At 42.7% G+C, this 121896-nt stretch overlaps 1 protein-coding gene across 1 annotated transcript; it reads right to left on the bottom strand.

Moving 5' to 3' along the window:
* Nucleotides 1-311: 311 nt before the first annotated feature.
* On the bottom strand, nt 312-91479 carry OTUD4 (OTU deubiquitinase 4). The gene is made up of 20 exons (XM_089670493.1): nt 90933-91479; nt 73852-73935; nt 69865-69915; nt 68003-68049; nt 60589-60661; nt 58298-58379; nt 55677-55818; nt 46812-46863; nt 46620-46731; nt 44105-44169; nt 40089-40189; nt 38630-38754; nt 38374-38542; nt 28992-29154; nt 22573-22681; nt 22342-22391; nt 15063-15207; nt 6081-6335; nt 5930-5970; nt 312-4064 (listed from the first exon to the last, which is right to left on the bottom strand). Exons 1-20 carry the CDS (start codon nt 91083-91085, stop codon nt 2928-2930), a joined length of 3156 nt encoding a protein of 1051 aa, XP_089526619.1. The 5' UTR covers nt 91086-91479; the 3' UTR covers nt 312-2927.
* Between the last annotated feature and the right edge of the window lie 30417 nt (nt 91480-121896).

Here is a 121896-nt window from a genome sequence, read left to right as displayed (position 1 = left end):
TGGTACACGCCAGCATCTGAAGAGCATTCCAATCCGGAGCTTTATTCACCCTCCTCCTGTTGAGTATACAACACATTTTGAGGGCAGGTCCCCCTTTTTAAGCCTATATAAAGTATATTATATATCAAATATATAAACTGCTGCTTTATGTATCTGACTTGGTCATTCTATTAGTAAGTAATGCTTATTCTGAAGCTACCCCCCTCCATACAAAACTACATATTGTCTGTTCATGGTGTTTACTGTACTAATTTATATGATAAACCCTCCGTTTTCAATAAACTAGTTGTTTCTGAAAAAAAACAACAAAGTTTTAGAAAGGTTTTATTTACCAACATTTTGCTTTAAGACAGCATATAAACAAGACAAACCAGCACAGAAATAATGTTCCTATAAAAACGAAAACATTGAGTCAAATTTGTCCATGCATAGGAATAAATGTTAAATCATTTTTTTACATGTATAGATGAAATATAAAAAAAAAAAAAAAAAAAAAAACAGCAAACGTAACCTGTAAACAAAAGAGCAAAACTGCTCTAAAAACACACTGCACTCAAGATATATAAAGAATAGCCTATTCTTCAAAGAAACCATCCCTGGAAACAATATGTCTCGAGTACATTTTACATAATGAAAATTAGACATTCAATAGTCCACCACAAGCAGAAAAAAAACCCTCAACAGAAGTAATAACAGGGTTAGGGGAATCAGGAAATTAAATATCAATACAGCAATAACAAAAACATAATGTTAAATTCTATCAATCTTTAAAAAACAAGTAGAACATACTGAGGCGCAAGGATTATCTATATAGTTAAAATAAAATACTTTAAATTCTTATACATCTTTACGATACATCAGTGCAAAGTGTAGCATCCATTTTCTTTCATGTGCCCTGTGCTAAAGCTCAAGACATCAATTTTGTTTCTGTAGCTTTAAGTTATTGCTAGCAGCTATCAGTTTATTAGGTATACCAATTCAACTGTGCATATGTCAGTCCCCTAATTACACAATCTAGCTGTGAATGGCAGACTATTAAGTTTACAATATGTGAACATGTTCCTTACCTGTGACCTGCTCGTTAATACCTCTCTTTATGTTTAGATGGTCAGCTGTGGATTCCTATCTGTGGTACTTATCTGTATTTGCAGAAAAAGCTCACACAACTCTATGGTAACCACACAGGCAATTAAGGGTAATGTAGCAGAGTGTAAACGCAAAAACAGTGTAAACAGCGTTTTTACTCTATCAAATAATTTTTGTTCCACCCTTTTAGTTTCCTGAACAACGTATGTAGCTACCATATGTTCAATTACTGCTTTGTTCCAAGAGTTTTGCCAAACAGTAAGGCCCCTTTCACATGAAGGGTTCAATCAGGTCTGCCTGTCAGCTTTTTCAGCTAAACCTGATCAGACGCTCTATTTACCCCTATAGATCGGCAGGTGCAAACAGACTGGAGTCCATTTACACCCCCTACTTCCAAATCCAATCCACAAAAACAAAAAAAAACACAAAAAGGTGATCCGCCCCCTCTATCTATGCAGATCAGAGGATTGGACAGCAGTAGGGTATGAATTGACAGCGGAGTCCGTTTACACCTAACCACCCAGAAAGCACAGCGGGCTCTGTTCATGTTCACTGTCGTCCGCCTGATCAGCAGATAGATCCCCTGCTGATCATGTCGGAGTCTGCCCTGCGTGAAAGGGGCCTAACAGAAGAGACGGTAGCTCAAGATAACTGGTCATATACTTGCATCCCTAAGTAATCTACAGGATGTCTTTGTGCACAGACAGAATTTTCAAGCAGTAAACTGCACAAGGCCCCAAACACCTGCAGCATTTCATGCATTGAAAATGCTCTGAATGCATCTTGAAAAACAACTTATCTTGGCATTAGATACACGTGACAGCATTACCACTTCCTTTCTATGTGATCCAACCATCCAAAAATGGTCAGTGGAGTTTTTAATTTGGGAAAAACAGAAAAATACTTTTCATTTCAACAAATCAACAACAAGGCACATGCATGAACTTGGGCTTTTAAATTCTGTTGCCATAAACTACAGGCAAATGGCCTGCTCCAGGTGTATCAGCAGCAAGGCAGCTTTCTGCATCAGCCAGGTCACAGTAGTGAAAATGACCATGACATTGGCACACCTGAAAATCACATTTGTAGCCAGTGAGAAAAATCTGACGTGGTTATTCGTTCATGGTTGTTTTGAACAGGGGCCCTCTGTTCTGAAATTTGGGGACAGAAGACCAGACACTTGAGGGGAAACCTTAAGCCAATATAAATTTAGGCCCTGGATCCATTTTCTCACCTGCATGAGAGCAGAGTAATCATGCATTACCATACAGTTGTGCATCACATATTTCTGCTCTCCCCAGCAAAAAAGTGGTTAAACATTGTAATATTTACATTAAGTCACAATAGGGGACAACATTCAAGTTTCACCCCTGCAAAGTAAACAGGGGCTTGAAGATCTCAAAGTCAAAGGCCTTTGGGAATGGAAGCACAATCAAAAGCAAATTTTTTTCATACGAAGCTTTGTAAAATGTCTAAAGTACTCTAAGGCAATTCAAAATATGACATCGCTATTTGGCATGATTAACTTCACTGCATTAACACACTGAGAAATCTGCCAATGCTAAGCCATCTACATTACTCTTACAAACACCAAATGTTTCAAAAGATGAATTCTATTTATATAAAATATTTGAAACAATCCCCACTAGTGAGCCTATATTAAGATAGAGGAGAAAAAAAAAAAAAAAAAAAAAAAAAACACAAAAATTCGTGCCAAAAGAAATAGTCTATGGCTACAATCTATTTTAAGCTTTTCCCTGAACCCAAATTTTAAATAGAATCTGTACTTTATTATTATCTTCATTAAAATGTCCAAATAAATACAAACAATCTCTGAATATCTATTCGTGGTATTGCCTATATGGATCTCCCATTGGCCGCCTGCGATTCAGCCTTCCCCTGTAATTTCTGTAATGTGGATAGCCATCTTCTCTGCCTCTTGCTCCCCTCCAGTTATCCTCATTTCTAGAATACTGGTAGCCACCTCTGTTGGGTTGATGAAATTTTTCATTTCTGAACCTCCTGCCTCCATATGACTGGTTGTAGAAGTTCTTTGATCTGCCGCCACTCAATATATTAGATACTTCCTTCTCATCCTCTGAGCTCTCCTCTTTTGCTCTCGTTGGTCTGTCATCAGGTGAGTTTACAGATGCAGTCACTGTGGTTAACTGATCAACTTTGTGATCGTTGGACTTCCTTTCCTCTGGGGCTTTAGTTACAACTGATGGAGACACCTGGATCTCAGGCACTTTTTCTATAAGGCTCTTTGGATCAACCATCACAGGCCTATCTAAAATGATTTGCTGTCCTGGTTTAACCGGAATGGCGTTTAATCCAGACTCCTCTGTAGCAACAAAATTAACAAACGAAGGCCGATCTGGTCTGCTTTCATTCATTAGCTCTTGGGGCTGATTTATAGCTACTTCAACTGAGCCACTTTCAGCAACATCAACAGACAAAGTGTTTTCAGGCACATTTGCACTCTGAGGGGTAATAAAAACATTATGTTGCACCACTGGGTTCTCAATGTAACCTTGATATGGATATCCATACCACACTTGCGGAAAAACTTGAGCTACTGGAAGATGTCCCATGTAGGAGCCTTGCCCAAAGTGAGGTTGTGGGAATATTGTCTTGCTTGCCTGTGAGCTTTCAAAGTCATTTACACTGGGCTGGAACTGCTGTGTATCCTCCAATTCATTAGTCTGGGATGGAACTTGTCCTGCTACAGGAGTTTGCACAGATGGTGTAAGAGGCGATGAAGAGCATAAAGTATCCGGCTGCAAAACCTCATTTCTCACTTCATTCTGGTGTACAAACAGTGAAGGGTCAGGTTCATTTTGGTTTACAGTGGTGTCCTGCATCCAACTGTTTTGAGGGTAAACAGGAATATTTGGATATATCCTGCACACATTTAAGTAGGCTTGATGAAGAGGATGCAAATATAAGTGCGGGGGCCACATTGGACACGTGTAAGCCTTAAAAATAAATTTGAAAAAGAAACCAGTGTGAATATTTAAATTAAATATAACTGATCTATATTGTGAGTACGGTTAGATTTGTTTTTTTCACAAGCTAGAGCTGCTGGAAAAGGAACAAAGTGAGCAGGCTATATTCACAGCTGCTTACTATGATTTGACACGAAAGTTCAGACATCAGCCTGAAAATTCTCATGCTCAAACATAACCTGGCTCATATTCCTCCATCCAGGCCACATGAACTACATTTCATATACATTTTTCATATTTTTTAAGTAAACGTTAACCCTTCAACGCCACCTATGACACAGAAGAGAAGACGTTGGGGCTCTGCAGAAAGGGGGAAGGTCTTAGCCCAATATTTCACCCATAATAAAGCTGAAATCCAGTTTATTTTAATTGATTAGTTACATTGATCCAATTTGGACCAATGTAAGTATCCATACTTGAAACCCAAAAGGGGCTGCTGTGGAAGCTGCAAATCACTGCTGTAGTTGGTGCTACTACAGTGATTGCTGCCGTCTTCTGGGTTCTGTGCCGAACAACTGCCCTTCTACATAGAGAACACAGGGGGTCACTCACTTGGAATGCCGCGATTTAAAGAAAGTCTTGTATTTTTATCATCGCATACAAGGCATTCTTTGACTGGACAAGGTGGAGAGGCGAGCTGGTGACATCACATCTCCACTATTTCCAACAAGAAATCTCCTTGTATTCACTGGGGAAAAAGAATCAAGGCGTTCTTTGAACAGCAGCAATGCCAAGCGAGCAACTTTGTCTTTATGAAAGGAAAACTGTGCAGCACAGGACCCAGAACACTGCAGTAGCACTAACTGCTACAGCGATTATCCACTTCCACAGCAGTTTGAACCATTGTAAGTTTGCATATTCTATGCTGGACAAACACTTTTAACAATGCAATAAAAACCATACCTGGAGTTCAACTTTAACCCGGGTTCACATATATGCGGTTCGGTACATCGCATGTGATTCGCACAGGGACTGTCCCACATTCCTGTGTAAACTGCATGCGAAAATGCTGCGAATTCCGCACCGCATCAGTGTGAACTCAAGATGAAGAAAGACACTCAGCTGCAACAGCCAGATGGAGCTCTGCAGAGCAGACATGCATGGTGTATTTTCATTCATATGTCTGTACTAGCAGCAACCTGAATTACTGAAAATTCAGATGGAAGACATAAAACTGTCCTACAGACATCCTGGGAATGTTTAAGTAGAGCAATCACATTTAAATGTTTTAATTACGGGAATATCATAATTTACAAGTTTGTTTATCTTAAAAGAGAAGTTTGGGATTTTTTATTTTTTTTTAAATCTACTTACCAAGAGGATGCAGCATTGATTTGGTGCTGCATCTGTCCTCTGCCAGCTCCAAAGCTGAGAACTGAGCGATCAGGCACCTCTGCCTTTAAAAAGGTTTTTAAAAAAGAAAACTAGTGCATCCACTACAGCTAAGGACTTGCAGGCTATAATACATTTTTGTCCCTGGGGTTAGATGCTGTTAACACTGTTAAGACTGTTGTTTTGAAAATGGACCTTCCCAAAAAAATTTAGAATATGGTCCTTCACCACCTGTATAAAATAGGGGTATATAGTGGCCAAAATTCAGCGTTCAGGAAAAAAAAAATAGAATTTTATTATTTTTCCCAAAATGTCTCAGTTCAATGTTTATGTAACTGTCTAGGTGATACGGGCATGTCATCTAAACAGATCTTCCATTTTCACTGAAGTGCAAAGCATACTTTTTTAATCCACAGGCTTTATAGCAGTGTTAACCAGTGAACAACAGAATCAGACATAATACACCTAAAACCAGGCAACCATATTGGAAAGAAATGACTAACCTTAATGCCAAGATTGTAGAAGAAATGAAGGATGCTTTTATCTAAAAGGAACAAAGAAAAAAATAGAAGGGGAAAATAAGTTAAACATGCAGGCGTTTCTAATGTTTCCTTTATGTTATAGGTTGAAAATGCCTTCTACAATATGACTTACCACTAGGAAGATCACCTCCATCTTTACAGTAGGAATAGGGAGGTGGAGAGGTAATTCTCTCCCCCTTTTCATTCACAGGGAATCCGGGATATAGAGGATCTTGGTAAGGACTTAGGGTCTGAGGCATTGGCAGTATGTGCTGGCTGACTGCTGGCATTGAAACTGGAAGTGGTGAGAAGGTTGATGTCACCTGAGGTTGTAACACAGCAGAGTCGGGCACGGTTTCTGCACAAGCTGCTGCCTGTGCCGAAATACCTGCAATATAAAAGAAATGTCAGCTATTCAATAGTGAAAAGAGTTTAAAGTGTTACTAAACCCAGGTGCCTGCATTTTCTATATCTGGTCTCCCACAGTACACACAACATGGAAATGCAATTATTTTACCTTTTCTCATCTGCAGTTAGAACTGTGTTGTGACTTCTATCAGTGTCCAGCAGAGCACATGTTAAAGCTTTCTGCTCTAGGAGGATGCAGAACCCTTGACCTCTGTCTGGAAAGTAATGATTTGCCCTGTGCTGATTACATGCACTCCCCCAAGAAAAAAAAAAACCCTCTCTAGCAATACACACCAAACTGAGCATGTGCAGAGTGACTCCACACAATGTCTTATCAGGAGATAAGAGGGGGGCACTGGAAGAAGGGGAGGATCAGAGAAGACAGAATCAAACAGCCTTTTTACACAATGCAGAGGATAAATCCCTAAGGTTCCACAGTGTGTATCACAAGCATGTTTTACTGAATATACAGACTGATTTTACTGTTGTGTGTTTAGGAACACTTTAAAGATCATACATGTGGATAGATATCTGGCATTTCGCAGTGTACTTCAATGATCAGGCTTCCCTGGAAAAAGCCCCGACTAGAAAATCGAGCATAGTGTCTCAAAACCTCTACTTTCTATACAAGCTCACACTCCGTCAACAAAGCAAATAAGTTCTAAAACTTCAGGGTAACTTGTAAGAAAGCAGTTCACTGTAAAAAAGGGAAAACAGAAATTGCACACACAAAGCTTAGAAATAGGATTTTTTCAGTTTACATGTGTTAGAAATCATTCAGTATACCTTCATTTGTCTAAGTTTTAGCCAATTTCTTCTTAATCAAATAACTAAACAGAGCTGCCTTTCTTCTTGTAAAGGTCGACGCCACCAAAACTATTCCTGCACTATTGTTCAGGGCTAATTCACTGTCCTGTATTGGAGGAAGACTACTTGAGTTTAACAAGCCACCTTCTGTTGAATGGACATTGGCCAAAAAATGCAGGCAACTAAGCCTTAGTTTTGAAGAACGCAAGGAAGAACACAAGGGGATGCATCCCTGTATCCAGTAATCTACTCCAAGAAAGTTATTTTACAGAGAAATCAAAAATCCTACTTAACTGCACATCACAGGACGCACACAGACTTTATAGCAGTATAAATTCAAAATGCTTGAACAACATCTAAAGAGTGGTGCACTTTTGCACTTTCAACTCAATGTACTGATTGAGGTGGAACCAAGAAACCACTTTAGGTTAATAGAAAAAAAAAAAAAAAAGAAGAGGGGGGGGGGGGGGGTTTGAGGAAGGCATCAACACCAGTTTACGGAAACTCATACAAATGAGTGCAGAGAGGCCACTCCAGGTGGAAACGTGAACAATTAATCATGAGCTCACCACTGCTGCCTTGTTAATCATTTGCATGAAGAAGAGAACTGAAAAAAATAGGCGCTTTTTATCAACACCTGTTTAGCCTAGTGAGGAACCAGCACAACCAACAGAGGTCCCGTGAGCCAAAGTAATGGTGACCAAAGAGACAAAATTACATATGGAACAAGAGAATTTTTCAGAGAGGATCACAAGTCAGTAAAACAGACAAGACCAAACTCAGGACCCACAGAGGCAAAGGGGGGCACATTGACTGCAATCACTATCTTTAAAAAAAGGTTTTTGCCAAGGAATTAGGTAAGTTCTGAAAAATAACAGCCAAGGTTGATATCTACCCTTTGATATTACTGAAAGCCACATACTTCTCCATACTAGATTAAAGGGAAGCCAAAATGTGCTCCACAACATACTGTTGGGGATGAAATGCATCAGCCTTACAACAGATTAAATAAGCTTTCCGTGTACGGTGGTACACCTTCACGATTTTCTTGCCTTGAGGCGGCTAGGAATTCTAGAGTTAGAAAAACACCTATCCCTCATGACTTGAGCTCCAACAGTCATGTCCTCAAAGCAGGCAACCAAAAAGCAGGATGAAAAATCAAACCCTGCAACAAATACACAGGGAACATGTCCAGGGGAAATTGCCATATGTTCCACCACAAAGGCACACATGAGTACATGCTGCAGGACCAGAAGGCCCAATCTTCACCCACCATGGCCTTTAGGTACTCTACTCTCCCACCCAGTCCTCCCTTTCTTCCCCAAAGGGGATCACTGTCCTGGACCTGTAAAGCACCTTGGGCCAGTGAGGTCACTGCATACATAGTACCCTACAGATCACTGCCTGCAGAATCCCGTGCCAACCAGCAACATTATAACCCATCCTTGCTCTTGCATGTGGGTTCCAGGCACAGTCTGTTTTGGCCTCCTTGAACAAGACAAAGCCATTCTATAGCAAGGTTGTACAGAGTATACCATAATGAGGTACATTACGACCACAAAAGAAGATATCCTGAGAGACATCCGTAGGCAGATCCATCGTCTAAGGACACTAACTAAAACAGAGGCTTAGGTGAGCAAGCCGAGAGAGTGGAGATAGTTTATGCATGGGTGAGGTCTTCCTGCCTTTTGTGGACATTTTCCATTTACCTGAAAGTGGTAGTCAATAAAATGATGTACCCTGTGAGTTGTGATGTACAATTAAGAACAAAAAAGTGCCCTGGTATTATAGGTCAGCAAGGGTAAAAATATGCCCACATCAGGAACAACAAAAATGCCCGTTTGTTCAGTACATGCCCCTATGTCGGTCAGCATCAGTGAGAAATGGGCTGCTTTTCATTCTGGCATCATTGTCAAAACTATAAGGCAGAAGATAACTCTGACTAATGTGCCTGTAACAGACTGCTGGGTGCTGAACGTACGCAGGGCCTTCTCATTGCAGGGGGTCAGTTTACGGCAATCAGCAGGAAATAGTTTGGGTACTGCTAGTTTAGTAGATGGCAGGCTATATCACATACTTCATTTATTGCACTTCAACCCTCTAAAACGCAAAATATGATTTTTGTACTCACCACAAAATCCTTTTCTTCGTTTCCATTGAGCAACACAAAGTCTTACACCTTCAAGTTAAACTCCTGCCTTCAGGAGGATTAGTCACTGGCAAACAAATAAAAGCTACCAACATGCCTCAACTTTGTAGCAAATCAGTACTGAGAGCATGATCATAAAAAACAGAAGGGTGGAACCTTTGTCCCTTAACCCTTTCGCTGCCAGGCCCTGTGCTCCACTTTTAAAACCAGCTTGCCAGACCATTTTTACAATTTTTCCATTGCTTTATTTTTACCTTACAGTTTTCAGAGTTTGTAAAAGACCCCCAATATATTTTCTGAAAGCACATGACCAGTAGAATAAAAAGAAGGTGCTACTGATTTTTAAGGCCCCACAATATTTGCGCAAATGTTTATCAAAACGATATTTTCGCTAAAAATACACTCAAATTATTATTAGGAGATACAAACAGCAAATTTTACAAAATTCCTGCTAAATTCTTAGTGATTATAAAAGCTTAACCTGTATTGAGTTAATAAATAACAAATATTTGTCAATTTTAAATTGTGCCCATTTTGAAAAATGAATATAGAACAAATGTAAATAACCAAATCTCTCTAAAAATCTGAAGGTTTTCATTTTTCACTTAGATTTCAGAATTTGTAAAAGACCCCTCAAAGCATATATTTTTTGAAAGCACATGACCAGTAGAATTGAAAAAAAAAATAAAAAATTGCTACGGATTTTAAAGGCCCTGAAGTATTTGCGCAAATGTTTATCAAAATGAGGGCAGCACAGTGGCTAAATGGTTAACACTTCCGCCTGGCCGTCCTAGGGCCGTTGGCTCGAATCCCAGCCATAGCACCACCTGCCTGGAGTTGTCATGCTTATTCTCCCTGTGCCTGCGTGGGTTTCCTCCAGGTACTCCGGTTTCTGCCCACACTCCAAAGACATGCTGATAGATTATTGGATCCTGTCTAAATTGGCCCTAGTATGTGCAAGTATGAAAGTTAGGGACCTTAGATTGTACACCCCTTGAGGGTTAGGGACTGATGTGCGTTTACAATACATATGTACAAGCGCTGTATAAATTGACGGCTCTATACAAGTACCTAAAATAAAAAATTTAAAAAATATATATTTTTACTAAAAATACACTAAAATCATTATTAGCAGATAGAAACACAGCACATTTTACAGAATTCCTGCTAAGTTCCTACTAAATATAAAAACTTAACCTTGTATTGCGTTAATTAAATATTTGTCAATTTTAAACTGCGCCATTTTGCAAACTGGTGAAAAATTGAACGTATGCAAAATTGTAAATAATCGAATCTCTCAAAATCTGGAAGTTTTAATTTTTCACTTACAGCTCTCAGAGTTTGCAAAAGATCCCCTAAACCATATTTTTTTTCTTAATGCACATAAGCAATAGAATAAAAAGAAGGTGCTACTGATTTTTAAGGCCCCGTAATATTTGCGCAAATGTTTATCTGCTTAATTATTAGCAGATACAAACAGCAAATTTTACAAAATTCTTGCGAAATTCTTACTAAATATAAAAGCTTAACTTATAAATATCGTATTTTCCGGCATATAAGACGACTTTTTTCCCCATGAAAATCTTCTCAAAAGTCGGGGGTCGTCTTATACGCCGGTATACGGCATGCTGACACTTGCTGTCAGGGCGGCACTTTTTAGGGGCCGGCGCGGTGGTGCCGCCGCAGCCCCCCCCCCCTTCCAACGGAAGGGACACTAAGTACAGGGGCGGGCAGGGGGCTGCTGTTTCTTACCTGGCTCCGGTCCCAGTCCCACGACGATCCAGTCCAGGAAGCGCGGCTGCTCTTTCATTCAGTTCAGCCGCTCAGCTCCGCCTCCTCACCAGTGATTGGGCGCCAGAACTGTAACTCAGGAAAGGCACACAGGCAGCCAATCACTGGCGAGGAGGCGGAGCCGAGCGGCCCCGCGAAAATCGAGTGAGGGAGCAGTCGGTAAGTGTGCCGTGCAGAGGTGCAGATGCAACCACGTATGCTGGCTGCAGCACCACCATGCAGGAACAGGGGTCAGCAAGTGTCATTGGGAGGAATAGTGCCCCAACATTGGTGTCACTGATACTAATGATGGGGCATTTTTCCTCCCACTGACACCACCGATGGGGCACTATTCCTCCCCCCCACTGACACCAATGATGGAACACTATTCCTTCCCCCACTGACACCAATGATGGGGTACTATTCCTCCCACTGACACCAATGTTGGGACACTATCCCTCCCACTGACACCAATGACGGGGCACGATTCCTCCCACTGACACCAAAGACGGGGCACTATTCCCCCCACCGACACTGATGGGGCACTATTCCTGCGACTGATACCAATGATGGGGCACTATTCCCCCCACTGACACCAAAGACGCGGCACTATTCCTCCCACTGATACCAATGATGAGGCACTATTCCTCCCACTGACACCAATGATGGGCCACTATTCATTGGTGTCAGTGGGAGGAATAGTGTCCCATCATTGGTGTCAGTGGGAGGAATAGTGCCCCATCATTGGTGTCAGTGGGAGGAATAGTGCCCCATCATTGGTGTCAGTGGGAGGAATAGTGCCCCATCATTGGTGTCAGTGGGAAGAATCGTGCCCCATCATTGGTGTCAGTGGGAGGAATCGTGCCCCATCATTGGTGTCAGTGGGAGGAATCGTGCCCCATCATTGGTGTCAGTGGGAGGAATCGTGCCCCATCATTGGTGTCAGTGGGAGGAATAGCTCATTGGAATACCATACTGAAATACCATACCATATTGAAATCAAATCTGATGTTTTATAATTTTTATTTGGTGTGCATTGGAAGAGGGGGAGTCTTATACGGCGAGTATAGCCCAAACCCTATATTTTAACAGGAAAAGTAGGGGGTCGTCTTATACGCCGGAAAATACGGTAGTGCTTTTTTGTGAAATTATGCAAATCGAAATTATGCAAAGATTTCTCTAAAAATCTGGAGATTTTCATTTTTTCACTTACAGCTTTCAGAGTTTGTAAAAGACCCCCCCCCCCCCCACACACAAAAAAAACCCACATACTTTCTGAAAGCACAGGACCGGTAGAATAAAAAGATGGTGCTGATTTTTTTTTTTTTTTAGGCACCACAATAGTTGCGTAAATATCTATCAAATCGCTATTTTCACACAAAAAAAACCCCTAAAATCCTTATTTGCACATGAAACCACAACATAACTTCCGGCTAAATTCCTAATAAGGTCTCGTTCATTGGGGTGTGCTAAAGCGTATGTCTATGGCCACGTTTACCCGCACGGGTATGCACAGGTGTTCTTTGCATCCCTATGCAGGCAATCCAATTCACGTCAACAGGGATGCAGCAGCTGCAAGGACAGATTTGACATCTATGCGGATGTAAGTTCAAGGCCCCAAATGCAGACAGTGGGAGTTCAGGGACATACACTAACATAGATGTCAACTTGGAAGCTGTGGCTGTCTTGATGCAGCCACTGTGTCCCAATTGACATAAATGGGACTTCCTGCATGGGGATGCACAAACAACTGTGCATCCCTGTGCAGCTAAACATGGCCTCGCTGTAGTATGCCCCACGTCAACAAGGCCTTTGGCCTTGTTTAGACTTGCAGTTGGGAGCGGCAAAAATGCATGATAGAGCTGCATTTTGCTGCCTGCAAAACGCCCCACCTTAAGTTGCAATAGGCATTGGACAGGGTGATGATGCCGTCATGCTTCAGAAGCAAGGGAGATTTAGACGCATGTGTAAATTTACCCTGTATATTTTTATTTTTTTGTACAACCTCATTTTTTTTTTTTTTTTTTTTTTTTGTAGAGGTACCTTTTTATTTTTTAGGGGACTAAACAGACAGTCTCTTTTTTGAAACAGAGAAAGGGACTGAAGACATCTCACCCCACAGCGCAATCACGGGTGTTGGAACCGCAGGGAAACCACATGATCGAAAAACACCATGTCGTTTCCCTGTGGATGCATTTTGGAAAATGTGCATACAACTTTTTTTGCGTGAAAAACCAGCACGGTAGCCCATTCAAATGAAAGAGCTGCTGACATCAGCAGTCTAAACAGACCACTAATGTCTCTTTTTTGAGACTGAAGACAGTCCCTTTCTCTGCAGCATGAGCTGCACTGAAGATAACGGAGATTGGAGTCTGTATAGAATTCTTTCATTCATAAAATGAAACAGTCTTTACTATGTTTTATTCACAAGCTGACAGTAAACACAATTTCCTATCTGTCAGTGATGGATAATTACAGGAGCGATCTGTACTGATCACGGTCTGTATTGTTTGAGGAAAGGTAGGAAGCTGGTAAACACGTTTACCAGCCCCCCTGCTCTCAGGAAGGAAGGGGGGCCCCCTGTCCAAGCTGACAGTGATCTGTCAGTGGCTGCAGCTGGCGGGAGGGAAAGGAGGGAGAGCCAGCTAGCAGCTGCAGGGAGGGGAGCCCGGACACAGGAAAGGTGGGGGAGCACTAAAAGGGGGGGGGGGGGGCATTTGGGACACGGATCACTCTGTGATCGGGTTTTGCGAGGGGGAAGGGGGGCGGGGTTGCAGTTAGTGCCGACAGGGTAAGGCAGTGTTAGGAACAGTTGGAGGGGGGTTAGAATAGGCGAGTGGGGGGACTGGAGGCAAGGCAGAGATGCGGTGGCAGGGCTGGGGGAGGATCTGATCAGTGCTACCCTTTTATTTAGCAGAGTCTGCTGAACATTTCTGCTACAAGTTCATGGTCACTGAAGTGACCATGAACTTATAGCAGAGGAGGAATGCAAGTCTGTACGGCGTACGGACCTGGCCAGCTAGAAGTGGTGCTGTAGGTCCATACGCCCTACGGACCTGGCAGTGAAAGCATTAATGAACTCCAAAATAAGGACTTTATGCCAATTAAAAAATCCCATTTTCTTTCTGGCCTATTGTATGACCTTCAGGATGTCCAAAAGTAGCCTGAGGCGTGAGTAACATAGCAAACAAATGCTAACAGAGCCAGGAAAAACCTACAGCTCAAAGACCTGCTTGAAGGATCTTATGTCCAAAGCTGGCATCAGATGAGGTTGAAACATCTGGTAGAACTCTGTAGTTTACAAGTCTGAGAAACCGTTGCTTTATGCAGAAAATCTTAACATACACTTGCAGTGCATCTGGACTTGAAAGGATGCTGTCCCCTCAAAAATCATGTGGATCCAAAAGCTTTTTTCATAAGAATTCTGCAGTCCAGCACTTTAGCCAAAGTGCCCTAAGCATATGCACGAACATAAGACACATGTAGGAAATGAGATAGGAGGCTTCCAGTACCTGTCACAGCTGAAAATAACTCTACGGCCATCTGCTCTACACATTCTATAAGAAAAGAATCAAAACACAGCAGAAATCGCATGAAGAGCAGAACCCCCCCAGATAGAACAGAGTGCTAGAAAAGGGTCTCCAATCTTTTACCACTTGTGTCCTAAAAGACAGGTGCTTTCTTTACCAGTAGAAACAAGCCACCGCTGAAAAAAATCCTCGCTTAACAATTAGCAGACTAAGAAGAACTAAGGGGGAGCCAAGCAGTCTATCAGTATGCTTCCAATCTCTATAGAGAAATAGCTAGAAAAGTGGGTGCAAAAGTGGCATTCGGCCACTTTTGCCAAATGATTGTGTCAAGTAAAAAAGACATCACCGTTGTGAAAGTGGGCAGAGACATACAACTACTATAGGAAAATCTTGCAAGAGGTATCTCTGAAATATAAAAAAGGCTAGCAGGCAATTCAAGAGGCCAACTGACCTGACCAAGGTGTCACTACTTGGGGTTGAGAAGGCACTGTGGTGGGTGTCTGCTGTTCAGCAGGGGTAGGAAGAACAGTGACATCAGGTATGACATCAGGTATGACGACAGCTTCATCAGAGGTAGCAGGTGGCTTTTTTGTTTCCTGTAAATGACAGTAACTGTTAAACAACAAATAATGGATTAATTACCATTATGTTATACAACTAAACCATACTAACATTTTTAGAAGTGCCACATCGTCTTTTCTCTGTAAAAGCAAGCCCCATTAAAACATGCATGAGAAGCCAGGAGATTCCACCTGATGATTGGGTATACACATATAAAATGGATATGAACTACTTTTTTCACACATCTCACCACATTTTTTTTCAACTTTTTTTTTCTTTTTTTAGTCAAAAATAAGTATTATTATATAAGATTTATATAGTGCCAACAGTTTGCTCAGCGCTTAACAATATAAAGGGAGACAATACAGCAACAATACAAATCAATACACGAGTGTTAGGAGAGCCCTGCTCCAGGAAGCTAACAATCTAATAGGGAGGGGCATGTGGAACAACAGGTAATAACTGTGAGGGATGAACTGATGGGAGAAACAAGATGCAGTTGTTAGCGGACAAAATAAGAAAAAGCGGGTCAGATTGGGGAAGGGAGTTCAAGAGGATGGGGAGGCTCTGGAGAAGTCCTGAAGACGAGCATGGGAGGAGGAGACAAGAGAGCAGGTTGTCCTGGGTGCAGTGCAGAGGACAGTTTGGGTGATATTTGGAGACAAAGTTGGTAAACAAAAGATACCGTTATGTGAAATCTCCAATGTAATGTTGTTGAGAGAGCAGTACTGAGCCATCAAAGACTGATGAAACAGTCAGCAAAAGGTGAGCTTTAACTGCACTACAAGGCCAAGAAAATTTGTCTTTGGGTCTTTGCGCTAATTGTGGAACTAAGTAGTATAGTCAATTTTTGTAGTTTTACTGCATGTGGAGATAGACTTGTTTGCAAGGGAGATTGAAAAAAAGGTCCCTAGGGAACCATGACCTCCTGTCCCTATGGGAAGAGGTGGAAAACCTTACAGTGCATTTCCATTTTTTACAGACAAATTGGGAGAACAGCCATTTCACTTGCTCCATGTTCATACACAGATAGCATAACTTAAAAAAAAAAAAAAAAAAAAAGTTGAAAAATTGCAGATTCCCTTTTTTTTTTAACCACTTGCCATCCTGAAGATTTACCCCCCTTCATGGCCAGGCCTTTTTTTGCTATTCAACGCTGCACTATTTCAACTGATAATTGTGCTGTTATGCAATGCTGTACCCAAATTAAATTTACATCCTTTTTTCACACAAATAGAGCTTTTTTTCTGTGGTATATGATCACCTGTGTGCTTTGTATTTTTTTGCGCTATAAAAAAAAAAAACTGAAAATTTTGAAAAAAACAACATTTTTTACTTTCGGCTATAAAAAAAAAAATCTATAGTGAACTCAAAGTTAGTCATACATTTAGGCCAAAATGTATTCTGCTACATGTTTTTGGTAAAAAAAAAATCCCAAAAAGTGTATATTGATTACTTTGTGTGAAAGTTATAGCGTCTACAAACTATGGTATAGATACTGCAATTTACGCCATTATTTGCTATACAGCACTGCACTAGTTTAACGGACAATTGAGTGGTCATGCAATGCTATATATAAATGAAATTTATGTCCTTTTTTCACACAAATTTAGCTTTTGTTCGGTGGTATTTGATCACCTGTGCGCCTTTTATTTTTCGCGATATAAACAAAAAAAAGACCGAAAATTAAAAAAAAAAAAAAAAAAAGGATTTTCTCATTTCTGTCATAAAAATGTCCAAACAACTTAAATTTCCTCATAAATTTAGGCCAAAATGTATTCTGATACATGTTTTTGGTAAAACATCCCAATAAGTGTACATTGATTTCTTTGTGTGAAAGTTATAGCATCTACAAACTATGGTATAGATAATGGAATTTACACAGCTTTTAATCTGACTGCCCATCACATGTTTTGAGGTGCTAAAATACCAGGACAGTACAAACACCACCAATTGTGCCCTTTTCAGAAAGTAGACACTCTAAGCAATCTGTTGAGATATTATATTGAGTCCATGGAAGATTTATTTTTTCCCACAAGTTTTTGTAAAATGACAAAAACTTTTTTTTTTTTTTTTTTTACACAAAGTTGTGATTTAAATTATATATTTCTCACACATGCAATGGGTATATGTGGAATTACACCCCAAAATACATTCTGCTACTTCTTCTGAGTATGGGGATAGCACATGTGAGACTTTTTGGGACCCTAGTCACATACAGGAGCCTGAAATCCAATGATCACTTTGAAAGCCTGAAGGTGCGTAACTTCCTCATTTCACTTCCTCACTACCTATCATAGTTTTGAAGGTCCTGAAATGCCAGGATAGCACCAATCCCCCCAAAAGGACCAATTTTGGAAAGTAGACACCCCATGGAATTTAAAAAGAGGCATGGTGAGTATTTGGCAGATCTCATTTTTTCTCACACATACCTCCCTGCATCCACTCACTTCTAATGGTGGGCACACATGAAATGTGCCAACAAATATTATAAAATATATATGTCGAAACAAAGGGGCCATCCATCCACTGGGCACCCCAGGCCCCCATGCTTCGGCATATATGCTCTTTTTTTATTAAGGATGAAAAATCTCATCTAACAACGCTGCCCACACTGACTTATGTATATTCTGAGAGCAAGTTCCTGTTGCTGTCAGAATAAACAGGTCGGTGCTGCAGCTGAAAGCATTCCTGTAAAGAAACCAGCAATGGTTAACAATAAAACAGTGAAAGCAGAACAGGAGCAACGACAACAAAAAAAAACTATTTTTGGTTTTACAAATTTTGAATTTTTGGGGGATTTGTACTTTGTTTTTTTAAACTTTAACTTTTTAAAACAGATTGTAGGGTCTCTGAAAATGCGATAACCAGTTTCCTGACTACCTAACATCTTTCGAGACCGTGTGTAATTATGTACACTGAACTGTGCCTAGCTGTACCCTATGCTAATACTTTACTAGTGTGTCGTAGTGACGGAAGCAGTCCTTGAGGCAGAGACCAGGTTGCCAGGACTGGCATCGGGAAAATGCCTCTCATGCAGCTGGCTAACTGCATCTGGGTTGGGGGTTTGGGACATAGCACCTTCTGGATACAAAAGGGCTGTGATGATCTCTTCCTGGAATTTTAGGTAGGATCCACTTCATCCAGTTGCTTTGTAAAGCACAAAAGCGTTATATAGAGCCAATTGAAATAAAGACACTTTTTTGTACCAGCGTTTGGTTTTTTGGGAAACTAAGTAAGGCTTCATCATCTGGTCGTTGAAGTCCACCCCTCCCATGTTAAGGTTATAGTTGTGGACACGGAGGGGCTTCTCAACACCACCAGCTGCCGTGGTAATTTGGATGGTCGTATGGAAGACAAGACAAAAACATCCCGTTTGTCCTTCCATTTTACTGCGTGCAATTCCTCATTTCTCAAGCAGGCTTTCTCCCCCTTTCTAAGACGGGTTTTTACAAACCGTTGGGGGAAACCCCAGGCGATTAGGTCGCACGGTGCCACATGCGCCAATTCCAAGATTGTACAAATGTCTAAATAGCAGCACACTTGAATAAAAATTGTCCACGTATAAGTGGTACCCCATATGGAAAAAGGATGACACCAAGTCCCAAACTATCTTGCCACTGCTGCCCATGTAGTCTGGGCATCCGGGGAACTCCACGTGACTAATCTTTTCCCATGTAAATCCGAAACTTGTATAAGACCTGTGAGAGGGCAACAGGCTATACATATATCTTGACCCCATATCTGGCACACTTGCTGGGGAGAAATTGAATGCAAGGAGGGCAGAAAAATTAATGAGGGACTCGTCAACACAGATGTTTTGATGGAGAGTATAGATATCTGCAAATTTTTGGTTAAGGTGATTTACGAGGGGCCGAAGTTTGTGGAGTCGGTCAAATTCAGGGTCCCCCCGAGGACGACAGAGTGTGTTGTCGTTGAAATGCATAAAACACATTATACTCTCATATCTATGCCTGGCCATGGCAACAGAGAACACGGACATATGATGAATTGGTCTGTGAACCAATACAACCGCAATTGACTTTTTTTTAGTATTGCCCATTTTGAGGGTTAGACCCAAAGAAAATTTTAAATTTGGAAACCGTAATGGGTTTCCATGCGAATGATCTGGCAAGGTTTGAATTTGGGTTGGCGGTGATAAACTGTTGTGCACATAAATTGCTTTGATCCACAATTAATGCATACAGATCTGTGAAAAACAGCTCCAAAAAAATGAAGGGGAGTATTTAAATTTGCGGTTTCCACCTGAATTCCGGGTTGGGCAGTGAATGGGTGAAGTGTGGGTGCTGCAGAATTCGTGGGCTGCCAATCAGGATTTGCAAGCACGTCTGGAAAGACACTAGGGGCTCTACGAGCCTGTGTGCAAATTCTTGGTGGCTGTGGAACACTACTTGTGCTCGCCATCGCACCAGCTTGTACTGCACTTATGAGACTCGCCACATCACCAAGTGATACTGCAGTGCTGGTATGTGAAAGACCAGGATGTATTAGACCGCTGGTTCTCTCCAGCTCACCAAAAGATAGAAAGGCACTAGTACTGGCACTCTGCTGCATATGAGAGTCATCATGCGTTTGTAAAATCTCAGCAACCTGGGAACGGGGTTGGGTACACCTGACTTAACAGGGACCTCTTCTCTATCGTCTGAGCTATCTATCAGTGTGCTGCTGTGGTCTACAGGTTCGTATTCTGAGCCTGATTCTGCCAGTGAGTCTTTCCCTTCGCTCTCATCGCACATGCTCAGAATCCTGTAGGCCTCTTCACTAGAGTACCTTTTCGTTGGACATTTTGGCCACTAATTTTATAGGTACCTAGAGCGACTCGAGGGAAAAAGAGCACCTGACTGTCAGGGACTGCTTGAACCGCTACAAAAAAAAAATTTACCGGCAAGTGCTAGCAGAGATCAGGCCTGATTCTGCGAACACTGCCATTTTGTGTGCAATGTATCAAATGACAGTGACCTGACACGGCACTTGCCGGGGGAGAAGGGGGGTAAGCGTAGGAGCTAAACGCAAATGCTGGCAGGTTCCGGGGCTGATCCCGCTAACGCTGCCTTTTTGGGAACACTATACTAATGAGAACACTGGTATCGTGCTGATCTGATCAAAAGATATTGATCCGTTCAGACACTATACTAGCAATGTAGGTTTATTGTGTATGTGTGTTCCAGGCAATCAAGGGGTTAAATGTGATTACTGGTGTACTGACGATCAATCTGACGGTATCTGGGAGGGGCGCTATCTGAAGTCGCCAGTGACACTAATACAGTGACCGGCAAAAAAATCTATACACTGTACTAATGACACTGGTGACAGGGCAGTGAAGGGGTTAATGGGGGGCTTAAAATGTGTTCTAGAGTATCCTAACTGAATTTGTGTAGTGCTTTTGCTCACAGTTCTGTTGATTCTTCTCTCTCTGGGACGGAATGTGCCCAGAGAGAGAAGGTGTCATCACTTCCTGTACCTGTGTAAGTGTCAACACAGGACAGGGATCGCTCATCTTGGGCTGGACATCACTGGCCTAAATCGGATGATTGATCCCTTGGGATCAGAAGAAATTACACGGATTATAGAAATAAGGACATTTTAATGTAGAATTTCCTATATGTGTTCCATATATCATAACTGCTACTGGCTACGAGATTGAAATCTTTGTCCAAGCCTCACCTAACATACCATGCGAGCAGGATATTGTTATCACTACCTGCATCTGTAGGGTGCAGTATACAAATGTTCTAATTTATAAAACCCCTCAAAATTTGGTATCATTTCCATAGTTAAATTTGCCCAGAATTTAAAAGCAACAACTTTAAACCAGTGAGTTATACCTGTTCAAAGTTAATTAGCACCAGTAGCGACTAGGTTTATGTAAAAAAAACCTTGAGCCTGTACAACCACTTTAAAGATTAACTCCAAGACTTTTTTTGTTTTGGATATGGGGGGGGGAGAGTTAAGATTTTATTGAGGTTTTCATTTCTGCTTGTGACCCCGTAGAGGAAATCTACACTCACTTCTTGACCCAGTAATGCCTACACAAGAGATGGAGTTGAAATCTGTCACCATATCAGGACAGCAATAAGAAAATGTCAGAAGTTCTAGCCCTTCGCCATCTTTTAAAAAAGGTGTTAAAAGTTAGTGTCTCCATCCTTGAAGAGATACCACAAATAGGGAGCCAGATGACAAAAGCTACCAGAAGGATCTAACCCCAGGGGTCTGCAACCTTTTCCATATGAAACATAAAAGACAACTGACATACCAGTACACTTTTACATTTTTGAACTCACAGTACTGTAAATAAGTTAAACTCAGTAATAAATATTACTCTTCAATTTCTCCTATACATTACATAAAACGCAGCTGGATGTGAAAGGCTTCTGTGGGTGGTTTTGCAAAATAGCTTATCACCTTGAGTCCTTGAGCATCAGCAGAAATAAATATTTATTGCTCACGTCAAAGTCTAACAAAAGCTTTAAGTTACTTTAAAACAACCCTGTTAGTAAGCCATATGGGAGACTTATGGTGCTGCCCAAGGCTGAATACAGGTGAAAGTCACCCCGTTGGCAGAGAAAGGAGAGCAGCATCCCAGATTATTCCAGAAACTGATGCAGTATGTAGAGGAGCAGACGTCTCTCAAAACTGATCCCCAGAGTCAGATAATGGTAGCGTGTTGTAGATGGCCTTGAGCACCACTCCAGTCACGCCCTCTGATGTGTTTCACCCCGCCCATCGGGGCTTGGTGTGGCGCCTGAGGCCATCTACAATACGCTACCATTATCTGACTCCGGGGATTGGCTTTGAGCAGCGTCCGCTCCTCCACAATCCTGTTAATAAGATTCCCAAGATAAACTAAACTAAAGCCAGCCTGTTAAACATACTTTATACTTCAATTTTCAGTAGCCCTGTGTTGCAGATCTCTGGTTGCTAAAGGTATCTGACACTTTTTGGGTGTACATCCAGGCAGTGATGTATGAGCCCGTAAGAGGACCACTGTGCAAGGAGATCCTAACAACAAGGTTGGATATCTTAATGACAGGGTTGTTTTTAAATTTTACTTTTTCTTTTAAATATTTCTGAGCTTGAATACACTTATGACAAATCGATAATCTTGGTCTGCAGTTTTAACACATTGTCATCATTAATTCATAGCCTACCTCACTTGTTTTCTGATCATCCACTCTTGCAGGTTGAGCCAGTTTGGAAGCTTAATTAAAAAGTAAAAAACACAAATTACTAACAAGCAGCTACAAAAATATAGATAAGTCAACAAGACTAAACAAACAAAAAAAAAATTGTAGTTATTCAATAATTACCTTCAATAAAAAAAGCAATATTAGACCCTATCAGTACAAAACAGAAGAAATCCGTCACAGTATTAGGTTCACCTTTTGTCTTCTGGTCATCTTCTGACTTTCTCCTGGCACTCTTCTCTCGATTTACCGTCATGTTCTTTTTCACATCAGAACTTGTACCAGTGGCATCAACTAAGGAAGCCTGAAAACAGATCCAATAATTTATACAGACTGCAAAAAAAAATCTCCAAACAGTCTGAAAAAGTTCTGGTCTAAATTCTATAGAGCTTCTTAGAAACAAAGAAGCTTAGATCGTCAATTAACAAATCTGGCATTTCTTGAAGTTGGGAGGATTGCACCCTTGATAGGCTCTTATCAGTTATCCAGAATTATGCAGTGTGTGGCAGAGTGTATTGATGCGCAATATTTGGATATTTTCATGTGTTGGGGCTATGTCTGTATTTCACTTTAGCATTTATTGTTGAATGACAATAAATTGTCTTTATTTCTCACTCTTGATCTCATGGGCCAGTTGAGGTCATCCACCGTCTCTGCCCAAAAATTACCTTGGGGTTTTGATTAAGTGGTCATTTTAAAACAAATTGTATTTTTGGAAAATGCATAAAGAAAATTATTTTTTTTTCACACAAAAATTTCACCCCAAAACACATTCTGCTATTCCTCCTGAGTATGGCGATACCATGTTTGTGAGACTTTCATCGCCTAACCACATAGAGGCCCAAAACCCAAGGAACACTTTCAAGCTTTCTAAGAGCATGAATAATGCATCTAATTTCCATACTACAGTTCACATTTTGGGAGTCTCTGGAGCACCAGGACAGTAAAAACACCCACAAAATGATCACATTTTGGAAAGTAAATGCCCCTAAGTATTTTTAAGAGGCATTGCAAGTTTTCTGAAGACTTAATTTTTTTGCCACAAGTTTCTGGACAATGCAGAAAGAAAATGAAAATGTATAGTTTTTACACAAAGTTGTCAGTTTAACCGCTTCCCCGCCGCCTTATAGCAGATATACTGCTACGGGGTGGCAGGAGTGCACAAAATCACGTATATATACGTGATTTTGCACTTCCGGGTAGGGGGTGCACGTGCTGCCATTTGCAGCTGTCAATCCTCGGGTTCTGGCCGGTGATTACCGAGCATCTCCGACGGGAAGGAGGACTGCTTTGTTTACTAACAGTCCTCCTCCGTCGGCTCAGGCACACTGCTCTGGATGGCTATGCACGGCACAGCCATCCAGAGCAGTGTGCTTACAGTGAAGCACCAACACACCGCCCCCCAGTAAAACACTCCCTGCACACAGTTAACCCTCTGATCACCCCTCATGTTAACCCCTTCCTGCCCAGTGTCATTAGTACAGTGTCAGTGCTTTTTACTTTAGCACTGATCACTGTACTGGTGTAACTGAGGATGTCAGTTCTCCCCAGTGTCAGAATGCCCGCCGCAGTCCTGCTATATGTCGCTGATCACCGCCATTAGTAAAAAAAAAACAAAAAAAAAAAAATTCCAGTATCTATACCACCATTTGTAAACGCTATAACTTTCACATAAACCAATTAAATTACACGTATTGGTATTTTTTTTTTTTTTAGCAAAGACATTTTGCAGAATACATTTTGGCCTAAATTTATAACGAAATTTGATTTTACACATTTTTTTTTAGTGGACGTTTAATAGCAAACAGTCAAAAATCTTGTTTTTTCTTTTCTCAAAATTGTCGGTCTTTTTTTTTTATAGCGCAAAAAACTAAAAACCACCCAGGTGATCAAATACCACTGAAAGAAAACTCAATTCGTGAGGGGAAAAAAAAAAAAGGACGTAAATTTCATTTGGGTGCAGCGTTGCATGACCGCGCAATTGTCAGTTAAAGTAACGCAGTGCCGGAACGCAAAAAATGACCTGGCCAGGAAGGGGGGTAAATCCTCAGGAGGGAAAGTGGTTAATAAGATATTTTTCACACACACAGTGGGGATTTTTTGGGGCATTCATTTGGTTAAACTTTGCATTGACCCACGGTTTTATACCCCTCCTCCTACTTTGCTTCAAAGTCATGTGAGGAATCATACCTCTGTAAGCCCGCAATTCGTGGCCAAGGGTTTACACATGCCACAGCTTATTGTCAAGCTGTGTCCCTCAGTGACCTCAAAAAAAAAAAAAAAAAAAAAAAAAAAAAAAAGTGAATACAAAAAACATTTTCAAAAGTTTCTATGGGAACCCAGGGGTCCCCAAAAGGTTGCACCAGCAAAATGGGGTCATTTTGTGGGTATTCCTATTGTCCCGGCACTTCAGAGACTCAAGAAATATGAAAAATAGGAAATGAGACACTTAATTTCTGCTACTTGAAAGCCTAAAGGTGAAAAAAAGGTGCTCCTTGGATTTTGGCCCCCTCTGTGAGTCTAGGCTGTTAAACACATATATGGTATCCCCATACTAAGGGGGAGTAATTGAATGTGTTTTGGGGTGTAATTTTAAGTATGCCTATGTAGTGTGTGAGAAATAGCTTGCTAATATGACTTTTCAAAACTTTATGAAAAATATTTACCGTATTTTTCGCTCCATAAGATGCACTCCCCCCCCCAAAAAGGGTGGAAAATGTCAGTGCTTCTGAAGGAGCGAATATAAAGCGGCCGGTCTGGTATTTCCTCCGCCACTGTGTCAGAATACCGGGCCGGCCGCTCAGCTGTTCTTTCCTGCAGGACCTTACCTGTTCCTCGGTCCAGCGCTGCACAGTCTTCCTGCCCCGGCATCTGTGACAGCCGGGCGCCCAGTGCGCATGCGCGAGAAGCGCTGCGCTTTATAAATGGTACGGCGTCTTCTGGGACACGACAGGTCACAGAAGACGCCGGACCAATCACAAAGCGCAGCGCTTCTCTCGCATGCGCACTGGGCACCCGGCTGTCAGCCTGGTGCCCACACTAAAGGATGGGCAACTCTGCAGAAGTGGGAGCGGGTACCTGTCAAATTCAGGTACCCGCTTCCCCTCCCTCCACAAAGGTATGCAGTCTTAGTCATCCCCTGTACTGTCTGCAGTCTCTTAGTCATCTCCTGTACTGTCCGCAGTCTCTGGTCACCTCCTGTACTGTCCGCAGTCTCTGGTCACCTCCTGTACTGTCCGCAGTCTCTGGTCACCTCCTGTACTGTCCGCAGTCTCTGGTCACCTCCTGTACTGTCCGCAGTCTCTGGTCACCTCCTGTACTGTCCGCAGTCTCTGGTCACCTCCTGTACTGTCTGCAGTCTCTGGTCACCTCCTGTACTGTCCGCAGTCTCTGGTCATTTCCTGTACTGTGTCTGCAGTCCATTGGTTCAGAATATTTTTTTTCTTGTTTTCCGCCTCTAAAACCTAGGTGCGTCTTATGGAGCAAAAAATACAGTAACTTCGTTTTCCCAAAAAATTGTGACAAAAAAAAAATTACAAAAAATCCATTTTGGCTCAACTGTATGAAGGAAGATTGGATGCAAAGTTTTAGAACAGAAATTATGATTCATTTTTATTTTCAGTCTTTTTTCCTTTAAATAGTAAAAAGTACAAACACCCGGCTTTGATTAAATACCACCAAAAGAAAGCAGAATCTGTTTAACCACTTGCCTACCGGGCACTTATACTCCCTTCGTGCCCAGGTCAGATTTCAGCTTTCAGCGCTGTCACACTCTGAATGACAATTGCGCAGTCATACAACATTGTACCCATATGAAATTTCTATCATTTTTTCACACAAATAGAGCTTTCTTTTGGTGGTATTTACTTGCTGCTGGGTGTTTTATTTGTTGCACTATAAACCAAAAACAACAGCAAACAAATCAAAAACAAGAGTTTTTCTTTGTCTCTTTTATAAAATTTTGCAAACAGTTAATTTTTTTCCTTCACTGATGTGCATTGAGGCAGCACTGATAGGTGACACTGATGATGCTGTACTGACTGGAAGCACTGCTGGGAACTGATCATCAGAGCACTGATGATTGGTGCCGATCCGTCCTCTGACAATTGCGAGTTATCGGCAGTACTTTCTTCACGCTCTGACAGATTGAGGAAAGTGCAACTGATAACCGGCAACTGCATTTACCGGGTGATCTGCTGTGTCATTGGACACAGCTGATCACGTGGTAAAAAGCCACTGTGATTGGCCTTTTACCACATCATGTGATCAGCTGTGTCCGTAGGACACAGCGATCACGGAGATCGCTGGGTGTGCCACCCCAGGGGAGAGCGCCATATGACGCACTCCCAGAAGTGAACAACCGTGCTGTAACTATCATTCGGCTATAGCGCGGTTGGCAAGTGGTTAAAGAACAAAAAAACCCATAATATTAATTTGGGAACAGTGTTGCATGACTGTGACAGCATAAATTGTGACAGCACTGAAACCTGAAAAATGGCTTGGACTGGAAGGGGGTGAAACAGTCCAGGCTTCAAGTGGTCAAGTAAGGTCAAATAGGGCTCCCCACAGGACAATGCTGGAATAGGTTACATGCTTCACCCTAAACAAGGGTGGAACATGTAACATGTTCCAAAAGGTGAACTGAGCCTTTAAGCAGTAGAAGAAAAAAAGAAGCCTAAGCCCCATGCCCTTTCCTCCTCCCTCCACCCGAGACGCTGTGCCTGGCTGTTGAGCTCCTTATGCCATCCCTGCACTGCAGATTGTGGCTGTGTGTAAGAGAATGCAATCTCTGCTATGTGTGGTGGGTAGATGAGGATCGCTGCCGTCTGTGTCCAGACTGTGTGCAGTGAAGGGATGGGAGCAGCTCTACCAAATTATCTACCAGCAATGACCCATGTCCGCTGCCCTGCCAGCAGTGACCCCTGTCCTCTGCCCTGCCAACCCCTGTCCACAGCTCAGCTGACCACTATCTTTGGTTTCACTGATCCCTGTCCTACACCTGCTGATCCCCTGTACAGTGCCATACCAATTCCTGTACAATTTCCTGCAGACCTCTGATCCTTTGCCCTGCTTATCCCTTGTATACTGCCCTGTTGAACCACTGTACACTGCCCTGCAAGCTAATGGCCTCTGTACACTGCCGTACAAACTGCTAACCTAAACCTCTGCCCTGCAGACCCCCTGTTCAATGCCCTGCTGACCTTGCATCCTTTGCCCCCCCCCTCACATTTTTTTACTGCACCCCCACATCAGACAGGCTAGACCCAGCCCTGACGAGCTGTGTCAACTGAGTCATAAACCCCTGTATAAGAGAAGAAAAAACATTGGCAGAAAGGTAGTTAGAAGAATGAGGGGAGGACTCAAAAATGGCTGCTAGTAAACACAGATGATACAATCTTTTCCTGTGCCTAAATCAGTTTTGCACAAGAAAGCAAACATCATCCTGAGCCTGTGGTTCATCTGCAATTACAGGATAACAACCCTTGTTTTTGGGGCCAGACATGTTGCAGAAGCCAATGTCAATATACCCTACGGCTCAAGAGTAAAGACAGCTGAGCAGAAATCTGGACAAGAAGCTGTGAAACATCAAAGTCTAACTCCAACTTTTGGATCATGTAACACTTGTAGTTAGGGTGTATTATGTACAATGGTGCTTTGTGTTCCAAAAACCACTGTCTGCTAAGTGAGGAGAGTTGAGAATGCAAAGAAAATGCTCTGCACCTGAGAAAATGGCAGGAGAAGGAAACAACTTGGGTTGTGTGTGCATGCAAGTCCTGCTCCTGTGATGTCACCGATTCAGAGCTGCTTAGAATATGTACACTAATAACCACACCAAGTGTTTACTTCCATACAGGAACAAGTGAGTAGCCCTTTTTGTGTCCAGGACAGCACATCCATTCCTAAATGCAAGGAAACACTTGGATGTGCAGCTACCAGGTTACAGCCGCGCTCAGTCATTGATTACTACAGGCGACTGTACAAAATCACCTGTCACTTACAGGCACAGTGAAAAGCTGGTTTTTAATGGAGTACAGCTTGGTGTGAATGAGCCCTAAAGATATTTTTCACTTTGACAGAAAACTTTGGGGGCTGATTCTTATTGCTTGTGTTTGCATGCATCTTGCTCACAACACAAACAAAATCGATGTAAAATAAAAATGCATTATTTTCAACTGGCATTGTTGTTACTAATACTACATTTGACAAAAACTTTGACCTTTTATTAAAACACTCAAAATGAGTAAATGTGTACATACATTTTCAAACTGAATTATGAAGTGACACAATAGCATATAATAAATATGAAGCATGCAAAAACATATGGAAAAAGCATGACAAATTATCGTAAATGCACCAAAAATAATTATTCTTGTTAAAAAGAAAGGTAGACCTGTCTCAGTTCTAATTGAAATCTGTGTCTCTACTGTTGCCAGTTTGGCTGTTCTGTGCTAATATGATCACTTTCTTCTGCATTGTCCAGCTACTGTGAATATGGCACACACCATGCTTTCTGAAGGCCTTGGCCCCAATGCTCTTGTTTCACCTCCTTTTGCATTTTTAATGAAGTTGCAGAGAGTTGGTCTTAAATGTTCAAAATGCTTGAGAAAACTTACAGCAAGGGTTGGAAATGCTTCTGTATCCCTGTTCTGCATTTCATACAAAGACTTGGACTCCTCAATGACTTGTTTCTCTCTGCGTTCTTCTGGAGTAAGGCCAAAGTGGACTCTCTCCCTTTGATGGAAGCTTGACTCCTCACTTCTTTCTCGATCAATCTTTCTGTAAAAGCATAAAGACCGCTAAAAATGTCTGCAATTCATTCTGCTTACATACAAATTTGAATATACAAGACGACTCATAATATCCACGCAGAGAACCAAATATAATACATATGGATTTCTTCTTACTAATAGACAATAAAACATAGATAAAAAGGGAATGGATGAAAAAAAACAGAGTTTCCAGGGTGCAGGATTAAAACACTTGTGTGACTTTATTTCAACACATATCCATACTTATATGTGGATATGCAAGTGTGGATAGGTGTCTTGAGAAAGCAGGAGGAGCTTCTGAAACACATAGTGCCCGCCCACATCCTCCAATGTTTGCTCACTGTTTGTGTGAAGGAGGCTGTGAGACGCTGCTGCTCCTATTTCTTTCTGGCAGGTCTGACCCCATGCATTCAGCTCAGTGACTAGCGGTTGGGTCCTGGCAAGCTGCTGTTACACTCACCCTTCCACTGCCAAGCTGCTACAAGTTTTAAAAGTGTGGATATGTGTTTGTTGGAATAAAGTCACACAAGTGTGCCCTGGAAACTGTATTCTATTGCATGTCAAATCATATCAACCTAAGGTCTGTCTCTACCAGGAGCTGCAGATTACATTCTTTCCTCATTCTGCCCCTTCCATGATGAAGATTCATGGCCCACTCCATGTTAAGTGGTACTAGTTTTGACATGAGCTGCGGATAACCCCACTTGTCTTTTGACCACCACTTCATGTTACAAGTTTTTGGGACTCGCACGCTACAATCCCTGGCAAAAAAGTATGGAATCACCACTCTTGGAAAATGTTCATTCAATTATTTAATTATGTAGAAAAAAACAGACATGCCTCAAAACTATTTTCATTTAACATTCCAACCTTCTGACTTTAAAAAACACTTCGAAAAATAAAAAAGAAAGAAAACTAGTCAATTGCAAGCAGAGGAAAAAAATATGGAATCACTCGATTTTGAGGAAAATATTATGGAATCACCATGTACTTTGCAGTTCTAAAACAAAACATCTGCTAATTAGTCTGCAGTTAAAAGAGAAAAAAAGTGCTTGCACACCTTGGTGAGCTATTGCACCAAGCTGATTGACATGAATCATGGCTCCAACATGAGAGATGTCAGCTGAAACAGAGGAGAGGATTATAAAAACGTCTTCAAGAAGGTAAATCATCACAGAATGTTGCAAAAGATGCTGGTTGTTCAGAGTCAGCTGTGTCTAAAATCTGGACAAAGTACAAATCAAATTGGAAGTTTGTAAAAGGGAAGCGTAATGGTAGAGCAAGGAAGACACTTAAGCATCAAGATAGAAAACGTAAAGCAATATGCCTTGAAAACAGAAAATGCACAACAAAACAAATGAGGAACAAATGGGCAGAAACTGGAGTCAATGACTGTGACCAAACTGTAAGACACTGCCCAAAGGAAATGGGATTTACATACAGAAAAGCCAAACGAAAATCACCATTAACACCTAAAAATAAAAAAAACCAAGGTTACAGTGGGATAAAGAAAAGCAATCATGGACTGTGAATGACTGGGTGAAAGTGATATCCAGCGATCAATCACAAATCTGCATTGGGCAGGGTGATGATGCTTGAACTTTTGTTGAGTGCCCTTCCAAAGAAATGTATAAAGATGGCTGCATGAAGAAAACATGCAAATTTCCGCAATCATTGATGATATGAGGTTGTATGTCAGGTAAAGCCACAAGGTAAATGACAGTCATTGAATCTTCAATAAATGCACAAGTTTATATTGAGATTTTAGATACTTTTCTTATTCCATCAAGTGAAAGGATGTTTGCTGATGATGACATTTTTCAGGATAATGCATCTTGCCATAGGGCAAAAGCCTTGAAAAAACTTTCCTTCAAGAAAGACATATAATGTCAATGGCATGGCCTGCAAACAGTCTGGACCTCAATCCAACTGAAAATCTGTGGTGGAAATGAAAGAAAATGGTCCAACCTGCAAACCTGATCTGGCAACTGCAATAAGAGAAAGTTGGAGCCGGATTGATGAAGAATACGGTTTGTCGATAGCTTGAATTCTCTGAGGCATGAATTTAACTGTTATAAAAGCCAGAGATGGTGCAACAAAGTACTAGTGGTGCACTGTAGTGTTTTTTTTCATGATTGCATTATATTTTCCTCAGAATTGAATGATTCCATATTTTTTTCCTCCGCTTGATCTGCAAAAACAGTTGCAACTGACTACAGTTTTCTTTTTTCTTTATATTTTAAATGTTTCTTAAAGCCAGAAGGTTGGATTGTTAAATGAAAATAGTTTTGAGGCATGTCTGTGATTAGTTTTTTTTCTACACAATTAAAAAATTGAATGAACATTTTCCAAGAGTGGTGATTCCCTACTTTTTGTCAGGGGTTGTAATGTGTGGAGGTTATATTGTCGAGTGCCAAGTTACATGTGCTACGTTTGTTCCTAATTTTTCATACTTTTGGGAATGGATGAATACAATAGCTGTTCTGGAATAGGCTGGCAACTGTAGCAAGTGATGCATGTTCAGTGGAAGGGTTGTTTCCCATTCTTCACAGATGAAGATGAAGAGTTGGAGCAGCAACTCATTCATGAACTGTAGGTTATACTGCAGGAGATTGGACATTAGGCACTAGCTCCCACCCCTCCACTCAATAGGGGCCATAATCCCTCCACCAACCATCCTGCTCAATTGCAGCAAGCCGTACAAAATAATAGTGTCAACATCTTCAACAGATAGTAGGGAGCTGTTCCTCTCAACTGACTTCAGGAAAAGAGGAAAATCCTTTTCTTGGGAGTCCACTAAGAGACACAGAAAATCATTCACTCAGTACATCCACCTACAGTATGGAAGGGGAGGGGGACAAAACAAAAAAACAAACAAACTGGAGGCCAGCCCAGGAGAACCCTTCCTACTATCAAGTGTGCCATAGTGTTGTAATAAGTAGTACCAAAAGTATGATCATAAACAAATTGGGTTAGGACATGTGTCCCTGAATGGACTCCAAAGAAAAGGATTTTGCAGCGACTACAAAAATCTATATTCTTTGTCTAATGAGGTAAATGAGGTACAAGCCATTCAGTTTTGCAGCATCAAAGGCAGACTAAAAGGATGGACAACAAGGCAAACAAATGCTTACTGGGCCAAGAAAGCAAAAGACCTGGGGACTGTCTGCATCCCAGAGAGCCACCCAATAGACCTTATGCTCGGAGCTGGCATCAGAAAAGGTCTGAACATCCACTAAGAAATTAGAGAACAAGTGAACAGAGGACTACATGAAAGCCTTCCACTTAGCAACTGGGAAACTGTTGCTTGATGCCAAAAAGCCCAAGAAGCAGGCACAGATTTAATAGCGTGTACCTTGACAGGAAAGGGTGGAAGATGATCCTTGAGGATATGATGAATGATGACCGGCCTAGAAATGGTGGCACGAGAAGCTGATGCAACCTTATTGGGACTCCCTGGGTTGACATAAAGGGAATCCATTCTCTTAAAAGTAATGGCTGAAAAAGAGACACCACATCCGGACAATGGAAAGAAATTTCCTGTTGGTGAGCTGGAGCTGGACAGAGGAACGAGAAGAGGTGAAAGGCTGAAAATACATTGCAAGAAGGACGTTCCTTACAAACCTAACCTTTGACAGTGCTGACAGCCAAATGCTGGTCTAGACCAAACTGTAGGAAGGAGAGGATTCATCCCACTGAAAATCTCATAGGATGGCAGCCCCGAGACACCAAGTGAATAATGCCTGTCATGTCCAATGGACGAACTTGTGAAAACTAAACTTCCTAGCTTAGAACATCAGAAATCATCAGCTAATGTACCTGTTCTCTGTTTTTTTTCCAGTATTTTTTCACTCGTATAGCAAAAAAAAAAAAAAAAAAAAAAAAAAACAAAAAACAGTGGTGATCAAATACCACCAAAAGAAAGCTCTATTTGTGTGAAAAAAATTTATAAAAAAAACTTACATATGGGTACAGTGTTGCATGACCGCGCAATTGTCATTCAACGCACGACAGAGCTGAAAATTGGCCTGGACTGGAAAGGGGGTGAAAGTGTCTGGACTTGAAGTTGTTAAAACCAATGACACTGGAGCAATATGGAAAATTGGTCATTGGGATGAAGAAGATCTAGATGATCTTGATTACTCCATGAAAAATCTGCTAGGAATCTTACCAGGTTTGAGTAACAGAGCCGCCTGCACCAAACCAGAATGCCCTCCCTTCTTGATTCTGCAAGTTGTTTCACAGGAGGAAGGACATAGATTAGGGTATACCAATCTCAAGTAGCTTTGGCTAGAGGATCCCTGAACCTGGAGACAAGCCCATCCAGTTTGTTGTTTAACCTAGAAGCCAGGACTTCCAGGCTAAAGAAGTCTACCTGCCAAACCTAGGTTGTAAACAGTGGACAAGACTGGAATGTGAATTTCTGTCCAGGACAGGATTCAATCTTCCACTTTTGCCACAACGACACTTCTAAATCCTCCGATGGTTTATGTAGATCACTGCCAGCGCAATGCAGTCGAGGCAATCCACTGCCTTGTGACCAGCAATTGAACTTGATGAGATGCCTGTGTGACATGTCAAAATTCATTTAAAAAGGAATAGCATAATGCGCCGAGATTGGTACATCATTGCACTGATCACGGCTGGACCACTGCAATGTAACGCAGTGGCTGGTGTGAACATACCCTTAAGGATCTGGAAGTAAACTGGGCAAATCAGACTGCCTTGAAGGAGGCTACCATCAGACTCAGGACTCTGATCAAAAAGCAGAGTGTTGAACAACTACTGGACTGGAGAGTACAAATTTGGGATCAAAAGAGTTTGAGGTTTCTCAACAAGAAGAATTACTCTGGTCTAGACCCAGATGCTCCAAATGATGAGTTGGTTGGCACATTTCTAAGGGTCAGGTTCTATCTCAACGTCTATAATGTCTGGACAGTCAAGGCTACATTGTCTGACAGAGCCTAAACCAACTGTTCACAACAGGACAAGTATTGCATATATGCAATGGGGATGCCACAACAGGACATCAAGGCTAGTACTGGTGCCAACACCTAGGTGAACACCAGACTAGAGAGAGACTGAATAGCAAGGCCATGAACTGACAGCAGGGCACAGTAAACGCTAGTGCACTGGGAAGATGGGGACATGCAGGCCTGTGAACGTCTGAGCCTGAATGCAGACATTTAGTGCTTTGAGATCCAGTATGAAGTGTATGCCCCCTTTGGGACTGTGAACAGTTTGGGGTAAAGCTCCTGAAACTATTTTGCCAGAGGAACTGTGGTAATGATACCTTGATCCAGAAACCCCAGAGAGATCTGCTAATCTATGCAGTGACACTGCAAAGTAAGAGGTGAGAATCCAAGTGTCTGCAATTGGTAACAGATGTCCCTCACAAATTCGAAGGTTGTGGTCCCCATTTATACAAAGGCAGGTTTTCCTGATGTGTCGCAGAGTTTGAGCACCAGACCAAGCAGGTGGACAGGGAACCAAGCATGAGGGGGGTTGAATTTGGGAGGTTGAAGTAGTGATGAAACAAAAAAGACTTCATAACCTCCAGCAAGGTAGGAGCCTTGGCAGTCTGTGCCTTAGGCTTCCTTAGCTGAAGGAGACAAGCGCTCTTGCCAACGATAGTTCCTTAACTGAGGAAGGCAAGTGCTCTTGCCAACAGTAGTTTGCGTGATAATGGTGTCTATAGTATGCCCCTGCAAACTCATGGAAAGTAGACACTTTTCAGATGCAGGTTTTGCAGTTCAAACACTTTACCCAAAGTTTCCTACGCATATGTACTGGGAAAATTCCAGCTGCCCATCACAACTATAGTTTAAAGCAACAATTATTTGCTACAAAGGTTCCATGATCAAGGGATCAACTGCAATAGGTATAAGATTTCTAATAAACTTTGACCAGTCTGGAGACAAAGAGAAAAAAAAAAAAAAGAAAAAAGGACACAATGAAGACCAGATAAAAAGCAGAATTGGTGAGAACAGAGCTCTAAAGAGGGCTCCAAACTTCTGAGCGATTGTGTGCTTAAAGACAGGTGTGTCCTTCACCAGGATGATGGTTGCTTTAAGATGGGACATTGCTGGATTCATAGTAGGGGCAGAGCACTTTTTAACAAAGTCTTCCTAAAACGGATAAAAGGCTAATAAGCAGGTTTACTGGAAACATCTTTATAGTTTTAGGGGGTCTATAGGACCCAAGACTGGGAATAGCACTGGTAGAGGCAACAGGCTGATCCTCTACTTTCAGAGTGATGTTAAATTTGGGAGTGATAGCAAAAGACTGACTCGTCAGAGGCAAACTCGTTTGATGAGGACTGGAGTTCCTCACGCTTGTGTCTTCGGAGGTCAGAATTATCAAATACCTGGCTTTTGGCCATAAAGTCACACACGGGTCTATTTAAGGTTTCAGTAGGGAGGCAGAAGAGCTGCCGGTACCCAACACAGCTAGAGACGACTCAGATAATGGGCTCGACACTAGGATCAGAAGGCCGCATGATTGCAGGCCGCAGACATTGGCCAAATCCATGACCACATTACAAGCAGCACTGGGTCGGTAAGATTATGAGCTGGGGTAATGCGGTACAGTAGGAATGTCCCCACTATTTCTAGTACAAGGGCATGCCACCCTGTGGCAGTTTGCCAATGAAAGGCTCAGGTACTCACAAAAACCAAACAGCAGGTAGCAAAGTGGGGGGGCAGATGGGTGAAGGTAACCACTGGCACTGTAGGCAGGCAGTAGAAACAGACCAAAGTGGGAGGTCCATGTGGCTCTATGCAAAGCAGAAGGATGCTTCCTTGATAATCAATGGTAGGTGGAACCGCTCAGAACACACATACATGACACTCCACCCAGTGGATAACATCAGCAATCCAAACCAAGCAAATGAGGTACCACAGTCCTTAGGTCTATTAGCCTACCTAAAGAGTAAATCAGAGTATACAAAGACCAAAAATAAGCTAGTTCAGCATAAACCAGACAAATTTCACTCTGTGCGTACCTCTGTGCAACAGAAGTCGGTCTTTTCTGGCTTCTGTCAAGTGGTCCTACTGCAAAAACCAGCATTCAATCAACACATGCAGCCAACAGCTGATCAGTGTATCCTTAAAGAAAGGGGGAGATGAGCAGATTCCTGCTTCCCACATCGCTTTTGTGGATGCGGGGATCTGTGAGATTTTTTTTTTCGATTCAACTCATTGGCTAAATGAACATTAACACCCCTTGTATACCCAGCTTAAGTCTTCAGAGACAGGGCAAGTGCTGAGGTAAGACAAATGGTTTTGGATTTAAAATGTGTTCCACAGCTAACTTGTTACCATATCACAATCTGGAAACTGCACTGCTTCAGTGTGAAAGGGCTATTAGGCAAAACCCAGCGCCCGAAAGTCACTTCCATCCAGCAATGTCCAGACCAGCAGGATCCCTACGTGGCACTCCACAAGTCAGACTGAACTGCATTCAAAGAGGCCATATTTAGCAACAATGTAGAAAAGAGCTTGATTAAAGAAAATTGTTGAAAAGAAAATTGACATTTCAGAGCACGGTTTAAAGGGTTACTAAACCCAGGACCCTGCATGTGCGCAATCTGGTCTCCCACAGTACACACAACATGGAAATGCAATTATTTTAGTAAATATAAACTGCTAAATACCTTTTCTCATCAGCAGAAAGAGCAGTCTTGTGACTTCTATCAGTGCTCAGCAGAGCACTGGTTAAAGCTTGTATGAGGAGTTTTCTTTCTGCTCTAGGTGGATGCAGAACCCCTGACCTCTCTCTGGACAGTGCTGATTGGCCCTGTGCTGATCACTTGCACTCTTCCAAGAAAAAAAACAAAACTCTAGCAATACACACCAAACTGAGCATGTGCAGAGTCTCCACATGATATGTCTTATCAAGAGATAAGAGGGGGACACTGGCAGAAGGGGAGGATCAGAAAAATCAGGATCAAAGAGCATTTTTAAACAATGCAGAGGATTAACCCCACAGGTTTCACAGTGAGTAGAACAAGCATGCTTTACTGCATATACAGACTGATTTTACGGTTGAGGGTTTAGTAACACTTTAAAGACCATACATGTGGATGGACATCTGGCATTTCCCAGTGTACTTCAATGATCAGACTTCCCTGGAATAAGCCCTGACTAGAAAATAAGGCATAGTGTCTCAAAACCTCTGCTTTCCATACAAGCTCACACTCCGTCAACATCAGCCAGCATCAACAAAGCAAAGAAGCTCTAAAACTTCAGGGTAACTTAACTTACACAGTGCGGAGGATTAACCCCTTAGTTTCCACAGTGGGTATATCAACAAATGCTTTACTGCATACACAGACTGATTTTACGGTTGTGAGTTTAGTAACACTAAGATGTGTAACCTCCTCAACTATCAAAAACCGAGGCATGCTAGTAGTGGAAGGGGTTATCCTGGGCTGGCCTACTGCGGGCAGCAGTATGAACTGAAAGTGAATGACTGTGTCCCTCAATGAACAAGAAAGAAAATATATATCTTTGTTGTCCACTGAAGGGCACAACATTTCACATTAATAAACTAAAAATACAGAGTAGTAGAAAACAATACAAAAAGGGACTGCAGTCAAACAGAACAGAACAAGAGAGAAATCTCCCAAATATCTACATGCAAGATAGCTTGTGTCTCTGAATCCAACATCCATCAATGCAGTATGGGAACACAGGGCTTAGACCCAAGGCTGCTGCAAGTACTGGAATGTGGGCTGACTAAGACTCCCAGGTGCCTTCAGCACCCAGGTGGAATAACAAGAAAGCAGGCAATCCACCACCAATAGGGAAACCAAACTGATGAAAGAGTATGGATGTTTGTTTGTCCTCTGTCTCTGCAAGTACAAGGTTAGATGACAGCTTAGAATTTAATAATTTTCTATATAGGGACCCTTTTGTTCCCAGTTTACCTTCAAGTAGACCTTGAATAAAAAAGTCCACTTATTTCCTAGACTCCCAACTGCCAATAAAAATCACAATAAAGCTCATATCCCTTACATCTGGGCTTTCAGCTCCCTTGTCTAGGCATGGATGAATTCACTCTGTCTACTTGCAGGATCCTGGGAAAACTGAGGAGTACAAGTCCTGCAAGAATGTTCTCCTTTGCTTGTTTTTGGGGATATCTTGGCTCTGATAATACCAAAATTCCCTTTTGCAAAGAATTTAAAATGGCATTTTCCTCAATTATATAAAATATAAAAGCTTGCCTTCCAAGCACTTTTGGAGCCTTGTTCTGTCCTTTATTCTCACTCAGGAAAGTCTGATCTGCAGGAAGTCCATGCTGCTTGCTTCCAGAAGCTTGTTGCAGGCGCGGAGAAGGTACAGATTGCATCTTATGCGGTTTAACTAAACTCTTCTGTCCTCTGTTATCCTTCTCTGCCAAGAAAAAAATCGAATTTTCATGCAAAACACTCAACACCACGCTTAAAGGTTTACAAAAAAAAATCATAAAAATGTATTTACCGAACTGTACCACCGGGCCACTCACAGTAGACTTTTTTATCTTCTTCCCAGCAACAGTGCTCCAGCCATCATTATTGCTGACAGTCAGTGGGACTGGTTTAAGGTTTTTCAGTGAAACAACTTTTCTAGATAAAATATATGTTACAGAACAAATTATATATACACTTTACATTACCAAAATGTTCACCATTTTGAACCCCTATGAAAAACATTTTAGAAAAATACCCTTCAAATCAACCCAAAACATTTTTTGTTAGCTGCTGAAAAGTGTACACAACCACTGTGTGAGAGATACCTCAAAACCTCTGTGTTTATAGGAATAGTTGTTGTATGGTCCCATGTTTCTAACAAAAATGTAAGTTTTGGATGAATTTTCTAAGCAATACTTCCATCATTTCCAACAGAAAAAAAAGACCATCAATAAAAGCATATAGATTTTCCAAAGTTGACCTATACTCAAAAAGTGAAGATTTATGGTTCTACAGCATTATTCCCCACTGCAGTCCTTAAAAAAAAAAAAACAAAAACGTAAAAGTCAGCAGCTACAAATACTGTAACTGCTGACTTCAAATATACAGATACTTCCCAGTCCAAGGGTCCAGCGCTATCTTCACCCAGGTTGGTTCTTTGCTGGTTTTCGAGTTCCCCAGCACAACTATCTTGACTGTGGGAAGCCAGATGCGACTTCCTGATGCTTTACAGCAAGCTCCCCACTGCACCTGTACGAGAAGCGCCGCACTTTCTGAATGGTCCAGTAGTCTGCTGTGACATTTCACATGTCCCAGGCAGTTGGCAGAGGCAGGTGAGGGTTGGCATCAGGGGACAAGCAAAGTGAAAGTGGGAGCGGGTACCTATCAAAACCCCTTAACTAAAAGGGAAAAAAAAAAAAAAAAAAAAGTTTCCAGTACATGCAAGCAGAAGGGGGGAGGAGGCTCAGCAGAACTTCCTTTTGTAAGTGAAGATCCACATTAAAACAGCCATGGGGCACTATTACTCTCACTGAGCAACAGGGCACTAACACCAACAAAGGGCACCATTTCTTCCACTGACACCTAAGATGGAGCATATTTCTCCAACCGATACCAACAATGGCACACTTCCTCCCACTGACACCAACAATGGGGCACATGATAAGCTATTAATAGTCTGCCAACTATAAGCATGGGTGCCAGACCTTTTTTTTTTTTTTTTTTTTTTTACTTCCACTGCCCACCAAGCCTAGGGCATTGTTTATGGACTACTGTCCATTTTATACTAACACTCACAGTCCCTCCCCAAAGTCTGAAGGAGCTTTGTCAGCTATGAAATGGACAGTCTTAAAGTGAAGTGGACATTATCTAAATTATAGGTATTTATGAGCATGGAAATTCAAACTCGTACATTCTCAAGTACATTATTAATAAATGTATACAATTTTAGTGATCTTGTCAGACAGTTATTACTTGTTTGTGTAACATACTTTTCACCCAGGTCTTCCACAAAAACCACAGCTGGTCCATTCTCGGCAACAACTTCTTGGATGTGAGCATTATAAAAAGTGCCTCCATACTCCAATCGAACCTACAAAAAGGAAAACCAATTGTTAATATTCCCAAAAAAGTTTACAACTTTTCCTTTTGCAACAAAAAACTACATACATTTTAGGATCCAGCAAGTGTCACTAGTCATCAATATAAAAAAAAAAAAAAAAATATGTTGTAGTACACCTTTACAATGTAATGACTTTAGCAAAGATATAGCAGATCTGAGTGCCGCTTGTGATAAATAGCATAGGTTCAAGACTGCAAGCATTAACACTACACTCCTTACAGGACAACGCTGGTTTCCAGGCTAGCCTGTCCCCAAATGGAAAAGGAGTGCAAGGAAGGTTACCGCTGTTAAAGGGAACAGAAAAAAGAAGGACTGAATCTTATGAGGGTCGCCCCCAGAAGGAAAACCCTCTATTTACAAGGATAGCTCGGGATGGCCAGGAGGTCCAGTAGGAGTCCCAGGAATGAGGAATAACGTGGCATAGTAAAAGATTTTACAAGGAGCTCAAAGTGTCAAGAGATAATAAAAGGGTGGAGAAGGCCGATCTGCCAGAAGTACAGCCACATCATTGCCCCTCTCTGCCAATCCCCTCACTGGCTTCCACTAGCCCAGTGAATAAAACTGAAAATACTAAGCACAAAGCAATCTACAAATCTGCCCCCAGCTACATCTCCACCCTGACCCGTAGATATCACCCACATCGTTCTTTCCATTCCTCCCAAGACATCTTGCTCTCTAGCTCCCTTGTTACCTCCTCCCATGCTCTGCATTCGATCTTCTGGAACTCCCTACCCCAGTATGTCCGGTTAGTTCCTACCTTGTGTGCCTTTAGGTGATCCTTGAAAACTCTCTTATTTAGGGAAGCATACCCCATCTCCACCTAAAAACTACTTGAGTCACTACCATCAAAATCATCCCCTTTTATACGACCTCTCCTTCCTTCACATTGTAAGCTCCATGATCAGGGCCCTCCATTTTCTTCTGTATTGAGCGGTGTTGTAATTGTACTGCCCACCTTTACATTGTAAAGTGCTGCACAAACTGTTAGCGCAATTTGAATCCTGTATAATAATAATATAAAATGAGGGACATGTAAGGAACTTAGTATGAGGTTTTTTGGGGTTTTGTGTTTTTTTTTTTTAATTATTACACAGCTAGGTGGAGTTCTTTTCACAAAACTACCAAGCATGATAATCACCTTGTGTCCAAATGGGAATGTAAAGGGGGGCATACAAAATAAGGATGGAATTCGCTAACACAGGATATCCAGTAAGAACAGTAGGAAATTGGCTGTCCAACATATGGTTTCTGGCATTCACCCAAACAGATGCAAATTAGGGAATCCAGTGCTAAAAACGGTTTGTTTTTTTTCCCCAGTAATTTGAATTCACCCAAGATCTAGTATTGCCAATTAGCCTACTGTGGACTCCTTGCATATTTTATTTAAAGACACTGTTCATAGCACACAATGAGACACTGCATCACCTCCCCAGTCTTGATGAGTTCACATACTACCTGGACTTTTTCCTCTCTGGTCAGCACCTACTTTGCCCTCTCTGCCTTTCTCGAAGTTCCATTGTCAGCTGTAAAGCCCCCTGTTCCCTCCATCCTCAGGAATGATTAGCTTTAACTTTGCTTTCTCTACACTCGACAGGTCCACAACCATTGGACCAAATCCCACCAAGCGTTCACCCGTTATAAATCTGCCTTCTTTACATACACTTCCTCCCTTCACGCTGCTAAACAAGCCTACTTTGTCACTCTCATTAATACCTTCTCTTCCAGTCCTCGTCGGCTCTTCTCTACTTTTAATTCTCTACTTTCTCAGTCTCCACCGCCACCTAGCGCCTCACTCACTGCCTACGAGATTGCAAACCACTTCAAAAACAAGATTGACACAATTCGTAGGGACATCACCACTACACAGACACCCACCCCACTTAGCATTCCTCATACCAAACCTCCCTCAACACTTTCCTCCTTTGACCTCACTATCACCGAAGAGGTCACTAAGGTCTTCTCAGAAGCCCGCCTCACCACCTGAACCCTGGACCCTGTCCCCTCAACTCCTTCGGTCACCCTCCTCTTTCATCCTATGCTCCCTCACTCACATCTTCAATCTTTCCCTCTCTACAGGTGTCTTCCGTTCCCCTCTAAAGCACGCGCACATCACTCCCATACTTAAACTCTCCCTGGACCCCACCAACATGAACAACCTAAGACCCATCTGCCTGCTGCCATTTACCTCTAAATTTCTAGAATGCTTAGTCTACAATCGTCTGAGCTCCCACCTCACCGACAACAACCTTCTCGACCCTTTACAGTCTGGCTTTCGCCCTCTACACTCCACTGAAAGTGCCCTACTAAAACTCTCTAATGATCTACTAACTGCTAAAACCAATGGCCACTATTCAATACTCCTACTACTCGACCTCTCTGCGGCTTTTGACACGGTTGACCATCCCCTCCTCCTAAAAAAACTATACTCTCTTGGCCTCAGAGACTTCGCTCTCTCCTGGTTCTCCTCTTATCTATCGCAGCGCTCCTTCAGTGTTACCTATAACGCTGCCACCTCCTCTTCACTCCCTCTCTCTGTAGGGGTCCCTCAAGGTTCTGTCCTTGGACCCCTTCTCTTCTCCATCTACACCTCCTCCCTCGGTCACTTGATAAACTCCCACGGCTTCAATTACCATCTCTATGCTGATGACACAAATCTGTCTACCCCTCACCTCACCCCTTCAGTCTCCACTCGCACCATTAGCCTACTAAGTGACATATCGGCTTGGATGTCACTCCACTCCCTCAAACTCAACCTTTCCAAAACTGAGCTCTTAGTATTCCCCCCAGCCCATGCCACCTCCACTGACATCACCATAAATAATCGATAACACAATCATCAGTCCATCCCCTCATGCCAGGGTACTAGGTGTAATCCTAGACTCCCATCTGTCCTTCCAGCCCCAGATCCAATCGCTGACAAAATCACGTAGACTTCACCTCCGCAACATCTCCAAGATACGACCGTTTCTAACCTCGGAAACCACTAAGCAACTTATTCACTCCCTTGTCATATCATGCCTCGACTATTGTAACTCCCTCCTCATTGGCCTACCTCTTCGCAGGCTATCCCCACTCCAGTCTATCATGAACGCTGCTGCCAGACTCATACACCTTACTAACCGTTCTGTATCTGCCACCCCTCTCTGCCAATCCCTCCACTGGCTCCCAGTTGCCCAACGGATAAAACTCAAAACACTAACAATGACATATAAAGCCGTCCTCAACACTGCCCCAATTTACATAACCGATCTGGTCTCTAAATATCACCCAAACCGTACACTCCGCTCCTCGCAAGACCTCCTCCTCTCTAGCTCCCTTATCCCCTCCTCCCATGCTCGACTCCAAGACTTCCCCAGGGCATCACCCATCCTCTGGAACTCCCGACCCTAATCTATCAGACTACTCTACTTACTTTTAGGCGATCACTGAAAACCTATCTTTTCACGGAAAACTATCCCGCCCTCTGCTAATACTGGAATCCTCTACTCTTCCAACCACTCCATCCCCCCCTGTTATTACCTATTGTACCATTCACCCCTCCCTCCTAGATTGTAAGCTCCAAGGAGCAGGGCCCTCAAATCCCTCTTGTATTGAACTGTATTGTTACTGTATTGTCTCCCACTATAATGTAAAGCACTCAGCAAACCGTTGGCGCTATATAAATCCTGTATAATAATAATAATTCTGCTTCCTCTATCTACTTCTGCTTCCAAAGCCCATGTTCAGCAGTCACTCGGCATCATTTTCATTTTCTCACAAAACTATAATCAGCGCCTACTAGTCCCAGTGGTCCATCATCAGTTCAGAAAGCTGCAATTCCACCATCTGCACATGCTAGAGTTGAAAAGCCACACACGAGAAGATTACATGAAACTAAAGACTCACTTTGCATTTGTCTCCCACAGAATACTGCATGCCAGCAGCAATGGAGAAATCCATCCGTTGCTGATCTATAAACACAGTAAAACAATGTAAGTACTCCCATTTGAATCTCCAGTCTACTGAAAAAACAAAAATACATCCCTCTTGCACTTGGAAGTGTTAAAACGATTCTAAAGGCTTACTTTTCCTTTAGAAAAAAAACCCAAACATGTCTATACTTACCTGCTCAGTGCAGTAGTTTTGCACAGAACAGCAGTCCAGGTCCTCCTCTTCTCGCGTACCCCGCAGGCTCTCCTGGCCCCTCCCTCCTATCGGGTGCCCCCAAAGCAAACAGCTTGCTATGGGGACACCAGCTGCTCTGTGTATCCATTCACACACAGAGCAGCGGCTCAGGCCTGCTCCCATTGGCTCACTGGCTGTGATGGACAGCAGTGGGAGCCAATGGCTCCCGCTTCTGTCTCAGCCAATGAGTAGAGAGAGTCCCGGGATAGCCGAGACTCCAATGCACATCATTGGATCGAGAGGGGGCAAAGGAAAGTATTGGGGGGGAGGGGGGGGCGATGCACACAGGTTTTTTTACCTTCATGCATAGAATATATGAAGGTAAAAGACCTTGAGCCTTTACAGCCACTCAACTGCTTATTTTTTCTATTGTATACGGCCGTATTCCTTACTTTTTAAGCAGCTCAATCTCTTCCAATCTTTTCAGTGCTTCTGGTATGTGGACAGTCTCTCTGCTCTCTGACATACAATGCATGACTGGTTTTTCTGCAATGTATGTGATGACACCAGAAAGCTGGGACCAGTCAAGCAGTGTAGAGGTACAGCTTCAGGAAACAAGTCATATAGGGAGGAGAAAGTCTAAATGAGCAAGGAATAAGGCATTTTTGTGCTCCCCATTTCCCATAACCCTTTCCTTATTGTGGTTAGTGTCAGAATATTGTCCCTTGACAGCTATATTTGACTCCTAGTGGATAGTTCAATAACATTTCAGAAATGTGTGGGAGTCATGAGTTTTAGACTCTGCCCCCTCTCATTAAACCACACCTCTTTTTGAGGATGTAAATGGTTGCACAGATCAGCAGAAAGGAAAGGCAAGGCAGAATGTTCATATGCAACCTAGTAACCATTATTACAAAGTACTAAACCTATCATTCCAACCTCTACTTTATATATTATAAATAAATAAATATCCTGCATCACCCTCCTGTACCCGCTTCAGACCAGTTGTCACTCTGCCTCTATCTTTACCATCACTCTTTCTCCCCCCGCAATACTACAAGCATCTTCATTTGCTTCCTCTCCCCACTACAGTTAGTACCAGCTTTGCCTTCCTTCCTTCCCCTGACCACAAACACAATAGGTTTCCATTTTTCCCACCCTGGACAGTCATTTGCCAGTCCAGCTTTGCTTTCTCCAAAATGGCACACGATCTGCTGCTGTTCTTGCTACCATTCCTCAACAACAGCTGGAACCCATTCTTTTCACTGCTGTCCCGTAAGAACGCCACTCCACGATTAGTTTTCACTGCCTATTATCCCAGTGGTCCACAATCAACTACTGCTAACTTCCTCTCTTCCTCTTAGCCTCTGATCAGCTTCCACCTGCACACTCTCTTTCAGATAAACCTTTTTCCTCTGGTAAGTGATCAGCTATCAGTTACCTCTTTTCTCTGAATACAATCATCTCCACCTCTGCCTCTTCTCTCATCCTTCCCTCAATCTTTATTCAGTTGCAACGCCTTCTTTCTTCCAGAGTCTACCCCATCTTTTTTTTCCATTACTTCCTCCTCTTTCGTCCCCTCATGGTCAAGGATCAGCTCCAGTTTACCTACTGCCTCGACTCCACAGTCCCACACAAAATATTGTTGCTCTACTTCTGAATAAGATCCTTCTGCTCTTTCCTGGACTTTGAGTAACAGCTGAAAGTAAGGTTAAAACATTTTCAGCTGGACTATTGTTTGATTGGGACCGATACATACCAGCTTGCTTATAGCTACATAGCATCAAGGTACACTCTCCAGTTTATCAGAGGTTCCCTAACCTGTCTGATCGCAGCTTTCCCCAACAAGCCTAAGTCATCCACTTCTGCAAACAGTTCAGACCGTAAGACCTCTATGAGCTAGCAGTTTCAGCCACATTATGAGACCATTATCCATCTTGTTCAGGACAATCCGGAGGCAAAAATATCTACATGTGCTTTACCCATACCCTTCACAGTTGAAAGAAACTGCCCTGCGACAGCCGAGCTTGTGAAAAACTGAATTATGACTATACGGCCAACCACCCACTAACATCTACTTTCCCTTCTTGGTAAAAGCCTCAAAGCATAGATTTAGAACAGAAGAGTTGATTAGTAGCATCCACTGCACTGAACCTAGGAATACGTTTTCTTTTTCTGAAAATGGCTGCAATCGATTTGAAACCGGTAGAAGAAAGAATTTGTATTTATATGCAGTTATTTTATGTTCCTGATTATGAAGAGGGGCAATTGTTTCATATGAGAGACCTCTGCTTACCCCTTTGTGACTTCATCCAGACCTCATACTCCACATTTCTGAAAATTGCTGGATTAATTGATCGAAGGGCAGCTGTTGACACCATTGAATGACTTTCCTTCATCTGTGGAGGCTACAAAGTACCAAAAATAGTTTATAAAGGGTAAACCGTAGCGTTGTAAAATACTGTACAGCAGCACATCTGAAGCATACCTTTCCATCCTTGTGAGATTTAAATCCATTCACACCAACAAAATTATTTTCTCTGTAAGTAGAGGAAAACCATAATATAGTTATAACTCTTGCTACGAAGAACCTAAATATAAATAAAATTATTAGGGAAATGTATACTTTATTGTAAGTATTGGGACACCCCTCCAAATCATTGGATTCAGGTGTTCCAATCACCTTTATGGCCACAGGTGTATTAAATCAAGCACCTAGACATGCAGACTGCTTCTACAAACACTTGTGAAAGAAAGGGTCGCCTTCACCAGCACAGTGAATTCATGCTACCATGATAGGTTGCCACCTGTGCAATAAAGCCCAACCGTGAAATTTCCTTGCTACTAAATATTCCAAAGTCAACTGGTAAGTGGCATTATAACAAAGTGGAAGGAACTGGAAACAACAGCAATTCTGCCACAAAGTGGCTGGCTATGTAAAATGACAGAGCGGGGTCAGCACATGCTGAAGCGCACCGTGCGCAGAAGTCACCAACTGCTGGCAGAGTCAATAGCTAAAGACCCCCAAACGTCCACCAAAGTTTGGTGGAGGGGGATTATGGTGTGGGCTTGTTTTTCAGGGTTTGGGCTTGGTCCCTTAGTTCCAGTGAAGGGAACTGTTAAGGACTCAGCATACCAAGACATTTTGGACAATCTCATGCTCCCATGTGGGCACAGTTTGGGGATGGCGCCTTCCTGTTCCAACATGACTGCGCACCAGTGCACAAAGCAAGGTCCATAAAGTCATGGATGAGCAAGTTTGAGGTGGAGAAACTTGACTGGCCTGCACAGAGTCCTGACCTCAACCCGATAGAACACCTTTGGGATGAATTCAAGCGGAGACTGCGAGCCAGGCTTTCCTAGCAGATATCAGTTCCTGACCTCACAAATGCGCTGGAAGAATGGTCAAACATTCCCACAGACACACTCCTAAACCTTGTGGACAGCCTTCCCAGAAGAGTTGAAGCTGTTGTAGCTGCAGGGGGGGGGGGGGGGGGGGGGGCAACTCAATATTGAACCTTGCAGACTAAGACTGGGATGCCAATAAAGTTCATGTGCATGTAAAGACAGGAGTCCAATATTTTATTCTATCTTTTCATGTGACAACACTGAAGAATTGACACTTTGCTACAATGTAAAGTAGTGAGTGTACAGCTTGTATAACAGTGTAAATTTGCTGTCCCCTCAAAATAACAGTCATTAATGTCTAAACCGCTGGCAACAAAAGTGAAAATGTCCAAATTGGGCCCAAAGTATCAATATTTTGGGTAGCCTCTATTATTTTCCAGCACTGCCTTAACCCTCTTAGACATGGAGTTCTCCAGAGATTCACAGGTTACCACTGGAGTCCTCTTCCACTCCTCCATGACGACATCATGGAGCTCGTGGATGTTAAGAGACCTTGCGCTCCTCCGCTTTCCATTTGAGGATGCACCACAGATGCTCAATAGGGTTTAGGTCTGAAGACATGTTTGTCCAATCCATCACCTTTACCCTCAGCTTCTTTAGCAAGGCAGTGGTCGTCTTGGAGGTGTGTTTGGGGGTCGTTATCTTGTTGGAATACTGCCCTGCGGCCCAGTCTCCGAAGGGAGGGGATCATGCTCTGCTTCAGTATGTCACAGTACATGTTGGCATTCATGGTTCCCTCAATGAACTGTAGCTCCCCAGTGCAGGCAGCACTCATGCAGCCTCAGACCATGACACTCCCACCACCATGCTTGACTTTAGGCAAGACACACTTGTCTTTGTACTCCTCACCTGGTTGCCGCTATACACACTTGACACCATCTGAACCAAAATAAGTTCATTTTCGTCTCTTCAGACCACAAGACATGGTTCCAGTAATCCATGCCCTTAGTCTGCTTGTCTTTAGCAAACTGTTTGCAGGCTGTTCTTGTGCATCATCTTTAGAAGAGGCTTCCTTCTGGGACGACAGCCATGCAGACCAATTTGATGCAGTGACTAACCTCTGCATCAATGCTGGCAGCGCTGATACATCTATTTCCCAAATACAAACTCTGGGTATGATGCTGAGCACGTGCACTCAACTCCTTTGGTCGACCATGGCGAGGCCTGTTCTGAGTGGAGCCTGTCCTGTTAAACCACTACATGGTCTTGGCCACCGTGCTGCAGTTGAGTTTCAGGGTCTTGGCAATCTTCTTAAAGCCTAGGCCATCTTTATGTAGAGCAACAATTCTTTTTTTCAGATCCTCAGAGTTCTTTGCCATGAGGTTCCATATTGAACCTCCAGTGACCAGTATGAGAGAGTGAGAGCGTTAACACCAAATTTAACACACCTGCTCCCTATTCACACCTGAGACATTGTAACACTAACAAGTCACATGACACCGGGGAGGGAAAATGGATAATTGGGCCCAATTTAGACATTTTCACTTAGGGTTGTACTCACTTTTGTTGCCAGCGGTTTAGACATTAATGGCTGTGTGTTAAGTTATTTTGAGGAGACAGCAAATTTACACTGTTTTACAAGCTGTACACTCACTACTTTACATTGTAGCAAAGTGTCATTTCTTCAGTGTTGTCACATGAAAAGATATAATAAAATATTTACAAAAATGTGAGGGGTGTACCTGAAGAGAACGCAGGATTTGATCCAACAAAGTCAGCAAGAATGTAGGGGTAGGTGCATGGAAACACCCCAACAAACAGAGGCAGGAAAGAAATTATAGAACCTGACCATAACTGGTGAGATCAGATAGAAACATGAAAGGAATGAGGAAATAATAAAGGAACTAGAAGTAATGCCCCTTCCTGCTTATCTAGCATCATTATACAGCCCTGTGTGACCATCTTCTAGTGAGTCAAACAAATCTGGTTAATTATTCTGAGCCACTGGGAATGCACTAATGGTGTGACACACCAACACTTTATAAGAGTTTATTCTTTTAAACATTTCTGCTTCAAATGAACACAGATATTGCTATGCATTTTCTTTGATTTAAATTTACTAATATTAATAAACTGCAAGTGGGCTCAATAGCATTTACATGTGAGAACCCAAGGAGTTCCCGGCAACCTGATGCCTTATTGAAAGTAATGGGAGGCTGCCAGTTAGAACAATTAATCACAGCTGCTCGCACTGAATCACCTGTAAGTGATCAACCCTGGACGCAGACAGGGATGAACACTCGCAGGTGATGACTGCATAGTGATTACATGCGAGCAGCCACAATTGGCTGAGGGAACAGGCAAGCTCCCATTGCTTTCAATGCAGCTGCCTCCTGCAGCTAATATCCGGAAACCTCCACTGGGGTTCTCACATGTAAACGTTGCCAGGCACATTCGCAAGTATGAATGTAGCCTAATGGTCACTGAATTAACTTGCGTTTTGTTTTCACTATGATATACTGTATGTATTGTTTTATTGATTTGATGTGCATATCTGCAGATCAGCCAAGGGAGAGGGGCCTAACTCCAGGTGAGCAGGTCCCACAGAGTCCTCAGGGAACCCCTATTCCTGAGAGCGGATACCTGCAACAGGTCTAGTTTGTTCCACCCAGCCCAAGGAGACAGAGGGCTTACCTCCTTTATCAACAAAGCAGGGCTGAGATGCACTTGGATGTGAGAAACTCATCTCCCTGTCCAGAAGCTACCAGTAGGGAAGAACTGGTTTCCAGGGGATCACTCTAAAAGGGATCAGCGTGGGCATAGAGTGAAGATCACGTACCGCCCACAGCCGGAACCAGGCTACCACTCTTATTCTTTCTAGAACAATGTGAAAAATCAGGACCTAGATGGTGTCCCATCCTGTCTGTGCTAGCAGATCTAAGGAACCACCTATTCTGGAATGCCAGAAAACAGCCCCAAGGATAATAGTTCTCCAGCAAACTCTCACTGGACGGTACACAAGCACGAGGTTCCCGCAAGGAAGGAAAAAAAAAAAAGGTAATCGTTATCAAATTACAAGGTTTGAGAACACAAAAAATGCTGGGAAGCCTTCGAATAAGGAACTAAGTTGGTGTACATTGCCTACAGGTCATGGAGAAGTTCCTATACTGCACCCTGGAGAAGCCAGACCTGGATGGATCTTACAGGTGTTAAACCCTTCAGAGGCATGATGCCTGCTACAGCCCTCAGTAGCTGCTCTCTTCTCAAGGGTCCATTTGAGTGTCTTACAATTGTGGGTACCAAGAAAAGGCAAAAGGTCAGACACAGGCATCAACACAGAGAATTATTAGGTGTGCGAGGGTGATACTGAGGACACATATCCCCAAAATCCCTTCCACAGATTACCTCACATGCACCAAAAGAAGCAAGTTACTATGAGATGGGAGTGTGGTGCCTAGGATGGGAATAGAGATCGAACTGTCACAGCAACTGGAGCCAGGACTCTGGGTTGTGAATTATCCACAGAGATAGGGAAAGGTCTGATATTCCATGCAGTGGCAAAGAGAGGGAGGGAGGGGGAGGGGGTGTAGATGGTGAGCAGCTGAAGAGAGTGCCAGAGGCAAGGTGTTGGCCTGTGAGTCAGTCTAGAGAGGTGCACTCTACACCTACATGCCTGAAGAGCAAACTACCCAAGGATTAGCAACCATGCCCCCAATTGGAAAAGTGGGGAGTGCACATTCATGAACAGCGGGGGCTGCTCTGAGGGCTTAAAAGGTTTTTTGCTTCCCGTCCTGAGGTATGACAGAGAATCAGGCTCAACAGGCATGGTTGTACTCCCTCCGAAAACAAATAGAAAGGAAAGCTGGGACTCAGCTGACCTTTCCTTGGACGTCTTATGCGGAGTCAAATAAATAAGGCCTCCTGTGATATCCTTTATTATGGTACCAGAGTTGGATAGAAGACTCTGTATCCCAAGTCAGGTGGTCCTCTGAAACAGAATTTGAGTCCCCCCCACATTACCCAGAGTGCTCTGGGCATCTGTATGGTCATGGGATCCATATGGGACACAGATTTAAACACTTCTAACAAGCCAGCACAACTGAAACGTAAAGCTCCAGACTTCTGCTCCACAAGCTTTATTGGGAAAGGGTTGACTCCAGCAGTGGAAACATCCTTTTTTTAAGGAATATAACCCATTTTGCCATGGTTTGACAGTTTAGGATTACAACAAATACTGGAGGAATGGCAAAGACTGCAAACACCAAAACCTGGGTGTAAGGAGAGATTCCAACTGCTGGTGACCAGAATCCTTAAAAGGTAAGCACATCCTCTTCTGGTCACTTGTAGATCCACAGTCAGTATAGACCACATTTTAACAAACTTTCTCTCAAAGGAGAACAGTTTTAAAGTACTAAGTTGGGGCCCAGGACCATACAAAGTACTTCCATACTGCATAGGGAAGACCTCGATCGTGAGTAGAGCAAGCATCACTAAATGGTTGACCACATCCGGACCGAGCCACTGTCCCATCCAGACCCACGGTCGTGCCATTTATGAGCCTTCCTTCCCCCTGACCTTTGCAGCTGTCATTCTGAAGGTAGTGCGGAGAGCAGGAGGTAGGATTGCAATGCACGGAGATTAGGCACAGCCGCAATGGAAGGAGGGCGGGAGCTTCATGAGTTAACTTTCCAGATTAACTAGCAGGTGATTGGTTGCTGGTGAAGACACTGGTGTAAGAATAGGATTGTGATATAAAATGCAGGGTCTGTGATGGGAAGTATCTGAGACATTGCACAAACATGTAATTCAGCCCTCTGCTGGAAGAAAATTTCACTGACTGGACCTCCATTAATTTTAATTCAATATCCTTAGTATAGAGGAAAGGCCTTTGCAACCATAGGAGCTCTGAATGACCCAAGGCTGAACACAGCAGGCTGATCTCCCAAATATAAAAGCAGTGCATACTGCATCTATAACAGCCAACACAACCTCTGGTAATTCTGAGGTGATGGCAGGAGATTGCAGTGCCACCAAAATAAGAGCGAGACTGTGGAAGTCCGGCATGGGTTTTTGTGACCGGTGGTCCAGCCAGTTCTAACGCCTTTGGAGAGATCAGAGATCGACTCTGCAGGGCATGGCACAGGAGTGCACTTAGAGCCTCTGCAGTCGGTACCTGTAACAAACTGGGTGAGTTTGACTGCAGTACCAACCAGACCCCTGACAACAGGGTAGGGGACTCAGCTTTAAAGAACTCAGCTGGTGGAGACTCTGAGGAAGTAGACCCAATATTCTAAGGGTCACTGGATTCCAGGTAACAGACAGCAATGTCCACAGGAGGATACAGAGCAAGTGTCTCCAGAATCAGAGTGTGGAACGGGGATCAGTCGTAGTATTCTGTGACCATGTAGCGAAGCAACAAGGCTCAAGGCATGAGGCAAGGTCTCTGGTACTCACAAACCCAGTCAGCTGGGAGCTGATGAATGTCCAATGACTGGAGGTGACCAAGGTCCCATTGCTCAGCCCACATTACCTACTAAACCAAATGAATCTTAAGAGACATGATAAGCACTGAAGCAATGCCAACAGCTCTGGACCTAGAAAGAACTACATTTTAGCAGCACTTGGTGTCTTCAAAAGGCCAGAAGTTGAGCCCAGTACCTGAAAGTCACTTCCAGCCTAGAGCCAAAATGACCAATCTAATGAGGTCCAGATATGGCATGCCAAAGTCAGGCTGAGGAAAAATCAAAGCATAAAATCAAGCAAAAGCTGTTTAAATGCTTCCCATTAAAGGACATCCGTCCTCTTAGGACCCTAGCATGGCTGGTCTTGGGATATTATTTCATTTTACAGAGAGATTAAAAAAAAACAAAAAAAAGCCTCTCTCCGCTATGCCTGCATAATTGTAACAATGTAGCCCTTTCAATTAAAAATTTTATTTAAGCCCACTTGGGCTGGTTTATGCCCAAAACATTTTTTAAGTGTTGGATACAGTGTGGAAGGATTTGAATCAGTCAGGATTTACTGCCATTGGATGCTTAGTTAGAGGGGTTCTTTCACTCCCTGCCTGGTAAAAGAGCTATCTTCAGGACAGAAAGTGAGGGGAAATCTCTCCAACAGCAACAGAGAGAGAAGTAATTAAGTTTTTATTTATTTTTTAAGTAGGGGAACTCGAGAACCTCGATCAGCATTTTATTATTGGTTTCACTGTTGTAGATTTTCCCTCATTCCTTGTCTGGTAAAATGCTGTCCCCAGAACAGTCAGTGAGCGGAAACCAGGAAAACCTGACAGGGGGTCTAACCATTCCCATGTTCATCCAAAACTTAAAAAAAAAAAAAGATGTAGATACACTGACTGTTGTGAAACACATAGTGAAGTATTCTGTGTTAGTAAACAGTAACTCCTGAATATAGATTGATAATAGATTTGTTTAACTACTTGCCCTCCTGAGGGGTAAATCCCCCTTAATGACCAGGCTTCTTTTTGCTACTCGGCACTGCACTAATTCAACTGATAATTGCACGGTCATGCAATGCTGCACTAAAACGAACTTTACGTCCTTTTTTTCACACAAATAGAGCTTTCTTTCAGTGGTATTTGATCACCTGTGCGCTTTTTATTTTTCACGCTATAAACAAAAAAAGACCAAAAGTTTTGAAGAAAAATGATATTTTTTACTTTCAGCTATAAAAATATATAGTAAACTCAAAGTTAGTTATAAATTTAGGCCAAAATGTATTCTGCTACATATTTTTGGTAAAAAAAAATCCCAATAAGTGTATATTGATTGCTTTGTGTGAAAGTTATAGCGTCTACAAACTATGGTATAGATACTGCAATTTACGCCATTTTTTTGCTATACAGCGCTGCGCTAGTTTAACAGACAATTGTGCGGTCATGCAATACGGTACATAAATGAAATGTTTTTTTTTCACACAATAGAGCTTTCTTTTGGTGGTATTTGATCGCCTGTGCGGTTTTTTTTATGCGCTATAAAAAAAAAATGCTGACAATTTTGAGAAAAAAAAAAAATATTTTGGACTTTTTGCTATAAAACATGTACAGTAAAAAAAAAAATGTAAAAATCAAATTTGTCATAAATTTCGGCCAAAATGCATTCTGCGACATGTCTTTGCTAAAAAAAAAAAAAAAAAAAAAAAAAAAAAAAAAAAACAAAAAAAAAACACCAGTTAATTGGTTTACGTGAAAGTTATAGCGTTTACAAATGGCGGTAAAGATACTGGGATTTTTAATTTTTTTTTATACTAATAATGGCGGCGATCAGCGACTTATGGCAGCGATCAGCGACTTACGGCGGGACTGCGGCAGACATTCTGACACTGGGGGGGAACTGACTTGGGGTCACGGACATCCCCAGTGACACCAATACAGTGATGAGTGCAAAAAAAAAAAAAAAAAAAAACACTGACACTATACTAATGGCACTGGGGAGAAAGGGGTTAATTTTATTTACTGAAAAGGTTAGCTGTGTGAGGGGAGTGTTTTACTAGGGGGCGGGGGTGTGTACTGCACAGGAACAGCTGATCGGGAGAGATAAACTCTTCTCTCTAGCTCAGCATGTCAGGAGCTGACAGGGAACTGACAGAAAGTAGAGCTACTGCAGCCCTGCTCTGTCAGTGATTGCTGCTAATGACCGGCTGTGACCCGACGACTGACATCCACGGCCGTGATCGGCGGGACAGGTAGTGCGCCCCCTACCTGTTTTGCAAACACGTTTTAAAACGTGGTTTTGCCCAGCCGTGCCGCCCTGCCAACGTATTTCTACAGTGGCTAGGCGGCATGTGGTTAATACTATTAGATTCTAAAAAAAAAACAAACACAATGGGCACTGTGAAAAAAAATTTGTACCACATGCTACAAATCTATATTTAGAAGTTTTGATTTCTTATTCTCATAGGGTTTCTGAAATTCTAATTTATGTTTATTTAAACCATCATGGATTACAAAAAAGAAAGTTATATGCAATTCTTTTACAGTTGATCATACCCAGCTGCATCATCTTCTCCATCAGATCCTGAAGCATCACTATCAAAGACCTCAGCTTTCCAGTCAAATGCTTCTGTTTTCAACATATTTTTTGTCACGCTGACCCCAAACACTTTTTCATAAAGCAACTCATAAATTATAGCTGCAAAAAAGGGAAACGTAATATTTATGTGTATAATTGTAATATTGTAAAAATTGGTCAGGATATTGGTGTACTTTCTAAATATGAGTATATTTAATATGGAAAATGCACCGATCAGGGAATGCTAATACTTGGGTATAATGCCAAATAAAGGGTAACCAATTCAAACAATTTTGCCTTTTATTCAAAAATTACAAGGAATATTTATAGCCATAGCCACAGCTTTGAAATGCTGAGTGGTAGATTTATCTGTGGCCAAAATGTAATCTACCTGCATAATGCCTAATGAGAGAATTGTCAGGATATTGCAGGATAAACAAAGGCGCTTTGAAAAGGTTTGGACTCCCTGGATGTATTTGCTAACTTTATAATGTCGCTGACTGGTTGGCAGGAGAGCTGAACATATGAAGGTAAACTATTGTTCCTACACAAGTATAATCTGTCTTCATTAAATAAACTGAAATTGATATCTTAAAGTGAACTTCTAATGTACAACAAATAACTAAAAAGATTTATAAAAAAAAAAACAAACAAACAAAAAAAACAGCTCGTTAGTGTTGCAATGTAAATTATAGAAGTTATACTCTCACATTCAATAGTCAATTGAGGAGAATAATTTCCTATTACATTTATGGAGTAAGTTCCTTAAAGCCAATAGAACCCTATTGCATGTTCAATGTACTAGAAGCCTAAAGCAGAAGTTAGGAGGATAGCCTCTCCAACAATTATGTAAGCCACATTTATTGACATGCTGCACAAATATTGCTTAGTCACTCACGGCAAGTGTATGTACTGGCATAGAGGAAACCTAGATGGCAAAATAGCTACAGTGGGGCAAAAAAGTATTTAGTCAGCCACCAATTGTGCAAGTGCTCCCACTTAAAAAGATGAGAGAGGCCTGTAATTGGCATCATAGGTAGACCTCAACTATGAGAGACAAAATGAGAAAAAAAATCCAGACAATCACATTGGCTGATTTGGAAAGAATTTATTTGCACATTATGGTGGAAAATAAGTATTTGGTCACCTACAAACAAGCAAGATTTCTGGCTCTCACAGACCTGTACCTTCTTAAGAGGTTCCTATGTCCTGCACTCATTACCTGTATCAATGGCACCTGTTTGAACTTATCAGTATAAAAGACACCTGTCCACAACTTCAAACAGTCACACTCCAAACTCCACTATGGTGAAGACCAAAGAGCTGTTGAAGGACACCAGAAACAAAATTGTAGACCTGCACCAGGCTGGGAAGACTGAATCTGCAATAGGCAAGCAGCTTGGTGTGAACAAATCAACTGTGGGAGCAATAATTAGAAAATGGAAGACATACAAGACCACTGATAATCTCCCTCGATCTGGGGCTCCACGCAAGATCTCACCACGTGGGGTCAAAATGATCACAAGAACGGTGAGCAAAAATCCCAGGACCACACGGGGGGACCTAGTGAATGACCTGCAGAGAGCAGGGACCATCAACACACTACGCCGCCAGGGACTCAGATCCTGCAGTGCCATACGTGTCCCCCTGCTTAAGCCAGGACATGTCCGGTCCCGTCTGAAGTTTGCTAGAGAGCATTTGGATGATCCAGAAGAGGATTGGGAGAATGTCATATGGTCAGATGAAACCAAAATAGAACTGTTTGGTAGAAACACAACTCGTTATGTTTGGAGGAGAGAGAATGCTGAGTTGCATCCAAAGAACACCATACCTACTGTGAAGCATAGGGGTGGCAACATCATGCTTTGGGGCTGTTTCTCCACAAAGGGACCAGGACGACTGATCCATGTACAGGACAGAATGAATGGGGCCATGTATCGTGAGATTTTGAGTGCAAACCTCCTTCCATCAGCAAGGGCATTGAAGATGAAACGTGGCAACAAAGGAGTGACTTCGTAAGAAGGATTTCAAGGTCCTGGAGTGGCCTAGCCAGTCTCCAGATCTCAACCCCATAGAAAACCTTTGGAGGGAGTTGAAAGTCCGTGTTGCCCAGCGACAGCTCCAAAACATCACTGCTCTAGAGGAGATCTGCATGGAGGAATGGGCCAACATACCAGCAACAGTGTGTGCCAACCTTGTGAAGACTTACAGGAAACGTTTGACCTCTGTCATTGCCAACAAAGGATATATAACAAAGTATTGAGATGAACTTTTGATATTGACCAAATACTTATTTTCCACCATAATTTGCAAATAAATTCTTTCCAAATCAGCCAATGTGATTGTCTGGATTTGTTTTCTCATTTTGTCTCTCATAGTTGAGGTCTACCTATGATGCCAATTACAGGCCTCTCTCATCTTTTTAAGTGGGAGAACTTGCACAATTGGTGGCTGACTAAATACTTTTTTGCCCCACTGTATATGAATAACTGGTGAAAAGAACTAGCAAAGTAAGCTGCCAGTGTGTGTGAGATTGGTGCTGCCAACAAACAGCAGCATCAAACATTGATAAAATGTCTTTATGGAGTAGTTTACTTACATTGGCACAACGCAGCATTTTCAGCATATCCAGAAGGGTAAATGATGTCATAATGATTTCCATTAGAAAAACACAGCATTATCTAAAATACAAAACAGTAACAGTTAACAGTAATTTCTGGATAATTAACATTTTAACCACTTTAAGACCAGTAGATAAAAACACACAGGAGGGCAAACACCTAGGGCATTAAGAGAGATTTGATGTGGAAGATGATAAAATGAGTACTTAGAAAAGTAAAAGGTACAAAAGCATTAAAACCACGAGACACGGTACAGTGCAGGAATCTCATAGCCCAAGAAATGACTCCCCTAGGCTGGCAAGTTGACGTGTTTCGGAGGTATACACCCTTCTTTAGGGCTAAGCACTTTATATTTACATAGGTGGTATGGAAATAGAATTATTGCCCTCAATCTGATACCTAATGTGCAATTGCTATTTACGTATTTGTGTACAAGCATGGAGGACGGGGACGCTTAAAATGGTTTTTTTCGCAAACCGCGAAACCTTAAGTAATGAAATGCTCATCGTTTTTGGTTTCTGAGACCATAGAGATGATAGAAATTCCGGTTTCCAATCAGCTCTATGGTCAGCCTGTGGAATTGCCAGCTTCATCCAGGTGTAAGTAGCTGGTCTGCAAGTGGTTAATACATTTATTTCAGAATATAATTAATGTCAATTCTATTATATTTAGTTAAAGACGATTTACCATTACATTTTTTTTTTTTTTTTACTATTCCATCTCTATGGGACAAAGTACATGTAAAATAATGCAGATGCTGACAAGTCCGCCCTCCCTCTGCATTCCTGTTGCTTGTCTGTGGAAAGAGCTGAGACAAGCTGCCATTATAAAGCGGTTGTCACCTTCCTAGTTGTCGTTGGATTGGCCATGGCAGGAGGGTAAGGAGGGGGCAGGTCAGACCTCATAACTAGATTTGGAAAGCACTTAGCAACATGGTAAAAACTAATTTGTCCCATAGGAGACACAACAGTAAAAGAATAAAAAGAATAGGATCTTTAACCTCCCTGGCGGTAATCCCGAGTGTGGTTCAGGGTTAATTTTCAGTACCTAAAGCGGTAACCCCGAGCCACACTCAGGATTACACTGTAGTATAACTTACCTTGTCCTGCGATCCCCCGATGTCCTCCCACTGTATCCTCCAGCCGATGCCAGCATCCATTTTCCGGGTTCCCTTCCCTGCGAGCGTCGCAACGCAGGGGAGCGGAACCGGCGGGAGATTCAAAAGAGTAAAAACATGACACACACACACACAATACATTGTAATCTGTTAGGATTACTTTATCAAACCATTTCACCTCCGTTTTGCCCCTAGAGCTTTGTCCTGTGCCCTGCCTACACTTTTAACATTCTTTCTGCCTGGAAACTGGACAAAGTCCATGGCATCCAAAAAGTGTCCCTTTAGGTTAAAAATGGTTTTAGAACAGCTAGAAAACAGCGATAGTGAATTACAATCACTTGCAGAATTGAGCAATAGTGATTTGTGGGGAAATTCATCATCAGGCACTGAAAGTGACGACAGCAACGATTCTGCGACTGAGCTCAGTGATGTGCAAACTTGGTGCTCCATTTCAAATTTCAGTGTTTTTGGTTTGATTACATTTTTGAATTAAATGTATTATTATATTATTTTTTATAGTTATAGTTATGATTTCATGTTTCAAACTTTATCATACCCAGGCTGTTTACTAGACTCTTGTTTGGACAAATTTAAGCGAGTTATTTCTAAGAATTACAGGCCTACAATATAAAACAAATTTCCATGCAAAACAATGTACCGCTTTGACATTCAAAAATATTGACATAATCAGACCACCAGGGAGCTTAAAGTAGAATCCCAGCTTTCATTTGACCGAAACAAACTATTTCCATTATATTACTATGCAACTGCTCCGAGTGCTGTATAATACTGTAGTAGCATTAGCCAATGCTACTACATCATCCCCAGCCAATCAGAGGAATCCTTGTATTCATCGATTAAAAACACAGCAGTTCTCGATCACCAATAAAAAAAATACAAGGCTTCTCAAAGACAAGAAGCATTCAGGCCAACTAGATATTGCTCCAGCAGTGACAGGATGTCGCCCGTACTGCTGCACAAAGCTGCATACTGTATGTAGTTAATGCTACAACAGTATCATACAGAGCATACAGAAGCAAAATAGTAATATATTGGAAATTGTTTGGGTCAGCTTGGCCAAAACAAATAATTTCAAGCATGAAACTGTCCTTCAATTAACTTCAAATAATGGGAAGAGAAAACTCAACAAACCTCTTCAGTGAAGCCGTTATCAGTGACATGAGAAGGAGCGACATCCGGCTCTTGGTAAATTACAAATTCTTTTCTTTAAGCGAAAAACAATTGAAAAATTACTTTTTTTCAAACACAAAATAAACACTTCACAATAAAGATAAAACATGCAAATGTTTGGGGGTACAACTAGTCAAAATTAAAAAATGATACTAAAGAATAAATTAACTTTTATAATTACTTTGCTCCTAATATTAGTTTGATGTATGGCAGCAGCTGGCATTCATAAAAGCATACGGCAGGGGTGCTCAACATGTGGCCCTCGACTTCAAACTGAATGCAGGAATTTTGGTGCACTTTCAGAAAGTGCACAACGCCTACAAGATATAATAAAACTCTATGGAAAAGCGCAGCTAACCCGCAGGTGCAGTGCACTGCACCCGCTTTGCGGGTAAACTGCAGCGCATCAGTGTGAAACCAGATTTATAGGGGGGGGCTCAGGACACTAAGGACACATTTGCAGTTTGGGGGTGTAAAACCCCACAGTTGAGACATGTTTAAGTTAAGTGAATAACAAATGTCAACAGAGTGACAAGTGAAATAGTGAATGGATTAGCATAAAGTGACAAAATAATAGTGAATATTATAGGCAATGTCACAATTAAAATAAAAATTAAAAATTCCTTGTAGCATATAAACACACATAGTCCAGTGATTTAGAGAATGGATGAAAAAAATGCCTAAAATTCGATAAAAAGTTAAATTTCATAAAATCCAGTGCAGGTGACTTCTGTGGTATAAGAAATGAGGTTTATGTTCATAACTTGTTTAAATGAGTTATTAGTCTCATTTTTATTTTAGTTCATTTATTTCAATTCATGAATTTTTTTTATATATCAGAGATATTTTTTTACCATTAAAGATTACATTTTTTAATATAATTTTATATATATATATATATATATATATATATTTATTTTTCTTATTTAATTTTGTCTGTTACTGAGGCTTATTAGCATATATGACATCCATATTAAAACGGTTGCGTTTTAATTGTATAATAACCTTGTGATGTTTATTGATAGTTTGGGCAACAACAAAATGACGGCCGTCATTTGAACATACATAATTTATTAAATATCAAATATTCCTTGCACCACTTGCCCTCCTGAGGATTTACCCCCCTTAATGACCAGGCCTCTTTTTGCTACTCGGAGCTGCACTAATTCAACTGATAATTGCGCAGTTATACAATGCTGCACCCAAACGAAATTTACTTTTTTTTCACACAAATAGAGCTTTCTTTTGGTGGTATTTGATCACCTGTGCGCTTTTTATTTTTCACGCTATAAACAAAAAATACCAAAAATTTTGAAGAAAAACAATATTTTTTATTTTCGGCTATAAAAAATATATAGTAAACTCAAAGTTAGTTAGAAATTTAGGCCAAAATGTATTCTGCTACATGTTTTTGCTAAAAAAAAAAATCCCAATAAGTGTATATTGATTGCTTTATGTGAAAGTTATAGCGTCTACAAACTATGGTATAGATACTGCAATTTACGCCATTTTTTTGCTATACAGCACTGCGCTAGTTTAACGGACAACTGCAGTCATGCAATACGGTACATAAATGAAATTTATGTCCTTTTTTTCCACACAAATAGAGCTTTCTTTTGGTGGTATTTGATCACCTGTGCACTTTTTATTTTTGGCGCTATAAACAAAAAATTTTAGAAAAATTTCGTCATAAATTTAGGCCAAAATGTATTCTGCTACATGTTTTTGGTTGAAAAAAAATCCCAGTAAGTGTATATTTATTGCTTTGTGTGAAAGTTATAGCATCTACAAACTATGGCATAGATAATGGAATTTACAGAGCTTTTACTTTCTGACTGCTCATCACATTTCTTGAGGTGCTAAAATACCAGGATAGTACAAACACCATCAAATGACCCCTTTTTGGAAAGTAGACACCCTAAGCTATCTGCTGAGAGGCATATTGAGTCCATGTAAGATTTATTTTTTTTTTCTACAAGTTTCTGGAAAATTACAAAAACATTTTTTTTTTTACACAAAGTTGTCATTTCAATGATTTATTTCTCGCACAAGCCATGGGTATATGTGGAATTACACCTAATACATTCTGCTACTTCTACCGAGTATGGGGATAGCACATGTGTGAGACTTTTTGGGAGCCTAGCCACATACAGAAGCCTGAAATCCAATGTCCAATGAAAGCCTGAAGGTAAGTAACGTCCTCATTTCACTTCAATACCTATCACAGTTTCGAAGGCCCTGACATGCTAGGATAGCACCAAACCCCCCCAAATGACCCCTTTCTGGAAAGTAGACACCCCAAGGAATTTAACAAAAGAGGCATGGTGAGTATTTTCCGGATCTCATTTTTTCTCACAAGGTTTTGAAATATAAAAAAAGAATAGACAAAAATATGTTTTTGTTTTTTTTCTTCATTTTACAAAAACTTGTGGCAACAAATGAGATCTGCAAAATACTTACTATGCTTCTTATCAAATTCCTTGGGGTGTCTACTTTCCAAAAAGGGGTCATTTGGAGGGGTTAGGTGCTATCCTGGCATTTCAGGGCCTCCGAAACTGTGATAGGTAGTCTGGAAGTGTAATGAGGAAATAAAGCCCTTTAAAAGCCTGAAGGTGCTTATTGGATTTTGGGGTCCTGTGCTTGGCTAGACTGCCATAACGTGTCTCACATGTGGTACCCCCATACTCGGGAGAAGTAGCAGAATGTATTTTGGGGAGTAATTCCACATATACCCATGGCATGTGTGAGCAGCATCCACCCACTTCTAATGGTGGGCACACATTAGGTCACACTTTGCCACATGCGCCAGTTCCAAGATTGTACAAATGTCTAAATAGTGGCACGCTTGAATAAAAATTGTCCACGTATAAATGGTACCCCATATGGAAAAATGATGACACCAAGTCCCAAACTATCTTGCCACTGCTCCCCATGTAGTTTGGACATCTGGGGGGCTCCACGTGACTATCTATTCTCTCGTAAATCCGAAACTTATAAGTATAGCCTGTTGCCCTCTCACAGGTCTTCTACATCTTGACCCCATATCTGGCACACTTGCTGGAGAGAAATTGTTTGAATGCAAGGCGGCCAGAAAGATTAATAAGGGACACATCAACACAGATGTTTTGCTGGGGAGTATAGATATCTGCAAATTTTTGGTTAAGGTGATTTGCAAGGGGTTAAATTTTGTGGAGCCAAATCAAATTCAGGGTCACCCCAAGGATGACAGAGTGTATTGTCGTTGAAATGCATAAAACACATTATACTCTCATATCTATGCCTGGCCATGGCAGCAGAGAACACGGGCTTATGATGAATCGGGTCTGTGGACCAATACAACCGCAATTCATTTCTTTTAGTAATGCCCATGTTGAGGGTAAGGCCCAAAAAAAATTTAAATTCGGAAACCGTAATGAGTTTCCATGCGACTGGTCTGGCAAGGTTTGAATTTGGGTTGGCGGCGATAAATTGTTGTGCATATAAATTGCTTTAATCCACAATCAACGCTTACAGATATTCCGTGAAAAACAGCTCCAAAAATCTAGGGGACTAGTTAAATTTGCTATTTCCACCTGAATTCCGGGTTGGGCAGTGAATGGGGGAAGTACGGTGCTGCAGAATTTGTGGGCTGTCAATCGGGATTTGCAAGCACATCCGGAAGGATACTAGGAGCTCTATGGGCCTGTGTGCGAATACTTGGTGGCTGCGGGACAATACTTGTGCTCGCCACCGCACCGGTTTGTACTGGACTTATGGCACTCGCCACGTCACCAAGTCATACTGCAGTGCTGGTGGTATTATTATTATACAGGATTTATATAGCGCCAACAGTTTGCTCAGCGCTTTACAGTATAATGGGAGACAATACAGCAACAATAAAGTTCAATACAAGAAGGTTAGGAGGGCCCTGATCTTGGGAGCTTACAATCTAAGAGGTATGTGAAAGACCAAGATGTACTAGACCGCTGATACTCGCCAGTTCACCAAAAGGTAGCGCGGCACTAGTACTGGCACTCTGCTGCATATGAGAGTCATCAAAATTTACCGGCAAGTGCTAACAGAGATCAGGCCTGATTCTGCGAACACTGCGGTTTTGTGTGCAATGTATCAAGTGACAGTGACCTACTGACACTGCACTTGCTGGGGGAGAAGGGGGGGTAAGCATAGGGGCTAAACGTAGGTGTTGGCAGGTGCCAGGGCTAATCCCGCTAACGCTGCATTTTTGGTTGACGCTATACTAATATGAACGCTGGTATAGTACTGATCTGATCAAAGATATTGATCCGTTCAGACGCTATACTAGCAATGGAGGTTTATTTTGCATGAGCGTGCTCCTGGCAATCAAGAGGTTAAATGTGATGACTGGTGTACTGATGGGCAATCTGACGCTATCTGGGAGGGGCGTGAAACCACGGGAGCGCAAATCATGTGTGTGTATATATATGTGATTTTACACACCCATGCCGCCCTGTAGCAGTATTTCTGCTATAGGGCGGTCAGGAGGCGGTTACAGAAGCGGTTTGTGTTACGTCGCTGTTACTTTAACTGACAAATGCGCGGTCATGCAACACTGCACCCAAATTAAATTTACGTCCTTTTTTCCCACGAATTGAGCTTTCTTTCGGTGGTATTTGATCGCCTGTGCGGTTTTTACTTTTTTGCGCTATAAAAAAAAAAAAAGACTTACAATTTTGAGAAAAAAAAAATATTTTGGACTTTTTGCTATAAAACATGTCCAGTAAAAAAATTTAAAAATCAAATTTCGTCATAAATTTCAGCCAAAATGTATTCTGCGACATATCTTTGCTAAACAAAATCCCAATACATGTAAATTAATTGGTTTACGTGAAAGTTATAGCGTCTACAAATGGCGGGAAAGATACTAGGATTTTTTTTTTATACTAATAATGGCGATCAGCGATTTATGACAGTGATCAGCGACTTATGGCGGGACTGCGGTGGACATTTTGACACTGGGGGGGAACTAACTTGGGGTCACTGACATCCCCAGTGACACCAATACAGTGATCAGTGCAAAAAAAAAAAAACACTGACACTGTACTAATGGCACTGGGGAGGAAGGGGTTAACTTTTTTAGGCAATCAAAGGGTTAACTGTGTGAATGGAGTGTTTTACTAGTGGGCGGGGGGGGGGGTGTACTTCACAGGAACACACTGATCCCGAGAGATAAACTGCACTCTCAGGAGCAGTGCGTTAGGAACTGACAGGGAGCAGAGCTGTGCTCTGTGTCACTGTTTGCCGGCAATTGCCGAGACCCAGCGGGTAATGAGCGGCCGGGACCCAGTGATTGACACCCGCGGCCACGATCAGCGGCACGGGTAGGGGCGGTCGCACGCATCGCGTGCGCCCCCTACCTGTTTTGCAATATCATGTTTTAAAACGTGATATTACGCAGCGGTGCCACCTTGTGGCCCTTTTTCTACAGTGGCTGGACGGCAAGCAGTTAATGAGATAACTAGGCATTAAGTTAATATATCCAGTTATTTCTAATATGCTTTTGGCTCCTTGTTGTCTCAATATTGCTTGAATATGTTTTTCTGGCTGCCCTCGGTTCCTGTATTAATCTCTGACCTGCTGGGTTTCCTTAAAATGGCACCCGTGACGCACAGGCACATCTGCAATACGGCATCCTCGGTGCGCATGTGGGAGGAGCCGATAAATAGGGCAGACGTCAGCGGCAAGGCTATCCCTTTGACGTGTATTGACACGAAATGCGTCAGCGAGGTGCCTTGCCGTGCTGTCACACCACCGAGGCCGCACGTGGGTCCGGCGGCCATTTTGGATTTTGTTCAGAGCAGTTGGATTCACCTGTCAGCACATCCCTGTACACTTTGAACCTGCATAATTTTTGTTAGTTTGCTGACACCACTAAAATTATATTTGAAAGCTGAATATTGGGCTGTGAAACAGTAGAACTACACTGCATACCTGGCAGAACGCTGTTGCTGAGAACTACCTTTTAATAACAGCTGGATTCACTTGCGAGCACTTTTTTGTACATTGGGAAGCTGAGAGTGGCTATTATATATCAGCTTGCGCACTATTTATTAATCTTGTGGACACCTTTTTAGTAAAACCTGGAAGCAGATCAGTAGGCTAAACACTATCAGTTTAATACTATATGTTTGGCAGAACTGTGTTGCTATAGGCGACCATTTGGTTTTCTATTTTTGGATATATATGTGCTGGATGTATTGTTCCCTTTTGCCAAATAAATATACTACACTATCAGTATATCCTTGTTTTGGTGGCCGCAATTTTTGAGGTGGAGTTTTACCTTTTGGTACCAAGCGAATTAAAGCGGCTGGATTTACCTGAGAAGTTATACCCTGGTCCCTGTGTGCTGAATTGGTATTCTGCATGGTTTGGAGTCTGGTGTGTATGAGCCATTGAAGCCCCCCCCCACTTCCCCAGGTTATGACCAGATCCATGATGACCATCAGGGTCCCCTTTTGGATATATTGATATGTGCATTAAGCTTGCGCTTCTGGTAAGTGCAAGCATACGTCATTTCTTACACCACAGAAGTCACCTGCACTGGATTTTATGAAATTGAACTTTATCAAATTTTAGGCATTTTTTTCATCCATTCACTAAAATCACTGGACTATATGTGTTTATATGCTACAAGGAATTTTTTTTTTTTATTTTAATTGTGACATTGCCTATAATATTCACTATTTTTTCACTTTATTTATGCTGATCCATTCACTATTTCACTTGTCACTCTGTTGACATTTGTTATTCACTTAACTTTCGCATAATTCATTCTTTTGTGGTTTTTGCACTTTGATCACTTTAGTTCTAGCGCTGCATATAGATATTTTATACCCCCAGCAGACCTAATAACCAGGTGGCTCTTGATGCTCAGCCTGCACTGAAGGCTGAGCATCGTCATGACTCTGAACCTCGACATTGCTCGCAGATAGCTGGAAAAGTGCATGCAGGTATGTAAAGCGCAAAAATCATAGCTCAGTGCCAGAAGGTAACACTCCGGGCTAGCCCCACAACGTCCAGACCAGTGGGGTCCCAGTACGACGCTCCAAAACCAGACTTAGGAAAGGCCAATCTGGATAGCTGCATATAGGGAGCAGCAGTGATACAGCAGGAATCTTGAGTGAAGAAAATAAAAGGTTTACCAGAGAAAATATATCTATCCTGTTAGGATCCTAGCAAAAAAAAACCTGAGGCATTTTGGACATAGGAGGGGACATACTAGGAAGGCTGCAAATTGTGTCCAATCCCTTTGTTGGTGGCAATATAGCCTGAGAGTTCCTGAATTTCTTTCTTCTATGGAAAAGAAAATAATATTTTAATATCTTAATATATGCTTGTACAACTGAGAACCACTTACTTGAACATTAGAGAAAGGGCACTTATTTCCACTTGGCCAACCCATTCCTGAAGGAGCAAAAAGAAAAAGAGGAGACTTTAAATCTTTCTGCTGTGCCCTGTTTTCCACCAAAAAGCCAAACATTTTCTGTTTCTTACATGTACCAATGAAGACACATAAAAATAAAAAATTCACTCAAGACTCCCTTTAACCCTATTTTTCCTGAAAAGTACGTAAGGCTTACGGCAGAACAAAAACTACCTGCAGATGGGCAGCTCAGTAAGCCTTAGATCGCCTGTATTCCCTTCTACTATATGCTCAAAGTTGCTACAGCTAGCAAATTCACCTTCAAACTTAAAAATACTTAAAACTTCCCAGAAGTTTTTCAGCAAAATATGAAAATATGCAAACCTACAAATAGGTATCTTACACTAAGAACTATTACATCATTATCTCTTCAAAGTTCAATTTAACCCACTCAGCTCTCACACCTGTATACTCCTATGGATATAGTAAAAAGTCTATTGCCAAAGTGCACAAAATCCTTAATATGCTTTGATGCAACTAATATCCTTCATAATACACATATGTATATATATGTGTGCGTGTGATTTCACTATGAATAATGGGTGCTCAACCTGTGGTCTTCCAGCTGTTACAAAACTACAAGTTCCATGAGGCATTGCTAGGCTGACAGTTACAAGCATGACTCCCAAAGGCATGAGAGAGGCATGATGGGACTTGTAGTTCCACAACTGCTTGAGGGCCACAGGTTGAGCACCCATGGATCATTAGACTGAGGTTACTTTCTACCCCACTAATCAGTGACTTCAGCTGAAACGTATTTCAGGAAGGTGATTGAGCTTTAGGTCCACTTTAAAGCTGAACTCTGGAATAATCAAATATAGCGTATTTTTCCTTGAATCTTGGTGTGCTCTGATTATTTCCTCTGGATCTGTGCAGTAATCCAGTGTGAAACTTTGCCTCTGTGCAGGATCGTCCTGTAATAAAGACCGGTCATTGCTGCTCTTTTCTCTGCTCCCTCCTGTAGTTTTCTGCAGGCAGCCTGTAGTGGGTGGAACCTTCTAGGTCCCTACCACAGCCCTGCTCTCTGTGCAGGCCATGCACAGCATAGTGATGATGGCACTGGTAATTTTACTATGTAATATATGGGTTTGGAAAGACATCTGGTGCACACAAAGTGTGTTTGTATCATTTGTGGCTACCGAGTTATACAGTTAAAGCAAATGAAAGTTTTTGTACCAGGAGTTCAGCTTTAAAGTGGTTGTAAATACTTATTACATAGACCCAGTGAAGTGAATGAACACAGATAAAACAAATCCTCCTACATAAATTGTACCTGATTATATACAGCCATCTGTCCCCTACATCCATTCAAAGTAAAGAATTTATACAGGATTTCTCAGCTCTGAAAAGCAGGGGCAGGGGATTTGAGGTATCATTGATGAGAGCGCTGAGATCTGATTGGAGGGAAGGGACACAACCACTTTGCACAGCACACAGGAACAGAGCTGAGGCTGCCAATCACAGGCTGTGCCCTCCCCTTTTTCTCTTGGTTTCAGGAAAATTTGTCAGAAGTGATTCATGCTTATAGCAGAGGAACAAAGCAGCAAGCAGAAAGAGTGCTCTGGATTGAGATAACAAAACACTATAGAGCGATATGCTTTGGTGATATTTGAAGTCTGAGGTTTTCAACTTTAAGCAAGATGTATAAATCAAATGGCAAAAACCTTATTAAAGCCATTTATTTGCATTTTGCAACACTAAAAACAATGGAAAACCTGAGAATTTTCTGTTAGTGCAAAGTACCGCATTCTACAATTTAGGGCTGAACTGCAGTTTTGCAATATCATTCATACTACCTGTGGATTTTCTAGACGTTTCAAATATTCGTCAAAACAGCCTTCAATAAACTGCAGTAAAAACAAAGTAAATAAATATTAAGGAAAATACAACATAATATGAAACAAAGTATTAAAGAAGAATTTTACCTATAACAACTTGATAAAAAATAATGTTCTTTAGCAAGGAACACACATTCCACATTAATAATTATGCTAGCAAAATTAATGTGTGCTGTAAATTGTCTCTAGCATTGTTCCAGTTTCTTCTTGCTGAAGGCTGCCATTTTGCCAAAGCCAAGAGCCCCTGAGCAGCAGTCCTTTAGGCTGTCTGCAGATCGGCCTCTACATTTTTAACAGTGCCGAAAAATAGAGAGCAATTGAGCATGTCCAGAGCAGAATGAGACAGTGTATTACTGAATTAAATAAATAAATTTTATATATATATATATATACACACATACATACACACATATACACACATACACATATACATACACACACTTCTTTCTAATGTTTTGCATAGCTGAACTTGCAAAAGAGGCCAGCATGAAGTAGTCTAGCAGGACTTCATTTTCTAATTAAAGCTCAACTTTAATTGGAACCCAAATGACTTGTAAAAATATTTGAATACACATTTTGTATTTTTCAAATCATTACACATATTAATATATAACAAGCATATAAAAAAAACTTAGTTTATTAGAAAAGGAGAGAATATTTTTTGGTTCTTCACTCTATTCTACTGTTTTCTCATCTTTAACCTTTTGTGACCAGAGGTCAGTCATGCCTTGATGCCCAAACCATGTTTAGCATGCATTGGTTTACTTGACTTTAACTCTACAACTAATTTTCCTACTCACATACATTTTAAATAGTTTCTAAGGACATATGCTTTTATTTGGAACATTGTGGTAAAGCATTTCCTTCCTCAGTTTTTTTTTATAAGTTGTGATATAATTTCCAAAAAAAACCCTTTTAAATTTACACTTAAAATGTATCTAAACTCCAAATTAAAATGCAATATGTTGCCCTTTTCGTACCCTTATAAGTGGTGGCGCATTCATTTTTCTCAGGCTTTTTCTCCTTATTTTTACTTGTTGATTCTGCCACTACGTCCTATTTTTCAACTTCCTCTAACAAACCAAACTATCCAGCAAAAGCTGCAGTCAAGAGGGTTGAGACAAAGTATTTAATAAGGACAAGGGTGCTTACAATGGTCAGCCTTTATTCGTTTATTTAAAACCTTTATCACAAAAGGAAAACACTGGTACTGTAAACTACTTAAAGGGTTAGCTGCAACCTACATTTTGGTTTAGATATGCTTTACCAGCCTAAAATAATTAACAATTTTTTTTTCCAGAGTTATGTATATCACTTTACCAGCTGCAGCCTCCTGGCTACTGCTGTTAAAGTGCCTCCTTCGCTGCAATGTACAGAATGGGTCGCCCTCAGTGATCTCAAACATGGTACCATGATAGGTTGCCACGTGTGCAATAAGTCCATCTGTGAGATTTCCTTGCTACTAAATATTCCACCGTCAACTGTTAGTGGTATTATAAAAAAAGTGGAAGCAACTGGGAACAGCAACTCTGCCACAAAGCAGTAGGCCACATAAAATAAAGCGGGGTCAGCACATGCTGAAGCATACAGTGTGCAGAAGTCACCAACTGTCTGCAGAGTCAATAGCTAAATACCTCCAAACTTCGTGTGGCCTTCAGATTAGCACAACAACAGTGCGTAGAGAACTTCATGAAATAGGTTACCATTGCTGAGCAGCTGCTGAAGTCTTACATCACCAAGTGCAATGCAACTCGGCGGATGAACTCGTGTAAAGAACACCGCCACTGGACTCTAGAGCAGTAGAGACGTGTTCTCTGGAGTGACAATCCCACTTCTCTGTCTGGCAATCCGATGGAACTGTCTGTGTTTGGCAGTTGCCAGGAGAACAGTACTTGCCTGACTGCATTGTGCCAAGTGTAAAGTTTGGTGGAGGGAGAATTATGGTGTGGGGTTGTGTTTCAGGGGTTGGGCTTGACCCCTTAGTTCCAGTGAAGGGAACTCTTAAGGACTCAGCATACCAAGACATTTTGGACAGTTCATGCTCCCAACTTTGTGAGAACAGTTTCTGTTCCAACATGACTGCGCACCAGTGCACAAAGCAAGGTCCATAAAGTCATGGATGAGCGAGTTTGGGGTGGAGAAACTAGATTGGACTGGCCTGCACAGAGTCCTGACCTCAACCTCATAGAACACCTTTGGGATGAATTAGAGTGGAGACTGTGAGCCAGGCCTTCTCGTCTGACATCAGTGCCTGACCTCACAAATGCTTCTGGCAGAATGGTCAAACATTCACATAGACACACTCCTAAACCTTGTGGACAGCCTTCCCAGAAGAGCTGAAGCTGTTTTAGCTGCAAAGGGTGGGTCAACTCAATACTGAACCCTACGGACGAAGACCGGGAGGCCATTAAAGTTCATGTGCGTGTAAAGGCAGGCGTCCCAATACTTTTGGCAATATAGTGTATATTTATTAATATTTTAACCACTTGCCCTCCAGAGGATTTACCCCCCTTCCTGACCAAGCCATTTTTTGCACTGCATTACTTTAACTGACAATTGTGTGGTCATGCAACACTGTATATAAATTAAATTTGTGTGATTTTTTCCCACAAATAGAGCTTTCTTTTGGTCATATTTGATCACCCCTGCATTTTTAATTTTTTGCACTAGACAAAAAAAAACAAAAAAAAACACTATTTTTGACTTTTTGCTATAAAACATCCAATATAAAAAATAAAATGTCTTAATCTTCATAAAATTTAGGCCAAAACGTATTCTGCCACATCTTTGCAAAAAAAAAAATCCCAATTGTGTAAATAAATTGGTATACGTGAAAGTTATAGCGTCTACAAATGGTGGTATATATACTGGAATTTAAGATTTTATTTTTTTTATACTAGTAATGGCGGCAATCAGCGACTTATAGCGGGACTGCAGTAAGCATTCCGACACTGGGTGTGAACTGCCACTGACATTCCCAGTAACATGAATACAGTGATCAGTGCTAATAAAAACAGACATTGTACTAATGACACTGGGCAGGAAGGGGTAACATCTGGGGCGATCAAAGGGTTAACTGTGTGTTTTACTGTGTGCACTGTGTTGTGTTTTACTAGGGAGACATGCTGTTTTGTGTATCTGCTTTATAGAGGGACACAAAAAAGCATGCCCATGCTGATAGGAGAGAGACCTGTGTTGTTTACACACAGGTCTCCGCCCTGTCAGCTTTCCCTGATGACTGCAGAGTGCCAGCCGGGATCCGGTGATTGACATCTCTAGCTGCCAAAGGCAGCGCAGGTAGGGCTGCGCGTTCTCGCCCTACCCAAAAATGCAAATCACACATACGTGTGTGTGCGCACGATTTTGCGCAGCCCTGCTGCCCTGTAGCAGTAGTTCTGCTATAGGGCAGAGGGCAAGCGGTTAATCCTTATAATACTGGAAAAGCACTACATCTTCCATAAATAACAGCAAGGTTTCAAACCATAATCTAGCAGTCTCTCAAATTCAAAGCTTTTTATTCTTTAGTTTCTTTTATTTTAAGCACATCTATGTGCACAGTTGCAGCCGCTGCTCCTTGACATCTGAGCACGTGTGTGTCCCCGAACTCACACTGTATACATTTGGGGACAGGAACCCACACAAATGTCAAACTGGGGAGCAGTGGCTGTGTCCATACAGCTGCTGCTCCCAATGGACATGAATGCGGCTACCCACAATGCGCATACACTGAACACCTGTGCAAACCCAGCCTTTGCAAGGATATACGCTTAACTATGCCCATGTGAACAAGGCCCAAGTCTGATTTGTTTATTTTAACCATGCAAGTTACTTCTGAACCACAAGATAAATATTTCCATAGCAACAGTTCTGCCAAAGAATATTGGTTATAGATGTAGAAGAATGGCTGACAGCATCAAAAGTTAGAAAAATCCACATTTTACTTACAGCTTCGAAGTGGGTCCTATTCTCACGCAGGTACTTTATACAGGATTTCCTGACTTCCAAATGCCGTGCCTGAGAGTTCAAAACCTATAAATAAGAACATACAAGAAAGTTTACAGTAAGAAGTATACTGCGCATATTTCGGTGTTACATTTCAACAAGACGAGAACTGGGAATCCCTTGGAGTATGTAAATTATGTAAGTTGCTGTAAACGTTTTTAAAGCAACTGTATAATAGTACCAACATTAGTTAAAAAATACACGTCTCACAGGAAAACGTATTTAAAACCAAACATCAGATTTTGTGACAGTAGAGGATCCAATTTTTTATGTTGCACAATATTGGCTAAACTGTTTATCAAATCCATATTTTCAGTAAAAAATACATTCGTTTACACAAACCAATAAAATCTCCAAATTTTCTGCGAAATATAAAAGATGAGACAGGATCAAGTAGATACGTATTCAAGTCAATACTTAAACTACATTTGCCAGCAACACAGCGAAGCACTACAATACAAAAACGTGTCTATAGGCAACAATTTAAAAGTTTCTACAGGTCATTAACTTCCAATTCTAGATTCCATTCACATTGGCGCAACTACAGTCATACAATTTCCGGTGTGACTTAGATCTGACTTTACACTCTCTGGATCAAAGTTGCATCAAAGTAGTGCAGGCACCTTGACTAAGTCACACCGATTTGCACAGGTGCCATTGAAAAGAATGGGCTGTGACTTGTCATGAGACAATGTCCAAAATTGCATGACAAGTCGCACAAATGTGAACAGCGCCTAAACAATGGCCCTAGAATTACTCCTGTCATTCCAGTATGCAGCGTTTCCAACATGTCCTGAGCAATCATAGTTTATGTACACATTTGTGTGCATATTCAAGGGAGGGCTTAACATTTTTTTTTTATATATAATTAGTTTTATTCTGCACTTTATTATTTTTACTTAAAGCGGAGCTCCACCCAAAAGGGGAAGTTCCGCTTTAAGCCTTTTTCCCCCGCTTCCCATTAAGGATTGGTACCTTTGGGGAGCTGGTGGGAGGGGGTACCCAAATTTGACACGTACCCACTCCCACTGCTATCGCCTAGGCGATCGGAAGCGGAAGTCCCCTCCCTCCCCGTAGTCTTCTGGGACACGTGACAGATCCCAGAAGACTACGGGCCATTCAGAAGGGCAGCGCTTCTTGTACATGCGCAGTGGGCACCCAGCTGTGAAGCAGTAAACTGTCACAGCCGGGTGCCCACACTGAAGATGCTGGTGCCAGGGAGAGAAGACGTCCGGTGAAACCAGCAGTGGTGAGGACACTGCTGGACCGAGGGACAGGTAAATGGCTGTATTTTACAAGTCAGCAGCTACAGTTTTTGTAGCTGCTTACTTTTATTGTAATCCTAAAAGGGGAAGTTCTGCTTTATGACTTCCTCTCCACTCTTCTGGTTTTGGCACTTTTTGGAGGGAGGGGGGGGGGGGTTGACAGGTACCCGCTCCCACTTCCGGTATGGAACTTTCCCCCTCCCCCCTGCAACCTTCTGGGACACATCAAAGGTCCCAAAAGGCTTTAGGACCATTTATAAAGAGCAACATGGCTCACGCATGCGAACTGTGAGCACGCAAGGATTCAGAGGCAGCTGCCCACAGTAAACATGCCGGAGCCCAGGACCCAAAAACCAGCGAAGCAGCGGTTTGGGTGAGCACAGTGTTGGACCACTGGACAGGTGAGTACCCTTTTATTAAAAGGAGAAGTACAGACAAAGCTTTTTTTGGCTGTACTTCTCCTGCGGATCACAGGAGTGCAGTTCGTTCTGTACTCCTGTGACCCGTTTTCAGCTGACAGCGGACTGAAGTCCGCTGTCGGCTGATGTGACTCAACTGGTCCAGGCTGGGGAAAGATCCCGACTGTAAAGCTGGGATCCACCCCAAAGTCTGGAGCAGCACCTGGCTCAGCCTCTCATTGCTCCCTCTCCCTCCACAGCCCATCTGTTCAGTGAGCGCTGGGGGGGCCGAGCAGACCGGTGACTGACAGTTCCCCTCTGTGCTCAGAGCAGCTGTGAGAACTCAGCGATCATGTGATTGCGGAGTTCTCACCCTTAGAGCCGGCAGGGGGACAAATGAAGCATCAGACAGATGTTGTATCCACCTAGATAAGTATAAATAGGGGAAAAAAGCCCTACTTCTCTTTTCAAAGTCAGCAGCAACATTATTTGTAGCTGCTGACTTAATTTGTTTTTTTAAATAGGCTGAAGAATGTCTAACTTTGTGATTACAATTGTTAAAAATTGTCTTGAAATGGTATTAACCCCAAAAATAAAATTTAATATATTGCAGATTACAAATTCTTAGATGTGATGGCTGCATTAGCTTTCTTTTTTAGGCCCTTTTCTTTTACTTTCACCTGGTGATCCAGCCATTAAGTGTTATTTTTCAGCTTCTTTTAGGCAACCAAGTGGCCTAGCAAGGCAGAGGGTTGAGATAAACCATTCCACACTGACATGGGTGCTTGCCGTGGTCAGATTTTATTTGTGTCACTAAAACCTTTAACCCAAAAGGAAGGGAGAAAAAAAAAAAAAGTGTTGCTATTATTCCTTAAAAAAAATGTTACCTGGACTTCATCTTTAAGGCCCCATTCACACCTGAGCGTTTTGCAGCTCGAAACTCCAAAACGCTCAAGGGAAAAAAAAAAAAAAATCTCCACTCCAACTCGTCTGAAGCAGAACGCCTGAAGCTCAAAAAAGTTTTGGAGCTACTTTTGGAGCTCAAATTGGGCAGATTCACATGTTTTTATTGCCATAGAAAAGAATAGAAATGCACGATTGGTGTTTTTGCGCGATTTTCTGCTCAAATGAAAAAATAAATAAAATAAATGAGTAAAATAAATACACAAATAAAAAATGATAAATCATAAATATTAATCCCTAACCTTAAAAAAAATGAATAATACAATTATTGGTATTATTTTATAACTTTTTTAGGTTTTAGGATTTTATTGGGGTTAAGGTTATGGGTTAATTATTCTGAAATAATTACAGGTATTACGATTATTTGTGTATTTATTTTATTATTATTATTATTATGAATGTATTCTTTTGTTCTTTTATTTAGGGGTTTATATTTGTATTATTATTGTCACCCGAACAAAAAATAAATAAGAAAATAATAAATTACTATAAATAAAGAAGAAAATACATAAAATACTAAGCCAAACAATAATCCGAACTCTAACCTCTTACCCTAATAAAAAACAAAATAATAATAAATGAATAATAAAAAACGAAAAGCTGATAGAAAAACTAAAAAATAACAGAAAAACCTAGCAACAAATGAACAGATTTTTTCTATATTGGCGAATAAAAAAAAAAAAAAAAAAAAAAAAAAAAAAAAAACACACCAAAGCTCAAAAACTGCTAAAAAAAATTGCTGAAATCACAAAAAAAAAAAAAAAAAAAAAAAAAAAAAAAAAAAATCACTGTAAAAATATGCACGAAAAAGCTGAAAAACACTATGCTCAGATGTGAATGGAACCGAAGACACTGCGCTACCACAAATTGACAATGCTGCTGTCCAAAATGGTATTAATTGCTTCTGTTTCTATAGAGGAGACACCTTTAAAGTGGAGTTGCACTGCATCTGAGCATCACAAACCAAAAATGCTATTTAATTCATTTATAATATTTAAAGCAAACTCACCCATCCATCCATGTCTCTATTTTTTATTGTACTGAGAAATCACTTTGAAAACCACCCTCTAGCATTTCTGCCAGTGGCCATTTTGAGTAAGGGGCAGATGATTCATGTATCATTTACTTCCTGAAATCCATCTGCCCTTAGCTCAGGCATAGGCTGTGCTGAGAACCCTGCCTCCCCTTTTGAAGACTGCTGGGATGTATGACATAATTTGCCTAAGCATGGGAACCAGGAAGTAACTAAAGAAATGTAAAAAAAAAAAAAAGGTTAAACACAAGTAAATGAGATATACAGTTGTGACCAAAATTATTCAACCCCCACTGAAATTGAGTGTTTTGGCCAGTTTGACATTGCTTTTGATCATTCAGTCATCTTGCTTACATTTACATTAAAGAGGCACTTGTAGGTCAGACAAATATAACATAACAGTTATAATGAAATAACCACAAATGTCTTTTCTGTGCTCACAGCATTATCAGTTTTATTCAACCCCCAAGTGACATTCAATCTTAGTACTTAGTACAGCATCCTTTTACAGTTATAACAGCTTTTAAACGTGAAGCATAGCTTGACACAAGTGTCTTGCAGCGATCTACGGGTATCTTCGCCCATTCTTCATGGGCAAAGGCCTCCAGTTCAGTCACATTCTTAGGCTTGCGCACTGCAACTGCTTTCTTTAAGTCCCACCAGAGGTTCTCAATCGGATTTAAGTCTGGTGACTGCGATGGCCACTCCAAAATGTTCCAGCCTTTCCTCTGCAACCATGCTCTAGTGGACTTGGAGGTATGCTTGGGATCATTGTCCTGTTGAAAGGTCCAACGTCTCCCAAGCCTCAGGTGTGTGACGGACTGCATCACGTTTCCATCCAATATCTCCTGGTACTGAAGAGAATTCATGGTACCTTGCACACGCTGAAGCTTCCCTGTACCTGCAGAAGCAAAACAGCCCCAAAGCATGATTGACCCTCCACCATGCTTCACAGTAGGCAAGGTGTTCTTTTCATCATAGGCCTTGTTCTTCCTCCTCCAAACATAGCGTTGATCCATGGGCCCAAACAGTTCTAATTTTGTTTCATCAGTCCACAGAACACTATCCCACAACTTTTGTGGTTTGTCCACATGGCTTTTGGCATACTGCAGTCGACTCTTCTTATTCTTTGGAGACAGCAAGGGGGTACGCCTGGGAGTTCTGGCACGGAGGCCTTCATTACGCAGTGTGCGTCTTATTGTCTGGGCTGAAACTTCTGTACCCACATCTGACAAATCTTTTCTCAGTTCCTCAGCAGTCACACGGGGACTTCTCTCCACTCTACGCTTCAGGTAGCGCACAGCAGTCGAAGTCAGCATCTTCTTTCTGCCACGACCAGGTAGCGTTTCAACAGTGCCCTTTGCCTTGAATTTGCGAATGATGCTTCCTAAGGTGTCTCTTGGTATGTTTAACATCTTTGCAATCTTCTTATAGCCATTGCCCTTCCTGTGAAGAGAAATCACCTCTTCTCTTGTCTTCCTGGACCATTCTCTTGCCTTCACCATGTTTGTAACCACACCAGTAAATGTCTAGAAGGAGCTGAGTATCACAGTCATTTTAAAGCTGCCTAATTGGTGCTTATTATGCTTGATTGCTGCTCGGTGACATCCACAGGTGTTTTCAATACCTGATGGAAAGCACCTGTATGAACCTCTGTTCTTCAGAGTGGTAGTCTTTAAGGGGTTGAATAATTGTGGCAATGAAGAAACCACATAAGAACCATTTACTACTGTATTACATAAACAATTGATGTCATTTTAGTTGCATTTGGGTAGTTACAACGTCCTTGTAGGATTTGATTCTGAATACAATTCCAAATGTACACTATAGTCCCTAAACCCCTTTACAGCATTGGGGGTTGAATAATTTTGGTCACAACTGTACTTCCCTATCTATGTACTAATGTTAGCAGCATAAGGATTAAAAATATTCCTTTGAGAGAGAGGTTCCGCTTTAACCACTTTTTTTTTTTTTAACCATTAGAAACAAGCAATAGGTTAATTTGTCACAGAAATATGAACCTCACTTCACTTTAAACACTATAATAAGTATTGCCATTGTAACCAATAATAACACAGCAAAAATAGGAAAATTCCCAAAATATGGGAACAAGATAGGGGTTACTTCTAATGACAAGAATAGTGACAGGATTACTAGAAGAAAAATTGATTTTGTGATATAAATTTGATATAAAAAAATCCTCCAAAAAGGTAAAAATGTACGAAAAAATCTCCAGCATTATGAGGAAAAATTGACGGGCTTACAACATGTGTAGACAAAACACTAAGCAACAGACAATAAAAAAATGGGTCCTGACACCAAAATCAAACCAATCGTGGGATTATACCACAGTAACATCTGCATATAAGTAAATAAAAAAACAAACAAACAAGGTATCTCGCATGCATGGATTATTGGGAACTGTAGAAGAGCCATAGCATAAATAATGGTCCCATATTTATATTTTAATGAACTAAATATGCAGTCTGTCCCTATAGTGGGTGTCCCCACAGGAAATGTGTATCTATGTAAGAACTGATAAATCCCAAACAAAAAATGTAATAATGCAGTATCAGTCCTTCCCTAAATGTAGCAGCTTACTACCCAGAATGATGTTTCCAAACTGAAGATAACCATATATACAAGTTCTTTCCCAGGATTTGGGATGGTGAAAAAATGATAGTGACACTGACTGCTGGAATACGTATGTTAAAAAACACCTGTTTAGCCATGCTTGCATAACGCGTTTATGCGTGTTTATGTTTAGAAGCATTTTTTAAAGATAAGCACAGGAGAACCTACCAAATGCCCAGAATGCACTGAAACGTGGTAAATTATTAACTATTTCAGACTGTTTTAGAGAAATACAGAGAGTAGAAGCAGAGACAGCAGTATGTGTTGAAATTAGCTTAGGTGTGAGTTGCTCATTAACATTTCTTTTGTTTCCAAGGGCGGGAAAGGTGTCTGCTGGAGTGAGTCATTAAAGTCACCTGGCAGGGGGTCTATATGAGGAATTTGAGGTGTGAATGGTCATTAACATATCTTTTGTCTACAAGGGTGGGAGAGGGCTGAGGTGTGTATTGGTCATTACAATGTGTGACAAGCTTGGTAGGAACATCCTGTGTTCAGTGTTTTGTCCATCCAAGTACCCTGAAAACCCTTTGCATGCATTTTTCTTGATGAAAAAAGGCTCTGGACAGCATTGGGAACTGGAAGAGTTGAAAAAAAATTTCAGACGCAAACGCTTATAAATGCAATGTGCTGCATTTACAAGCGTTTTGTGTTTGAAACGCTGATAAAATCGGCTGCTGAACGGAAATTTTCTGCATTAAAAAAACGACTAAACTCAAAGCTGAACAGCTCCTAAACGTGAGTTTATCAGCTGCAGTGTACAGTTTATCAGCTGCAGTTATAATCCTTTGGGTCTGTGCAATTGCGTTTTATATGCAAGGACTGACTTACTGGAATTCCTTCTTTCAACCATTCAGTATGGTGACTATCAGCTCTTAATAGCGTATAGGCTGCTGTCTCTTTTCGACAGGTATTTGTAGATAATACACCTTCCCTTACGCTTATGCACAGATCCAAAAACGGAGGAGATCTGGGTTTGATCAAAAGTATAGGTTAAATGGATATTTTGTTAATTCCCATTTAAGTGTGACATAAATGTATGTAGCTCATGTATTTCACCCTTCCATATCATTAACACATCGTTTGTACATGGCCAAGATACATCGAGGAGGTGTCTTCCTCCCATAGTCCAAGATGGAGGCAGGCATAGGCCAGTGCCCAAGGTGCCCCATAGAGGTACCCCTATCTTCCTGATAATACTTGTTCAGGAAGTTGTCTAATGCAAATGTTAGCAGTTCAGCAATAAATTCATTCTGTGGGCCACCCTCAGGATAATTATGAGTCAAGAGTGTCTTTACTGCTCTCAGACCCCACAGGTGGGGTATCGAGGTGTAGAGAGATTCAACATCAACCAACCTTCCTCCACCTTTATTTTATCCATCTTAGCCAGCACATCTTGCGTGTCCTTTACAGAAGATTCTAATTTTGTTATCTCTTTAAGTAAGGAATCCAAATACCCACGTATTCTTTCCATGGGATCCTTCACTGCGGGGACTATGGGTCTCCTGGGTGGGTTCTGTAGATTTGTGTGTACCTTTGGTATTCTATAAAAAGGTGGGTTAGTTGAATTCATTTACAAAGATATTCAAATTCACGTTTAGTTAGGGGGCCATCTTCTTTTGCCCAATGATGTTTCTCAAAAACACTGACCAAATCAGAGAATGGGTTGTGATCAAGGATTAAGTAAGAAGTTGAGTCTCATAACTGACATTTGACTTTTTTGGTAAAAGGTTTCATTCATCAGGACTACATTTGCTCTTTCATTACTCCTCTATAACAATTTGTTTTGCATTTTTAGTTCTTTCAGGGCCTTGCTTTCAGCACGTGAAAAATTATCAAGGCCCTTCCAAGTCAAACCAATACTTTCCAAATCAGTCCGTAGCATTTCAAGAAAGAGGTCCAATCTTTTATTTTTACTCAGGGAGGGCATCTTTGTAGATCTAATTTTTAAATCTGCCCTTCTTTTTACAATAGTGTATGTTTGTTCGTCTTCTTCTTTAACCTCCGGAAGATTTATCCCCTTTCATGACAAGGCCATTTTTGGCTACACGGTGCTGCGCTACTTTAACTGACAATTGCACGGTCATGCAACACTGTACACGAATAAAATTTAAATAATTTTTTCCCCACAAACAGATTTCTTTGGTGGCATTTTATTACCACTGGGGGTTTTTTTGCGCCACAAGTGAAAAAAAGAACAAAAAACAATATTTTTTACTTTTTGCTATAAAACATCAAAAAATAAAATTTATTTATAAATGTAGGCCAAAAGGTTTTCTGCTACATGTCTTTGGTGAAATAAAAAATCCCAATAAGTGTACATTAACTGGTTTGACTGAAAATTATAGCGGCTCATTTAGGCTACATTCACACTGGCGAATTAGACCAGTGCGAACTGTAGAGGCAGGAATCTTCTGTTTACAGTTGAAGATGAGAGCGGCTAGGTGCAGCCACCAGCCCCATTCACTCCAATGACAAGCTGCCAGCAGCCAAATCTGTTCACGCTCTCCGCGGAGACAATGGTAATTGCTACCGTTTGCACTTTTGTGCATTTAACAATTACTTCAGGTAATCTTTGGCTGTGCAGAGAGCCGAAAATAGCTGCAGCCACTAGCGACCTGTTATTAGAGTGAATGGGGCCAGCGGCAGCAACCTACCTGGTCTCATACAAAACAGCTAGACCCTAAAACCCCACAGTTATGGCACTGCCCACTGAACGCACATTTGCAAAAATGTGTCTTAGGCGCGTTTTGGAAGCTACTATTCTCCTGCCAGGAGAAAAGCGTTTAGAAGAGCTGAGCAAATGCCCAGTGTGCATGGAGCCTTAATGTGATCGGATATGATATTATATTGTATTTTCAATTTTAGTGGTTCTACAGTACAACCAGATGGAACAATAAATGACTTTCAGCAGTATTCTCTACATGGTTTGTAGTCTTCGTGCATACACCAAAATAGCTCCATGGAAACAGGTAATAACTGAGAATGTTCGTTTCAATAGCATAATAATTCATGTTTTTTCAGCCGTGGCAATGTGTATGGGGCTGTCGAGTGGCTAATGCTTGGTTTTGACAACAGATGAGAAAAGTAAAAAAAAAAATAAAGTGCCTCAACCACCTGTTTTTGCCACCTGACAGTACTCATCTAAAAAAGGGGCCTAGTAACACTGGGTTTAGGTACCCGTCGCAGTCTTCAATATTCCCAAGTAAACAATGCTGGCAAAGTGAAGTCAAAAATCCCAAGCTGTATAACACTTTCAGGTTCATGATGAAAGTAGTGACGCAAAAAGTCGATGACTGTAAAGCTTGCACTTTAAAAAAATGTCAGCTAGTTAAATTCAAAGTGACATATTACCATAGGTTCACAGTAAAGGACATCAGTTTCCATGACAGGGTAATACTGCAAATGAAGGGAAACAGAAGGAATAAGAACAGCTGAACAACATCTGATGAATCCATGAATTAGGAATGAACAAATCCAATCACTAGTTCAGTTTGAGCAGCATTTGCAAAAGGTCAGTTCCCGGAAAGGCAACTACCTAACCACAGTCTTCAGATTCACCCTTTACCTTTCCACTATTTGCGTGCCATTTACAGGAAGCTGCATGCTATTCTGAGACATGGATTATAAACCCATAATGCAGATCTCATGTCAATAATGCATGCGACCCAACAGGGAAACAGTGTTGCCCAGCGCACTGCAAGAAAATGCAGTATGTCTACATTTTTCTGCAGGACACTGCAAATCATTGTTCCACTGTGGTGTGAACGTGGCACATAGGAAACAACAGTTTTCTATGCGCCCTTGAGATAACTTGCATTGATACAGAGATTATTGCAGGTCACTGCACATAGTGTGAACGTGCCCAATAGTATTGCGCAGAAGCCTGGGAAACCAGAGAGTGAAATGGAACATGTACTATTCAGAATACCAGTGACTTTGCACTCAATTAGCTTTTTCTTTAAGACTTTAGTCAATCAAGAGCCACCGTCACCTGAACCACAGATTTAGTTAACCAACCCTCATGTATTGGCCTATACACCAACAGATAGAAGTCTGGTTTTCTGTAAAAAAAATATAATAAAGGAGTTAAAGGAAGATAAGCTGAAAGAATGTGGTGTGTCAACTACTGAAACTTAGCTCTTGGTGTGGGGGGGAATGCAGTACAATGTTCTGGAGAATGAATTCAGAGAAAGCCATTATAACCTAGAATCTTGTTTTAACTTTGGGACATGTTCTGCTAAATGTACAGGAACTATAAAGTGTTCATACAATAAAAATGTCTCAGATCATATAAAATCATAAGAAAACTCTGATCATAAATAGTGAATATAAATAGTCCGTGGCACTGCAGGTCACAGACGTGCCAAGTGGTACATGTGTGCTTTTTAGCAATATTAGTGATTATACATAGTCCATGGCACTACAGGTCACAGCAATGCCCGGTGATCGTGGAACTACAAGGTGCAGCAATACCAGCTGGGATGCTCAAGATCCAACATGGGAATATATCACCCCATATGGATATGCACTCCCCAGAATACTACTTGTATAATAGCATTAATGCTGATCCTTATTGGGGGGGGTCTCAGGAAGCCATAAATAGGGACTGGACTTCACCAGGGTCAGGACTATGAAAAACCAGCAAAGGATCCTCCTAGGGGGAGAAGCTCACCACAGGAGCCGAAGGTATGGCAATACAGTGTAGTATTTATTGTAAATAGTTAAAAATAATCCACGTGGACACAGCAAAGAGTTAAATGCATAAAAGCATACCAAGATGGCCGCTGCTCCGCACTCCTGCCGCGGCGGTGTGACATCAGCACGCAAGGCTCACCGAACGCGTTTCGTGCGCACGCACATCTTCAGGGGCATGCATACTGATCTAAAATACACACACACACACACACACACACACACATATATATCTCTATCTATATATATATATATATATATATATATATATATATATATATATATAAAATAGTGCCACAGACTATTTATGTTCAGATTTTTTAGAGTTCTCTTATGATTCTATGATTTTATATGATCTGTTTTTATTGTATGAACACTTCACATAAGCATTCTATGATTGCATTTGTCGCTTATGCTTTAGTGCTGCACTTACATTTGAATCGATTACTGTGGGTTTGTTACCTTGCCTTTTGTGCTAGCAGCTACCATATTATCTGCGCTTGCCTTATATCTTGTGTTATAGGAACTATAGTGTGTTTACGACCATCCTATACTGAGCGAGTAGGTACAAGCTCTACTCAAGGATACATGTAACAAACAGGTGATACAAATTGCCACTGGCAGTTTAATACTTCATGAATAAACATTTGAAATTCTTTCATGGACTCTCTGACATACTTAAAAGTGATAATAAACACATACGCCATAAAAACCTTTATATGTCCTGCCAAAGAGTGCCATTCATGTTTGTGTAGTTCATATTAAAAAATGCAACTAAGTACCTGTATGCCACAGCTGTATAGAGTGGTTACATGATTCATACCTAATGCTGAGCCAAGTCTTGGGAGAGATCTTAGGAGGGGCTTCCATTCCCCTTGGAAGCATGAACTATGACCCTTGTGTCCAAACAGTGTTGATTGCTGCTGTCTTGATCACATGACCCACCCCCACACTTCCCCAGAGAAAAAAAGTCTTCAAAAGATATTCTAGAAAAATACATATTTAAAGCGGATATATTACCCATAACACCTTGATAAAAAATAAATGTTCTTTAGCAAAGAATATACATTCCGTGTTAATAATTATGCTACCAAAATTAGTGTGTGCTGTAAATTGCCTCCAGCATTGTTCCTGTTTCTTCTTACTGGAGGCTGCCATTTTGCTAAAGCCCAGAGCCATTGAGCAGCAGTTTTTAGGCTGTCAGCAGATTGGCCTCTACATTTTTGACAGGGTGCCTAAAAACAGAACAACTGAACATGAGCGAAGCAGGGTGATACAGTGTATTACTGGATTTTAAACAGTATAGGCATTTATTTGTAAAGTTTTACATAGCTAAACTGCCAGCCTGAAGTGATCTAGCAGGATATTAGTTTCTGATTAAAGTTCCATTTTAACATTATCGGTACATCCTTGTACAAAATGATCAAACAAGCACATATCTGAAACCCAAGCTTTGGTATTCTTGAGTAACAACATGGTGTGGGTGGAGCTACACATCCATGATAATCTCTTTCACTATCCTAAGCACTATGTTTTGCTAGTTAGTGGGCATTGAGAAGGAGGGAGGATGTGGGCTGTCATTCATCATCTGCATATACATCCACATGTATGATGTGACAGTCATGTGACCTGCACAGCTCCGATCACAGAGGAAATGTCCTTTATTTAAACACAGAAAACAGAGCATGCTCATTGTTGCCACCTCTGCTCTGTAGATTCGGCAGCTGAATTGGGGACAGTGAAAGATGGGAGGATCAGAGGCTCGCAGGAACAACCAGTTTTTTCTTTAACACAATGCTGTGGATTAACCCCTCAGGTCCCAGAGTGAGTATGACAAGAATGCATTACTGCATATACAGTCAGGTCCATAAACATTGGGACATCTACACAATTTTAACATTTTTGGCTCTATACACCACCACAATGGATTTGAAATGAAACAAACAAGATGTGCTTTAACTGCAGACTGCCAGCTTTAATTTGAGGGTATTTAAATCCAAAATCAGCTGAACGGTGTAGGAATTACAACAGTTTGCATATGTGCCTCCCACTTGTTAAGGGACCAAAAGTAATGGGACAGAATAATAATCATAAATCAAACTTTCACTTTTTAATACTTGGTTGCAAATCCTTTGCAGTCAATTACAGCCTGAAGTCTGGAACGCATAGACATCACCAGGCGCTGGGTTTCATCCCTGGTGATGCTCTGCCAGGCCTCTACTGCAACTATCTTCAGTTCCTGCTTGTTCTTGGGGCATTTTCCCTTCAGTTTTGTCTTCAGCAAGTGAAATGCATGCTCAATCAGATTCAGGTCAGGTGATTGACTTGGCCATTGCATAACATTCCACTTCTTTTCCTTAAAAAACTCTTTGGTTGCTTTTGCACTATGCTTTGGGTCATTGTCCATCAAGCACATCTTGTTCTTGTTTGTTTAATTTCAAATCCATTGTGGTGGTGTATAGAGCCAAAAATGTTGGAATTGTGTCGATGTCCCAATATTTATGGACCTGACTGTACAAGCAGATTTTATTCTTGTAGGTTTAGTGCCACTTTAAAGCAGAACTAAACCATCAGATTTATATCAGAACTAATTCCAATTACTTTAAAGGCATGTAGCGAATGACAACTATCACAGTTACTTGTACTCTCAACTGAATTGTCATGCCATCAAGTGGGTATCATCGTAACTGTTCACATGTGCAGCACCATGGTACATGCAGATCAAACAAAGGCTAAGATGGCAGGTTCCTTGGCTGTAAAGGATAGGAGGGTTTACAGTGAAGGAAAACAGGATTTGATCCCCTGCTGATTTTGAATGTTTGCCCACTCACAAAGAAATATTCAGTCTAAAAAAAACAAATGGTAGGTGTATTGTGACACAGAGACAGAATAGCAACAAAAAATTCAACAGAAATGCATGTCTAACAAATTATGCACTGATTTGCATGTTCATGAGGGAAATAAGTATTTGATCCCCTATCATTCAGCAGGATTTTTGGCAACCAGGGGTCTTTCATACAGGTAATAAGCTGAGATTAGAAGCAGTCTCTTAAAGGGAGTGCTGCTAATCCCATTTTGTTACCTGTATAAGACATCTGTCCACAGGAGCAATCAAACAATCAGATTCCAAACTCTCCACCGTGGCAAAGACCAAATAGCTGTCCAAGGATGTCAGGGACAATATATATGTATATATATGTGTACAGCCAAATTTCAAGCAATGTACAGGGAAGGTGGTTGCACAGAAGTCTGTCTACTAATCAACTTCATTACAACCACCTTGTCAGGTATTTCCCGATTGGTCAGTGCCACCAATTATAGCTGGCAATACTGATCAGTGTGTTTTGACGGTGAGGAGGGCTCCCCACCATCAGAACACAATAGCACAGTGGGAAAGATTCCCCCATTCACCTCAAATGTGTGAATGGGGGTCATTTGTTTTTCATTCAACTAGCTGGTTGAACACAAAAAATGATCAATGTATGAGTTGCCCTAGGCTTCAGCTGCTTAAATACTGGAGTGCAGATATATAGGAGATGATTTTATTGGCTTGGTTTTAAAGGTGCAGGCTTCAAGGCTAAAATCCTGATTCTGGCTTCACCAAATAGCAAGTTAGAGATCCAGAACAAACATGCAGCCAGTAGACACGTGCTCTGCAAATCAGTTCTAGGTCATTGATAGCTTAACATGCAGTCTCCCATGATGTCTATCTAAAGCACCCACCTGTCAGAGTTTCATCATCTTGATGACGCTATTAAAGAAGATCTATCATTACAGTTGTTGCCATTCTTCTGCACCCCCCCCCCCCACCCCAACTGGACAAAATACATACATCAAAGTGTTAGTAAATGGAGGAAAAAAAACTTCCCGGCCCCTTGAAAGGTAATGTCATAATGTGCTAGTATGCATCACAAACTGTACCATTTTAAGAAAAAATAAGGTAGTGCATCTATGACAACAGCATGGCTTCCTAGTAGAAGAGTCTTGGTGCTTACTGGCCTGCCTGCAGTCCAGACCTTTCACAATTTGAAAATATTTGGCACATCTTGAAATGAAAAATACGACAAAAGATCCAGGACTGCTGAAGAGTCAGAATCCTATATCAGGCCAGAATAGGATAACATTTCTCTCCCAAATCTCCAACTGGTCTCCTCATTTCCCAGACATTAACAGAGTGTTATTAAAAGAAGAGGGGATGCTGCATCGTGGTAAACATGGCTCTGTCCCACCTCTGAGTTGTGCTACCGCCATTAATCTCAAAATTACTTAATTTTATTCTTAAAATGGTAAATTTTCTCAGTTTAAACATTTGATATGTTTTCTATAGTGAATAAAATCTGGGGTTTATCAGATTTGCAATTCATTACATTCTGTTTTTTGTGCAGATATTACACAGCATCTCAACTTTGTTTTAGAATTGAGGGTGTAGATAATCACTGTCTAAAGCTTGCCATACATGGACTTTAAATTCAGCGGAATGTTCGTCCATGTATTACTGTCCCCATTCAAGAGGAGTTGATCTAATGGTCAACTCCTCCCAAATGGGACTGTTGGTATATTATCACTGGATTGCCACTTGCAGCCAATCAGCTACAGCACTGATCAGTGTATTCTGGCAACGAAGAATACAATAGCGCAGCAGGGAGAAGGGGAAGTTCCTCCATCCACCTTGAATGTGTGGATGGGGGGGGGGGGGGGGGGATTTTTTTAATCAGCTAGTTCAGGGCTTGAAATTTCCACTCGCCTGCTCACCGGTGGCGAGTGGAAATTATGGTGGGGGCGAGTGTGTCCCCCAGGGCCGTCTTGTTGAGCAGGCTCAGAGCTCAGGCCGGATCTTTCACTCGCACTGGGAGCCGTCAGACTGCTCAATAGCTGAGCACAGTGAAAGCAAAGCAAGGAGTGTGTGCTGTGCTCTCTGCTCCCCTAGAGTGCAGTACCTGGCTCCGTGAGTGAACAACGAAGTACTGCAACTTTGTATTTGGGGAGGGAACGTGTACATATGTGCGTTTGTGTATGCATGTACATGTGTGTATCTGTACATGTGTCTGCGTGTATGTATATGTCTGTGTATGCATATGTCTGTATGTACATGCGTGTGTGCGCATGTACATGTGTGTGTATACATGTACATGTGTATTTACATGTATCTGTGTGTATGCGTGTCTGTACATGCTTGTGTGTGTATACATGTGTGTGTGTACGTTTCTGTATGTGTATATGTACATGTCTGTGTGTGTGTGTGTGTGTGTACAGGTGTCTGTGTGTGTTTGTTGGTGGCGACTAACTCTTAAGGCCTGGCTAGTAGCTCAGGACTTGAAATTTTAAGCCCTGAGCTAGTTGACCTATGACCAGCTTTAGACACCAGAACACATGCCCTCACTGAAAAATGTACTCCTCGTTTCTGCTCTGGTGACATTAAACATTGGCTCATTGCTGTCTGTATCCAGGGCTGCTCATCCATCCCTAACCGCAAATACCTACACAGGTATGTGTGAACAGCCATGGCAACTCTCTGTCATTGCTTTGTACAGGCTGAGTGGTTGACGCTATTCGCATACACTTGTCATCTCGTCAAAAGAATAGCCTGCAAAATTGTGCCATATGGGAACCACACAAGAACGTAGCATGTGTTCCCCAGTGATCACAGTGTGAAGCGGCCCTCAGTGTACACCCATGTGAGGGCTGCGGTTTGCCTGTATGGGATGTACAGGCGTTCTGAGCATTCACGTGCAGGAAGTCCATGTCAATTGGGATGCAGTAGCTGTATGGGCACTGCCTCTGCTCCCGATATGACATCTGTGTGGGTGCCATGGCAGGTGTGAGGTCAGGGACACGCCCACATCGATGTCACACTGGGAGTAACAGCTGTGCCTCAACTGAAATAAACTGAACACCCTACATGGAACATATACATCAGTGTACCTTAAGCTGGCCCCTTATGGAGGCCTAAGTGTGGATAAGGTGTAATACAGAAGCCTCCAGCATTCCAGGACAGAAGAGTGTAGAGGCATAATAAAGGTGGATCAGTGTGAGGAGTACCTGCTCAGCCACTGCCCGGAACAGACAGGAGCCGTCCTTAGCGATCTTCTTCCTGTACAGCCCCTTAGACTTCAGGTAAGTGTCCATGGCAGCCTCCTCCTTGCTGGCACCGCTGAGGGCAGCCTCTGCGCCCTTCACCCGGGGCCCCTCCATCTCCGAGTGCCGAGTACAAACAAGCGTCTCTCTGCTCTCCTCTTATCTAAGCCGCATGGCAGAGGGGCGGACAGGGGCCGTGTGGCAGGGATCCTCCAGTGGGGGGCATGAGAGGGGCACATAGGGCCACACACAGCTCCACGTGCAGCGCCAGGTGCGTTTGACAGACAGGGCCCCCTGCTGCTATTCAGCCACAGCGGAACCCCACATCGGCATGGCTGCACCACCCGCTACAACCAACCGCTCACCCTCATCGGGAGGAAGGGCGAGGCGATCCGGTGTCTGTCGGAGGGGAGGCGGCCAGAAACGAAACAACTCCGAAAGGAAAAGTTTTGTTTTCAGTTTGGAGCTGAGTGAGGGCTGGGCAAGAGCGGGAGGCGGGGGGAGGAGCAGGAAGTGCTGATGATGAGGAGAGAGAGAGACAGGCGCAGAGCGCGGCTCACCTCAGGACTACACTTCCCACATACTCCACGGGCATGTCCTCATTACACACACAGGACTACACTTCCCACATACACCACGGCCGTGTCCTCATTACACACACAGGACTACACTTCCCACATATACACACACAGGACTTCACTTCCCACACACACACACAGGACTTCCCACATACACACACAGGACTTCACTTCCCACATACACACACAGGACTTCACTTCCCACGTACACACACAGGACTTCACTTCCCACGTACACACACAGGACTTCACTTCCCACGTACACACACAGGACTTCACTTCCCACGTACACACACAGGACTTCACTTCCCACGTACACACACAGGACTTCACTTCCCACGTACACACACAGGACTTCACTTCCCACGTACACACACAGGACTACACTTCCCACATACACAGGACTTCACTTCCCACATACACAGGACTTCACTTCCCACATACACACACAGGACTTCACTTCCCACATACACACACAGGATTTCACTTCCCACATGCTCGTCCTCATTACACACACAGGACTTCACTTCCCAATACACACACAGGACTACACTTCCCACATACACACACAGGATTTCACTTCCCACATGCTCGTCCTCATTACACACACAGGACTACACTTCCCACATACACCACGGCCGTGTCCTCATTACACACACAGGACTACACTTCCCACATGCTCCACGGGCTTGTCCTCATTACACACACACAGGACTACACTTCCCACGTACACACACAGGACTACACTTCCCACATGCTCCACGGGCTTGTCCTCATTACACACACAGGACTACACTTCCCACGTACACACACAGGACTACACTTCCCACATACTACACGGGCGTGTCCTCATTACACACACAGGACTACACTTCCCACATACACCACGGCCGTGTCCTCATTACACACACAGGACTACACTTCCCACATGCTCCACGGGCTTGTCCTCATTACACACACAGGACTACACTTCCCACGTACACACACAGGACTACACTTCCCACATGCTCCACGGGCGTGTCCTCATTACACACACAGGACTACACTTCCCACATACACCACGGCCGTGTCCTCATTACACACACAGGACTACTCTTCCCACATACACCACGGCCGTGTCCTCATTACACACACAGGACTACACTTCCCACATGCTCCACGGGCTTGTCCTCATTACACACACAGGACTACACTTCCCACGTACACACACAGGACTACACTTCCCACATACTACACGGGCGTGTCCTCATTACACACACAGGACTACACTTCCCACATACACCACGGCCGTGTCCTCATTACACACACAGGACTACTCTTCCCACATGCTCCACGGGCGTGTCCTCATTACACACACAGAACTACACTTCCCACATACACCACGGCCATGTCCTCATTACACACACAGGACTACACTTCCCACATACACACACACAGGACTACTCTTCCCACATACACCACGGCCGTGTCCTCATTACACACACAGGACTACACTTCCCACATACACCACGGCCGTGTCCTCATTACACACACAGGACTACACTTCCCACATACACACACAGGACTACACTTCCCACATACATCACGGCCGTGTCCTTATTACACACACAGGACTACACTTCCCACATACAGATGGGTCGTGTCCTCATTACACACACAGGACTACACTTCCCACACACCACGGCCGTGTCCTCATTACACACACAGGACTACACTTCCCACATACACCACGGCCGTGTCCTCATTACACACACAGGACTACACTTCCCACATACAGATGGGTCGTGTCCTCATTACACACACAGGACTACACTTCCCACATACACCACGGGCGTGTCCTCATTACACACACAGAACTACACTTCCCACATACACCACGGCCGTGTCCTCATTACACACACAGGACTACACTTTCCACATATACACACAGGCCTTGTCCTCATGGTCTGGCATTTTTTTGCTGGCTGATAGCTAAAAAGAATTGGAAATTTGAGTGGAGAGTGAAAAAGTTTTACTTTTGATTGCTGGTGCTTGTATTTTCTATTTTCTTTTACTGTTTTAAATCACTTTTTCTGTTACTTTTAATATATCTTTTTTTTTTTTTCTTTTCCTTGTCTTCCTTTAGCTTTCTAATTAACTACATGCCGCCCAGCCACTGTACATATATGGCGGCAGGGCGGCACTCGCAGGCAAAATCACGTTTTTAAACGTGTGTTTTGTAAACAAATGGGCACGTGCGAGACGCGCCACCGCCCTATCTGTCCCGTGGATCACCGCCGCAGATGTCAGTCGCCGGGTCACAGCCGCTCCTTAGCGGCTATGTCCCGGCGATCGGCGACAAACAGTGACAGAGCACAGCTGCAGTAGTCGTTGAGTTTACTATATATTTTTTATAGCTGAAAGTAAACAATATTGTTTTTCTTTAAAATTTTTGGCCTTTTTTTGTTTATAGCGTGAAAAATAAAAAGCGCAGAGATGATCAAATACCACCAAAAGAAAGCTCTATTTGTGTGAAAAAGACGTAAATTTCGTTTGGGTGCAGCATTGCATGACCACGCAATTATCAGTTGAATTAGTGCAGCGCCGAGTAGCAAAAAGAGGCCTGGTCATTAAGGGGGGTAAATCCTCTGGAGCTCAAGTGGTTAAGGGGAGGGGTTAATTGGTCACAGATGATACAGGTCCTATATAACTTGCTGTAGAGCTCACTCTGAGCTTGCCTGTATTTTGCTTGCTGGACCTTTGATTAAGTGGAGTTCAAAACAGGAGTCTATTAACCTGTAAGTGACAACTGATATTTTGTTAATATTGTAACTGGGATAATGTATGCTAGCAGGGTGGAAGGTTTTGTACAGTGTACCACATGTATGGAGCAACAGCTCCAGGATGCATACTGCTGTGACAGATGTGAGCGGGTTGCCCTTTAGGAAACTTGCGTTAGAGATCTGGAGGAGGAAGTTGCAACACTGGGCAGAACCGACTACCTTAAAAGGGGTCTTCTCTCTGAGCAGGTAGCTAATGGGATTGATGTGGAGAGGCTGATCAGGATTATCAGGTAGGAAGATGGGTTACTGTAACGAGAGGGAGTGGTAGCGGCTCAGAGAAAAGGAAGGCTGGCCCTGGGTTTGTGTACCCAGATTTACCAAGTTGGGTGTAAATGGGGTGGCAAGCTCATGGGTGGCAGCCTTGGATGTCACTGCTATCCTTAACAGCCAGGAGGGCAGACCATCTAGGATGGGTGGTGAGGGTTGTGCAGGAAGGCCTAGACAGCTGGTGGTAGTAAGGGATCCTATAATCAGAAGGACTGATAGAATAATTTTATCTTCAGGATCTTCTCAACCGAATGGTTTGCTGTCTCCCTGGTGCCAGGGTTTGGCGTGTGATGGACCAGGTTGTTAAATTACTGGAAAGGCTGGGCATGACCCAACTGTCTTGGTTTATGTTGGAAACAATGATAGACTACATGGAAGGTGGAGGCTTATTAAGAATCAATTTAAAGAACTAGGCTGCAAGTTCAAGGGAAAGACCTCCAAGGTGATATTCTCTGAGCTATTATCTGTGCCATGCACAATTCAGGAAAGAGGGGGAGATTAGAGAACTCAATGCATGGCTGAAGACCTGGTGTAAGAGGGAAGGATTTGGGTTTCTAGAGCACTGGGCTGACTTTTCATTGGGGTGCAACTTATATGCTAGAGATGGTTTGCACCTAAATGGAAGGGGGTCTGTTGTGCTAAGGGAGAGGTTTATGAGAAGGCTGGAGGAGTATTTAAATGGGGGAAGAATTAGATTATAACGGGGTAGACAGATCAGACAAACCCTGGTCCTCCACTACTTTGCCCACACACAAGACATCCTCTGTCTTCCAGGACTTGCCGCAATCCCCTCAATCTAATATCTGTCCCCGTGCTCCCCAAAACCACCCTCCCATTTTCATGTGCTCTCTGGAGCTCCCACTCGGTCTGCAATAAGCTCACCTCTATCCATGACTTCTTTGTCTCCCGCTCCCTTAACCTTCTAGCAATCACTGAAACCTGGCTCCAAGCAGCAGATTCTGCCTCCCCCGCAGTACTCTGCTATGGAGGCCTCATCTGGACCCACTCACCCAGACCCAGTGGTCGGAAAGGTGGTGGGGTTGGTTTGCTTCTGTCACCACTGAGCACCTTTCAAGTCCTCCCTCTCTATCCTTCTCTTCTTTTGAGACCCACTGCATCCAGCTGTTCTCTCCGATCTCTCTGAGGATTGCAGTGATCTATTGGCTTCCTGGACCTGTGTCCCGCTTTCTTGATGACTTCTCCACCTGGCTACCCTACTTTCCTCTGAGCTACCCACTATCATTTTCAGAGACTTCAATATCCCTATTAACGTCAATAACCCGGCTACATCCCAACTCTTCCACATAACCTCATCTTTTGCACTAGCACAGTGTATACAGTCCTCCACTCACTCTGAAGCGAATATTTTAGACCTTGTCTTCTCATCTTTGTACTCCTTACAACCTCACAAACTCCCCCTTTCCTCTCTCTGATCATAATCTCATCACCTTCACAGTCTCCTCGTCACCAAACACCCATCCCTCTAAACAGCAAACAATTATCAGCAGAAACCTCCGAAACTGGAACCCTGCTCCCTTCCACTCTGCAACTGACCAACTCTATGACAGTATCTATTCCCTGTCCTGCCCTGACCTGGCCACTGCTGTCTACAACAATTCGCTTTTATCTGCTTTAGACTCGCTTGCTCCCCTAACAACACGAAGCATCAGGCCCTGACCGTTACAACCTTGGCAGACTGACCACACCAGAAATCTCAAACGACATAGTCGTGCGCTGGAGCGATTATGACGTAACACCAAATCCCACCAAGCGTTCACCCGATATAAATCTGCCTTCTTCACATACACTTCCTCCCTTCACGCTGCCAAACAAGCCTACTTTGTCACTTTCATTAATACCTTCTCTTCCAGTCCTCGTCGGCTGTTCTCTACTTTTAACTCTACTTTCTCCACCTCCACCCAGTACCTCACTCACTGCACACGAGATTGCAAACCACTTCAAAAACAAGATTGATGCAATTCGTAGGGACATCGCCACTGCACAGACATCCACCCCACTTAGCATTCCTTATACTAAACCTCCCTCAACGCTTTCCTCTTTTGACCTCGCTTCTACCGAAGAGGTCACTAAGGTTTTCTCAGAAGCCCGCCTCACCACCTGCCCTCTGGACCTTGTCCCCTCACAACTCCTACGGTCACCCTCTTCTTCCATCCTACGCTCCCTCACTCACATATTCAATCTTTCCCTCTCTACTGGTGCCTTTCCCTCTAAAGCATGCGCACATCACTCCCATACTTAAAAAAACCCTCCCTGGACTCCACCAACCTGAACAGCTTAAGATCCATCTCCCTGCTGCCATTTACCTCTAAACTCCTTGAACGCTTAGTCTACAATCGCCTGAGCTTCCACCTCACCAATAACGACCTTCTAGACCCTTTACACTCTGGCTTTCGCCCTCTACACTCCACTGAAACTGCCCTACTAAAACTCACTAATGATCTAACTGCTAAAACCAATGGCCACTATTCAGTACTCTTACTACTCAACCTCTCTGCGGCTTTTGATAAGGTTGACCATCTCCTCCTCAAAAAACTACACTCTCTTGGCCTCAGAGACTCCGCTCTCTCCTGGTTCTCCTCCTATCTATCGCAGCGCTCCTTCAGTGTTACCTATAACGCTGCCACCTCCTCTTCACTCCCTCTCTCTGTAGGGGTCCCTCAAGGTTCTGTCCTCAGACCCCTTCTCTTCTCCATCTTCACCTCCTCCCTTGGTCAATTGATAAACTCCCACGGCTTCAATTACTATCTCTATGCTGATAACACACAAATCTATCTTTCTACTTACGTCTTCCAGGACAGCCACCTGAGACCTAGAGCTCCTCCCTCCGGATCAGGAAACACACCATCCCCCATGCCTTTAAAAGGCGGGCCTCACATCCAGTTTTTTAGTGTTTCCTGAGCCGGAAGGATTCAAGCTTTAGGAGCCAGGTGATCCTCGCACTCTCAGGAAGGCTGGCCTGGAAGGGTGTTAGTGCGGTCTGTTACCTCCGTCCCCGGTGCCTTCCACATGGTGGGGCTGGCATCTTCATGCCCAGGTGGGTAACCGGCGCTGCCGCATGTCACTTAGGGGTTTGCCCCGATTTTTTTCCCTTCCTCTGCCCGGCATTCAGTGGAATGAGCAGGGGAGAGGCGGGACTTCCGGTTGGGCGCGGCCTTGCGTTCCAGGAACCGGAAGTAGTGGGGCGGATACGCTCCATAGGCCGGAAGTCCATCAGCGTCGTAGACGCGGCTCCGGTCTCCAGGAGAGGCGCAGGCACCACCAGGGAAATTAAAAGCCGGTGGGCGTGCGGAGCAGCGGTGCTGTCTCTACGCCAAGAGGACAATGGAAGCTGGTCCTTCGCAGGCTGACCCCGGTACCGGCTCCTCCCAGGTAAGCTTGGGGAGGCTCCCCTTTATGCTAATCCCTGGGGGGATTTTAGGAGGTCCCTTAGTCCCCAAGGTTGGTGGTGTTGGGCACGCTGCAGCTTTTTCCCCATCACTGGGTGCAGTGGGGGTCCTGGGATATTGTTCCTCTCAGGTGCCTATTTTGTTTTGTCATTTTATTTTTTTTTTGTAGACTAAAACACAGGACAGGACCCCGGTACAGGCCCCAAAGAGGAAATGTGCAGTATGTGCGGCTAAGCTGGGCGCAGGATATGAGAAGCCCTTATGCCGCAGCTGCATTGATAGTCTGGTTAGAGACTAATCTTTTACGACTTGCCATAAAGTTTTATCCTCTATTAAGGGGGATATGTCGGCAACTTTTCAGGCGTTTCAGTCCCTTCTTGATAGGGTTCGGTCTCCTTTGGAGATAGGTTCGCAGTCTGCCTTGGGGGTAGTGCCCTCCCGGCATGTAGTCCCGGAAGAGGAAACAGGAGGATATTCCTCGATCCCGGGCGTCCTCCCAGTTAGGTTCAGGGTCCGAGGATGAGGAATCTCCCACCTCTTCAGGCTCTAAGTATAGATTGGCCCTGGAGGAGGTGGATGAGCTTTTAAAAGCAATTTATGAGACTCTGGAGATCGAGGAGGAAGAAGTAACTTTGTCCAAACATGATCTCATGTATCAGGGGCTTCACGCTAAAAAAGCCAGGGTTTTTCCAGTCCATACTTCCTTGGCTGAGACTATCAGGCAGGAGTGGGAAAGCCCGGAGAGGAGGCCCTTCTTTTTGGGTGCCCTAAAGAGGAGATTCCCCTTTGATGAAGATCCCTCGCAGCCCTGGAATAAGGTTCCAAGGTTGGACGCCCCTTTATCCAGGATTTCAAAGAAGACGGATCTGGCCTTTGAGGACATGGGGGCCTTAAAGGACCCTATGGACAAAAGGGGGGAAGTTTTGTTGCGAAGAGCCTGGGATTCCTCTTCGGTCAGTTTGAAGCCAGCTCTGTCTGCAACCTGTGTGGCCAGAAATTTGGAGTGCTGGTTTACCCAACTACAAAATCACCTAGCGGCAGGAACCTCGAGGCAGCAGATTCTGAAGTCGCTACCGTTGCTTCTTAAAGCAGCCGGGTTCTTGGCGGATGCCTCGGCAGAATCAGTCAAGCTCGCGGCCAGGTCTTCAGCTCTGGTTAATTCAGCTAGGCGAGCTTTGTGGTTAAAGACCTGGGCAGGGGATTCAGCGTCTAAGTTACGTTTATGCGCATTGCCATTTTTAGGGGATAATCTTTTTGGCCCAGGCCTGGAGGAGGCTCTGGAGCATACTGCAGGTAGGAAAAAGGCCTTCCCGGAGAGTAGGAAGATCTTTCCTAGGAAGACTTTTCGTCCTAGAACCCAGGTGCTTCCGAATAGAGAAGTTCAGCCAAAAAAGCATTGGACAGGACATAAAAACAGAGGCCGGGGAGGAATATTATTCAATCTTCCTCAAGGATCCTCCAAGCCCCAATGACTTGGATGGCCCAGTAGGGGGGAGGTTGGGGTCCTTTCTCCCTCAGTGGGCTTCTATATCCCTGAACCCCTTCATTTGGAGCCTGATTCAGGGAGGCTACAGGCTAGAGTTCAAGGACTGCCCTCCAAGCAGGTTCTTGGTTACCGAACTTCCTAAGGACCGCAGGAAGTCTCGGGCGTTATGCGGTCTTATTGGGGAGTTGGTGGACCAGAGAGTTCTGGTGCAGGTGCCTCAGAACGAGCTGGGTTCAGGGTGTTATTCACATGTCTTTGTTGTGGGAAAGCCTTCAGGCAAATTCAGGTTAATCCTGAATCTACGCTCCCTGAATCAGGCCCTAAAGTACAAGCACTTCAGAATGGAGTCAATTTATTCTGTAAAGAATATCCTTTTCCAGGGGTGCTTCATGGCCACAGTGGACTTGAGAGATGCTTACTTTCACATTCCCATCCATCAGGTAAGCCAGAAATTCCTGAGGTTGGCCATAAGGATAGGGTTGCAGACTTTCCATTGGCAGTTTCGGGCCTTGCTCTTCGGACTAGCGTCGGCTCCCAGGATCTTTACAAAGGTTTTAGCAGAGGCTCTGGTTCCCCTGAGGCTGAGATCAATCATGATGGTTCCTTACCTGGACGACTTGCTTTTGGTGGCCGGGTCTCGTCAACAGTTGCTCGAGCACCTGGGGGTAGCTCAGAATCTCCTGCAGGGTCTGGGCTGGCTCATCAACAGGGGAAAGTCATCTCTTATACCCGCACAGAGGGTGGTTTACCTAGGGTACGAGATTCCTTCTCTAGAAGGAAACATTTTTCTGCCGCGAGAAAAGATCGTGAAGATGAATCGGGTATTGTTAGGGTTGCAGTGCAGCCTGCCTGTTTCAGTGAGGGAAATCGCAGGGGCAGTGGGTCTCATGATGTCCTGTTTTCCGGCGGTTCCGTGGGCAAGATTTCACCAAAGACCACTCCAGGCCTTCTTGTTGAAGGTATGGGACGGAGATATCTCGGATTTGGATCGGCTGATCCGGCTTCCGTCCAGAGTCAAGAGATCTCTGTGGTGGTGGCGAAGGGAGAGAAACTTGGCCGGGGGTCTGGATTGGAGGCCGTTGGCTCCACTCATTTTAACCACAGACACCAGCAGTTTTGGTTGGGGAGCCCATCTACAAGGGAGAACGGCCCAAGGGAGGTGGTCCCGGGAGGACTCCTTAAGGCCCTCAAATCAACTGGAACTGTTGGCGGTTTGGAAGGCCTTAGAGGTTTTTCAGGCAGGGTTGAAGGACCATCATTTGCAGATTCGTTCGGACAACATGGCGACAGTAGCGTATATAAACAAGCAGGGGGGTACAAGGAGTCCTTCGCTGCAGAGGATCACGGGCAGTATTCTGACCTGGGCAGAACAGAATCTGCGATCAATATTGGCAGTGCATTTAAATTGTTCTCAGAATTCGCTTGCAGATTTCCTAAGCAGACGACCACTCTCCCACGACGATTGGTAACTCAACCAGGAGGTATTTCGGGAGATAGTGTCCAGGTGGGGGAAACCGGAGGTGGATCTTTTTGCGTCACGGGAAAACAAGAGGGTCGACCAGTTCTTTTCCCTAAACTCGCGAGAGCAGAGCTTGGGGATAGACGCTCTGTCGACCACTTGGGATTTCAAGCTGGCCTATGCGTTCCCTCCGATCAGGCTGATTCCGGCGGTCCTGCAAAAATTTTTGGGGGAAAGGTCGGATCTAATCTTGATCGCGCCCTTTTGGCCAATGAGGCCATGGTTTTCCCTACTGAACAGGCTGGCTTCAGCTCGCCCGTATCCTTTGCCGGAAAGGGCAGATCTGATTGCGCAGGGTCCTCTTCTGCATCCGTGAGTCAAGACGTTACGGTTGACGGCTTGGTTTTTGAGGAACAGATCCTCAGAGCCAGGGGGTTCTCTGATCCGGTGGTAAAGACTTTGGTAAACTGTCGTAAGCCGGTAACCAGAGCCATTTATTCAAAAGTCTGGAAAAGATTTACCTCGTGGTGTTCAGACCGAACAGGGCCTCTGGACATTCCGATGATTTTGGATTTTTTTCAGGAGGGTGCCAATCGGGGACTCTCGATCAGCACCTTGAAAGTACAGGCTTCTGCTTTGAGTATTTTTTTGCAGAGCTCTTTGCAACAAAATCCCTTTGTAGTAGATTTTTTCAGATCTCTTTCCAGGGCTAAACCTGCTAAGGTGGGAGTTTGTCCGGGTTGGGATCTGTCCCTGGTTCTAAGGGCCTTGGTCTGGGAACCTTTTGAGCCTTTGGAAGAGTCAGCATTCAAGTTTTTAACCTTAAAAATTGTTTTTTTGGTAGCAATCACATCGGCCCGTAGGGTGAATGAGCTACAAGCGCTCTCTATTAGGGAGCCTTACTTGACCATTCTTAAGGACAGGGTTGTGCTTAGGACTGATCCGGGGTTTCTTCCTAAAGTTTCCTCCTCTTTTCACAGGTCGCAGGATATTGTTCTGCCGACCTTTTGTTCTTCCTCTGAAGGTAAAGAGGAAGAAAGGCTAGGTTTGCTGGATGTAAGGAGGAGTCTTATAATTTATTTAGACAGGTCCCGGGAATTTAGGAAGTCGGATTCCCTTTTTGTTTTGTTTTCAGGGCAAAGTGGGGGTTTTGCAGCATCTAAAGCCACGATAGGCAGGTGGATTAGGCTGGCAATTGGGGAATCTTACAAGGTTTTGGGGATTCTGCCTCCTTTTGTTAAAGCCCACTCAACTAGATCTTTGGCAGCATCCTGGGCGGAGAGAGCCGGGGCTTTGCCGGAGGAAATCTGTAAGGCAGCCACTTGGTCAAGGTTTTCTACCTTCGTGAAGCATTATCGCTTGGATATCCTGTCAGATAAGGAGCAGGCGTTCGGACGCAAGGTCCCCCAGGCGGTGGACCCACTCTAAGGGGGTAAGTTCTCGTTTATCGTCTCAGGTGGCTGTCCTGGAAGACGTAAGGAGAAAACCAGAGTTAGACTTACCGGTAACTCCTTTTCTACGAGTCTTCCAGGACAGCCGGTAATTCCCACCCTTTCAATGTGCAACCGAGAGAGTTAAGGTTGAATGCATGGAAATGTATTTACGTATATTTGTGTCTTTCAGTGGCTTCCGCTAGTTCTTGTTTAAAAACTGGATGTGAGGCCCGGAGGCCCGCCTTTTAAAGGCATGGGGGATGGTGTGTTTCCTGATCCGGAGGGAGGAGCTCTAGGTCTCAGGTGGCTGTGCTGGAAGACTCGTAGAAAAGGAGTTACCGGTAAGTCTTAACTCTGGTTTTCTACCCCTCACTTCACCCCTTCAGTCTCCACTCGCATTACTGGCCTACTAAGTGACATATCGGCCTGGATGTCACTCCACTTCCTCAAACTCAATCTTTCCAAAACTGAGCTCTTAGTATTCCCCCCAGCCCATTCCCCCCAGCCCGTTCCCCCTCCACTGACTTCACCATCAAGATTGATAACACAATCATCAGTCCCTCCCCTAATGCCAGGGTACTAGGTGTAATCCTAGACTCCCATCTGTCCTTTCAGCCCCAGATCCAATCGCTGACAAAATCGTGTAGACTTCACCTTCGCAACATCTCCAAGATGCAACCGTTCCTAACCCCGGAAACCACTAAGCAACTTATTCACTCCCTTGTTATATCACGCCTCGACTATTGTAACTCCCTCCTCATTGGCCTACCTCATCGCAGGCTATCCCCACTTCAGTCTATCATGAATGCTGCTGCCAGACTCATCCACCTTACTAACCGTTCTGTATCCGCCACCCCATCTGCCAATTCCTCCACTGGCTTCCAGTTTCCCAGCGGATAAAATTCAAAACACTAACACTGACGTACAAAGCCGTTCATAACACTGCCTCAAATTACATCACCAATCTTGTCTCTAAATATCACCCAAACCGTACTCTCTGCTCCTTGCAAGACCTCCTACTCTCTAGCTCCCTTGTCTCCTCTTCCCATGCTCGTCTCCAGGGCTTCCCCTATCCTCTGGAACTCCCTACCCCAATCTATCAGACTATCGCCTACTCTGCTCACTTTTAGGCGATCACTGAAAACCTATCTCTTCAGGAAAGCCTATCCCGCCCTCTGCTAATACTGGTATCCTATACTCTACCAAACACTCCATCCCCCGCAGCTATTACCTTTTGTACCACTAAACCCTCCCTCCTAGTCTGTAAGCTCCAAGGAGCAGGGCCCTCAAATCCCTCTTGTATTGAACTGTATTGTTACTGTATTGTCTCCCACTATAATGTAAAGCGCTGAGCAAACTGTTGGCACTATATAAATCCTATATAATAATATTGGTGGGTAGAATGAGGGAAGATGGGAGGAGGGCTATGGCAGATAAGAAGGTTCCCATGTTATAAACAACCAGTGGAATTGGTATCATTTGTATGAAAATAAATATGCAAGATACGTGTGAACAAGGTGTCAATGGATTAAAGTGTTTATTCACCAGTGTCAGAAGTCTGCCAAGCAAAATAGGTGAGTTGGAAACTTTGGTGCATGAAGAGAACTATGATTTAATTGGTATTGCTGAATCCTGGCTTCATTCTTCACATGACTGGGCCAATAATATTCCTGCCTATGTTCTGTTTTGGCGAGACAGGGTAAATAGGAAAGGTGGTGGCGTCTGTCTCTATGTGAGAAGTGATCTCAGCGAGTGTGAAAGAGGACCTAGCTGATGGAGAGTGTGATAAGGCTGAAGCATTATGAGTGGAACTGCACATGGGGGTGCGTACTACAAAGGTAATGTTTGGAATTTGTTATAGGCCTCCCAGTGTTAATGAGGAGGTGGAGTATTGGTACTGCAGGAACTGTTAAAGCCCCAAAAATTTTAAACCTACTACAGAACAGTTTTATGATACAGTTTATAGATGCCCCAACTAGGGATGATGCTCTGCTGAACCTGGTAATCTCAAACCATGCAGATCTTATTACAAATGTCCATATAGAACATCTGGGTAGCAGTGACCATAATATTATTTATTTATTTCAGGTACTTATATAGCACCATCAATTTACGCAGTGCTTTACATATATATTGTACATTCACATCAGTCCCTAACCCTCAAGAAGCGTACAATCTAAGGTCCCTAACCCACATCCATCCATACACATATTAGGGCCAATTTAGACAAGAGCCAATTAACCTACCAGCATGTCTTTGGAGAGTGGGAGTACCCAGAGGAAACCCACGCAGGCACAGGGAGAACATGCAAACTCCAGGCAGGTGGTGCTGTGGTTGGGATTTGAACCAGCGACCCTAGTACTGCCAGGTGCAAGTGCTAACCATTTAGCCACTGTGCTGCCCATAATATGATTTAATTTATTGTTCGCTGTAAGCAGCAAGCACATACAGAAATAATAAAAACGTTTTAAGAGAGCTAATTTTGCAAGACTTAGACTGGTAGGGAATTTTGGCATCAATGAACACAACACAGAAATTAGAGTTCTTCAAAAAGACTGTATGAACACACTGTAAAATATATTCCAATGGGCAACAAGTTTAAAAGGCTAAAAATCAAAACTATGTGGCTTATGACAAAACTTAAAAAAGCTATAGATAATGAGAAAAGAGCTTTTATTAAATATAAAAAGGAAGGAACGCTATCAACGTTTAAACATTACAAAGAATATAACAGAATATGCAAAAAGGACATAATGGCCACAAAAATTGAAAACGAACAACAGATTGAAAAAGATAGCAGGAACAACCCAAAACATTCTTCAAATATATTAATAGTAAAAAGGTCCGGTCTGAGCATGTAGGCCCTTTACAAAATAATCTAGAGTGGGTGACTGGGGGCAAAGAGAAGGCTAATTTATTAAATACCTTCATCAGCTCTGTATACAAAGGAGCATGGGGAGCTTTTGTCCATAATGGGCATGGTATTGACACAGCTCCAGATGATCCACATTGACTCACAATTGATATGATCCAGAAATATTTAGACAGAATAAAGCACCTGGACCGGATGGCATACACCCAAGGGTCCTTAAAGAATTGAATGGTCTAGGGTTGTCAGTGGTGTTCCCCAAGGTTCAGTGTAGGAACACTTACTTTTTAATATATTTATAAACAATATAGGGTCTGGGATTAAAAATACCATTTTAGTCTTTGCAGATGACACCAAGCTGTGCTGTTGAATAGCGTCTTTACAGGATGTCTTCAACTTACAAGCTTGACCTCAATGCGCTGTTTAATTGGGCAACTACAGTGAAGGAAATAAGTATTTGATCCCCTTCTGATTTTGAATGTTTGCCCACTCACAAAGGAATGATCATCTAAAAATCGAATGGTAGGTGTATTATAACACTGAGAGACAGAATAGCAACAAAACATTCAAAAGAAATGCATGTCTAACAAATTATGCACTGATTTGCATGTTCATGAGGGAAATAAGTATTTGATCCCCTATCATTCAGCGGGATTTCTGGCTACCAGGTGTCTTTCATACAGGTAACAAGCTGAGACTAGAAGCAGTCTCTTAAAGGGAGTGCTGCTAATCTCATTTTGTTACCTGTATAAGAGACACCTGTCCACAGGAGCAATCAAACAATCAGATTTCAAACTCTCCACCATGGCAAAGACCAAAGAGATGTCCAAGGATGTCAGGGACAAGATTGTAGACCTACACAAGGCTGTACTGGGCTACCAAACTATAGTCAAGCAGCTTGGTGAGAAGGTGACAACAGTTGGTGCAATCATTTGCAAATGGAAGAAACACAAAACAACTGTCAGTCTCCCTAGGTCTGGTGCACCATCCAAGATCTCACTTCGTGGAGTGTCAATAATCATGAGAACAGTGAGGAATCATCTCAGAACTACACATGAGGATCTTGTCAATGATCTCCAGGCAGCTGGGACCACTGTCACCAAGAAACCAATGATAACACACTCCGCTGACAAGGATTGAAATCCTGCAGTGCCCACAGGGTCCCTCTGCTCAAGAAAGCACATGTCCAGGCCCATCTGAAGTTTGCCACTGAACATCTGAATGATGCTGAGGAGGACTGATTGAAAGTTGTGGTCAGATGCGACCAAAATCGAGCTCTTTGGCATCAACTCAACTCGCTGTGTTTGGAGGAGGAGGAATGCTGCCTATGACCTCAAGAACACCATTCCAACTGTCAAACATGGTAGTGGAAACATTCTGCTTTGGGGGTGTTTTTTTGCTAAGGGGACAGGACAACTGCACCGCATCAAAGCGACGATGGATGGGGCAATGTACTTGAGTGAGAACCTTCTTCCCTCAGCCAGGGCATTGAAAATGGGTCGTGGATGGGTGTTCCAGCATGACAATATCCCCAAAACACACGACCAAGGCAACAAAGGAGGGACGCAAAAAGAAGCACATTAAGGTCCTGGAGTGGCCTAGCCAGTCTCCAGACCTAAATCCGATTGAAAATCTGAGGAGGGAGCTGAAAGTTTGAGTTGCCAAACATCCGCCACCAAACCTTAATGATTTGGAGAGGATCTGCCAAGAGGAGTGGGCCATAATCCCTCCTGAGATATGTTCAAACCTGGTGGCCAACTACAGGAAACGTCTAAAGGGATTTGCCACCAAGTACTATGTCATGTTTTGTGAAGGGTGTGGCGATTGGACGCGGACAACCATTTTGTTAAAGATCCACCATCTTGTATTATACTCTGCAAATATCATTCTCTCTCCCTCCAGCCCCTCACCTTGCAAGCAATGTGGTCTGTGTGTGTGCTGAGTTCAGGAGTGCACAGGCCACAGCTGGATACGCTTCATGGTTGTAAACCCAATTAGCTGGTTCCATGATGTCTGTCAGACCCTTGCCTTGGCCTGGTCATAAAGCTTTAAATCAGTCCGTCACTGGACATGAAAAGCATTCCAGAATGGCAGTAAAACATACATCCCACTTGAAACCACATTTTCATACAAATTCATAAATCCCGACAGGAACAAGGTACAATAAAACAAAGCATATATTCAGATAGGTCAGTTTAATACGAGTCACCTGACACATTACACCCCCTATGTGGCACCTACACGAGAGTAGAAAGCAATATTTTGTTATCTGGACCGGTAAGATATGTCATATTTGATGTCTGGACGTTCGGGATATCATTCTGCATATTAATCTACCAGTGGCTAGGCTGCTACATGTACCTAGTGAAGTTTATTGGCCATGGTATAAATGTTGGAGGAATTTGGTCATAGCCTGAGTCCCCGCTTAAACACCCCTCCCCAAATGAGGCGATTGGTTCTCTGCTTTAAGGAGACACCCTGCTGGGTTCCTAGAAAAAAGGCTGTTATGCCTGGAGAGGAAGTTGAAGAGATTCAAGAGATTCACCCTTTTAACATCAGGAACCAACTTCAGGAGAAAAGGTACCCTTTCGTTCAGGACACTTGAACTCTGCTTAATCCAGGACTTCTGCACGTATCCTACCTTCTTAAACTTCTTTCTTTTATCTCTTTGTTGTGTTATTGCTCTCTCTATTTATATATATATATATATTTGTTACATCTGTTCTGTAAATATTTATATTGCACCATTTTGAGCTTTTTTAGTAATAAATCCTATTTTCTGAAAAGTGTTGAACTGTTTCTAAAGCTCTTTAATGCAAACTAAGAATCCCTGTCTCTGAAGAGTGCTACTGTCAGGAATGGACTTACCATTAGTGGTGGGACTCATCTGCCGTGTGGGCTGCAGTACCAGGGCTGGCCAGCGGATGCTCTCAGCAACCAGAAGCTCACTCCTGCAGTCAGCCATCACCTGAGGCTGGTTGCAGGAGGTGTATTTAAGGAATGGCCAGAAATGCAGTCAGTGCCTTGGTGTATGTTTCCCATGAGCCCCTGTACCTGCATCCTGTCTGCTTCCTGCCTGATTCCTGATTCTACTTTGATCCTGACTCTGAATGAACTCTGCCTGTCCTGGTCCCTGCTATTCCTGACTACTCTCCAGCCTGCTCCTTTGGTACCTTGTCTGCCTGATTGTTCCTGACCTGGCCCGTCTGACTACGCTCTGCCTGCTCCTTTGTGTCTTGTCTGCCCGATGGTTCCTGAACCGGCCTGCCTGACCACTCCACCTCACCAGCCCTGACTGCTCTTGTCTTTGTACATTCCGTTATCAGTTGGAGGTTTGGTTTTTGTTATATTGTGCGTTTATATTTGTGTCTAACCTTTAATAAATTATATTGTTACACCATACTTGAGCCTGCGTTTCCCTGTGTCAGTTCACACATCTCTGGTCTTACCGGGAGCCCTGACAGCTACTTTGTGTTTTAAAACCTCTGGATACATCTGTCTGCGGTGATAGTGTGTGTATACAGATGCTTATTCAAACATCATAGTGTTACTGCTAAGATTTGTGAGTTTCCTCCTTCTCTGTAAAAAGGTGGTGGTGGCAGTGTGAAGGGTTAATTGCGTAATTAACCTGACCCAGTAACGATCGCTCTCAGGCTGTTGGCACCTAGATTGGGGTCCAGTGAGCTGGAAAATCTTTGTGCAGGGTGCAGCTGAGAGTGGCATTGTTACGCAAGTGGCAGCGTGGTTTTAGATTGGCTAGTCCTTCAGTCATAAGTTGCTGAGAAGGGCTGGGGTCTGACGTGGCGCCCGTCACATAGGGGATCAAATACTTATTTCCCTCATGAACATGCAAATAAGTGCATCATTTGTTAGACATGCACTTCTTTTGAATGTTTTCCTGCTATTCTGTCTCTAAGTCTTGCAATACACCTACCATTCGATTTTTAGACTGATCATTTCTTTATGAGCGGGCAAACATTCAGAATCAGAAGGGGATCAAATACTTATTTCATTCACTATATGTGGCAAATGAGGTTTAATGTTGATAAATGTAAGGTGATGCACTTGAGGCCTAAGAATATGCATGCATCATACATACTAGGGGGAGTACAACTGGGGGAATCAATGGTGGAGAAGGATCTGGGAGTTCTGGTAGATCACAAGCTTAATAATGGCATGCAATGCCAAGATGCGGTTTTTAAAGTGAACAAAATCCTCTCTTGCATTAAAAGAGGTATAGACTCCAGAGAGAGAGAGAGATATCATATTACCCCTGTACAAATCATTAGGAAGACCTCATCTGGAATATGCAGTTCAGTTTTAGGCACCAATTCACAAAACGAACATTGGGTAAATGGAGAAAGTACAGAGAAGGGCAACCAAACTGATAAGAGGCATGGAGGAGATCAGCTATGAGGAAAGATTAGAGGAACTGAATTTATTCTCTTGAGAAGAGGAGATTAAGGGGGGATATGATCAACATGTATAAATACATCAGTGGTTCATATAGTGGACTTGGTGTAGAGCTATTCACCCTGAGGTCATCACAGAGGACAAGGGGGCACTCTGGAGGAAAATAAATGTAATCTCCACACACAGGTTTCTTCACAGTGAGAGCTGTGAAAATGTGGAATAGACTCCCTCAAGAGTTGGTTCTGGCCAGCTCTGTGGATTGCTTTAAAAAAGGCCTGGATTCTTTCTTAGATACACAAAATATAACTGGATACTAACATTTACAGGTAAGGTTGATCCAGGGAATATCCAAATGCCTCTTGAGGGATCAGGAAGGATTTTTTTTCCCTGCAGGAGCAAATTGAATCATGCTTTCCTGGGGGGTTTTTTGTGCCTTCCTCTAGATCAACTGTGGGTACAGGATTATAACTTTTTTTTTTTTAATGGTTGAACTGGATGGACTTTTGTCTTTTTTCAGCCAGACTAACTATATGTAACACACACAGGACTACACTTCCCACACACACCAGGGCTGTATCCTCTTTACACACACAGGACTACACTTCCCACACACACCAGGGCTGTGTCCTTGTTACACACACAGGACTACACTTCTCACACACTCAGGCCATGTCCTCGTTACACACACAGAGGACTACACTTCCCTCACACACAGGCCATTTCCTCATTACACACAGGAATATATTTCCCCACATACACACAGGCTGTTTCCTCATTACACGCACAGGACTACACTTCCCACATACACACAAGCTGTGTCCTCGTTACACACACACAGGACTAAACTTCCCACATACTACATTCTAGAAATCATAACCAGGATCCACTGCAAAGGAAATATAAACAAAATATACAGCCGGCTCACTCAAAAATAAGTGTGGTGTCCTTAGGACCAAAAAGACACAGAACAAAGAAATACAATATGTGAGCAAGAATCGCACATTAAGAAGTTCCAACAGAGAACCAATCTGCAGCTTGAAAAATATCAAAATGTCAATAGTGACTAATATACCTCCACCCTACACAATTAAAATTAAATGACGTCATGTACAGTAAAACTACAGCCTGGGGTCACAGGCATACCAACCGCAATTGTCAATCAAAGTGCGACAGTGCTGAAAGCTGAAAATTGGCCTGGTAAAGAAGGGGGTATAAGTGCCCAGTAGGCAAGTGGTTAATAGCGGTCCATTGTGATGCTTTCTGCTGCTATCTCCATTGGAGCCATTGCTATATCTTTCATCTATGCAGCATGATTTGATTGCATGTATGGACAATTTAATACCAGCTTGTGTTTCCAGCATTGATTGAAGATATTTACTCTGATGGACATTATGAACCGCTATTAATATATATGCCCATTGATGCCATTTTTGCCCACATCTCTGTCCCAAGTTTTTAAAGGGGCCAGCACAATCATATCTTCATTGCAATACTGTTATACAGTGTATGTATGTGTGTGTATAATACTTTTTTTTTTTTTTGCTAATGTGTGCATCGTGAATTAAACTTTTTTTTTTTTTTATTCCTTTATTTAGCTGTCTTTTGGGAAAGATGTAATCTGAATGAAAAGGGAAGCTATGGTAGAAGGAGACCCAGGAGGACCCCACTACTGACACAGAAACAAAAAAGCCCGATTGGAGTTTGCAAAAACCTACCTGGGGAAACCAAAATCCTTTTGGGAGAATGTGCTGTGGTTAGACAAAACAAAATTACAGCTTTTTGGTAAAGTCCATCATTCTGTTTCCAGAAAAATCAATGAGGCCTTTAAAGAAAAGAATACAGTCCCTAAAATCAAACATGGTGGAGGTTCACTGATTCAGACACAAAAAAGACAATCTCCTGCGCTCCAGAGAAGTGTACTGGCACATGTATAAGCAGATGGCTGAGTTGATTACTTCAAATATTACAATCGTTATACTGGCTATGCTGCCCTCCAACAGGTTGAGGAAATCCAGAAAGATAACTACAAAAACAAGGAACAGAAGGCGCACCGGCTTAGCGCATTACCTCAGCGATACTTTTATTAATGTAAAAGAAGCAGATGTATACTCACAAGTGCACATCAATCCACAGTATACTTAGAGCAGCCTGGTCCCCTGTACAAGTCCCAAGTGAGAATAGGCGATCCAAACAACTCATGCTTTTCGAGGGGTGATCCCCTCTTCCTCAGAGCCAATTGTGGATACAGCTGTGTAGGGGCCGGCAGTGGCTGGGTCAGGATCTCAGCGCCTTGCTAAGCCAGCTGCCAGCCCAGGCATCTGGGTAGATACCGACATTCAAGTCAGGAACTCTCAAGAGCCTGGACTGGTTCAGTGACGTCAACCTACACCTGGCTAAAAACATGTCACAGGAGTGTAGAACACAGTGCACTTCTGTGACCCATAAGGTAAGTATAGCCTAAAGAGCTTATTTGAACCATTGTGCTTTTGCTGCGCTGGGATGTGTCCCTGTGCCTTTAAGGAGGATTGGGCAGGTATATCTACCTTTACTTTATCAAATGTTATATATGCTCCATTATGGAGACTTCTAGACATAACAGTAAGTCTACATACGCACAGGCATTTAGCCACAGTGTGAATTCCAGATACAGAAATCTACTGATTCCTGCTGCTGTGTTTGACAGCAGCAAGCAAAGAGCTGCAGCCACCAAGACCACACACTGCAATAACAAGCTGTTGGCAGCTGCAGCTATTCATGCTTGTTCACGCAGCCAATGATCACCTGTGGAGATTACAGCAGCATGCTCACAAAGTACATTACTGCAGTGTACAAGCTTGGTGGTCACAGCTATATGTTCGCATGGCTAAACACCTTTGTGAATGCAGCCTTAGGACAACAGTTTACAAAGGGCCCTGACAAGGCAGTGTAGCTTCCACATATATATATATACATTTAGACCAGCTTATGGGGGAAGCCACAGACAAAGGGTACAGTCACAGATGGGGCATTGTCCTGTGTGAGTACATTTTTTGCTGGAGTGCGAAACACCAGTTGAACACAGCAGGATAAATAAAGCAGCAAGAAGATACAACAAAGAACTCTACTGGGGAGAACGCATGCGTGGGCGGCCGGAGCGGATGTCCTGCTTACCGCTACGCACACTCCTGGCACTTCAGGGGCGATTAATAGCATCCCCAACTCACTTGCACCCCAAACACACCTGAGCCCCTTGATGGGAAGGTGGGGGCACCTCTTCTGCCCTCCTGACCAGCTGGAAAGTCTGCGGGTGGATCCTGCTCCACGGCTAAGGGGGTGGGCAGGGGAAGCAAGATGGTGCCCAGCGCTGGTTCCAAAGCCTCAGCTGCTGAGGGATCACAGTGGTGGTCACAAGGGATAGTACCTCCTTTCTCCAGCCCTGGGCATCGGGATGAAAGTTCCTTCAGATCCATGGATCATGTGAGTGATCTCCCTGCACCTCCTGGTGCCCTCCTGGGTCTCCCTCACAGGCCACAACCCTATCTCAAGACCATGATTCCCAAGCTAGCTCCCTGCTAGACAGGTAAATGGCAGATATCTGTATTTGCCAAGCTGGTAGCCAAGATTCCACACGTGATGGCCCAGTGGATTCTCCTGCCTTTCCTCCTGCACGCCCGCACTATTCAGTACTCATCGCATGTTTTGCTACAGCGGGAATTAGATAAAGCTACCACTGAGTTGGCCTCTGACCTGATACAGGACTTTCAGGAATTGGGAGATCGCCTCGAGAAGATTGAATCTAAAGTTGATGATACAGTTTACAGAGTGACTCAATATTCTAGCATGATTGCCAACTTACAAGACCGCTTGGATGAGGCATACAATAAAATAGATGATCTTGAGAATTGTGCTAGGCGGTGCAATTTTTTAATTAGAGGGCTGCCTGAAACGGTAAAAGATATTGCTTTCCTGTTCCCTTATACATGCTGCAGTACTGACAATTGAAGAAATTCATCTGGAAATAGATCATATCCACAGGGCTTTGGCCCCTTTGAGGCCGGATGGCCCTCCTCGGGACATAGTAGTGAAGCCTCACTTTTTCAGGGTCAAGGAGTTGGTGATGCGTTACGCTAGGGTACATGCAGATTTAGAGGTTGACGGATACCAGATTCAAGTCTTCACAGACATCTCTCAAGCTACCATCCAAAAGAGGAGGGCCTTCAAACCGCTACTCTCGCCTTTAATTCAGAGGGATATCCGCTACCGATGGAACTATCCATTTCGCCTACAATTTCTTTATAACGGCAAATCCTACTTCTTCTCTACATTTCTCGAGGGGGAAAGAATCTTGCTGAACTTTGGCTTTATCTCCCTTAGCCCCTCCTTTCAGAACCAGCCTAAAGTTAATGGACTCTCCCCTCTAAGGTCTCCCGCCTCCAGGAAGAAATCCGCAACTACAACATCACATCGGGTGTCTTGAAGACTCTGCTGCTGCTTGAAGATTCCTAACAGAGGCCTCTCAGTGGTCCCATTGTGGGGCATTTGCCTCTGTATATGTGTATTGGTTAGTGGTTTTGATTGTTAATCTTTGGTAAAATAATTTGGTGGCTTTAAAAGTCTTGTCTATGTTTCATGTGGACCCTGGGGTGCCGGGAAGAGTCTATGCTCTCTTCCTATGCAAAATACTGGAGACTATTTTGGTTCTTGACCTAGTGTCTAGGATATTGGTATTTTACTATCTTACGCTGCATATTACTGTTTAGACTGTAGTTGGATGCGGGCCATTCTTTGGCCTTGGCGCCTTTTTGGTTTTTCTCTTTCTACTTCTTTCACTTTTCTTGTTTGAGGGTCAACCCGGGAATCTTGAACAGCTTCTGGATACTCGATACTCCAAACGGATGGGTGAGTTTGTCTCATAATAGCAATGCCCCTTGCTTTCCATGTCTACCTTAAAACAACGCACTGCAATGATCCATTTGCTTTCTCATAATGTTCAAGGGTTAGGCTCCCCTTCTAAGCGACTCAAAATATTTTCTCATTTTAAGTCTCTGGGACCCAATATTGTGGCTTTACAATATTGCTCATTCTTTTATTCCCAGATATATTCATAGGGATTTTCTGATTTGTTTTTTCACCAACGCCTCTGAAAAAAAGAGAGGGATGGCGCTCTGTTTTTCCAAATGGTTATCATTCACTGAAACTAAAGTTTTAAGGGATAGGGAGGGATGATACCTTCTATTCAAAGGTCATTTAGAAGGTAATATGGTGTCTTTTCTTATTTACGATGCCTCTAATACAAACCAGGTGACCTTCTTTCGTTCCCTTTTTAAATCTCTGTTTTAAGAACTGGAAAGAGATGTTACTTTGGCGGGGGACTCAAATCCGACTTTAGACCATGTACTCGATAAATCCCATGTAATCAAACTTAAATCGCCTCCTAGACAAAGCCGCAATTTCGTATAACTTTTGCATCATCATGACCTAATTGACGCGTGGAGGGAGGCCAATCCCACCTCTAGAGACTCCTCACACTTCTCTAGGGCTTATAATCATTATTCTCATTTAGAGCATGTTTTTTTTCCCCTCGGAAATGATAACTAAGCTACATTCAGCCAAAATTATATCGACACCTTGTTCGGACCTCTATCCTGTGATACTGACACTCTCTAATTTGACAGTTAAAATGGTTAAACCACATTGGCAATTAAACGAGTCCTTACTTACTGTTGCCTTGGCGTGGGCGAATATTTAAAATCCTATTTTGCAATTAATAAAGCGGAGGATACGAATACCTCTATTAATTGGGCAGCCCATAAAGCCTCAGAGGCTTCTTTATCCAACTGTCCTGCGGAATTAAAAAAATCCCGCAAGGAGTTGATTTCTGCCAAATCTAGAGACTATGAATCGCTAGTTGCCCAACATAAAATTGCCCCCGACCTCAGTTCTTTTATCTAAAGTGGAGCAAGCACAGTTGGAACTTAACCTCTGCCTCACTACAAAAGCGGAAAAGCAACTGCGCTGGATGAATCATAGATTTTTCACGTGGTGGGATAGACCAGGTTCCCTTCTAGCGCATAAGCTTAACCCCAAATACACTCAGCATTTCCCAAACTCTGGCTAGCAGGGGGTACTATCACGCCAGATTCTCAGAAGATCCTTCGGGAATTTCATGATTTTTATGCTTCCCTATATGGTCCACCTCGACCAGTGGAACCTTCCTCCATTTCGATCCTTTCTGAAGTCTTTACCCATTCCTTCCCTTACTGAAGCCCATAAAGAGCGTATGGAACAACCTATTACTTCTGTGGAGCTTCAAAAAGTTATTAAATTACTACCATCACATAGATCTCTGGGCCCCGATGGTCTTCCCAACAAATACTACAAAACTTATTCTGATCATCTTCTCCCTCATATGACACTACATTTTAATTCACTGAGAGAGGAGAGAGTAGTTCCCTTAGATGAGAACAAGGCATATATTAGTGTCATTCCTAAACCCAATAAAGATTCTACTGATGTCCCTATTTTATTGTGATCTGAAAATTTTAACGAAACTTCTGACCAAATACACCTTAACTCCTTTCTGGCACAATAAATTCATAAAGACCAGTCAGGATTCATATTGGGTCGTCAAATGTTGGACCAGATTCATATATCTATTACTCTGATCTCAGCTGCCCGTTCTAATTGGAATGCCTCTCTTTCTAAGGCACTTTTGCTTCTTTCTCTGGACCTTCATAAGGCCTTTGATAATTCTAACATGGGAATATTTATTTACTATGCTGCTAGCCTTTGGATTTGGCCCAAAGTTTTTTGCTTTTTTGCACTCATTATATCATAATCCCTTGGCTCAGGTTTCCATTAAAGGCTACAGATCCTCTGTGTTCCCAAGCCAAAGAGGCACTAGACAGGGCTGTCCACTTTCCCCACTGCTTTTTGCAGTGGCATTTGAACCCTTAGTTATTGCAACCCGCTCCATCCCCAAATCCTTGGTATCCGTTGCGGACAACAGGAACATAAATGTGCCCTATTTTATGATGATATTCTTATGTATATTACTTCCCCTTTGATAACTCTCCCTAATTTATTGTCTCTATTACGCCAATTTTCTGCTCTTTCCGGGCTTTCCCTAAATTCCCAAAAAACAGCCTTTAATGTTTCCATACCCATTTCTGAAGAACAGCAGCTTAGAATTTCCTACGATTTTCAGTGGACAAGTAAGTCGTTACCCTATTTAGGAATATATCTAACCGCCTCAATTGAGATGCTGTATCAAGCTAACTACCCTCCCCACTTTAAAACACATAAAGACAATCTTCGCCTTTGGGCTGACTATTCCTTATCATGGTTTGGCAGAGTCAGCTTGATCAAAATGACATTTTTGCCCCGATTGCTATACTATTTCTGGACCTTACCGGTATCAATTCAAAGACGAGAATTGCAGCATCTATAAGCTGAGGTTCTCTGTTTGTTTGGAACAATAGACGACCTTAGATGAACCAAAAGACGTATGCTTCCAGACCGCGAGGTGGTATTGGCCTTCCTAAACTCCATGCGTATTTCCAAGCTGCGCAATTGCCCAATTAGCTAACACTACTGCTGGGGTAATCACTCCCCTCTCGGTTTCTATCGAAGCTCTCTCCTGTCACCCTCTGGCTGTTGGTGTGTTACTTTGGCTTCCTAATCGATTGCGTCCTCCTATATTGTGCCCCACTCTGACGTTTTCTTTAACAGTTTGTGACAGGGTACACCATTGCAAGTCACTGACATCTCAACATACACCTGTAGCTCCGTTTTTTTGCAACAGGTTGGCTCTGAGGAAGAGGCTAAGCCCTCAAAACGGGTTAGTCTGTTGGAAGTCAAGGGTTCCCATTGCGGATTTACATGTAGTGTGGATTGGACAGTGCTGTTCTTTGTGATGTGCCTTTGACATTCATGTCAATTGAGAGTACGATACCTATTTTTTATAATTTCAATAAATGTTTCTTACAATAATGCACTAGGGCGGTGCGCCCTCTATTTGTTTTCTTTGTATCCAGACTACCCCAGTCCGTTGAGGGCAGCAAGGAGTGCATATTCCAGGATATCCGAGATGTAGCCATAGCCCTAGCTGAGTCCATCCCCAAGTGCAGGAGTATGTGAGTTTGCAGGTAGGAGACTATCTTGACGGTGCTTGCATACATTCTTTACAATATTTTAAAGATAAGCTCCATATGCCTACCACTGAAATCTTCATATACAATCAGATTGTCTCATTTCTCCGCTCGAAGCTTACTTTATTGGATGAGTCACCTTTGCTCACCGCCATTGAACTTTTCTGCCAGAATAGATTTCCCCAGAGTCCATGTCTCCACAATATATGCTCTCCTCACTGATCTGAATTGTAAACTTCCCTATATGGAGCATTGGGAAGAAAATTTAGCTGTCAACTATAAATTGGATTGGGAGGACATTGCTCTGGCACTATCCAAAATTTCTATCAATACTATCCTTATTGAAGCAAACTATAAAACATTGCTGAAATGGTATTTTGTCCCTACTTGGATTGCGAGGATGCATCCGTCTGCTTCTGCGATGTGTTTTCGGTGTTGTGGCCAGGTGGGGTCTATGTTTCACATGTGGTGGCAATGTCCAGATTTTGGATTCGCATGTTCAATTTTGTCAATTCAGTGACGGGAGTAAATATTCACAGATCCCCATAGACGGCGCTCCTTCATAAATTTCCAGATAGTGTTCTCAAGAAGTCCCATAAGTTGATCACCTACATGTTTCAGGCAGCGAGAATTACTATAGCTAGACAGTGGAAGAAATCGGTCATTCCGCTTGACTATGTTAAAAAGAAACTGAACTGGGTTATGGTTAATGACAAACTCACCTGTATCCTGCACAATAGCTTAAATAAATTTGATAACACATGGAACCCATGGATTCAATACATTTCTGTGCCTTATTGTCCCTCATCTTGACTTTCTCTTCCACTCTTTGCTTTCTCTATTCCTTTTTCCTCTATTCTAAATTGTTCCTTTTTATGTTGGTTGGGCGAGTTACACTTAACCTCACTTTGTGTTGTAATATGCGTTTTACCTCAACTGACAATTGTTTTGTAACAAACTTCGTTGTTATCGGTGTCTTATATTTGTATGTAAGATAGAATATTATTCATTTCATACTTGTTTTTTTGTAAAACTATTCAATAAAAACTATTGGAAAGCACAGAACTCTACTGCGCACTGGATGGACTGCAAGAAAAACACCCTGGGAAACATCTCCTACAAGTCTGATTCCAACTCCATCTACCTTTTACTATGCCCCCTCTACTCTTCTTTTTCATATTAGTATCCTCTGTTCTCAAAACCTTGTTTCTTTACCCCTCTGCTCCACCACAAAGCTTATACATATCACCCTCACTTCTACCATCTCCCTACTATTGCTCTCATCACCTCCGGCTAATACTTAACTCACCCGCTGACCCAAACACCAGCGCAGGAAGACATGTGCACTCGTATACATCCCGCTCCCATCCTACTTCCTCACCCTCCTTCTAACCTCTGGGGATATCTCCCCGAACCCTGGTCCTCCAGTATCTCACCCTCACACCAGACACCCTCTGCCCTCCAGGAATAATCGCAATCCACTAAATTGAATCTCAATCCCCATGCTCCTAAAAACCACCCTCCCTTTTTCATGTGCACTCTGGAATGCCTGCTTTGTCTGTAATAGGCTCGCCTCTATCCATGACCTTTTTCTCTCCAATTCCCTTAACCTACTAGCCATTACAGAAACCTGGCTTAAAGTATCAGATTCTGCTTCTCCCGCAGTGCTTTCCCATGGAGGCCTCCATTGGACTCACCCAGACCCAGTGGTCAGAAAGCAGGTGGAGTTGGTTTGCTTCTATCCCCACTGAACACCTTTTAAGTCCTCCCTCCCCTCCCTACCCCTCTTTCTCTTTTGAGACTCACTGCATTCGACAGTTTTCTCCCATTTCTCCAAGGATTTCAGTGATCTATCATCCACCTGGACTGGTGTTGTGCTTTCTTGATGACTTATCTGCCTGGCTACCCTACTTTCTCTCATCTGAAATACCTACTATCATTCTTGGTGATTTTAACATCCCCATTAATATGAACAACACAGCTACATCCCAACTCTTCAACCTAACCTCATCTATTGCCTCAACACAATGGACACAGTACTCTATTCACTCTGATGGAAATACATTAGACCTTGTTTTTTCCCCTCTTTGCACTCCCTACAACCTCACAAACACCCCCTTTCCTCTCTCTGATCACAATCTCATCACCTTCACAGTGTCCTCATCTTCAAACACCTATCTCTCCAAGCAGCAAACAATTACCCGCAGAAACCTTCACAATTTTAACCCTTCTCTTTTCTACTCTGCAACTGACCACCTCTATGACAGAATCTATCCCCTGTCCTGCCCTGAGCTGGCCACTTCTGTCTACAACAGTTCACTTTCATCCACACTAGACTCACTTGCTCCTCTTAAGTACACAAAGTATCAGGCCCGGACCATTACAACCTTGGCAGACTTACAACACCAAAATTCTTAAGAGACATAGTCATGCACTGGAGCTATTGTAGCGTAAAACCAAATCCCAGCAAGTATTCACCCTATATAAATCTGCTTTCTTAAAATACAATTCCTTCCTCCATGCTGCCAAACAAGTCTACTTTGTCATTTTTATTAATACCTTGTCATCCAGTCCTCGTCGTCTCTTCTTTACTTTTAACTCTCTACTTTCTTCATCTCCGCCCAGTAACTCACTGCTTATGAGATTGCTAATCATTTCAAAACCAAGATTGATGCAATTCGTAGGGGCATCGTCACTACACAGACATCTATCCCACTTAGCATACCTTATACTAAACCTTCCTCAACACTTTCCTCTTTTGACCTTGCTACTACTAACGACTACTATGGTCACCCTGTTCTTCTATCCTTTGCTCCCTCACTCACATCTTCAGTCTCTCCCTCTCTACTGGCCCCTTTCCCTCCCCTCTAAAGCATGCACAGATTACTCCCTTACTTAAGAAGCCCTCACTGGGCCTTACCAACCTGAGCAACTTAAGACCCATCTCCCTGCTCCTGTTTACCTCTAAACTCTTAGAACGCTTAGTCTACAATCTCCTGAGCTCCTACCTCACTGACAACAACCTTCTTGACCCTTTACAGTCTGGCTTTCGCTCAGGACACTCCATTGAAACTGCTCTACTAAAACTCAATGATTTACTAACTGCTAAAACCAATGGCCACTACTCCATACTCTTACTATTTGACCTCTCTGTGGCTTTTGATACTGTTGACCATCCCCTCCTCCTCAACAAATTCCACTCTCTTGGCCTCCGAGACTCTGCTCTCTCCTGGTTCTCCTCCTACCTATTGCTGCGCTCCTTCAGTGTTACCTATAACTCTGTCTCCTCCTCTCCACTTCCTCTTTCTGTAGGGGTCCCTCAAGGTTCTGTCCTTGGACCCTTTCTCTTCTCCATCTACATCTCCTCCGTTGGTCAGTTGATAAACTCCCATGGCTTCAAGTACCATCTCTATGTTGATGACACACAAATCTATCTACTCCTCACCTCACCCCTTCAGTCTCCTTGTGCTTTACTAAACTACTAAGTGACTTATCAGTATGGATGTCACTCCACTTCCTCAAACTAAATCTTTCTAAAATGGAACTCATACTATTCCCTCCAGCCCGTGCCCCCTCCCCTGACTTTTCCATCAAGATCAATACTACAACCATCAGTCCCTCCCTTCATGCCAGGGTACTAGGTGTAATCCTGGACTACCATCTGTCCTTTCAGCCCCAAATCCAATCACTTTCCAAATCTTGTAGACTTCACCTACAAGATACGCCTGTTTTTAACCACTGAAACCACTAAGCAACCTATTCGCTTCCTTGTTATCTCTCGCCTTGACTATTGCAACTCCCTCCTCATTGGCCTACCTATTTGCAGGATATCCCCTCTTCAGTCTATAATAAATGCTTCTGCATCTTACATCACCAATCTTGTCTTCAAATATCATCCAAATCGTCCTCTCCGCTCCTCCCACGACCTCCTGCTCTCTAGCTCCCTTGTCTCCTCCTCCCAAGCTCATCTCCAGGACTTGTCTAGAGCCTCCTCCATCCTGTGGAACTCTCTACCCCAATCTATCCAATTATTGCCTACTCTTCAGGGAAGCCTATCCTGCCTTC

Source organism: Staurois parvus, unplaced genomic scaffold, assembly GCF_062004578.1.
Source record: "Staurois parvus isolate SC_StPar_1 unplaced genomic scaffold, SC_StPar_1.0 ptg000090l, whole genome shotgun sequence".
Lineage (NCBI taxonomy): Eukaryota > Metazoa > Chordata > Amphibia > Anura > Ranidae > Staurois > Staurois parvus.
The sequence above is the reverse complement of the archived record's forward strand: the minus strand, read 5'-3'. Positions and strand labels throughout refer to the sequence as shown.

Coding starts and splice junctions, on each gene's coding strand:
- OTUD4 (XM_089670493.1), bottom strand. CDS start 91,085: ATGGAGGGGCCCCGGGTGAAGGGCGCAGAGGCTGCCCTCAGCGGTGCC. Junction 68,050..69,864: donor AACGTCTAGAAAATCCACAG/GTAGTATGAATG, acceptor TTGCTCCTTCAG/GAATGGGTTGGCCAAGTGGA. Junction 22,392..22,572: donor AGATGACCAGAAGACAAAAG/GTGAACCTAATA, acceptor TTTTTAATTAAG/CTTCCAAACTGGCTCAACCT.